The sequence below is a fragment of the Amblyomma americanum genome, chromosome 10 (assembly GCF_052857255.1).
Source record: "Amblyomma americanum isolate KBUSLIRL-KWMA chromosome 10, ASM5285725v1, whole genome shotgun sequence".
NCBI classification, from domain to species: Eukaryota; Metazoa; Arthropoda; class Arachnida; order Ixodida; family Ixodidae; genus Amblyomma; species Amblyomma americanum.
Window position 1 is genome coordinate 108,336,096 of NC_135506.1, and position 144,179 is coordinate 108,480,274.

The 144,179-nt window shown below is 47.0% G+C and overlaps 2 protein-coding genes, 1 long non-coding RNA gene and 1 pseudogene across 3 annotated transcripts; all 4 read left to right on the top strand.

Annotated features, from left to right (window-relative positions):
• Positions 1-5,260: 5,260 nt before the first annotated feature.
• Positions 5,261-34,643, top strand: LOC144108618 (uncharacterized). The gene is made up of 10 exons (XM_077641810.1): positions 5,261-5,401; positions 8,058-8,104; positions 9,455-9,581; positions 11,277-11,338; positions 15,432-15,579; positions 16,596-16,657; positions 17,923-18,070; positions 21,508-21,673; positions 23,931-24,232; positions 34,489-34,643. The coding sequence occupies exons 1-10, from the start codon at positions 5,347-5,349 to the stop codon at positions 34,641-34,643; spliced, it is 1,272 nt and encodes a 423-aa protein (XP_077497936.1). The 5' UTR covers positions 5,261-5,346.
• A 1-nt stretch (position 34,644) lies between these two features.
• Positions 34,645-36,436, top strand: LOC144108619 (uncharacterized; annotated as a pseudogene).
• Positions 36,437-42,860: 6,424 nt separating this feature from the next.
• Positions 42,861-86,864, top strand: LOC144108620 (uncharacterized). The gene is made up of 14 exons (XM_077641811.1): positions 42,861-42,891; positions 51,376-51,425; positions 53,613-53,760; positions 57,545-57,600; positions 65,787-65,949; positions 67,715-67,861; positions 70,525-70,571; positions 71,921-72,047; positions 73,743-73,804; positions 77,901-78,048; positions 79,062-79,123; positions 80,388-80,535; positions 83,971-84,136; positions 86,387-86,864. Exons 1-14 carry the CDS (start codon positions 42,861-42,863, stop codon positions 86,862-86,864), a joined length of 1,833 nt encoding a protein of 610 aa, XP_077497937.1.
• Positions 86,865-120,105: 33,241 nt separating this feature from the next.
• On the top strand, positions 120,106-127,986 carry LOC144107859 (uncharacterized). The gene is made up of 4 exons (XR_013309420.1): positions 120,106-120,245; positions 122,182-122,336; positions 125,601-125,738; positions 127,788-127,986. It is a non-coding gene; the product is annotated as an uncharacterized LOC144107859 (long non-coding RNA).
• Positions 127,987-144,179: the final 16,193 nt, after the last annotated feature.

Here is a 144,179-nt window from a genome sequence, read left to right on the forward strand (position 1 = left end):
TACTATTAGCAAAAGTTCCCAGAGGTATAGCGCGGGAGAGCGAGAAAGCGCTGAGCACAAAGCAACGGAGCTTCCTTGTAGCGTGCAATAAATCTGCCTTGATCTGCCGTGGGAACCGCAATCTTCAAGCATCTCGCGCACTCCATAAGAGATGAACCTATAATTTAGATTGTCGAACTTGCCCTCTACCTGGAGCGAGCGTTTGACAACTCACACTTAAGCGTCTTGCAGAGTCTGAACAAGACCAGATGTGGCCGAAATATATTCGGATACATAAAAGATTTTCTGTCAAACCGCACGACAATCATCAGAATAGGGGAGGAGAAGTCGGACACTGTCGAGCTCGGCGATAGGGGCACCCCTCAGGGATCGGTCTTGTCGCCCCTGCTCTTCAATCTGGCCCTCCTGCCCCTGCACGATCTACTCAAGCAAATCGAAGGCGTGGACCACGCGTTCAACACCAATGATATTACGGTCTGGACGACCCGAGCCGGGGCCGATGCCTGGACGCAGGAAGCCTTGCAGAGGGCGGCAACGACCGTGCACGAGTACGCAAAGTCGTGCGGTCTGAGCGGCGCTCCCCAGAAATCAGAGCTAGTCATGATCCAACCGGGAAAATCCAAGAAGGAGCTGCCGCCGAACGTGATCATCACCATTGACGGAACGGTCATCAAGCCAACAAAGCAGATTAGGGTTCTCGACCTACTACTACAGATCGACAGAAAGGCTCACGCCGCCGTCACAAGGATCAGGACTACAACCGAACGGATACTTAGTATGCTTTGGAGGGTATTACCCAAGTACCTTGACCAGGCGTATCCCGAAAAGGGTCATTGTTTACCCTTGAGAACAGCACCGAGCATTATACAAGTTCTTTACGCCACCAGCGCGCATTGAAAAACGGAACATCCAAAAGCGTTGTAGGTAGTATGTTTGCGATTTCTGGTTTTTTTTGTTCTAGTTTTGATAATTAGGTTGCGCCAGTCACTGCTCTTCGACTCCGCAGGAGGGCTGTTGACCGAAAAATTACTTGAATGAATCTAGGGGCGGGTACACGCTTGTCCTCTCAACTACCTCAGTCTCAGTCCTCACCTGTGATTTGAGAATTCGGTATGCTATACCAACAAGGACAAGCAACAAATTTAAAAGCGCTGAGGTGAGGCCGAGATTCGGTATGCCGAGGATGATGCAGCTGAGACAGCCGCGCTATCTGATGCAGCTGATGCCCTCAGACAGCTGATGTACCCGAGGATGATGCCGATGAGACAGCCGCGCACCGACTTTCTCTGGCAACCGCGGCTCACTGAAATATTCGGCATTTTGCTGAAGTGTGTTTTAGCATCCAGAAACGTAAACATTCGTTAACACTTGCGGGTAGTGCTGCAGAAACAACTCGAGATTAGTTCTCCCAACTCAAGCAACCTTAATGTCATGAAAACTTTTGAGGATGCTGATACTGATAATGATAGTGATTTCCACAGGCTGAATGGCAGAAAACTCTTCGCCGACCGCTATAAAAGGAGCACTTCTTCGTCTTCGGACTGGGTGGCTGACAAAGGAGCGAAATGTGCAGTTGTGACGATTTTCGGGCATTTTTTCGAAAATTCAAAGTACCCGATAATTTTACGTGTAATGTACGGGATGAGGCTAATATAACTGTATATCCCTTTTTCCGTCGAATCATGAAGATTGAATTCCCACAAAGTGTAAAACCTTTTTTTCGTACCGAACACGGACCTTTACGATCAGGTGCGCTTTGTAGCCCTCATGATTGTGATGGACAGGGGCACTTCGGGAGGCATCTTAATTTGGAGTACACTTAAGCTTCACTTTAAGGCTATGACGCGTTAGCGTTATAGGGTCCCTACAGCGGCTTGGGCTCCTCTTTGCATATCACATTGCAGACATGGACAGTTTCGAAGAAATACAAAGCCTCCGTTTAACCAAGTCAAATGAAGGTTCCTCATCGTCTAATTTCTCTCTGCAAAATTGACTGCAAACTTTTTGCTAAAGTTATTTGCAATCTTCTGCATCTAGCAGTCGCTATGACTTAATAGGTATCCATCAGATCTGCTGTATCAGCGGCCGCAGCATTCAAATTCATATTCTTATTGCAGGTCCAGTTTTGAAGACAGTATCAGATGAGACCTGACAAGTAGCTTTATTTATAACCTTGAATTTCTTTGCCTCAGTAATAACTAGAGCCCAACTATCCCTGTTTGCTCCCTAGCGCAATGTTAAATTATTTTATCCTATGCAGACGATGTCGCCTTCATTTGTTCTGACAAAAATAGTGTGCTCAAGCCATTGCATTTGACTGAACAGTTAGTTACTTGAGTTATCAGGTGCGGCTCTTAATTTAGATAAATCCAAGGAGTTTTGGTTCAGTCATTGGGGGTACAACGCCAAGTCATTTTGGTGGCATAAGCTGAGACTGTGGGACCCTTCAGTACCTATGGGTTTCTTTTCACCTAGTATGCAACAGTGGAGACTACTGGAAATAATCTGGATAATCGTGGAGATAGTCTCCATGAGGCGACAAACCCAGGCTTGGATGGGTAGGGACATGACAGTGAGTGCTCGCGCTCAAGTCGGCAGCAATTTTTTTGTTCGCAGAACTTGCCTATGTGCTACAGGTTCTCCACTGTGCTAGGAAGAAAGTGCAGGTGATGCACAGAATAACTGCTACCTTCGTATGCGTTCCCAATGACTACCCATGCATTGCGCTAACATATTTGTTTCTCTAAACCCTGGTGGAATAGTCCTTGTTCACTTATTCCTGCATCAGCTTGTTTCGTGTTTTTTCACTTTTAAATTGACAAACCTGCCGTTTTAGTAGCGGTGCTTATCAGGCGTCTCTATGCTGATTTGCCTTTTCTATTCGCACCGATTGGACAAGCTCGTGAGTGTCCTTTATAAAGATCCCTTAAGGAAGTTTCTGACAACTTCAATTTCCCTACTGTGCGCATTTCTTTAGTATACTTGTATATCCTCTCATGAAGGCAGATTATTCAGGCATTCTGAGAGTATTCCTGTCCTGTACCGTTGTATAGGCAACCTTTTCTGGAGTGCCTTGACACCCGTGTTTTAGAACGTGTTAGGCGAATGTGCATTAATTCTGGTGTAAAAACATTCTTCTTTAAACTGAACACACGCTGCCTGGGAACGCATGGCTTCATGCAAAGGAGATGCTTGCGCCATGGACTGTGAATTGCCGCCTGTGCAATGCACCAGAGGCAATTGACAATTTTTTTTATTCTTGCATTGATGTTATGTTTCTGAGACATATTACAATGTACAATTAAGATGGACATCGACATCACAGCCTGCAGTGTTCGTTTTTGCCTATGCAGAAAAACTGTGTTGTGCCATTTGATCTCATTATTTTGCTTGGACCATTTAGTCTTAGGAAAGCCCGCTTGATGGACCGCCACACCGAATCACCACGGTCCCCGAAAGATTTGTTTCATGAGCAGTGCACTTTGGTACGGGGAGTATTGCTGCCCTGGAAGAGTCACCTAGCTGGCTCCTCTATTTGGATGCATGTATATGCCTCCCAGATTTTTTATGTTTGGGAAGATGGGGTCGTGCATGGGTATTGTGGCCTGGTGTTTTGGGGCGCAAGCATGCTTAGCTTTTCGTTTTCGGATCTATTTCCATGCAATAAAGAAAAAAGAGTGCCTCATTGGCTTAGGGGCAGCATGTCTGATTTGCGAACCAAGGGTCGCAGGTTTGATTACCATATATTTACCCCAATTGTTTTCTTTTTAATTTTGCATTCCTACTCGTCATAAAGACACTTGAGTAACGTTGCGACCTTAAGATCACATTTAAGAAAATTTTTATTTGTCGGACATGTGGAGAAGTGAGAATCTTCCTTTGTTCTCTTCCTTTCTACCTCTTCCTCCGTTCCCCTTCCCACGTGTAGGGTGGCATACCGGGAGCTGTTTGGTTTATCTCCCTGCCTTTTCGTTTGTGTTTCTCTCTTTCTCTTTCTTTATTGGCTTTTAAATCCCTCGGCTCCTTCTCCGCGGCCTTCTCGACTGACCCGGATTTTCTGAACCCGCCACCGCCAACTACAAGGCAGGGTTCTCCGCTAATCGAGCGCCTTAACGCTACAGATTTAAAAGAAGATAGGAGTCGGTCGCAGCGCTCGCATGTTTATTGGAATGTCGAAGCTCGCGGGGCAGCCCAGCGGTTGATAAACATAGCCGCCGTAGCAGCGAGCCCACTGATGTAATGTCAGGTGAAGGCTTCGTATAGAAATGAGGGATTAAACCAATTCCATTGAGAACCACAAAACCGCGTTACGCATTGAACCACCGCTGGGTTGGGGGTTGCGTCCTCCAAGAACTCTCCTCCTCGTCGCACCTAGCAACTCGCTGTCAGAAGCGAATAGGGCGGCAGTCGAAACAATGACCTCTTGGTACTCCATACCGCAGCCCTTGGGTGGTTGCATCGCCTGCGCGTAAGGAGGCCTGCAGCCCATCGTTTCTTAGAAATTTTCCCGCGCGCAACTCGCGTTGTTTTTTATGAGTGCATTTAGTGCTCGTCCGCAGAGTTATTGAGCCGGCTATTGTCAAAGGAGGAAATTTGGTCAACTGGTTATTGAAACATGTAACCGTAGACTCGCTGATTACTTTGCGTTAAAATGCTAGAGGTAATAGCAAAACTCGTGTTTTCAAACTCCATAATTGCTGACTAAGTGTACATAGTAATCTAACACATATTGTTAACGATCATATAGATCATCACCGTCAGCCTAATCATTGTCAGTATCATTACGGAAGGTCACCATAATCTCTCACTGCTCGCCAAAATCACTGGTCCCGCAGCTCGTATCATCCGCCACACGTGCTGCAACGCAGCGCCGCCTTCTCCTATATTCTCCTATCTATCTTCTCCTCTTTTGTACAATTTTTGACCTTCTTTCTCTGTGTTCTACGCGGCGTGATGGTCAGATCAGCATTTAGAGGCATGCATTTTGTACTGATGGGTTGAAAAAACACGATAAAACAGGCTCTCTTGATTGGCTGGCTGCAAAACAAAAATTGTCCATAATATATGACGTGACATCCTTAATTCCAGTTTCCTTCATATAATTGAGCTGATTAATGAGTAGAAGTGCTTGTAACAACAGCGGTCGCGAAATTCCATGCTTTCAGGCAAGGTGGATGTAATACATGACTAACCATATTCTCGGTTATAATGCGCAACAAGGCCTAATATTTATTCATAAACCTACATTTTCCAGCACATCGATTACTAGGAGATGCCAGCAAAGGAAGCATCAAAAGAAAGGCACTCCACATCACCAACGATGCGTATAGTGCACTCTCGCAAGGCATGAAGAATCTGCGGTTGAGCACCGATGAGCATGGTGCCTTATCGGAACACTTGGGTAAGCCTGACCAGGTAGTATTTGTTAGCAGCTATATAGTATTATCGGTAATGGTTACTGAAAGCTCTAGTTGTGTACGTGCAGTTAATTCTTTGGGCGCCTTCACTAGAATTGCTGTGTTTGGAGGCGAAGACTGGGCCTCCGGCACAAGCAGCATTTTGGTAAATCGCATTCCAGCAGCGTACAACCACTCGCACGGAGAAACAAAAGCTGGTAGCCAAGAGTTTACGCCCACTGCTTTTGAAACGCCATGTCATTCATTGCCTCAGTTTTAGAAAAGAATGCCTAGCCACCATTTTTTTCGTGACGGATTGTCTGTGGTTCGTAGCGGCTAGTGGGCTTGTGCAGTAATCAGCCAATCTTCACGCGTACCAGTGCTAAGCCGACGGATCGCAACAGCCTAGAGGTCCCCTTTAGGCACTGCACTTCGCCTCGCGAGATGCCTGTAGCATTTCGCCGGTGGCTAAAAGACGCAGAATCGGGAAAAAAACAGTTATGTGCGGGATACTTGTGTACAAGGAAAAGGATTCTAACCACAGTGCCCCTTTCGCAGCCCTTGGCATTTCTGGGCGAAGAGTTCTCGGCACTTTCCCAATATATAGCTTGGGTTATCAGTTGAGTGAAGTTGCCTTGGTATGAATGGGGGTGAGAGGAAAGGGGGACTTAAAAGCCGGTGGAGCACTATTATTTCCAGTTTATCAGCACAGGGCTCTGTGGCTTGACTGTATTTTGAAAGAGGATGCATGAATGTCAATGTCGGTTGCGGTTGTTGCTCTACTGCGCTTTTCAATGCCGTGTTCTATTCTGCACTGAATGTCAAAAAATAGAGGGTGTGGAATAATTCTCTGTTTTTATTTAATGCTTTTATTACAGTTTACTTCGCACATGCAGTTACTGACATCGATATCGGTGTTTAGCGCGTAGACGCCGCGTTGTTCGTATTTCTTTCCATCGCGATAGTACGCGCACGGGAAAGTTAATGTAGTGCCAGCACGACTGAAAACCTGTGATTGTTCATGCTCCATGATCACAGCCCCGGGCACATGACCTTGTCATTTTGTATGTCACACGAGAGTTGGCCAGGTATGCCTGAAATACCCGTAGTCATGCGCATTTGTTCTCATTATTTACACTATTGTGGTAAACGTTACAGGCACGTTGTCTTGAATGTTCGTCGTAACCTAATTTCAGCACGGCCTAGAGGGTTGATTATTCTCACCTTCGTCGACCTCCGAGCACGCCTGCTTGTTTCCACCGTCAACGAGTTGTATTTACCAGCACGAGTTCGGCCATAAACCGCGTAACAATAGTTAAGAAACGACAGTGTATTGAAGAACAAAAACGTGACGGTTTATTGCGGTTTGTTTTGGTTTTCTCTGAGACGTAGTACCGTGCTGACCTCCGCTGTAAAAATCGGAGCTGGTGCAGACTGCCGGCATGGGCGAAGGGTGTCCTTTGACATACGCGCCCAAAAATTGAATACGCTGCTATTAAACCGAATCGTATCAGATCACATCAGTCTTGAGTTCAACCGAGAAAGGGCCACTTACTCCCGAAGAAAAAGTTCCGAGAATCTTGACTGGCTTAATTCTGGCCCTTTATATGATTTGGAGCTTCATAAAAGAAGGGAACAGCTAAACTGGAAAATGTACAGCGGCGTGCTGTAAGGTTGATAGTAAACAAGTACAAACGAACTGGATCCCCAAATTTATCAATGCAAAAACCCAAAATTAAATCTATTAGCGTTTTCCTTGAAGCAGGCCTCCTATCACCTAATAAATGGCAAAATTCATAGTTCCCCCGTAAGCTTCATTCAGTTTTTATTAACACACTGCGCTTGCAATCAGCTCCACTAAAGCGTAACCTCAAAATTTCCACAATAAAATCATTCGTTTTGCTTTCTTCTATGAACGCTTAGGGAATAGAATATTTTCATTTTAAAAGTTGGGTAATGAAAAGATCATTCAGAGTGTTATCAAGAAAATATTTATATTTTATTTTTTGTTCCTATTTTAACGCCGCCTTCTCCTTTACATTGTGTATGCAGGTCTTTTTACCGTTATTCAAAGGCTTGCGGTGATGGCCGATGTAAACAATTTCTTTCTGTTCTGTACCTTCCCTTCCTGGACGCGGTTAAAATGTCTGCAGCATTATGCAAAAAAAAAATTCACAGCGACCCCTAATCACATAGTGTTGATACTGCGATAGCGTTAGGTGATACCTCTACCAGGAGTGGCGAAATTTCCAGTGTGGTGACGTTACTTCTGTCCAGCCAATGCCAACATCCGGCCCGGTGACACCCTTTCACCTAGCCAGTCAGCGAACATTATGACCGACGACGCATTTTTTTCGATTAGGCTTCTAATGTTATCGTATAAAAGTTGCCCCAGGAAGGCGAGCTTTGGCAGCTAACAAATCATGCCCTAACATCCGCGATATAGGAATGACAGATCAGGCTCCGTAAATTTGCAACGACCTCGACCCAACAACAGATGGTGGTGAGCTTGACGCGTGCATAACAGAAAGGGCCGAATTTTGTCATTAGAATGCACGGGTGTGTTTAGTGCAAACAGCCTCGTGTAAGCATCTCACATTTAGAACTGGCGTCTGCGGTTTTCACTACACCTTATTCATGTCCTCATGCATTTCTTCCAAGGTGTTGCCAGTGAAGAAGATGAACCTATGGTCGTCGAGCCCAATGAGGTGAGCACAACATTCCGTCTTAACACTCTCTTTTACCTTGAAGTGCATTGCATGGTGAACCTGATGGTCTCGACTGGTGTTTAAAGCTTAATGAATTTTCTTTTATATTAGTTTTATGGGGTTTAACGCCTCAAGGAGGCTGAGGAAATGAGGGACGCCGTAATGAAGCGCTCCAGAAATTTGCACTTCTGGGATTCTTTACATGCGCTGACATCGCACAGTACACGGGCGTCTACAATTTCCCCTCCAAATAAATTCCACCTCCGCGGCCGGGATCGAACTCACGTCTTTCGGGTCATCCGCCGATACGCTATATCTAGTGAGCCACCACGGCGCTCGCTTAAAAATTGTGTGGGTCACACCCAATCCATCAGGTCTGAATACGTCGTGTTTTAAATTCCGGGTTTATGTTCAACAATCATGCTTCAATATGTTGCACAAAAATTTCGGCGGATAGGCGTTTTGAGCTTCAACATCTTCTTTAAGGCGGTAAGCTCGCCATGACAGATCCCGGGATCTTTCGTGAGCATTCTGCTGCCGTAACGAAAGCGTCGCAGCGGCATATCCAACGCCAAGTGTTTGCTGCTGCGCCTGCAGATTCTGCGCACGAATATTCAATGTATTTAGCCTCTTTTCGATCGTCAGTGTGACTGGTGAGGCAGCGACCGTCTTTAAATAAACCGGAGTTCCGGCCTGCGTATTTGTGCGACACTTAAACTCGTGCAAGAATTAAATGTGCCGGTCGACATTGCGGACGACACAAGAGACTACGCTCACTACGGGATGTTCACAGGTAACTAAGTGATATAAAAAATGGTTTGGTTAGCTACAGAGGTCGCTTCTGAGCGGTCATGGCAATGATGTTGGCGGTCGGCATGAAACGAGCGTGCTATATTATTAACTGGCGCTATTATAAAAAAATTTCTCCTTATTTGTAAGATTACCCTGTAGTGCTTAACTGTATTTAGCATCGCTTAGTGCGGCCTAGGTGCATCGAATATTTCTCTTCAGTAGAGACTCCGAAAATCCGAAATATTCAGATAGCTGATCGCATTCCCGTGTATTCGAGTCGCTTGGCGAATCAAGTTGTACATCTTCAAAATACGTCTAGACCATTCGACAGCGCTCTTAAGTTTTCATGTAGTTTTGGAACATTTGGCACCAAGTTAGAACAGAGACGCCATAGTTGATGTTTTTCCGAAGGCAGTTTTTTTTTTAATTTATATATACCCAGCAAATCTAGACAAAAGCACATTTGAGCATAAAACCGTTTATGATCGCATTTGTTCTTTCATATAATGTAGGACTTCACCATAACAATCAATATATCCGCATGTCACCTGACCGCAGGAGACTCAGAGCGAACGCCCGCCGGCACCCGAATATATCCTTCTGGAACAATGGGAGGCTTATGGAAGTGGCGGCCCGTATTTGCCCGAAGAGCCGGCCTCATGGGAAGAGCAGCGGGATAAAAAAGGTAAGTTTACGATTCGCAATTGATACAAGACTGCAACACAGGCCTGCATGGATGAGTGCATATACCTATTGATACAGCAGTAATGAAGAGAAAGAATATGCAAAGGTCTCTAAAGCTGAATTCCTCGCTAATATATAATACGTTATAAGGAAGCAGTGCTCGTTCTTTCCGCTCACACTTCAGCTGTGGAAAAGGATGAAGGATGCCGTCTATGACGTAGTCACGTCGGAAGGAATTCCCTCCCGATGTAGCAGCGACTGCGCATCACGTGACCAACGTTCCTAACCGCTTCCCCGATGACACACACTTTAGTAGTGTGGGCGGGGTCGGGATGCCCGCTTCTCTCTGGAAAGCGGCGGAAGGTTTCTTTCAGTATTGAGAACGATTCTCGTGCGTGGTAGAACGTTGTGATATCGGCCGCAGACGTTTACGGGATGCATGTGTTTTAAAAAAAATAATCACTTTTTGTAGAAACAATTGCCACTCATTCCGCTCGTATCAGCGCATGGAGCTTCTACTATCGACCACAAAAGGTCAGGTTACGGGTTGCGGCTATGCGGCAAAAAATTATTTGGATCTAACGACGTACGCTGATCGCGTGAAATGTCAGAAGGTGCCTGGAAACGATCACGCGTCATTAGCTAATTCTGGGAAGCAGCGTCGTGTGGCGGCGCAACAGTAGTTTTGTAGCGAGAGCTACACTACGCTACCCAGTCGAGCATTTCGCCATGATCCGGGAAGGCAACAGTGCGCATGCGTGAAACTGGAGAGGAGCAGGAATGGCGCGGCGCATGACGTCAGAGTCGCCGCCGCCGCTTCGCCAGCAGCCCCGCGCGCCCATCTAGGCCCGCGGGGGCCGCGCGTGAAGTGAATGCGAATGCGCGGCAACCGTAGAAGGGCAGCTGGTGCGAGACGCATGACGTCAGAGCTCTGCCGCCACCACGGCCGCGCGTAGGGTCATGTGGATGCGGCTGTGTGCATAAAAGCTGAGGTGATACGACTCGGTGTGGTGATTTCAATAGGGCACAAGGTCCTCTTAGCCGATATTATAAAGGAAAAGATTAATTTTAATTAAGAAAGCGATCCTCGCATTCTGACTACAAAATGAAGAACTACCGTTGGCCTTGTGTATCTGAGAGAAACCAACCAGTCTAAATACTGTGTAGGCAGCATTGAGACAACTGCGTGTTACTTTACCGACCATAGCCAATGTTTATATCTGTCAAAAGAATGAATAAATAGTGTGTTTAACCGATTACTTCTTTATTCCTTAACATTACAGTCACAACAACAAGCTAGACAACGTGTGTAACAAGGGGGGAACTGCAGCTCTGGCTACGTATATCCTGCCACAGCTGAGATAAGCCACTGCAATTTTTTCTGAGAACATGCTTGCCGAAAGCTCTTGTGGCCGCTTTTCCCAAAACACTCCAGTCATGTCTGTGGGTCAGGCGCCTTAACCAATGTATTATTTTCCTCAGACATGCATTATGTAAATTTTTAATGTATAGTGAATTTCGGAATTTTCAAGCTGCATGTTTATTTAACGCCGCTTCAGTGACGCAATAGTGTGATTTTAACAGCCATTCTTTCGAAAGTTCTGGCCTTTTTATTGCCACGACAAGTCATTTATCAACAAAGCTGCTACCCTTTCCATCTTTAAGCCTCCAAAAATATGCATGAATTTTTTTCCAGCTTACGACGGACGAAAAATTGCTGCGCGTGCTAACGCAGCATTGGACGACGTTATGAGGGAGGTAAGTGAACCATACACGGACATTTACGACCGTTTTCTTGGTGCTTTGACAGGTTCTCTCTATTTCTAAAAGGCGCAATCGCGGCCCAGAACGAACTTACCAGGCAATAGAGCACTGGCACCGCATGGCGGATGACGGAATTGGTTAATTGAAGGTGTATATGCAGCCAAATATCAATGCAATGACATTAGAGTTTAGGTAAGGAGCGGAATCCGCCATAGATCTCATTATATTTGTTGTTTAACCAAGAGTGGTCATGTGACCTTGTGGCATTATCGCAACAGACCCACCACATTTTGAGCACAGCTATCTGCAGCTAGCAGTCCGAATATGGCGGTCGGTGCACCGACATTTTCAAAGAAACTGACGCAAACACGCACAGATGTTGCAGCAGAAAGAGTGTTCATCATCATCATTATCAGCCTTACTACACCCACTGCAGGGCAAAGGCCTCTCCCATGTCTCTCCAATTAACCCTATCCTTTGCCAGCTGCATCCACCGTTTGCCTGCAAACTTCTTAATCTCATCCGCCCACCTAACCTTCTGCCGCCCCCTGCTACGCTTACTTTCTCTTGGAACCCACTCCGTTACCCTTAAGGACCAGCGGTTATCTTGCCTTCGCATTACACGCCCTGCCCAAGCCCATCTCTTTCTCTTGATTTCGACTAGGATGTCATTAACCCGTGTTTGTTCCCTCACCCACTCTGCCCGCTTCTGATCTCTTAACGTTACACCTATCATTTTTCTTTCCATGGCTCGCTGCGTTGTCCTTAACCTAAGCTGAACTCTTTTCGTTAGCCTCCACGTTTCTGCCCCGTAGGTGAGTACCGTTAAGATTATGCTGTTGTACACTTTCCTCTTGAGGGAAATTGGTAAACTGCCACTCATGATCTGCGAGAATTTGCCATATGCGCTCCAGCCCATTCTTATCTTTCTAGTTTTCTCCCTCTTATGATCTGGATCAGCTGTCACTACCTGCCCTAAGTAGACGTATTCCGGCACAATTTCTGGGCTCTCGCTGCCAATTGTGAACTGTTGTTCCCTTGCTAGGCTGTTGAACATTACCTTGGTTTTCTGCATGTTAATTTTTAGACCCATCGATCTGCTCTGCCTGTCTAACTCGTTGATCATGATTTGCAGTTCACCTCCTGAGTGACTCAGCAAGGCAATGTCATCAGCAAATCGCAGATTATTTAGGTATTCTCCATTTATTCTTATTCCCAACTGTTCCCAATTCAGGCTTCCAAATACCTCCTGCAAACATGCGGTGAACAGCATTGGCGAGATCGTGTCTCCTTGCCTGACGCCCTTCCTTATTGGAATTTTATTGCTGACTTTATGGACTATAGTAGCTGTGCAGTTGCTATATATATCTTCCAGTATTTTGACATAAGGCTCTTCTACCCCCTGATTACGCAATGCCTGTATGACTGCTGAGGTTTCCACTGAGTCGAATGCTTTCTCGTAATCAATGAAAGCTATATATAGAGGTTGGTTATATTCTGCGCATTTCTCTATCACCTGATTGATAGTGTGAATATGATCTATTGTGGAATATCCTTTACGAAAGCCTGCCTGATCATTTGGTTGATTAAAGTCTAACGTTGCCCTGACTCTATTAGCGATTACCTTAGTAAATACTTTGTAGGCAACAAATAGTAAGCTGATCGGCCTGTAATTTTTGAAGTCCTTGGCGTCTCCGTTCTTATGAATTAAGATAATGTTTGCATTCTTCCAAGCTTCTGGTACAGTTGAGGTCATAAGGCATTGCATATACAGGGTGGCTAGTTTTTCTAGCACGATGTCCCCTCCATCCTTCAACAGATCTGCTGTTACCTGATCCTCCCCAGCTGCTTTTTCCCTTTTCATTGCTTCTAAGGCTTTCTTTACTTCATCTTTCGTTACTGGCGGGATGAAGCATTGCAGTGCACTGCTGTCTTTTTTCATTAGCGCTCTGATTACATTGGCTACTGTACATGTCTTTGTAGAACTCTGCGGCTACGTTAACTATCTTATCCATATTGCTAATGACATTGCCCTGCTTGTCTCTTAATGCATACATCTGGTTTTTACCTATGCCTAGTTTCCTCTTCACTGTTTTTAGGCTACCTCCGTTCTTTATAGCATGCTGGATTCTCTCCATATTAAACTTCCTTATGTCGGCTACCTTGCGCTTATTTATTAACTTTGATAGCTCCGTTAGTTCTATTCTATCGGTAGTGTTAGATGCCTTCATGATTTGGCGCTTCTTAATCAGATCTTTCGTCACCTGAGATAGCTTCCCGGTATCTTTTCGAACGGTCCTACCGCCTACTTCTACTGCGCACTCCGTAATTATTGATGTCAGGTTATCGTGCATTGAATGAACATCTAGATCATCTTCCTCAGTTAAAGCCGAATATCTGTTTTGCAGCGCTATCCTAAACTCCTGTGCTTTCCCTCTTGCGGCTAACTCGTTAATGGTCTTCTTCTTCGCTAGCTTCTTCCGTTCCCTCTTCAAGTCTAAGCTAATTCTAGACCTTACCATTCTATGGTCGCTGCAACGCACCCTTCCGAGGACGGCCACATCCTGAATGATGCCAGGTTTAGCGCATAGTATGAAGTCGATTTCATTTTTAATCTCACCATTGGGGCTCTTCCAGGTCCACTTCCTGTTTTCTCGTTTGCGGAAGAAGGTATTCATGATCCGTAAATTATTTCTATCCGCGAATTCGACTAATAACTCTCCCCTGCTATTTCTAGAGCCTATTCCATAGTCACCTACCTCGTTGTCGTCAGCCTGCTTCTTGCCCACCTTCGCATTGAAGTCGCCCATCAGTACAGTGTACTGCGATTTTGCTTTATTCATTGCTGATTCTACGTCCTCATAGAAGCTTTCAACGGTCTGGTCATCATGGCTGGATGTGGGTGCGTAGGCCTGCACCACTTTCAGCTTGTACCTCCTATTCAGCCTAATTACTATAGCTGCTACCCTCTCGTTAATGCTGTAGAGCTCCTCTACGTTGCCAGCTATATCCTTATTAATGAGTAAACCCACACCTAGTTCTCGTCTATCCTCTAATCCGTGATAGCACAGTATGTGTCCGTCCTTTAGTACTGTATACGCCTCACCTGTCCTCCTAACTTCGCTAAGCCCTATCACATCCCATTTAATTCCCGCTAGTTCCTCAAACAGCACTGCTAGGCTAGCCTCACTAGCTAAAGTTCTAGCGTTAAACGTTGCCATGATCTTCTATGATCAAACCAATCAACCCTCGGCCCTCAGTCCCCAGCGGCTGCAGAGCAACTGACCACGGCGGCGGTCAGACATGTGACGCAGCGGAGGGTGCTAAGAATCTCTGGCTCCGGACAGGCCGCCATTGGAAGAAAGAGTGTTAAATGTGCAATTTAATCTTATCGCATTCCCATTTCAAGGTGGCTTCAGAGTCCCCATAGTTTCCTTTTTTCCTTTATTCTAACTGGCAAAACTGTCGCGCGCAATTACTGAATCTAGGTCTCCTCGCAGAGTTCGATATTGCTATATTGCGGATTCGTGTCAAGGACAGCGAAATGTTTCCTATCAAAACCTTTATCGCGTTTAGAATCGATAAATGGCTGGAAGATGGCTGAGATCATAAAACAATGAAGAGAGAGGCAGAAATGCATGTGCCTTGTTCCTTCAAGCATTTGCGCTGTGAAATAAAATATGAATTACCCACTAACCTGTTTTATAAATCTTCTCTTTCACCCGTAGAACCTGTGCGTATCACGCTACAAGTACGAAGCGGTTTCTGAAGCAGGTCAAACCATTTATTATCTTGGAACTTCATTCACCTTAAATGCAGAGGCTGAAAATTTAATTGCCAAAATACTGCGCGAAGATGACGGAACGAAAAGAGGAACAAAGACGGACACACCTGTCTCTTCTTGTCCCATCATCTTTGCGCAGTTTTTTTTTGCAATCACTATGAACAGAGCATCCCATCATGATATCTAATAGCAAATTTTAAACTACGCTGCCCCATAAACCTTCCGCTACCAGCGCTAGCCTTCCCTGATCTCTAGGAAGCCAACATTACTTCTTGCAACTCTGTGCATGCGCGGCTAACGCAGGCAATCGAGGCCTTTGGGGAGACTCTCAGAGAAAGCCCGCCTTCAACTTCCCCCGATGCGCTTCCGGACCACTGGGAGGCTCCTGGCAGCGGCGATCCGAATCTGCCCGCAGAGCCATCCTCTCGGGAAGAGCAGCACGACGAAAACCGTGAGTGAGCGATTCGCAGTTGACATATGACTTGAACAGAGACCCTGCATGGAGGAGTGGATATAGTTATTGATACCGCAGTATTTAGAAGCAGGAGTATGCAAAGGCCGCAAGCTGCTTAGTTCGCTTATCTATGATACGTAATGAGGAACCACTACTCGTTTTATTCTCGCACGCCTTTGCTGATGAAGGCGTAAAGGATGTCCTTTGTGACGTACTCACGTCGGAGGGAATTCCTTCCCGATGTAGCGGCGACCGCACATCACGTGACCGACGTTCCTCAACACACATTAATCGTGTGCGCGGGGTCGTTGGCGGATGCTCATTTTTTTCTGCAAAGCGACGGTAGCCATATTTCAGTATGGAGAATGTTTTTAGTACGTGGCTAGAACATTTTGATATCGGCGGCAGACGTTTAAGGGATGCATGCATCTGTTCGAAAAAAAACACTACTTTTTGCGCGGCTTGTAGCTTCTTCGGCTCGTATCAGCGGATGTAGCAAGTACCATTGGCCACAAAAGGTTACACGTTACGGGATGCGGCTATGCGGGAAAATTTATTTGGATCTAGCGACGTACGCTAATCGCGTGAAATGCCTGAAAGTGTTTGGAAACAATCAAGCGTTATTAGTTGATACTGGACGGCTGGGTTGCGAGGTATCACAACAGTAAGATTTTATTTTTCTCGAGAACTCACATGCCTAAAACTCTTGAAGCTGACAGTATTCTTATACTTTTAACCACTATATCTCTCTTGTCTTTGGGGCATGCGCCTTCACCAAAGTATTATTTTCCTCGGACGCGCATCCTGAAATATTTCGCTCTCTGTAGTGAATTTCGGAATTTTCGAGCTGGAAATTTATTTTCCGCCGCTTCAGTAATTCAGTCGCGTGATTTTAACACAATTTTTTAGAGATATCTGGCGTCTTTAGTGCCACGATAAGCCATTCGCCAACACAGCTACTACGCTTGCGGCATTTAACCATCTAAAAATACGCCCCAAATCATGTCTTCCAGCTATCGACGGAAGCGGAACGTTTGCGAGTGTTTACACAGCATTGGACGAAGCGGAGAGGGAGGTAAGTGAAGCATGCACCGATGTTCGCACTACCTTTCTCGGGGCGCTTTAGCAGGTGTTCTCAATATATAAATGGCGCAATCGGGGCCCAGAATGAACTAACCAAGCACTAAAGCACTGGAACCGCATGGAGGATGACGGCCTTAGTTAATTAAAGGAGTATATGCAGCCAAATATCAATGCAATGACATTAGTGTTTAGGTAAGGAGCGGAATCCGCCATAGATGTCATAAAATTCGGTGATTGGCCGAGAGAGGTCCCGTGACCTTGTGACGTCGTCGCGACGTGCCTATCACGTTGTCAGCACAGCTATCTGCACCTAGCAGTCCGAATATGGAGGTTGCTGCACCGAGAATTTCAAAGAAACTGGCGTCACCACGCACCGAAGTTGCAGCAAAAACTATGGCAAATCTGAAATTTAATCCTATCGCTATCAACTTTGAAGGTGGCTTAAGCGTCAAGTTACGTTTCCCCTATTCTCGCAAAATTGCCTTTGCAATTACTCAATATATATCTCCTCCCAGAATTCGATAATGCTATATTGCGGATTCGTCACTGCTATGCCTGACTGCAAGGAATCCACCACTAACAAGCGCAGCGAAATGTTTCCCTTCGGCACCTTTCGCGCGGTGAGAATCGAAAGATGGCTGGGAGATGGCTGACATCGCAAAAGAACGAACAGAGGGGGCAGAAATGCTTGTATCGCAAGCAGCACAGGTCGTCGGCCCAATATTGCAACAGGATGGTCCCATCATGGCCCTTGTAGGGTCGGTCTTTGCCAATACAGCTCCATTGTTGGTCCAATTACTTGTGCTGCTTGGGATCTTGTTCCTTCATGGTTCGGCGCTATAGAACGTCATCTGAATTACCCACCAGCCCGACCCATAGCCCTTCTATGTCACCTGTACAAGCTCTGGGCAACACGCTACATGTACGGAGCGGTTTCTGAAGCAAGGCAAACCATTTCACCTCCCGGAAGTTGATTCACCTTGATGCAGAGCCTGCAACTTTGTTTCCCAAATAAACTGCGCGAAGACGGCGGCAACAAAACAGGCACAAAGGCGGACAAAGGCCTTTCTCTTTGTCCCATTTTCTTCGTGCAGTTTTTTTTTTGCAATAACTATAAACTGACCAGCCCAACATCTTCTAACAGCAACATTTAAACCTCGCTGCCCCGTAAACCTACAGCTACCACCGATCGCCTTCCCTGGTCTTTTGAAAGCAAACATTACTTCTTTCCACTCTCTGCATGCGCGTCTAACGTAGGCAAGCGACGCCTTTGGGGAGACTCACAGAGAAAGCCCACCTTCCACTTCCCCCGAGGCGCTTCCGGACCACTGGGAGGCTCCTAGGAGCGGCGATCAGCATCTGCTCGAAGAGCCATCCTCTCGGGAAGAACAGCACGACAAGAACCGTAAGTGTCCGATTCGCGATTGACATGATACTTGAACAGAGGCCTGCATGGAGGAGGGGATATAGTTATTGATACAGCAGTAATTAGAAGAAGGCATATGCAAAGGCTTCTGGCTGCTTGCTTCGCTCATCTATGATACGTAATGAGGAACCACTATTTGTTATATTCTCGCACGCCTTTGCTGATGAAGGGGTAAAGGATGTTCCTTGTGTCGTACTGAAGTCGGAGGGATTCCTTCCCTATGTAGCGGCGACCGCACATCAAATGACTGACGTACTCAACACACTCTCACCTTCGTGTTGCATGACCTGCCAAAGCCTATTTCTTCCTTTTGATTTCGACTAGGATGTCATTAACACGCGTTTGTTCCCTCACCCACTCTGCCGGCTTCCGGTCTCTCAACGTTACAAGTATCATTTTTCTTTCCTTGGCACGCTGCGTTGTCCTGTACTTAAGCTGAACCTTTTTCGTTAGCTTCCGTGTTTCTGCCTCGTACGTGAGTACCGGTAAGATACAGCTGTTGTACACTTTTCACTTGAGTGATATTGGTAAACTGCCATTCATAATCTGAGAGAACTTGCCATATGCGCTCAACCTCATTTATACTTCTAGTTATTTCCCTCTCATGGTCCGCATGAGCTTCGACTACTTGTTCTAATTGGACGTATACCTTTACCACTTCCAGCACCTCGCTGCCAGTTGTGAACTGCTGTTTTCCTGCTAGGCTGTTTTGCTGCTGGACATTACTTTGGTTTTTGCATGTTAGTTTTTAGACACACCTTTCTGCTCAGCCTGTCACACATATTGATCATAATTTGCAGTTCACCTCTGGAGTGACTCAGCGAGGCAATGTCATCAGCAAATTGCCGATTATTTAAGTATTCTCCATGAACTCTTATCCCCAAATGCTCCCAATTCATGCCTCGAAATACCTCCTGCAAACAAGAGGGCAATATCATTGGCGAGATCATGTCACCTTGCCTGAGGCCCTTCCTTGTTTGTATATTCTTGCTGACTTTATGCAGGACTATAGTAGCTATGGTGTTCCGTGTTCCAATGTGTGTGTCTACTTTGGTGCATTCCAAAATTCACGCTGGCCCAAAGACAGATTCATACCAAGTGTCCCAGAGGAATGCCATTTTGCTGTATATACCTTCCAGTATTTTGATATAAGGCTCTTCTAAACCCTGAGTCTTTAATGCCTGTATGACTGCTGAGATTTACACTGACTCAAACAACTTCTCGTAATAAATAAAGGCTTTATATACGTGCTTGTTGTATTCTGAGCATTTTTATTTCACCTGATTGATAGTTTGAATCTGAAATATTGTGGTGTATCCTTTAGGAAAGCATGCCGGAATGTTTGGTTGGTTGAAGTTTAATGTTTTTCTGACACTATTAGCGATTACCTTAGTAAATATCTTGCAGGCAATGGAGAGTAAGCTGATCAGCCTGTAATTTTTCAAGTTCATGGCCTCTATTTTTTGATGATTTAAGATAAAATTTGCTTCTGGTACGGTCAAGGGTCATAAGACATTGCGTATACAGGGTGGCTAGGTTTTCTGGCACGATCTCTCCTCCGGTCTTCAACAGATCTGCTGTTACCTGATCCTCCCCACCTGCCTTTTCCTTTCCCATTGCTCTTGAAGCTTTCTTTACTTCCTCTCTCGTCACTGGCAGGATGACGCAGTGGTGTGGGACACTCTCTCTCTCATTGATGTTTCGGATTTCATTGGCTACTGTACAGATTTGTATAGAACTGTTTGGCTACTTTAACTATCTTATCCATGTTGCTAATGTTATTGCCCTCCTGTTCTCTTTCATTCTTCATTCATTCTTTATTTTTCTCACTATACAGTGAAAAAGGAGCCAAGGGAAAAGCCGTTCAAGCACGGCTTGAGTTGTCTTTGGCCCCACTTATCAAGCAGGGGCAGCAGCGAGAAAAGGACAAAGAGCAATGTCCTAGGACACAGCTAGTTCAGTCAGCATAAAGCAAAATATAAAGCAATAAAAATGAAACTATAAGTGGTACAAACATTCAACTTGTCAAAATAAACTACATCACACAGCACTAATTGAGCACTTATCACATGCTACACAAAATAATAAAGATTCAGCATATGAACATGGCAATGAGATCAGAAAATTGCAGTTTAGAAATCTTGTTACCTTGATTTATATAGTCAATTAACATACATGGTAACAGATCATGCAGAACTCGTCGACCGTAATTAGACCGGCAGGTATTTTCCAAAATGGGGCAGACGTCGTAGAGTATACTGAATCGGCTAAGCGTTGTCAGGCAATGTCGGTAAGGGTATGGCTTCCACGCTTTTGACTAATCTAATATTCTCATGATAACCTAAGTCTATATAGCTCGCAAACTCTGGTGTATATTGAACTCCTGAAGAGGTGAGAGGTAGATTGCAGGTATGGTACGTTAGCAATTATGCGTTTCCTCTTCACCGCTTTTAGGCTGCCACTGTTCTTTAGAGCATGCGCGATTGTCTCCATATTGAGCTTCGTTATGTCGGTAACCTTGCGCTTGTTTATTAACTTCGCTAGCTCTGCTAGTTCTGTCCTGTCTGTAGGGTTAGTTCCCCTCATAGTTTGACGTTTCTTAATCAGATCTTTTGTCTCCTGAGATAGCTTGCCGGTATCCTGTCGAACTGTCCTACCGCCTGTTTTTGCTGCGCACTGCCTAACGACAGTTGTCAAATTATACCTCATTATATGCAAATTAAGATCGCCTTCCTCAGTTAAACTGAATATTGGTTTGACAGCGATATCCTGAACTACTCTTCCTTCCCTCTAACTGCTAACTCGTTAATGAACTTCTTCACTAGCTTCTTCCTTTCCGTCTTCAAGTCTAAGCTAATTATATTATGCTTGATTATGAACAATTTGAATGTCCGCATAGACGGCAGACCATTCTGTGCAAGGATATCTGGGCAAAACTTGAAGGAAAGGTGACACATTGCCAAATAAGCAGGGAGATTGAACTGTGGATAAAATAGCATGGGTGCTTGTTTTTATGTATATATCTTTAGTGCATGAAAATGACATAAGCATTGTGAGAGAACTCCTCTTCTGGTGTGTGTGTACCGATGCGAAGCTACTCAATAGCGCTTCCAGAAAAGGCACTGTCTTTTTAAATTTAAGGTTTATATTACCTATTCACCGATCTGTGCAGACTAGTACCATTGCACTGCCTTTGTTTCGCGAATGGGCAAAATATTTAACACGACCTGCTAATCTATTACTATATTAAGGAAACTACAATGCACCTAATTGATACAAAGGAACTGATGTGAAAAAGTACTACTTGCGGCCTTTTCCTCTCTGTCACGGTCCACCTTAAGAACACTGAATTATCTGGGCAGTTCTTCACTCCACATGTGCTCATTCGCTACTCCCACTGCTCGGTTCTTTTTCAGAGGACGTCAATAACATTCCTTTGCACAGCCTGTTTCTCGCCTGTGAGAAGTGCGACGACCTCTTCACTAAGCAGTACAACTTAGAAATGCATACCCGGCGGAAACACTGGCATAGCACGGAGGGAATCCACCACTGCACGCACTGCACCTACACGAGCACTCGCAAGTAGGTCTTATAGTGCCGTTCGTTGCTTGACGCCATCGTGACTTTTGAACTGGAGAGATGTCCTTTCTTCTGAAAAAGCATCTTTTGAAGCCGTAAATATTTTTAAAAAGCAGAAATCGTGAAGTCGCCTTAAAAATACGCAATGAATGCTTGAATGACACGATTTAGGAACAGAGCACAACACAGTCATCAGCATTCTAATAGCAGTAGCGTGCTCGAAAGTGTCTCTTCGCGCTTCTTGTTCGCATTTTGTGTTCATTTTCTATCAAGAAACACTGCCCGCTTTTTCCAGCAAGCTTACAATTACAGTGCAAACGAGCCTGACGATCGCACTGATTGCGTTCGTTGTATTCGATGTTCGTTGTATGTGAACTTCTAATATTACACCGAAATTACAAAATCAGAAAAACAATACATATATTTGAGAAAGTGAGTTTGCGAGTTATATGCGTCTGATACTTGAAAGCAAGCCCTATCAAGGTGCCTTCCAAGCGGTCCACGGTGGCCATGTGCTCCCCACTGAGGACCTTGCCGCCAACAAACTGCTTTAGGGACACGACATAACTAATTAAGGTAAGCGTTCAAGGCAGGTGGAAATAGGTACGCCTCCTCGTCGTGGTCTTCATAATGTTCCCAGAAGTCTGGGAGCGCTCGTACTTTGCCTAAAATGCTTCATCAGTTCGTGGCTCAGTGATGTCGGCGTTAACGAAGTCACCCATGCCGGTCATGAGCCCAAGAAGGACACGTTGCCGCAAACACCTCGTGCGTCACAATCGTCTGCCACGCCTGGGTCCATCCGGCCGAGAATCTGGCGCAAGTACGCGCAGAACGTGTCAACTCCACAGCCTGTCTGGGCGTTGTCTACTCACGGTGGCAGCGCAGATTGTGGAGAGAAGATTGGGCTGGTGACCCTGGCCATGTGATCGGCTTGGCAAGCCAGGCATGCTGCGTGACTGCTATTAAAACTTCTCTAATCGCTACCTTTAGTTGATCGCCGACCTTGCGCTAATCTCACTTGCATTTTAGAGGTTTGCCCAGCCGGTGCACCCTTACCCAGTGATCACCGTTGTATTCCTTAACCCGTCGGCGTGCCTCGCCGCCGAGTTTGCGTATTTCTAATGCTGCATTTTGTTACTTTTCTGCGTCGCGATGTTCTCTTCAGAGCAATACAACCGGGGCTGGGTGGCGTTATTCGCCATGTGCGGTCGCGGAAAGTGCGAGTTTTTATATACAGGAGTCGAGTTCACGGCGAATCCATGTTCGACCTAACCGAGTTGCACGGCCTAAGTCATTCGTTATGTCTGAGACACAGTGCCACTCTTCTTACACACATTTTTACGGTAGCACCACCTTATTTCGTAATAAGCGAGTGTTCGTTATAACCGCGGCCGTTGTTTGCTGCCTCCCCAGTGTAGAAATCGGCACTCTGAAGCCGCTGCTGCGGTGTCAGAATTGAGCGAATCTCCCGTGTAGGAAATGGCCCGGCTGGTGATTTTGGTAGCGGCCTCTCTCGAGGACTCGCGCAAGTGGACGAGCCGCCCGCCAATTCTGGTCGACTCGTGGCCAGCCCCTCATAAGCGCATACCTTTATGGACGCTAAAAAATTTTGTGTGACTTTGCGCGTGCGTGTTTCAATGCTTGCAGAGCTTAACTGAGCAGTGGTACCTCAGACACTCCTCAATAAGCCTGATTATCAAGCATTACTGCTGAGTCGCTCACATTGCAACTGAAGTACGGGTCAACCGAGGTTTCCTTAGCGAGGACATAGGAAGTAAACGTCAACAGGAGCGGAAAGAAAGTAAGCGTGAGACGTTCGCTCATGCCGAAGAGATGCGTCAGAAGCAGGCAAAGATGCGCCTAACATCAGCGGCAGAAATATAGATGGAAGGTGCGATCGTCACTAGCGAAATCATAACCATGAAAGAGATGTTCACACATATCTAGACACCTTTAGCCTACCGTGTCCCACGTTTTCGTTACCGAAGTACCGGAAGACAGCCCAACGCCGGTGAGCGCGCGCTGAATGCTCCTGATGCTGCATGCGCACGCGCAGCTGCCGGAAACCTGGTGCCTCCTGGCACCGTCAGGATGATGTGTGAATGTGTACTGGCTTCGCGGGCTCCAGGTACTACAGTACGGTACCGGTAACGGTAACATGGTACATGCTATGCTAAAGGTGTCTACTAAAAGAGACATCCGGAAAAGATTTTCGTAGTCTTGGGGTAATTCTGCTTATCCTTACCCTTCATGTACGCAGGGCTGATATCATCAGGCACGAGCGTACCCACGTTGGCAGGCGAGATTCCGTGTGCCATTTGTGTCAGAAGAGGTTCTCCCGGCCGGACACTCTGAAGGTTCACATGATAATCCACAGTGCTGAGAAGCCCTACGAGTGCAGTCAATGCGGCAAGAAGTTCAGGGAACGCGCCCATGCAAGGAGGCATGAGCAGGTCATACACTCCCGCCGGTACCCGCTGACCTGCCCGCGGTGCGGGGCTGGTGCCGAGGACGTCACGAGGCTCAGGCGCCATACATGCAAGCCGCTGGGCACAACGGAGGGTAACGAAGAATTGAAGCGGGGCCGCGGCCGGCCACGCTTAAGGGCAGACGGAACGGCGCCAAAGGTACGACCGCGTAACACAACAGAGGGTACGCCGCAGCAAGGAGGAGTGAAGCGGGGCCGAGGTCGTACACGTAAAGTAATAGCGCAAGATGCGTCTGCGCCGGCACCGTAGAAGCTTACGGAAGTTGCACTACCGGCGCCAGGAGTGAAACCAGGTCTAGATCGACCACGTAAAGAGGTAGCGCAAGATGCGTCAGCGATTTAGTGAGATGTAGCGACATTCAGCGTTCTGTATTGAATAAATAACTTTTTGTTCCATACACTTTACGTCTCCATTCCTCAAATGAAAAGCAAAAGGAAGTCAAACATTAATGGAAAAGACGAAGCCGTAGAAAACACCCCGGAATGTGATTACACCCGATGACAGCTTGTCTTGACAATGACGGGAAGGTTATATGTGGAGCCTGCCAGGGACTCCGGAACTTATTTTCTATTGGGGGAGGCAAGACTTCGAGCTTATTTTGTTAGATATTTGATGCTCAGTTGCACACATTTGTAAAAATTTTTACTTTCCAATGTTCAAAGGTTGATGCAACCTGTATGTGGTGATGACACTCCAGCAGTCAGAAAGACAAGAAAAGGCTTCGAAAAGAAACTGTTTAAGGATTTGACTCTCGCTCACTATGAACTGAATGACTCGACGTCGGCGGTACGCACAAGCGTGCTCAACGGTCATGGAAATGGATGCTTGCAGTTGTTGGCCGCGATAAAGAACCAAAGCCAACTACAGCAATCCGGAAAGACGTGGAAGCATTCGTACCTAGTCTTGATCAATGTAGATAAGTCTGGTCGCATCTGGCGTCACGAAGCAAACTCATAAAGACGCGTGCCGGTGCTTCTGAGTGCGAACGCACAAACAGTGCAAATATTCACGGCAATATAAAATGATGTAGCATGGGACGTTTTATAGACGGGAAGAAATACGCACGACGAGTGATCAGTTCGGTTAAAATTTTGTGCATAACTCATTTAAATTCTGCTAGATATGATAATGTACACGGTACAGACAGTTGACTTCTGTTGGAACGACTGCTTTGAGTTATTCATATACGAAATGTTCACAACTGGCTACGAAAACAAATAGCTCAGCCCCACTTTGTTTTGCATGAAAAGTCCTAGAACTGAAGTGTTTCAATTGTGCCCCGCCGCGGTGGCTCAGTGGTTAGGGCACTCGACTACTGATCCGGAGTTCCCGGGTTCGAACCCGACCGCGGCGGCTGCGTTTTTATGGAGGAAAAACGCTAAGGCGCCCGTGTGCTGTGCGATGTCAGTGCACGTTAAAGATCCCCAGGTGGCCGAAATTATTCCGGAGCCCTCCACTACGGCACCTCTCTCTTCCTTTCTTCTTTCACTCTCTCCTTTACCCTTGCCTTACGGCGCGGTTCAGGTGTCCAACGATATATGAGACAGATACTGCGCCATTTCCTTTCCCCAAAAAAACCAATTATTATTAGTATTAAGTGTTTCAATAATTGCAGCCAGGGGGCAGGGGTGCACAACCCCTTAGAAAACTGTTGGGGGGGGGGGGGGTGACTGCCCCCCTTGACCCTCCTGTGTCGGGGTTCTGGGTGGCTCCGTAATTTTGTCACGCCATCAAAAATTTCGACCATAGGACGGTGCGCCTGGCCGCCTTACCATTTGTGCTCCTTTATGCTCGATAGCTACAGCCCGTCGATGGGGTAGCTGGCGTCATCTACCGAAACATCTTGACACAAGACCGGCCTAGCGAATTCGTTTTAATAAAAAAAAGTCTTTTCTTGACTACATAAGGTTGGCGTCTGTGTTACAGATATGCCTTCTAGAAAAGACCATATTCCACTGCCTGAGAAGAATGGGCGCCTTTCGACTTCGTAACTTCCGCTCCACTGGCAGAGAAAGCTGAGCGGATTCTAGGGATGCCGCCGCGGACCTAGCCGTGGAGGCAAAACTAGACTCCAAAGCGGCCTACGCTTTCAGAGAATCTGAGCCATGTCCGTTAAATCGAGCCTATACGCCGAAATTAGTGCAGCTGCCAATAGTTGACGTCTTTTCTTGTATTACATCTGCAATTTACCCTCGCCTCACCATAAGCTTCCCGTCCCGGTTAGCTCAGTTGTTAGAGCAACTACTTCGGTGAAGCGGTGGTCCCGGGTTCAAACCCCCGACCGGAACGAACTTAACTGAGTTTTGAGAAAGTTGTACAATAGCCATCCTTTATGTGCACGGTGGTGCACCGCTGGTTGCAAATGAGTAATAACTTCCTTATTACGAATCTAAGATGTGTGGGAGTTTAGATTTTATGCCATACATTACCTTATCGCAATGTAAATAATCAACAAAGGTTTTGCCGTGACAACGTCGTCACGCGCGCTCTACACGGCGATAATGGTGGCTGGTTGGTTAGTGTTCTTTGAACAGGGAATCGTGCTGGACTGTTTTCAATACGATGAACGCATGAATGTACAATTGTTCTCAATTCGTGAGGTCTTCGTTTTAAGCAAGTTTAGACGAATTCCCAGTGCAACGATGTGCATTCTGTCTACGTGACAGTAAACTGTGACACCCGAACGAATTTACTGTGACACCCTAACGAACGAACTGAACGAACTTAACTGAGAAGCTTCTGAAAAAAGTGTACAATAGACTTTTTATAGCCGTATAGTTGCGCTCGGCTGGATGCAAATGAGTAATTACTCTTATTACCAGCGTGAGATGCATGGGAATCTATATTTTATGCCATACATTACCGTATCGCAATGTAAATAATGAAAAAAGGTTTTGCCGTGGCGACGTCGTCACGCGCATTCTACACGGCGGGAATGGTGGCTGATTGTTCTTTGAACAGGGAATCGTGCTGGACTGTCTTCAATACGATGAACACGTGAATGTACAATTATTCCTAATTCGTGTGGTCTTCGTTTCTAGCCAGTTTAGACGAATTCCCAGTACAACGATGTGCATTCTGTCTACATGACAGTAAACTGACACCCGAATAAATGCGGCGCAGTTTTCCATAAAGGCAGTATGTGGTGGTACGCTTTAGAAATTGGCGAGGATGCCACTCGCCTAATTTCAGGCCGAATAGAAGCAGTAAAACTGCTCGTTCCTGCTCCACTCTGGCATAACAGTATAAATCCGAGCTTTTAAAACAATAGGACCCAAAAGAGAGAGCAGAATATATCTATTCATACATAGGCGAAAATAAGCAAGTGAAGACTTCTTTTATTCCAAAGGCCAGAATCTACCAGGTAATCTATTCACATATTGGCAGAAAAGAAAAAAAACAGTGAAGGCTCCTTTTACTCCAATAGACCAGAATCTACAATGCATTATGAGCGCATGAGCATTATCGTCATTACAGCGTGTAGGATATTCGCATTTAAGCCAAGCCAAAGTCTGCATCCGCAACGCCAGTACAGTGATCAAATATTCAAGTTCACTGCACGGCCGACGCAAGCAAATGACTCTCACTTGCGCGTTGTTAAACGATGGATAAATATCAGAAAAGTGAGTGATGCCTTTGTAGATCTGCACCAGGTCAGCCGTAAGCTATGGGAAGAAATTTCGTCGCTGAAGGAAAGACGCATTGAAGTTAGCCTGCAGCTCCCTGCGTGGGCCGAAGCTGCGGCAGATCGAATGTCAAAGCAGTGCAACCAGCTACAGCGTGAAGTATGTTGGACCGAATGTTTGGTGCCGGACACTGAGGACGTGCCGAGCCGTGTCCCCAGAAGTGAATACGCTCAACCTGGGACCGCATCGGTTTTTGTAGATGTAAACGCTAATTGACATCATCAGGACCTTTGCATGTGCTCAGTTTGATAATCATCATCAGTCTGACTAAACCCACTTCAGCGCAAAGGCCTCTCCTATGTCTTTCCCATTAACCCTGACTTTTGCCAGCTGCATTTCCCTTTGCCTGCAAAATTCTTAATCTCATCTGCACACCTAATATTCTGCCGCCCCCTGCTACACGTACTTTTTCTTGGAATCCACTTCGTTACCCGTACGGAACAGCGGTTTTCTTGCCTTCACATTCCCTGTCCTGCCCAATCCCATTTCTTGCTCTTGATTTCATGTAGGATGACCACCCACTCTGCCCGCTTCCGGTCTCTTAAGGTTACATTTATCATTTTGCTTTCCATGGCTCGCTGCGTTGTCCTTAACTTAAGCTTACCCCTTTTCGTGAGCCTCTACGTTCATTACCCGTAGTTTTAGTACTGGTAAGATACAGCTTTTGCACACTTTCCTGATTGAGAAGCCGATCACGAAAGCGATGACGAGGACATAGCATGTTTTCGGCACCAGCTTCAAACGTGGGCAATAGAAAAAGGGTCTTCGGAAGCCGCGGTCACGTCGCTTTTGGAAGTGCTCCGCAGCCACAGGTGTTTTTCTTCCTGGCGTAGGGCCGAGCAGGAGCCTATGCACAACCGAGACCGAATTTGAATTGTTTGGTATGTGGCCCAATATCATGTGCGAATGCAAGCCCAAGTTAGAACCATTCACTTTCAGACCTCTGTCCAATTATCCACTGACATTGCCCCGGTAATCGATGGCAAGCTGTTTTAATGCGGCTTTGTCTTGGATCTCTCTCCTTTTTACTCCTATCAACTTGATAGCTTCGCAGGGAATAGCAACCAGTATTTACACATTCGCGTTCAAAAGCTTGTAGTCTAGGGTCTGACGGAATCCCGTCTGGTCGGGATGGTACATGATACTAGTGACTCGCACCGACTAAAAATTAAGATGTAATGACGTTTCGGCCCCCACACGGGAGTCTTGTTCACAATGAGGCAAAACGTTGCGGTGGTGCCTTTTTTTATGCGGCGTATATGCGATCCCAGGCATCTCGCGTAGATAGGTGGAAAATTCCCTTTATTTCGATTGATAGTATGCGCTGTTGTTTGGATGATCAGCGACTGAAGATAGAGCCGTGATTTCCTGTCTTTTTCTTTGGCGACCACGTGCCTCTGCCCAGTTGATGTTGTGGCTGGCAGATACTGAATGCTCGGCAAGCGCATTTTGTTCTGCGCGCCGGTTCTTCACGTCATTCTTATGTTCACGTAATCTGCGTGCAAAATCTCCTGTTTCGCCTATGTATACTGATGGGCAGTCGGCACATGGAACCTAATAAACACATGGCACATGGAACCTAATAAAAGGTTGCCGTTGGCTCATGGCCTGCTCGATACTGGATCTCAATCAAATCCAGCAAGCCATGAGCCAGCTGGAAGCCACTGGTGGTGGGTGAGCCAACTGCTTGATATTAACCGCGAATCTTCGCCACTTGCTTGAGACCATAGGCGCTGCAAAAAGCAAGAACCACGCAGGGCGAACGTGTGCGTAACCAAAAAAAGTTTTATTGCAAGTGCACATCACTGTTGTGCACGGCTTTTATTCATGCAGGTAATAAATTCATAATGGCAATCATCTTTCACACTATCACTTGGTTTACTCTGTACAACTATCAACTGCGATTTTTCACAGTGCACAAAAAGAATTCGACTACAAGAACAAAGAAAGCCAGACAGAACAACGTGAAGGAGCAGGCATACGCGAACGTGCCAACCTAGTTTATATTTTGTGTGCAGCGGAATAGTGGGAGAAATTATGTTATATATACAGAGGAACCCAGTAAAACAGCAAAAGGCCTCTGCAGAGATGCTCGCACATTGCAAACTGTTATGGCTATGTGGGAATGCTGTTCGGCTAATCGAAAACAGCGGTAAAGCTGACATAAGAGAGCCCACATGTTCAATATCCAACGTTTCTAAAAATTTTCTAGTCAACCGCTGTGTGCAGCTTCTGAATGAAAGCGAAGATGACCATTAATCCGTTTCTTTTGCTGTGTCACTGATCTTTTAAACTAGTTTTACTGCCCGCTCTTTGCGAACTCCTGAGTTGCCAGAGGATGACTAAACAGCACAAATCTCAAATTTTAAAATCCTGTAATGGTGCTGCTTTCCAGGCAGGTTGCGCGAAGGTAACCCTCACTAGTCTACACATTCAATAGCAAGCCCTTGTGAAGCGTAAAATTGTGATCTAACTTCGGCTGCTTATCCCCTTCCTTTTTTCAAAATAGCGAAGTGGCGCCAACGTACGGAATTACTCCTTTGTTTCATTCATTTTTTTTTGCCTTAAGGCCTTACCTATTTGCTTTTCTGAGATTCCCGAGCAACTTTTCCGCTGTGAAGAAGTACCAGTGTGGACATGCGCAGCCTCTGGAGGAATCTGGTCATTGAATCTGGTCGCCTCCTTTGAGTTAAACATAAAAAGTAAGATGAACGGCGTATGAAGTTTAAGGCCCCGAAGCTGCATGAAGGCTTCGTGTCATGGTGCAGCGGAGGGCTTCGGATTTGTTTGGATAAACTGTGGTTCAGCATGACGGCTGTGTGCGATGCAGCTATGGCCGGCTCCAGGTTAGCTTAAACTACCTCTGGTTATTTAACGTGCAAAATGACTTGCACAGTAGACGAGTGCTTATGTATTTCACCGCCAAGAAGTCGCTGAGGCTCTCCTTGTAAAGCGGCCTTGACGGAGACTTTAGATCAAATAGAAGAAGAGAAAGAGGGAGTCAATCTCTTCATAATTTTGAAATCAAAACTGTCATCCCTTTTCTGTTCATGAGGAAGAATTCACCTTTGCTGCGCTTCCACGTGCTTTTCATTTTTATTAACTGGGTTCAGGTGAATAGCCACCCGATCCTTGGCCGATCCCCCAGTGTGAGTATGTGCCATCTTTTGATAGGCTAACAACAACAACACAGGCGCTTCGTTACCCAAGTTTTCATCACAAGCCACGCTGTCAGTTAAGACGCGGGATGTGCTCGTAACATGCGCCTCCATCGAGACGTCATTTCCGGAGGTGGCAGCAGAGGCAACAATAGCGCTAGCACTCGCGCATCCCAAAGTAGGAAGAATTGTCAGTGACTCGCAAAAGGCGTATAACAGCTACAGAAAGGGGTGGGTTTCCATTGCGGCACTAGATATTCTCAAGAGTAAACGCGACGTACCTGAAAGGAAAGTTGAGTTGATATGGACACCGGCTCACTCTGGGCTGGAGGGTAAAGAACTTGCCCACCAGTTCGCCCGAGAAATGGAACACCGGGTAGAGGAAGGTGAGCCACAGTCTATAATTAGCTTCAGGGACATTATAAACCATTACAAGACGGAGAGGTGACGTTACCCCGATTCCCACAAATCGCTCAGCAGAAGCATAAAGCGATCTAGAGGCAGACACAGGCAGGACCCTTACCCCACCAATACCTTCAAAACAAGACGTACCCGGAAAGGTACGAGAATGAATTAATTTCTGCAAGACTCAGAAGGGACGTTCTAACATGTCATTGGAGTATGAGATTTCGTCAAGGCAATCCACCCATCCCTTACCTGCCCCACTACCTCGCCCTGTCCCTCATCCTCCCATACCGAGCGATGGGAGACCTTACTAATCGGCCCCACCCTGGATGACCAGCTCGACGTGATCTCCAGGGGCCAAGCGGCTAGGGAAGCATTGAGGTCCCGTGTAGAGCGAACCACTTCCATCGACGACATCTAAGAAGACGTCGAGCTCGGCTCAATAAAGATGTTTCTCTCTCACTCTACCTTCTATAGCTAGCAGAAAAAATGAAAAGGAAACTGCTGGGGCCTGCCCACTTGCTCAGGGTGAGCCACAACCACCGTTGACCACAACCGCTGCTCAAATATCTTTCGGCTCTTCTACTTTCAGCACGAGGCTTGCTCGTGCGCCGAGACTGGTGCCACTTGAAGTCAATATCTGTGAAGAAATTGTGGACTATCCCTTTGGCACATAGGGTCTGGAACGATGTCAAAGAAACTAGCGCGAAGGTGCGCACAGAGTTGTTAGTCGAGTTGAATTCTGGCTTGTGCTAGGGATTCGTAAAGACGACCCTTGGTCCTCGACACCGTAATGAGGGGCGACCTTTCGAGGGCATGGCGGGCTAACCGGTCGTCGCAGAGGGATGCGAGTGGTACCAAACGAATTGCCGTTTCGTGATGTACAATTTGGTACCCCAATATTCCGATAGCATAGGAGTAAACTTATCTAACGCTCTTTATTTGATTTCGCATTCGCTAATCATTTTAATATATAGCCATATATACCAAGCCGTCGGTTGCGATGTGTACAGGCGGCGCCGGTCCCAGACTGACGATCCCAAAGATATTGCTGGGCATGCAAAGTATATGGAAAAGGATAAGGACCGCCTGACAAAGTAAAACCACAGCCAAACCAAGCTTTCGCTTTGCATCTGTCGCTAGTATAGTGGAGATGAACAACAACCATTTTTGTTTAGTTGTGGCGTTGATCAATGGAGATTATTGGCCAATATTTGTCCGCGGAATGGTACGTACCGATTAAAAAAGGCGAAAAAAACAACCACATGCGATCGGTAGGAACCGAGCCCACGACCTCCGAATTAATACTAAAATATTTAATAATCACCTCAATGGGTCAGCCCCACAAAAATAAAATAAAAATACCCAATGCTTCTTGGTTTTTGTGGATGTTGGTCTGTCTCACATGTTTAACGAGCCCCGCATTTCCCTCTCTCTCTCTCTCTCAATATATATATATATATATATATATATATATACATGCAAAGTCGAAAACGCTTCATTTAACCATAGATTTATTTTAAGTCGACGTTTCGGAAAAAGCCTGTCCTTTCTCAAGACTGCGGTTACAGGGATCTTCTTCCCCTACTTAAGGAGTTGGCACTGGCAGACATGTACTACACATGAACAAAGTAAACAAACGGAGGCAAAGAATACTAGAAAAGAGAGAGAGAGAGAGGGAAAAAAAGGGGAACCAATAAAAAAGAAAAATGTGTTGTCCCCCACCGCCCACCCCGCAGCCGCGGGGAGCCGGCCCGGGACGAAAAAAAGAAAGAAAAACAAGGAGCGGAAGGGGATAATGGCCACCCCTTAAGGCAGCAGAGCGGCGGCGAGTAAGGTGCACAGCAACAGACGGTGGCGGGATCGCCCAACACACAAAAGTTAGAGACGCGTGCACGCACGTGCCCCGGCCATAAAGAGTAAACAAATAAACAGAATAAAATGCAGACAGGGCTAGAGCTTCCGTCATCTGGAACCACTTTGGCAGCCAGAGCTAAGGCCAAGTTAAGCTCACGGTTCCGCTGATTCGGTTCTTTTGGCACGGCTCTCAGCTCCTATGTCGTAGCGTCTTGAATGGCCTCCATGCCCCCCCAGCAACCTTTTAGGTGAGTGTGTGCGAGGGGTTTCAGTGGTTCCCATAGATGCCGCCAGCAAACACGTTGCTTAGCAGTTAAGCGCAGGCTCTGTTAAGGCGTGTTTATACTTCGGCGTAACGCGCAAGCGCTGCACGGCGACGTCAAGTCCGCCAAGGCGAGACCCTCTATACTCCAACTGCGCTTCACCGCAAACGCGTTCGGCGGCTTCGGCGCACACTGACCGCACTGGCGGAGACTTAGAGCAGTCTCTATTTCGCGCTGAGTGCGCCAGCCGCCGCCGGCCCGGCCAGACCGGTTCGCCTCCGCGGCGAGTCGCGCGTTGTGTCGTCAGGTTCCCCTTGGAGCATCGCAACGGCAAAATCGCAAGTTCGCAGCCAGTAAAATTTTCGCTTTAAAATTGCATGCACTTGTGCTCAGCATTTGTGTTAAGATAATGGTTTCTCGCAAAAAGCATGTGGCAGGAAAAAACGTGGTTCATCATCGGGGACAATGAATAGGAACAAATATTACTAGCGTCGTTCCCGGAGCCTGTTTCAGAATGCTGAGGGTGTGCTGCCCGGCTTTCTTGCACCATAGCGAAGTGTTCAGCTTCCCTACATGACTAACACCTTGGCACCCGGCTTCATGACACTGCCGTGTTTGATTTCAGTCGAACACTCAGCCGTCAAACACACGTATGAGATTTATGATCTCAACCCTCAGTGAAAAACCGCCGCGTGACTCAGTGGTTAGTGCGCTCGGCTGCTGAGTTCGAACGCTACCGCGGCGGATGTGTTTTTATGGAGGCAAAACGGTAAGGCGCCCGTGTGCTGTGCGATGTGAGTGCACGTTAAAGATCTTTAGGTGTTTGAAATTCCTCCGGAGCAGACTCACGGGGAGTTGCGTTCGAGCTACGCGGGCGAACGCTGGTCGGCTCCGTCGTTTTTCGGCTGGAGCCACGGCTAAAGCTTCTGCACCCCACAAGACCAATGCCTCTCAACGCAGCAAGCAATCTGGACTACGTGGACCCCAAATTTTGCAAGGTGGGCCCAAGTTTGCTAATTCTACGGCCGATTTACACCCTGGCGACGCAGTTTGGCCTAACGACGTCGGCGTTCCACACCGACGTGCGGCGGCGTGGAACCGGCCTCCCTAGGTAAAATGGCTGACCCTTCATCATTCGCGAGGGGTTACGATCCCGACGGCATGATCTGGACGACAGTTTCTACATCGGAAGGGGACAACTCCGGTTCTGTTCCGAAATTTCGGCACCAATCTTTCAACGAAGCGGTCGCGCGCCGCTCGATCGTTCAAGCCAAGCTAGCGGCGTCCATCGCTGCCCCGGCCTCTGGCACACTCGGCTGGCAAGACGCAGCCTCCTGCCTCGCGCGCTGCAGTAATCAAAGGCAAGGACTGTCCTAACTGGAAGCCTCGCCGACTCCCAAGACCGGGACCAGACGACTTCGTGGTTGTTTTCAAGCCATGCAAACATATCTAGCTGCACCAAGGCTTTTCAGAAAATCGCTACGGCGCCGCTATTACGGCCTATCTTGGGCCCGCAGTGGCAAGGTCTGTTATGGATCTGCCATACCGTGAACAAAACCTCAATGTGATTTACACGCCGAACCCAGCGGCGGCTGATCGGCTCCTCGGGGGCATCTCCATTAACACCGAGCATGAGATTATTCCACTCCACGGATACCTTCGACAAGACGGAGGCGATGTATGCCACGGCGTCATCACCGTCAGCAACTCGGACACTATTGGCTTCGGGAGCAGGTGCAGTGGAGGGCAGGCACCATCGCCGAGGTTAAAAAATTCGGCTCCTGTAACAAAGCTCGCATCACCTTCGTCGGGAGGGAAAAACCGCGTTTTGTGCACTACGAGAACATGCTCATCCCTGTGCAAAACTGCTACCATACGATCCTGGCCTGCGGCCTGTGTGGGGCCGTTGGCCACCGAGTGGATGCTTGTCCCGACACGCAGACGAACACGTGCGGTCTGTGTGGGCAACAGGCCCCGCTTCAGGAGGGGGTGCGGGCCCCTCACGAGTGTGTGCTGCGGTGCTCGGTTTGTGCCGGTGCACACGCCACTAACTCGCGGGAGTGTGCGGCGAAATTCCGCAAGCACACGATGACCACCACAAAGAAAATTGCTGCCAAGGAGAAGAGCCGCCATCTTGGCCGCCCCGGTGAGTTACTAAGCCGGGACAACAACACCAAGAAGCTGGGGACACCCACCGGAGGAGCCGGCAAGCGCCCGTCGACGCAGCCGCCACCACACGGCGATACTGGAAAGCAGTCGACAGCGCCACCACACGACAAGACCGGGGCCTGGGTCAACGCCGTGAAACATGGAACGCAGGTGAGCGGTACGGACAGGGCTGCCTCCTCCTCCCCTCCCTCTTGCCCCTCTGCGGCATGCAGTGCCGAGCAAACCAAAATAGGAGCTCCTGAGGGCAAAATTGAGATGCTGCTAGAGAAAATTGCGCTCCTAGAATCACAATCAAAACAGCCTATCACTCCCCCCTCTCGCTCCGCTACCGAGGCAATGGAGAGTGAGCCCGCGGCACCGAACGCCGCACTGAACGGGGATGCTGCACTTCAGGCCCGTCTAGAGGCCCGCATAGACGCCCGTTTCAGTGCCCTAGAAAGTCAAATTTCCGCGGCAGTCATCTCCGCAATCACCAAAATGACCGAAATTGTACCCACAATAGTCGCGCAGCACATCGCACAATCTTCGCGTGGCGTCCGACGAGTCGGCGGTCTAATCAAAGGCGTGTCTGGCCGCTATCCCAAAATGCGTCGCGCCATGGAAACTAGCAGCAGACGACGACAGCTGCTCGCTCTCGGGAATAGAGGATGGCCCTCTCATCGCGAGTGCTGGCTCCGGAGAAACGTCCTTACAATCGACCTCTCGCCTAACTGACCATGGTGGACAGGCTTCAAATTAGGCGCTCTCCGCATACTAATTCGGCCACCCCCATCTTAATCACCCAGTGGAACTGCCGCGGATTCCGTTCCCGTGCCAAGCGGGCGAACCTCCGGCTTTTCCTGTCAACATTCGATTCACTTCTTGCGGTGGTTACCCTCCAGGAGCCAGGTAGCGGCGCAACCCTTACAAATTAGACAGTTTTAGCTGTGCGTACGCAAAGAGTTAGCGTACACGAGGAGTTTGCGGGGACGGTAGTGCGCATGCGCAGAACGCAAGCGCAAGCCTTCCGTCTTGCGTACGGTAGCCTTGCGTACGCTAGCCAGCGGAGTTTGCGTTGCGGCGCTTGCGTGGCTTGCGTACGCTAACTTTGACAAGATGGCGGCGCCCTGCTCGCCCGCTTCGGAATAAATACATGTCGCCGCTGGATTCTCCGACGCAATAGCTCGCTAAAATGGTAGCGGTTCGCTTTTATTTCGCCTAATCTTGCCCACACGTAGCGGTATAAGCGATAACTAGCCCCTGTTTTTCAGATAATTTGGCGATCTTCAAGCTCCTAGGCCTAACTATATTCAGTGTGTTTTCCTCGTAGCAACGACACCTGGCGAAGCAATTTTCTAACTTTTAGCCAGATCTAGCATTTTCTTCGGTTTGCATAGTTTTTCTTCTTGGAACAAAAAAGGCTCCCAATGCACTCACAGTAGTTATCAGTAATCACGGATGAAATTTTCTTCAACCGAGCGTTGGTGTGGTTTGACTTCTTGTCACTAGATGGCGCCACGTAAGCCTGAGGGACGCTACGGCACGGTCAGCTAAAACTATACTTCGGAGCGGACAGCGTAACGCACGCAGCGCCGTAGCTCTTTGCGTACGCAAGCACTTGCGTACGCACAGCTAAAACTGTCTATTATGTTACGTTCCAGCAGGACTCTCTTCCTGTATCTGCGTGCATAAAAATTATACAGCCAACGTGGTTGATTTGGACCTCAATGCTGCATATTCCTATGTGATGGCCACTCTTCTTCCGTATTAAGAAAGAAAATGCACCCTTAGATATACTTAACATCTATTGTTTTCTAAGATAAAGAATGTAACTTTCGCAGCCCTCTTCAGTCGCGCCCTGAAGGCAGCGGGCAGTGACCCCCTGGTGATTGTGGGCGACTTTAACGCTCAAAGCACATTCTGGGGGTACGTGCGTGGAGAGAAGCGCGACCACAAGCTAGCGGAACTTGCGTCCACGCTGGGCCTGACCCTTCACACCGATCCTGCACATCCAACGCGGGTGGGTAACTCCGTGACTCGGGACACGTGTCCGGACCTTACCTTAACCAAAAACATAAGACACGCAGAATGGGCCAACGCCGAGGAAACCCTCGGCAGTGACCACTGCATACTCAACACCAGCGTCAGAACCAAACCACTGGCAAGATCCCACGCCCAAGCACGCCTACCCGACTGGACAATGTTCCGGCAAACCTACAATAATTCGGCCTCTATTCACGAACAAGGCTACCACGCGTGGTCACAAAAATTGGTTACACACCTTCGTTTGGTAGAAACTCAAGTTCAACTATCGGAGGCCACGGCGGAAGTGGACAACCACCTCCTGCACATCTGGGAGGCGCTGCACAGCCTCGTCCGCAGATGGCGCCGCCAAAAACATAATCGGAAGCTCAAAATTCGCATCGCCGAGCTCACCCAGCGAGTGGCTGATTACGCGGCACAGCTCGCCGACTCGAATTGGGTGGACCGGTGCAACACGGCCGCAAGACATATGTCTATACGGAGCACTTGGCGTCTCTTTCGCGCCTTGATCGATCCGACTAAAACCAGAGCCGAGACACGAAATCTCCTCCAACGGGCTATCCATAGCTTCGACGGAGATACCTCTAAATTAGCATGGAAACTACGCGATTAATACCTCTCCATCCAAAAGGACCCCCGAGTGCCAGCGTACTTGTATGCAAGTTCTGAGAACGCGGAGCTGGATCAACCGTTCCGGCTCCACGACCTGAAGGCGGCCTTGAGTAAAATGAAACAAGGAACGGCACCGGGAAGAGACAAATTAACTGTGAAATTACTTGCAAACCTTCCCGACCGGGCCTACGAGACAATCCTCGCATCTATAAACTCAATCTGGCAAGGTGAGGCACCATTGCCAATCGAATAGAAGACCGCCCTGGTCACCTTCATTCCTAAAGCCGGCAAAACCATAAACACGGACAACCTCCGCCCCATCTCCCTCACATCTTGTGCGGGAAAGCTGATGGAGACTATAGTACGAGACAGGCTGTCCGAGTTTTTGAAAATCCAAAATGTATTCGCAGACACCATGTTCGGGTTCCACCCGGACCGGTCAGCGCAGGATGTCCTGCTTCAACAAGACCGCGAAATTCTGAATCCCGTCGAATACCCCCTTAATGACAAGGTAGTACTCGCAATCGATTTGAAGGAGGCTTTCGACAATGTAACACACGACATACTTCTGACGCACCTCTCCTAAACCAATTGTGGACACAACACGTTTCAGTACATTAGGCAATTTCTCTCCGACTGGCAATCGTATATCCGGATACAAGATGAAGAACACGGCCCCCACCAATTAGGTAGAAGATTTACCCCGCAGGGCGCGGTGCTTTCACCTCTACTATTCAATTTTGCAATGATGAAACTTCCGGCGCAGTTGGAAAGTGTCGAGGGTGTACAGCACGCACTGTATGCCGACGACATCACCATCTGGGCTAAGCACGGATCAGTAGGAGACATTGAAGCCAACCTGCAGCAAACGGCGGAGATTGTTGACGCTTACGCCCGCCGCTGCGGCCTTGAATGCTCCCTGGCAAAATCAGAATTTGTGCACATTCGACCCTCGCCGAAGTGCACTACCAAAATCGAACTGTCCCTAGCGAGCGGACCCATCCCAGAACACGCGGAGATCATAGTACTGGGTCTCTTTATCAATAAACACCGCCGTGTCGACACAACACTGGCCAAATTGCGAAAGGTGGGGGACCAGGTGGGCCGCATGATCCGACGGGTTTCCAATAACCGCGGGGGGTTACGGTGCAAAGATGCCTTGCGGCTGGCGCATGCATTCGTAACCAGTTAAGTCTTGTACTCGACTCGTTACCTCCATCTTCGCAGATGTGACGAGAAAGCCCTTGAGGTGGTTCTCCGTAAGACTTACAAGCGTGCCCTCGACCTCCCGGTCACCACGTCCAACCGGCGCCTCCTGGACCTTGGAATGGTCAACACCTTCATGGAGCTCCGAGAAGCACTCTTGACAAACCACTACACAAGACTCAAAGACGCCGTCGGGTCGCCGCATGCTTGCCCGACTTCACATCCACCATCCAACACTAACTGAAGACCGCGTGCGCATCCCCGAAATCTGGACATACGCCCTGCAGGTACTCCCTCTTCCGGCCAACATGACACGAGACGACCATAGTGGCCAGCACCTCGCGCGGGCGGAAGCCTTGGCACGCTACTAAGGAAACAAACACGGAGTATTTTACGTGGACGACGCCGGCCCACATCATGGGGGTTGGTACACAGCCGCAGTCGTCCACCAAAACACCAAGACATTACTCATGCGGAAGAGGTGGCAATCGCGCTCGCCGCCGCCGATCAGGACTTGCGGGTAATCGTTACCGACTCGCGGGGGGCCTGCAGGAACATCGAAAGGGGCTTTATTTTCTATTTGTCATACCAAATTCTTCAACATAGTAATTATCTCGGGGTTCCCGCGTCCCACCCAATAGTATGGACTCCCGCGCACACGGATCTCGAGAGCAACGAAGCGGCCGACGCCGCTGCCCGCGCGCTCACTCTCCGGGCATCACCCTTGCCTCCCCCGATGCGGACTCCTACCCTAATCCGGCTTTTGCCTTCAAGAAAATCATCCAGTATTACCATTTCAGCCACGCAATATTTCCTAAGCCATGCAAGGGCCTCACGAAAGTGGAGGAACACTTACTCCTTCGCCTTTATACTAAAACACTTCTGTGCCCGGCAGTAATCAAACATTTCGACCCTGCGTGCACAGGAGAGTGCCCGCACTGCAGGGAAATTCTGTCTTCGGACATTTACCACATGGTGTGGGCATGCCAATCAACTGCGCATCTTCCCCCTATCCCCAACCCTGCCCGGGAGGAATGGGAGGCGGCCCTGCTCGGCTGCTATGACCTGGCGAGCCAAAAGGCTTTGGTCGGGCGCGCCCGAGCAGCAGCTACCGCCAATGGGCTGCTGTAATGAGCAGCCCACCAAGCATTTGTAAGGAACGGACCCTTAAGGACCGCTCCACTAGCTTCCTGCATATATTTTGAAAATAAAGTTTTTCAGTCAGTCAGTCAGTCAGCCTCCGGAGCCCTCCACTATAGCACCTCTTTAATCCTTTCTCCTTTCACTCTCTCATTTATTCCTTTCCTTACGGCGCGGTTCTGGTGTCCAATGTTTTATGACACAGATACTGCGTCATTTCCTTCCCCTAAAAAATTATTATTATCACTATTAACCCTGAGCGAAAAATGAAAATTGGTTTTTGCGGAACAGAAATGGCGCAGTATCTGTCTCATATCGGCAGACACCTGAGCCGTGCCGTAAGGAAGGAATAAAGGAGGCAGTGAAAGAAGTAAAAGAGAAAGAGGTGTAGTGGAGGGCTCCGGAATAATTTCGGCCACCTAGGGATGTTTAACGTGAAGTATCGGTGGACACATGAACCGTGCCGTAGGGAAAGAAATAAAGGAGGGAGTGAAAGAAGTGCTATGGTGGAGGGCTGCAGAGTAACTTTGACCACCTGGGGATCTTTAACGCCACTGCAAGTTAAACATTCCCCGGTGGTCGAAATTACTTTGGAGCCCTCCACTACGGCACCTATCTCATTTTCGTCTTTCACTCCCTCCTTTTCTCCTTTCCTTTGCATGGCATGGTTCATGTGTGTGCCGTTATGTGAGACAGATACTGCGCTATTTCCTTTCCGCAAAAACGAATTTTCATTTTTCAATGACGTCATCGCGGTGGCTCACTGGTCAGAGCGTTCGGCTACTGACCGGGTTTGAACCCGACAGCTGCGGCTGCGTCTTTATGGAGGCAAAACTCTAAGGTGTCCGTGTATTGTGCCATGTCAGTGCACGTTAAAAAACCCCAGGTGGTCGAAATTATTCCGGAGCCCTCCACTACGGCGCATCGTTCTTCCTTTCTTCATTCACTCCCTCCTTTATCCCTTCCCATACGGCGCGGTTCAGGTGTCCAACGATACATGAGACAGATACTGTGCCATTTCCTTCCCCAAAACCCATTATTATTATTATTATTTCAGTGAGATTTAATATCCCACAGCGGCTCAGGATATGAGCGACCCCATCGTGAAGAGCTCTGGAAATTTCAACCACCTCGAGTTCTTTAGCATGTACTGACATCGCACAGTACAGTTAAATGATTTTGATTATGCTGCCACTTCGGCTAACGCAACTTTACTGGTTTCACCGTGGAGACAGCGTTGGCAGCCACTCACTCCGATGCCAAGCACATAATTTCTGGTTCTCAACAAGGCTGTCGAAATATATAAGGAGAATGGCGCCGCTTGCCAGAAAAATTTTTGCAAACGCGAAACATGTAGCTCAATGCAGAGAACATGACAATTGATATGGGTGCCCGGACACCAGGGAAGAAGGGAACGAGGCTGCTCACACAGCCGCCCGAGCGTCTCTCCTCGTTAGGACTGATGCTTGGGCGAGTTGGTATGCCATGTTCAAGAAGAACAGCGCGAAAAGACATCCTGTGGTCCTTGTCTTTTCGCGCTGTTCTTCTTGAACGTCTCTCCTCCTTAGTTCCACTAACTTGCCAGACTCTGTCGGGACTCATGTACCGAATACGCTTTCTACATATACCCGCCGCGGTGGCTCAATGGTTAGAGCGCTGGGCTACTGACCTAGAATTCCCGGGTTCGACAGAGGCGGGTGCGTTCTTATGGAGGCTAATCACCTAAGGCGCCCGTGTGCTGTGCGATGTCAGTGCACGCTAAAGACCCGCGGGTGGTCTAAATTATTCCGGAGGCATCGACTATGACAACTCTTTCTTCTTTCACTCCCACCTTTCTCCCTTCCCTTACGGCGCGGTTCAGGTTCAACGATATATGAGACAAACACTGCGCCATTTCCTTTCTGCCAAAAACGAATTATATGCGGACATTACAGCATATCTGCGTCTCAGGAGGCAGACGTTCCCAGAGTCCGCCAAGAGCTTGGATAGAAATGAGGAACGACCTCCTCAGAAGGTTGCCAACTGGGTCATTTCTAAGCTCCGCAATTCTAAAACACATATACCCAAATTTTTCAGGGTACTGTAGATTTCGTGACATGTAGGCCGACGCATATCATTTGCTATGGGCATGCCATAAAAATATGAGAGTAAATTATCCAATGAGAGAGGGCTGGGAGGCGAACATGTCCAGCTTCGTGGACCTGAAGTCCCAGAGTACTCTGGATCAAAGAGCGCTTGCAGCGGCTACCGCTAATGGCGTCCCTGATTGACGACTACTTACTCTCTTCCTGTCACCTCACCTCTTTCATTTCATTTCTCCATTCTGCCTGCTATCCCTTATTTCCGCTGCCCCAGCTCAGGTGCTTCAGTATTGATGGCAGATGCCGGGGCTAGCAAAAATCTTTTCCTTCCTTTTTACTATTATTTTAATAAAAAAAGCGCTACCATCACCACCACTATCGCCCCAAGGGAGTGGTGAATCTATCCACTCCCTCTAAATTCCACCTCAGGGCATCAAATAAAATTTTACCACAACAACCACCACTGCCACCACAAATATGCAGCCGGCTGTGAGCATCCGATGGCGTCCGTGTCTTTTACCGAGGAAAGAACACGTGCATCTTCGCTCTTAACTCTTTGTACTGAGATACAGCTTTCTATAGATATGCAGTGGAAGCTAGGAGCGCGAAACGCCGCCTTCCTCAAGCGCGCTCTTTGCACGCGATCGAGAGCCACAGACGCCGGCCTGTTAACTAGCGGCACGCGTTCCCAACTTCCATCACACAGCCATAGAAAGCTGTCCCCGAGTTTCAGTACCTGTCCCCCCTCCCCTCAGAGAATCGACTTGGTATCGTCCAAGCCTCTCCCGGGCCAATGCCCACGTGTGGACGCGTCCTTTTCAACCGTTTCTCGCGGGCGACGCGTTTCAAATTTAGACGCAGACATCACAGACGCAGAGGTCTGGTACGCAATTGGAAAACTGCGGACAACATCTGCGGCAGGACCAGACAAAGTTACAAATAAGACTCTCAGGAACTTAGACGCAACGTCGATCGCGGCGGTTACAGACCTTATGAACAAATACTGGCATGCAGGCAACATACCACCAGAGTGGAAACACGCGAAAATCACTTTTATTCCTAAAGCGGGTAAGAAACTCAGCACTGAGAATCTACGGCCAATTTCATTAACTTCATGCCTAGGCAAACTCATGGAGCATGTCATCCTCAATAGGCTCCAAAACTATGCGGAGGACATGAACCTCCTACCTGAAACAATGTTAGGATTCAGGGCCCAACTATCTACCCAGGACATTCTCTTGCAGCTTAACAAGGACATAATTGAAGCTGACGAGGGAACAGGAACGAAAGCAATATTGGGTTTAGACCTTGTTAAAGCTTTCGACAACGTCACCCACAAAGCCATCTTGACAAACTTGTCAGAAATCAACCCCGGAGAAAGGACGTACAACTACATCCGATCCTTCCTCACTAACAGAACAGCAGTGATAACGGTCGGAACAATAGAGTCTGCCCCAATCAAACTAGGAAGTAAAGGAACGCCACAGGGCTCCGTCCTGTCCCCTTTCCTTTTTAACCTCTCCCTCATCAAAATTCCCCCCAAACTGGCACAAATACCAGACCTACATCACACGTTCTATGCAGATGACATCACACTTTGGGTAACCAAAGGATGCGAAGGCTACGTAGAAGACACACTCCAAGCAGCAGTGGACATCATCGAGGCATGCGCATGGGATTCTGGCCTCACTTGTTCTGAGCAAAAATCTGAACTCTTCGTGATCCGTCGTAAACAAAGCGGTAGGCGTACCACGACATCCCCCCCGCAAATAAACGTCTATGTTAATGGACGATCTGTCAAAGAGGTACAGACCATGAGAATACTGGGGTTGTATTTACAAACAAATGGAAAAAATACTGACACACTCACTAAGCTAAAACGCACGGTAGAAGCGACGGCGCGATTACTCCGCCGCATAGCTAACCGCAGACAAGGGGTGAGGGAAAGAGATTTATGCCGCCTAGTGCAGGCCTTTGCGCTGAGCAGGATACTCTATGCCACCCCTTATCTGAAATTTTCGAAAGCAGAAAAGGACAAATTGGATAGCATGATACGGCAGGCCTATAAGGCTGCGTTAGGACTCCCACTAAATGCCTCAACCGAAAGGCTTATGAGGTTAGGAATACATAACACCTACAATGAACTGAAAGAAGCCCATTTAATGGCTCAAACAGCGCGATTAGCCAATTCCAGAACTGGCAGGAGTATTCTTACCAGGCTCGGAATTAACTTTCAACCTACGAATAACGATGCTAAAGTAGACTTACCCCGCGCCTATAGGACGGCCCTACTAATCAAACCACTCCCCAAAAACATGCACCCCTTACACCATGAGGGTAGAAGACAAGCACGAGCCAAAGCCTTGTATAAGAAATACAGACAGTGTGCTACAACACTTTATGTAGATGCGGCAGAATACAAAAATACCAATGCCTTTGCAGTTGTGGTTGTGAACGAGAATGGTGACCACATCGTCTCGGCGACAATCAAAACGAAATCCTCTGAAACGGCAGAAGAGGCGGCTATAGCCCTCGCCCTAGCACATACCCAAGGGAGCATCATCCTCAGCGATTCCAAAATGGGTATCAATAATTTCGCTAAAGGGCGAATTACAAACACCTCCCTTAGAATCCTTAACGCAACCAAATTCTCACCAAATTATTCCGAATTGCTATGGGTCCCAGCCCATTCGGGGAATCCGGGGAACGAGGCAGCCCACAATAAAGCCCGAGGTTTCGTCGACCGGGCAGTGGATGAGTCTGGCTCCCTGAATTTCACGAAGGACTCAATGATCACATATCATGATCTCACCAATCATTTTAAACTAGAGAGGAGAATTTTCCCCCCTCCAGACAAAAGCCTTACTAAAGAACAAGAGGTTACGTGGCGTCGTCTACAGACGAGATCGATACGCACCCCATCACTCCTCGCGCACATTTATCCAGATCTTTACAACCCAAACTGCCAACACTGTGGCCAACGTGCTACCTACGATCACATCCTGTGGGACTGCAAAATAGAGCCACCTCCGGGTGATCTAGTTACAGCCCCTTCTCTCGAGCGGTGGGAGACCGTGCTGGCTAGCTCTGACCCCAGAACGCAAGTTTTGGCGGTGGAGTGGGCTGACAAAGTCGTCGAGGGCTATGTACTCTCGACCACTTAACGCGACTTCTTGCCAAGCTCTTCCCGGCGAATAAAATGTTTTACAATCAATTTCGGTGTTGAGCTGTTCATCGAGCGTTCGTGACTTAGTGCATTTCAAGAAGCGCCTCTGGCACCTCGAGCAGCATTGCACTCCAATGGCAACAAATGGTAAGTCTGCACCTGTTCTACTAGTTCTTTCTATGCGCTAGTTCTTCAATAGTACTACTTACGACTACAGGGAGGCATGATTGTATAACTATTTTGCAGAGCGCCATGCATATAATTGTGCTCTGGCTGCACCAGGAACCTCATTTTTTCTAGGAACGTAGGTAAAAGCTCCGCCTGAGTCGCCCTCAAACTAAAAAAAAGCTTATTGCGGGTTGTTGGAGACCAGCCGTACCAAAATGCGTACCTAGACGTTCTGCAGATAGCGAAAACGCGCTTCTGTTAGGCAGACTTTGCAGACTTCCACGCTAGATTGCACGGAGGGAAATTTTTTTCTGTGGTAAATTACGACCAGCGCTCAACCCGGAAGCGAAAAATGTGAGCATTCGCCGTTTATGTAGACTGTTTTTGCCCGTGTTTGAGGAGAGCTGAATAAATTTTATTGCATCATATTTGCGTGACAGAACCTCGGGATATTAACGCACAACCCATCTATGCTTTATGTGTCAAGCGCGAACAGGCCTAAAGAATTTAGCTTCCATAGAAATGCGACATGAAATCGTAGAGGCCCGTAGAGTGTGATTTTAGTCCAAGTTAAGCACATGTGGTCGAAATTTCGGACCCCGTCCCTACGGCGCTCCTCACAGTCTGACTCTCTTCGGGATGTCAAACCCCCGTAAACCAACTTCGAGGTCCTGGCGTCGCCTGTTTCTTATCTGCGCCGAGCTGTTTGCTCGTTTTGAACGCTGTAAGCCAAGAACGGTAAAGGACGTTCAGTCAACGAACCCTCTTTGCCGTCGTAGAGATGCCAACCTACGCGTGTTGCTTATGCGCAGCGTCCCTAGCTGAGGTTCCTGCACGGGTCCGTTGCTTCTTAAGTGCTTTCACCGAGAATGTCCTAGCAAGTCGAGGCATTCTGTCTCGACGCGCGTTAATACTCGCTAACGTCAGTTGCAAGCGTTTGATTCTCCGCTGTTTAAAAAATGAAAATTGGTTTTTGGGGAAAGAAAATGAAGCAGTACCTTTCTCACATGTCTTGGTGGACACCCGAACCGCGCCGTAAGAGAAAGAACAAAGGAGGTAGTGAAAGAAGAACGAAAGAAAGAGGTGCAGTAGTGGAGGGCTCACCTTTGATGTCAGTGCAGGTTAAAGACGTCATGTGGTCAAAATTATTCCGCAGCCCTCCACTACCTGTATCCCTCTGCGCGGAGCGGACAAGTGCAAAAGAAGCGAGCAGGACAGAATGCAAGCACAGGAGAGGAAAAAGATGAGGGAGGGTGAATGGCAGAGAGCAGCTGCTTCCGAACGCGCATGACGCTCGCTTGACCTTACCGAGCATTGACAACAGCGAACGCGTCGGTGATACTGGAAATTTTAACGCGACAGCTTTAAGGAGCTCGTCTCAAAGAAAGCCGGTGTCGTCGGCGTCGCTGTCTTTGGCCGCGAGCGGAAAATGACAAATCTCGGTGGACTTCTGAACCGTGCCGTAAGTAAATGGTATTTTATCGCGACAGCGTTAAGGAATGATTGATGGATTGATTGATGGACCAATTGATTGATTGATAGATCGATTTTTGTTTCCCTTACGCCGGTGTCTACCTAGAAACATGAGTCAGGCGTCATTTCCTTTCCTTAAAAGGAATTGCTCCTTCCCTTACGGCCCAGTTCGAGTTTACGCCGAGATGTGCAAGACAGGCGTATTTTCGTTAAATTGTCCAACGAGCCACGCGTCGCGCCGGATGGCCGGCGGCGTTCCGTTCCGTGTACTACTTCTCGGCTACGCTGCGACACGCTGTCGCGTCTAACTTTTAAAGATGAAGCTTAAGCGTCCTACAATTTTTTGTTGTTTGGTTTGGTGTGGTGTGATCTTGTTTATTAGATTTAATGTCCAAAAGCGACACAAGCTATGAGGGACGCCTAGTGAAGGGCTGCAGAAATTTTGACCATCTGGGCTTCTTTAACGGGCAGTGACCTCGCACAGTACACGGGCCTCTACAATTTTGCCTCCATCGAAACTCTGCTTTAATCCGGAGATTGGGCGCGGAATTATCTCATCCCGTTTCCATGTCCCGGGGCTCTGTCACTATCACTCCACCTAAACTCGCTTGGCCCTTCCTAATTGATTTTCGGAACATTATGGCGTTAACAGTCTGTTTCATTTGTTGGATATATACAGGGCACCACGATAAAACTTTTCAAGCTGTGTGTTGGACAACTTTTCTTTACGGTAAATGTGGTGTGAAATGCTATATATGGCCAGGAAAAACCACGCCGATGCAATAAACACTTGAAAAAAACACTCAGTTATGTTCACGGCGGGTGCAAGTGAACCCAAACAATGATGATTGCCAATATGGTCGAGCAGATGAGTGTTAGCTTGTCTGCATTGCTTTTGAACTTGCTGTATTTCATTTTAATGGTGCTGTCTAACATTATTGGGTGACGGTTGCTTTGTCGAACTGGCGGAGTTATGAGCGCTTTGTAATGTGAAAATGTAGTGGAACGGACTTTAGCATTTTATCGTTCGACTCCTTTACCTCGAGCGCCCTCATCGAGATAGAAACAGACATTAAATAGCTGCATTGAGGCGCTGGTGAGGTGTCCGATTGCGTTGATGGAGCCCACACGCATAAGCATGCATATATGCCATAATTAAGCATGCGGTATAGTGACTGCCCACCGAATAATCCATTGCTGCTCCAGCAGGTTAGTGCCGTACAGCGCAGCTTTCCAATAGCATTTGGTTTCCAATAGCGTTTCCAATAGCGTTCGAACCGCCGCGCGTTTAAAGACCGATCCACAAGGCAGCATTTTTTTTGGGCGTCAGCATTTTGGCTGCTAGCGTCGCCGAAGGCGTAATTCCGTCGCTTAGAGCAAGGCGACGCAGGGAGTCTCAGATATCTGGCTAGGCCAGGTGTCAGTGTCGGCACCTTAAATACCTCGTAGGTGAAGATTGATGAAAACGAATGTATCGCCACGCGTCGGCAGCGACTAGCAGACCAATCCACATAGCTGTTACGGCACCACCGCCCCTGCGATCCCTGCCCTATTGTTCCCCTTGCTTCCGCAGTAGGTTTCCATCGCCGCTTAACCAGATGATAGCTACGGACAGAGGATAATTGAGCGGCCTTATCCATGATCTGCGGACATCTTCCTCTGGAGGCGTCCGAATGACCTCACGTGTTTGGTCGCCCTCTCCAGCGGGCTTCTTGCGACAACGCCGGTAGACGAGACGCTGGCGCGACGCGGAAGAAACGGTGCCTCCTGCGCTCCGTTCTACGTGTCGCGTTCAGACTTCGACGCTTCGCCTCGGCACATTCTTGGCGCCCTCGTAGCGCAACTCATGTGCCACTTCGCTGCTGATGGCTTTATTAATGTGCACGCTTTGTATGGCAAGTTTGTGGTTTTGTGTCACCACGAGCTTGTCGTTACGGTAGCGTGCGAACTAATTGAGCTGTAAGAAAAATAATGGTTGCATTATATAGAGCACCAAGAAATCTCGCAGCGGAAATCATGAGGCGTAATTGAGGTAATATTTTTTTCAGCTGAAAATTTCCACAAAGTGGCCAGGGCCGGGGCAGAAGTGGCACTAAATTTGAAAACACCGGAAGTGGGCGGAGCTAGAGCGTGGTGCCAAATTTAAAAAACTGGAAGTGTGGAGGAAGCAAAGCGTGCCGCCAAATTTGCAAACGAAGCGTGGCGCCAAGTTTGAAAACTAAATATTGGCATTGTTGAAAATTTAGGCAAACAGGGGAAAAGAGGGGCAAAGAGAGGCTAGGAGGCGTCAATGCTTGCGCATTCATCCAAGGCGGGTGCCGCTGTGATATGATAATGTTTATAACGGTGGCAGCTGCTGCTGCCCATGCCGCGGTATGCAGTTGTTTCAGTATGTAATGTTGAAGGGCGTTGCAAGACATTTGACGCCGGCTTGTTGCGACCGCGCGCCCCTCCTGATAACCACTAAGCGGCAGGCATGCGGCTAATGCTGTGAGGACGAGGTTAATCACATGATCAGGGGCGTTTTCGACGCCAAATGATGCAATGTGTTTCCTAATGTTTTCTGCTAAACAGCACCGTGAGTAAATTTAAATTCCATCTGGACAACCTCTGACTGCCATTAATCAGTATATTGAGGGCGGACAATAATATACTGATAATAATACACCACAGCGCCAAGTATAAACACTGTGCAGAGACATCAGACCTGCCACAGCTCTATAGTGCTTTAGTGACGGTTCTCGGCATGCAGCGGAACCTCGCATACATGTACAGATGGCATGATAAGACATTAAACATGCAATTCTTTCATAAATATACATGCCCGCAGTCGCCGAGGTGTGTTCCTGACAAAGCAAGGCGTTATTTTTAGCGTTCGACATAAATGCGGCTCTTTGTGCTAGAGTATTAGAGCGAGTTTTTTGCGTCGCACTCCTGTCGTGTCGCGTATATTTTAGCAGTTCGGCGCTTGGTAGCAATTGGAAAATTGCAGTGGGCCATCAGGGCAGCTAGTGCCAGTAAGTAGATGTGTAAAGAGGTAATTTCTCGCGGCACTACGACGCTTGGATTTTCGGCCGTGCAGACGCATCCAAAGGACGCGGGGCGGCTGCGCCCCCCCCCTCAGTCACTCCTACGAAGCTACTTAGGTCAGAGTGGACGCATGAGATTCCTTTCGCGCTTTCCCTCCGGTTCGAGTGGCGGTATGCGAGGCACTGCTCTGGCAGGGTTGGAGAGAGGTAGACGTGGCTGCGCTCTGCTTACGTGTCCCTTAGATACGTCTGAACACCTGAAATTCTTCGAGCCATTGCACTAAGGGCAGTTTTACAATTCTCCACACCCGATAATTGATATGATACCCTGACGGATCGTTCCTATTCACTAAATGAAAAGTACAGCCTAAGAGTTGATACATAAGAGTTCATTCACATATCTAAGTTTATCAGACTACAAATGAATTATGACGTCCGCCAATTCCGTCGCTGTGATCGTGAATCATTTTAGCTCGAACAGCCTATGAGCACACCGTAATTGCTTCTCATCTCCAGAATTTCAAGCCAGACCCTACTGAGCGCCATACCTTCGGTGTTAGTTAGGCATTTGGAATGCTTTTACTTGATACGTGACAAATATTCAGTGTTTGTCTTCTTTATTTACGCCACCTGTGTTGCCATCAATATCAAGGGGGAAGAGCGCACTTTGTACAACGCTCTGTTCGCATGGCTGGGAATTGCTTGCCTCGTTAACTCTACAAATTCCGCGTTTTAGAAAAAAGTGTCTCTTGCTTTATTAACTGTGCACATTTTGTTTCAGAGCCACTGGTTTCATCTTACTGGGTCATTGAGGAACTCAAGCCCTTTCAGGTACGGACCTTGAATCGGCCACGCGCACTACTATTGCCTTGTGCCTGTCAAGTGCAAAGTTAAACGTCAATGACAATTGTTTGTGCCTAACAACTTTTGCATCCCAAAAGAGCAGTGTGACCTGTCAGATACGTTATAAAGGGGGATGCGTATTTACAGCAGTCGCTGCGGGTAATATTCGAGCACAGATATTTCAAGGTGCTTGCAGTTCCTACATTGCAGGCATTGAAATACGACAGCCATTGACCGGAGCACGACATGATGGCGGGAACTTCTACTCAGTATGTCGGGGCTGCCACGACTGTACCACAATGACATAAGCGGCAGTTTATTTCTTGATTCAAAATACAGTTGATGTCCCCTTTTTAGGGTACTATATAAGGGAGGGGGGCAGTAAGAAAGCAAATATTGGTCACAGCATAATACTGAAAAACGCACAGAAGAACAAACGAGAAAATCAAAACAAAAATATACGCTAATTATTTTATTTATTTTGCGAAAAAAATTTTACAACGCTAGTATTGTTACTACACTATTTAATTATAAGTACAGCTAGATCGCTAAAGCTAAACAAATGCAATGGAACAAAACTAAGTGTGCATGTAGGAAAGAAAGGTTGACACCATTAGGACTGCGGGTTAAGTTACATGTCATTCAAACGACGGATTAGCTCTTGAAATTTAGTTGTGTCCATTTGATATCAAATGGCTTCATTCGATTATAGTGCTTCGAATGAATGACTTAGCGGAAAGGAATTCTTAAAAAATGGGCAGAATCTGAGCGTTTGAAGCTAAAGGCCGGCTTTTTTTGTTATGGTGACTGAGTTATTGCGATGGACAGCGCGTTCCAGGACTAAGCTGTGTGGGCGCCCGAGCTTATATTGGACGCGCAAACTTAGGAGGGACGGGGTGTTCTGGATTCTATACGATCTCTGGCTAGGCGACATGGACATGCGAATGATAGGGCAAGTGCACCACAATCAAGGCGTGGTTGTGACTCATTACTTGTCATCAATGCTCTATTTTTGACCTGGCATCTGTCACTGTGAAGTACTATTTTTTCCTCGATGGACCACACTGTGTTTGCCCTCTGTTCCTAACCCTTTTTTAGTGTGATGGATTGTACACTCTTGCAAATTATGTCTATAAGTGGTAATTTACACGGTTCATGTTCCACACAAAACAAGCGTATTCTTTTAATGGAAACATTAGGAAGAAAGAGTGCCATGACACAAGTTTGTAGCGGCTATATGCTATGCTGCGCTATACATTTTTTGTGGACTGGGAGGAAGAGAAAGCTTCAAAGAATGCACTAAGCGTCGAGTACATGCTGCGCCAGAGTCACCAAGGCCAGTTTGTCCGTCAGCTGGTGAGATGTCAGCTAGGCGCGCTTGAATGGGGGTGTGGAGTGAGGATTAAAGGGGAATAAATTGCTACGCGGTAGAAGTAAAAGATATGATTCAGATTAACGTGTGATAGCGGGGAAGTTGGGACATGCATGATTGCAATGGAAGAATCAGGATGCTCTCTTTAGCCCTGAACGTTATTGATCAGCAATCACTCGGTTTTTAAATTCAATGCCGACCCGAGGTCGCGATTCCCCCAAGACACAAAATAACAATTTTATGGAGAAAGGGCATTTAACTGATTGAAGCGAGAATAATCTAGCCGATGTTTTCCCAGCTTCAGGAACATTGCCGGTGTGTGTGGTATGAAGACAGATGTGCAGAGAGAGCTAGCGGCAATTTTCGTTACTTTCCGTCTTTCTTTACAAATACAATTTACATAGGATGCGTGTGAGCATATTTTAAGCGTGATTGCTGGGAGACAAATGACGAATTCATGCTTTGCACTAAATTCCTAGTGCCACCTAGCTTTATACAGTGGAAACAGCAGGCTTGTTCATTACTTCAAAGCCTCCATTGCAAAGCACACGCATAATTCTTTCTCGCTCCCTGAATTCAAACAACCTAGTGCGACGCCCCACCTCGGGTCTCGTTTGTAGTTAGGGGTATTAACCCGTGTGCTCTGGAAAGCTTGTGAACACGCACGCGGTCAGATAACTTTCTGGAGCTCTGTTTGTGATCTTAAACTCGCTCCTCGTATGGCATCGCACCACCTTCTATGCGACCAGCTTTCAGCTGGGACATTAACTTCCCCCTATTCTATGCACACCTGCGAATTTCAGCTGCCCGGAGCTGTAGCTAGGAATCAGAGCAGCAGAGTGCCTGCCATTCCGTCCTCTGCATCTCCGGTCCCGCATGTGAGGCCTGAGAACGGAAGACCTTATCCTGCAGCGGAGCCAGCTTCGCGAGAACTGTGGCGCGTCGAGGAAGGTGAGTATTTGCATGTTTTTTTTTCCACCGAAAAGCCTCACTGCGCCAGCTTTTCGAGCCGTCTGCTTTGCCGCTAGTTTGGCCTTGAATGTAGTTAGAGGTGGAACCATGAGCATAACTGGTGGTAGTCAGGTTCGACACATGACGTAAGGTAGAGCAGGTGACACTAGTGGCTGTTCCAACATATATCTCGAATTTCATCTTTTGCCTTGACCTTCGGTCAAGCGGAAAAGGAGGAAAGAGTCTGCCTGCATCGCATGCGCAGGTCATGAAAATGGGTTCTGCATAAAACGCTGCTGCACCTTGATGCGTTCAGCAGAACGCTAGGTGCGATCGATGCCACTCCTACCGTAGAGAGCGGCAGATTTGCGCTCCGTCACCGCGTCGCAGAGAGGAGGAAAGGAGGCATCCTAGGCGTGCTGCCTACTCCCTGCGTGAAGTCACACACCTTGACCGAGCGAAGACGGAAAGCGGCCTCTATAATCTCATGGGCATGGCATCAAAGTTTTTTCTGCATAAAACACCGGTGAACTTTTATGCATTTAGCCTAAAGGTATGTGTGTGTGACGCGGTGCCTGCCGTGGAGACAAGTTCCTCGGCCACAAGCGTAACCAGGGAGTTGGAGTTTTTCGCTTCCACCAGGATTAACCATAGCTAGACTATCAGCAATGTTTTTGAACTCGCAGAGATGCGCGCGTTAAGAAATATATACGAGCTGTTAATCAGACGGCAGTCATTGTAAGAAGCAGTGCGTGCAAGGCTGCGTCTGTCCTCTCGAACCTTTCTTTCTATTGTTGTTGGGAAATACTTTCATTCTTTCCGTCAAAGCTGTCGTGAGGAACGCACCCTAAGATAGCCGGGACGCTCTAATTCATCTTCCGGCACACAACATACAGCATCACGAGCGTATACAGCGAGCTGACAGCCCGACCTGAGACAAGTGGTTTGTTGTGCGGATAATCGGTGGAACCAAGCGGCGTCTTTTAAGGTGCACGATCTCCGTAAAGGTTTGCTCTTGTTAAAGATGACCAAAACTGGAATAAGTGGTAACAGTTGTTGGTACCGATACCACGTCCTTCCTATGCACCATTACCTATAGAATGTGACCCATCGCGGTGCGTGCCGTTTTTTCGCGTATATTTCTGTGCTTGCAATACCAGTACGTAGCTTCCACGAACATCACTGGAGGGATGTCAGTGTGTGCGTGTGCGTGGAATTAGGCTGCTTCAAGCGCAGTAATAGCCGCGGTAGGATACTTGCAATGACTTAAACTTCTTTTAACGAAAGTTCCCAGAGGTATAGCGTGAGAGAGCGAAAGCACGCTGAACACAAAGCAACAGAGGCTACGTTTGGCGTGAATTAAACCTGCCAGGTTCGGCTGTGGGAACTGCAACCTTCAACCATATCGCGCACTCCATAACAGGTGAATCCGTATTTTATATTGTCGACAGCTTGACAACTTCGAAACAATGATATCCTCGCTGCGTAACCTTCCGGTTCGCGTTGAGATGAAGATCACCCAAGTACCCGGACGAGGCGTATTCCGCAAAGGCCTCATCGTTTTCCCTTGGGAACAGCTCTGAGAATAATAAAGGTTCCTTAGGCCACCATGCGTGTAGTGAAAAACAGAACATCGAAAAGCGTTGTAGGTTGTATGTCCGCGATGTTACTCTTTTCTTGTTCTGCTTTTGGTGACTAGGTTGCGCAAGTCGATGCTGACTGCAACTCCACAAGCGGGGTGTTGACCGACAAATTACCTTATTGAATCTATGGGCGGGTACAGCTTGTCAAGTTAACTTCCTTAGTCTGTTCTCAGCATGGTTTCGGCATTCGGTATGCTATACCAACCGGGCCAACAAACAAATGAAAAGCGCTGAGGCGAGGCCGAGATACGGTATGTCGAGGACGAGGCAGCTGAGAAAGCCGTGCTGTCTGCTGCAGCTCATGCCGCTGATGCAGCCCAGGATGGTGCTCCTGAGACCCAACCTTGTGGTGTCTCTGGCAGCCGCGGCTCACTGAAGTATTCAGCATTTTGGTTAAGTGTGTTTAGCATCCAAAAAGGTAAAAATGCACTAACACCTACAGGGAGTGCTACATAAACAACCCAAGATTAGTTCCCCCAACTCAAACAGCTTAATATCATGAAAACTTTTTGGGCCGACCACTGCAAAAAAGGAGCACTTCGTCGTCTTCGGACTGGCTGGCTAAGAAGAGAAAGAAATGTGCAGTTGTGACGATATTTACGCATTCATTCGAAAATTTTAAAGCGCGGGATAATGTTACGTGTAATGCTCGGGAGCAGGATGATATAATTGTATCTCCTTCTTTCTATCGCGTCATCAGGGTCGAATGCTCCCAAACGACAATAGCATTTCATGGCCATGAACACGCTCCATTACGGTCAGGTGTCCTTTGTAGCCCTCGTGATTGGGCTGGACGGGGACACTTCAGGAGACACCCTAAATTGAAGGACACTCAATCTCCGTCTTAAGGCTAATGTAAGAGAGAAAAACCTAGGCACGCTCGTTTGTACAATAAGCACACAAATATGCTGATGACTAAGCAGAAACAAGTGTTGTGCTCCCTTTGCCTCCTCTTATTTCGCACCTAGCCCCTGAAAATGCTTGATATCTTGTAAGAGACCGCAATACAAGGAAGGAAACTGGTTCAAACACTTGTCATTATCTCGAGAAGAAGTTTGTGTTATTTCGGCATTGTATTCAATATTTGATAGCCTTGAAACACCGAATGCATGAAACCGGCAAAAAAAGCTGCGCCAAACATAGGAACAAACAGCGTGCATTGATTACATTGCACCCTTTGGGCGAGTCGGGTAGGTTAATTTAAAACGCTGCGTTTTAATTCGGAAAAGCAGACTTACCCAAAAGAGCTGCTTTGAATGAACAAAGTTGCGTTTCGTTTGCACGCGATACTGATGGTACATTTTGAAAAATGTGCACGAAATCGAAGGACTTGAGCTCAAATGGGAGACGCCATGTTTCGCAGTATATTATACATGACGCTCTAGAGTTCCGCACTGATACCTACTTTGAGAACTCGCAACACCTTCTGCACGAGTTTCTTGAGAAGTGCTTCATGCACGTGGAGAATGCCGGAAGACGAGGCTTCTAATCTCCCTTCGCTAGTGTTCGGACGAAAACGTGCATTCTGCCTCGGATGTGGTATACATGTGAAGGCTTTGCCGAAAAGCTGACTGGTCTATGCACGATAAATTACTTCAAACATGCAGTTTTTAACTTTTTCGATATATTTAACGGCAGTGCCACTTAGGTGCCAGGGTCGTGTGGAACCTTTGACAGCAGTTCTTCGAGATTTCGCCGCGAAAAAGGTCTTCTTGTTGCAGCTGAATCTCTGCCTAACATTTGCTAAGCAAAATACGAAAGCTTGTTTGCGGCATCTCTCTTCTTTCCATGGTAGATGTCAACTATTACCCTAATATCGAGAAAATAAGCGCTTGTAGCATTTCTAGCACCTCCCTTCATGCGTGCGAAATAATAGTAGCTTAGAGATCAAAATTCACGTTGATGAAATTGTTTGCTAACCTAAAGGTACCGACAACCGGGATTGACCTTTTTTGTTCTAAAGGCCCTTTTGCCCTTGTAAAAAAATATTAAGTTGGCCGAAGCCGAACGGAGTTGAAGCATGGCACTTCGACCGTGGCTGGCGAAAACTTAGTTGCGCAGGTGGAAACATTGCATATCTTGTTAAGAAAGTCCCCTGTCTGCAACGCTCCGGACTCATCTACGCTGTTGCTTTGTTCCAGGACTCTACGTTACAGGCGAACAACTGCCGCCTGTTGTCGGACCGAAGGCCACGCAGGTCAGTTCCACATTCCACTCTGTTATCGAAATCCATGCACTGTCTTATAAACCTGAAGACCAGAGATTAATAGTTTCTTTTTCTGCAAGAACTGCATAGTCGCCATTTAAGCGCCACAGTGGGTAAACAGTAGCCAATTTTTCTTTCGCGCAGTACGAAAGTTTGAGTATTGGCGAACTTTTCATTTTGCCCTAATTGAAATGCAAACGTGCCTTGTCCAGGGTTCATTAGAGGGAGGGTGGAAGCCGTGCTATTGACCCTCAGTGCACGAAATGTTTGTGATGTCTAAGGATTAGATCCTAGATTCAAGTTCAGACATTTCCTACTGACTGCAGATTGTAGTTCTATTAATCTGGTCGATCGAAATCGGCACGTTATGTGAGGAGCGGGTGCTTCCGGGCCTGTGAGTTCGCTTTTGAATCTACCAAGGCGAGCACCACCCACTTCTTCCAGAAAACGCCCATAACCGGCAAGCAGGGCTACTAAGTCACTACATGCTGGTGTGATGAACCAGTTTCTTAAAATGGCACTGGGTCCACACTGCGCATGAGAAGATTGATGCACAGACTCCAAAATGATTTTGAAGTGATTTAATTAAATCATCTGGCTCGATGCCGCTTACAAGACAGAAGCTGGGCTCGTCGTCGCCGGGGCTGAGTCAGCGTGGTGTGGCACGGGCTCGATGAATGGCTGGTTGTCTGCAGCGGCCGGGCTGGGAGTTCCTCGTGGCTGTGCTGCCCTCGTTCTCGGCTGGTCGTTGGATGAGCTGCCAGGCGTGGAGGCGCGTTGGCGAAGGTCGAACGTTAGCGACGGCTAGACCCCGGGCTCAGGTCAATGCGCAGCCCCAGGCTTCTGCCTCGCTCCGTCTCCGACCCTCACGTCCACTCGCCCCGATCGCTCTCCCCCTTCCTCCCGTCGGCTTCCGCTTTTAAAGCCTTTGCTTCTTTCTTCAGCCGTGGCCGCGCCTTTGTCCACTCTCCCGTGGCTCTCGAGGGGTGCATAATGACGGGGACACTCAAGCGTCGTTCGACAGGGCCGTCGACGGTTACCATATATGGCCATGTTTCTCCGCCACAACCAAATATGGTCATGTCTCTCCGCTGCGACCCGACGCCAGGACAGCGCGGCCAACCGTCTCCAGGAAAAGTCACTGAAGGGCTCGCCGTGGCACCGGTGCATGTGCACGAATCGTCACATCCGCTCCTTCTTAAAAGGAATGTTCATTGAACATTAGGAATTCGTCATACACACACACGCGCACACAAACACGCCGCGCTGTTCGGGCCAGTATCCCGCACAAGTCGCTCCTTTCTTCCCCACGAGCACCGAGCCAGAGCGGAGTTTCAGAACAATTCTACACCGTAGATACCACTCGAGTGCACAATATAAGACCATAATTAACAGTATGTACAACATCTCAAACAAGAGAACGAACAAAAAATGAAACTAAACGAAGCGCACTTGTAATGTACAAAACAAGGAAATGTAGTCTTAGCGAGGTACCTCCCTGTCCACTACTCGGTTACGGAGGTAGTACCTAGCGGCTGAAATACGTCTGCCAGATTGGAATGCCTCCTCCTCGAGAAGTGCGCCTCCGAGCTGCGACTGCATGAAGTGTTCCAGTTCATCACATGGACTGAAATTTTTGTGCCGGCCGCTCTGACCGCTTTTCTGCAATGCAGGGTTATTTGCAATGGCGGGCTCCGTGCGAAGGTTATCCTCCCCCTCCTGTTTCCTTGAGGCAGCCGTTTCAGAAAGAGGCGAGCATGTTGGTGCTTGCTTTAACCGCTTAGCATGGACCACAGCGGTTGAGGCCCCTGCGATCCCCCGAATCCGAAAATTAACCGGCGATAGCTGCTCTACTATGCGGTAAGGTCCTTTCCATTTGGGCGTTAACTTACGAGCAAGCCCTGCCTTGACCTGCACACACTCAAGGTATACGCGGTCTCCCACCCTGAAAGGAACCGCCCTAGCCCTAGTGTCGAACCGACTTTTTCTTTTGTCGGCTGCTTCCCGTAATGCTTCGGCTGTTACGTCATGGGCCACTTGCAATCGAGACGTCAGTTCGGCTCGATAATCATCTAGTGACCGGTATGGCACCCGTCTCTGTCCATCAACCACCGCATTCGGTGTGTCTGGGTCGCGACCGTACAAGAGGTAGAAAGGGGAGTCACCGGAGCTCTCGTGCACCGCCGTGTTGTAAGAAAAAACAGCAAACGGTATCCAGAGGTCCCAATCCTGTTGGTCTCGCGAAACATAATGGAATAACAGTTTGCTTGCTGTTTGATTAAGCCTCTCCACAGCACCGTTACAAGCCGGGTGGTAAGGGGTGGTCTGTCTTTTGTCAATTCCCAGAAGGTTATACACATCTTTCATCAACCTCGACACAAAGTTTGACCCTTGATCCGTTAACAACTGCCGCGGAACGCCGTGCCGCAGAACCACTGTTTCTACAAAGGCACGTGCCACAGTTTCTGCTTTTTGGTCGGGCAGTGCTGTTATCTCAGCATACTTCGTTAGGTGGTCAACGCACACCAGTACATATTTGTTTCCTGTTGTCGTAGTCGGAAGTGGGCCTAGGATATCCATGCCAACCCTCTCAAAAGGCGTCGAGACTTCCTCGAATTCCTGAAGGGGGGCCGGCCTGCGGTTTTTCGGAGTTTTTCTTTCCAGGCAAGAACGGCAGTTAGCGCAGTACTCTTTAACATCTGAACGCATGCCCTGCCAATAGTAGTAGCGCTCCAACCTCCTTTGCGTCTTCATTACTCCAAAATGGCCCGCGTATGGGGCATCGTGAAAAACCCTCAAGACGTGCGGCACCATTGACTTTGGTACCACCACTCTTTCCCACACCTGGCTAGCCTTCCTTCCTGACCGCGTAGGCCGGGTGCGCTTTCGTAGGGTTCCTTCGTTGTCAACAAAGTAACAATTGTCAGGATCCCGGGCGATCCCCCCAGAAATTGCATGAAATGTTTTCTCTAGCCATTTGTCCTTTCGCCGCTCGGTGCGGAGATCGTTTGTATCTATGGCCGGACAAAACTCATTCACGGTGCGTACCAGGTTAGCTCGACTTAATGCGTCCGCGTCAGTGTGCACCTTGCCTGGCTTGTGTTCTATCTCGAAATCGTGTTCCTGAAGTTGCAGATTCCAGCGCGCGAGGCGCGAGCTCGGATCCTTCACGTTTAGAAGCCACTTAAGGGGTTGGCAGTCGGTCACTAGCCTGAATCTGTGGCCATAGAGGTAGCACCGAAAGTGCCGCACGGCCCAAACCACTGCAAGACACTCCCGCTCAGTGGCACTGTACCGCTGCTCGACTGGACTGAATTGCCGGCTCGCGAACGCGATAGGGTGCTCCTTGCCGTCAAAATTCTGACACAGCACTGCACCCGCTGCAAACTTCGAGGCGTCAGTCGCTACAATGAAAGGCTGGCTGAAGTTTGGATATCCTAGCAAGGGAGCGGTTATTAATTTTTCCTTTAGTTCTTCGAACGCCACCTCTGCCTCCTCCGACCATACGAACTCTATGTTTTTTGCTGTTAGTGCAGTCAGTGGCTTTGCGATTCGGGCTAAATCTCGCACATGCCTTCGGTAGTATCCGACTAAGCCAAAAAACTCGCGAACGCCTCGAACTCCAGTTGGTCTAGGGAAGTCGCGGACGCTACCTAACTTTCCCGCTTCAGGTTCTACGCCGTCTGCGGAAACGATATGTCTAAGGTATTTGACCTGCCGCTGTAGATGTTGGCACTTTGAAGGTTTCAATTTTAAGCCTGCAGCTCGCAGTCTGACCAGCACTTCCTCAATGGCCTCCAAGTGTTCGGTAAAGGTGCTGCTGTAAATTAATATATCGTCCATGTAGACGAAGCACATCTTTGCCAGCAAACCGGCCAAGATTCCGTCCGCAGTTCTCTGACAGACTGCCGGGCTGTTAACAAGTCCCATCGGCATGCGTCTCCACTGAAAGTGGCCAGACGGGGTGTTAAATGCGGTTTTGTCGACATCTTTTAGATCCATTTCGATCTGCCAGAACCCCGATGCGAGGTCGACAACTGTAAAATACTTGGCTGACCCAAGCTGCGCGAGGGTTTCCTGCACCTGTGGCAGCGGGTAGGGATCTATCCTTGTAATGTAATTCAATCGCCGGTAGTCTATTACCAGTCGAAATGAACCATCGGGTTTCTCAACTAGAAGTGCCGGTGCCCCCCACGGCGACTTGGAATGCTCAACAATGCCTTTGTCGATTAGCTCATGGACCTGCCTATCCATTTCCTCTCTTTGTGAGCAGGGAATTCTATAGGCCCGTTGGTACACTGGTGGCGAGTCGCCAGTCGTAATGCGGTATTTAATCACTCCACACTTTCCCAGGTCTAGCTTCGATGCAGCGAACACATCCGAGTAGCGCTGTAGGAGACCCTCAACTCTTCCTCGCTCTTTGCAGTCGATGTGAGAGAGGTCGAACTGCAGGTTCCCTTCTTTCCCTTTCCTTTCATTGACGAGGCCCGTAGTGCAAATCGGGGTACCCTGCTCATCTACCTCAGCCGTGGAGAATGTAGCTATGTTTTTGTTTTTCGGCAGGTGAAGCTCTTGTTACGAGTAGTTACATAAGCGGACGGGAACCCTTTTCTTTGAGTCAACCGTGACCAAACAGCCCGCCACACTCAGTCCTATTGCGAGCCCCTCTATAGGTTCAACGACTCCTATGTGTCCCTCATCAATCTGAGCTGACATTGCTCCCACACAGATTATCTCTGACCGAGGCGGCACCACTGTTTCTCTCGTTGTCCTAACACTAACGCCCGCGTGTGTTAGCGAGCCCTGTTTCGCGCTCTGTTCCCCATAGTCCACTCGTGCAACGTACTCGGCCTCTCGATTTGCTAATGGGACCAAAGCCCCGCGACAGGAAAGGCAGTTCTGGCTTCCCACTTCTGACACCATGTGGACACGACGAAGCATGGTGCATGAATGTCGTTTTATTGAAGAAGGCGAGCGGTTATATAGGCAAGCGGTTAGATAACAGAAATGGGGGCTGCTTCTGTCCGGCTAGGCGCGTGTGCATGACTTGCACTACGTCAGAAATATAAGATCGATGCCATGCTGCCGTAACAGGTCCTGACCTACGAGGCCCGATATACCAACCGGCAACGACACAGCATCGGAACAAATGTAGCTGGGATGGTCAAAACTTTCTTTCCCGATTGTGAAGCGCAAAAGGTACAGTCCTCCCGTGCCGAGGTGAGCTCCTGTGATGCCCACGAATCTTACTTCCGGAGATTCTCGGGCCTCATGCACCTGCCTGTCTCCCTTCCTTGTCAGCATATCAAAAAACTTTTGCTTAAGGAGCGTTATCCGGGAGCCAGTGTCAACCAACAGATTGCAAGTGACCCCGTTTACCACGAATTTGGCAATCGGGCAGGATTCTCCAAAAACGCTTACAATAGCACAGCTATTACTGCTCTCCCCCCCAACCGGCTCGGCTGCGGAGGACTCTACATGTTTTTTTGGCACAATATATCTTTGTTCCATCCCCGTGTTGGTCGGCGCGCGCTGCTGCCCATTTGGTGTACCAGATTCGCGGTTTAGCTCGGGACAGTATCTGACAGCGTGTCCGTACCTTCTGCAAGCATAACAGCGAACCTGCCTCCTTTCACGGTTCCGGAAATTGCCCCTGTTATTTAACTGTAGGCCTTCCGCGAGGAGCGCCTCCAGCCGGTCTAGCCTATCGGTCAACTCAGTAACATTCGCGGCGGCGCTTGCACTTTTTGGCTCTGTTACAAGCCGCACCTTCTCCTCACTGGAGACAAGCAACTCATTACGCTCCTCGTCTACAGCTGCCTCTACCGCTCCTTCAAAAGTAGACGGCGCCTTAGACAGAACAAACCTGCGCACCGGATCCCTCAAGCCAGTGATGAACTGGGACGTCATCTGCTCCAGAAGCAGCTCTCTGGCGTGCTTTTGCTTCGAACTATCAGGCCCCGGTTCTCGCGCTAGGGTTTCGTTCCCAAGGAAGCGAAGGCGGGAGGCAAACGCGCGTGCGTATTCCCCCGGCTTCTGCCGAGCGTCGAGGAACCGCCTGAGCTTTACGCTAGAAGGTTCCCTGTAAAAATATTTAAACGCTAGCTTTTTAAATTCAGCCAACGTGCCCGCCTTCCTGACTCCCTCATCTCTCCAGGCAAAACCATGTGCTGCCCCTAGTTCTATTAATCTGGTCGATCGAAATCGGCACGTTATGTGAGGAGCGGGTGCTTCCGGGCCTGTGAGTTCGCTTTTGAATCTACCAAGGCGAGCACTACCCACTTCTTCCAGAAAACGCCCATAACCGACAAGCAGGGCTACTAAGTCACTACATGCTGGTGTGATGAACCAGTTTCTTAAAATGGCCCTGGGTCCACACTGCGCATGAGGAGATTGATGCACAGACTCCAAAATGATTTTGAAGTGATTTAATTAAATCATCTGGCTCGATGCCGCTTACAAGAAAAAAGCTGGGCTCGTCGTCGCCGGGGCTGAGTCAGCGTGGTGTGGCACGGGCTCGATGAATGGCTGGTTGTCTGCAGCGGCCGGGCTGGGAGTTCCTCGTGGCTGTGCTGCCCTCGTTCTCGGCTGGTGGTTGGATGAGCTGCCAGGCGTGGAGGCGCGTTGACGAAGGTCGAACGTTAGCGACGGCTAGACCCCGGGCTCAGGTCAATGCGCAGCCCCAGTCTTCTGCCTCGCTCCGTCTCCGACCCTCACGTCCACTCGCCCCGATCGCTCTCCCCCTTTCTCCCGTCGGCTTCCGCTTTTAAAGCCTTTGCTTCTTTCTTCAGCCGTGGCCGCGCCTTTGTCCACTCTCCCGTGGCTCTCGAGGGGTGCATAATGACGGGGACACTCAAGCGTCGTTCGACAGGGCCGTCGACGGTTACCATATATGGTCATGTTTCTCCGCCACAACCAAATATGGTCATGTCTCTCCGCTGCTACCCGACGCCAGGACGGCGCGGCCAACCGTCTCCAGGAAAAGTCACTGACCGGCTCGCCGTGGCACCGGTGCATGTGCACGAATCGTCACACTGGTGCAGATATTTGGCGCAAAGTGAATCCTAGCCTACAAGTCTACACCGAAGCATTTTAGAACGAAGATTTCTTGAAATCATTCTTGTCATATAGTGCAAGATTTAGCTATTACACTCAATATAGCTGCAGATCTCGCTTTTAACGTTTTTGCTATCGTCCAAAATGTTGCCTATCGGTTTTTATGGCATTCTTAAATGCTGAGATGCGAGCGATGCAGAAACTTTAAAAGAAAGATTTTGCTTCGCTTCCAAAGTATACAACATAACCTGCTATTATTTGCCATGATTTGAATATTTGAAACGTTTATGCAAAAATGCCGCTAATGTAAAGCCTGAGAGTACTTTTTGATCATTGACAAGCGTTGTGCGCCGTTCTCATGCTACCCTCCTTTTTTGGATGGGTTTTCGTGCGCGCCGTCTAAGGTGATTTCGACTCGTTGCGATGCTAATTTCAAGCTAATTGTCCAAAGACCCGCTGTATGCCAGAATAAGAAGTCATCGGGATAGATGTCTTTTATATAAAAACAGCGTTCCTAGTAACGCCTGTGTAACTTCCGATTGACGAGAATAAGGCTTATACCGAATTCGAACGCTACATAGCAAGCGGGACAAGTTATTCCTCTCTAGCCGCCGCGGTGGCTGAGTGATTACGGCGCTCGGCTGCCGGCCCGAAAGACGCGGTTCGATCCCGGCCGCGGCGGTCGAATTTCGGCGGAGGCAAAATTCTAGAGGCCCGTGTACTGTGCGATGTCAGTGCATGTGAAAGAACTCCAGGTGGTCGAAATTTTACTGGGCCCTTCACTACGTCGTCTCTGATAGCCTGAGTCGCTTTGGGACGTTAAACTCCCATAAACCATAAACCAACAAAGTTATTCCGCTCTGCAATTATTTTAAATCTTGGCCATGGGCGCCTGCGAGAAATCGCCTGCTGGATTATTTGAGCAAATACTGGCTTCCACGGAAAACCCCGAGCAACGTTCAGAAAGTACCACCTAGAAAAACAAATATGCAAAACGTCCTTGTTGCTCTGGGCCTGAAATACAATGTATACCACCCTGTGCGCGTTGAGCTTTCAGCAATCCGTATCGATGTACCTTGGAAGAAAACATAATGCAATAATTTTCGGATATTTTTCTGTAGGTGAACTTATTTCAGGCATCGCAAAGCGCCCCGACCACGACCAGTAACGTATCGGGAATTTCCGCTACTGGAGTTTCTACAGTCCAACGTGTGGCTCCCGGTACAGGCAGCACCAATGAGAAACAAGAGGCGCCATGCCCACGCCAATCGCACAAGGAGGAAGGTGAGGGCAGTCACCATAGTGACTTCGGATTGTACGGATAAGCGTGTAGACATTACAATACAGTCTATGAGACGCTCGATAGCTGCGTCAGCAAATGGCCGAGCCATTTGCGACGCAGTTCTTTCGCAAGTCAGTTGCCAAAGATATTCAGTTTTTTCCATCTTCCGCTACTATTGCGTGATCCCATCATTGCGTCTCATCATCATCATCAGCCGGACCAAGAACAATGCAGGGTAGAGGCCTCGGTCACGTCTCTCCAATTAATCCTATCTTGTGCCAGCTGCGACCACAGTATCCCGGCAAACTTCTTACTCAAATCCGCAAACCTCTCTTTCTGTCACCCCCGCTGCACTTGCCTTCTCTTGGAATCCACTCCGTTACCCTTAAGCACCAGCGGCTATCCTGCCTTCGTATCACAAGCCCTGCCTAAGCCCAGTTCTTCCTCTTGATTTCGACTAGGATGTCATTAACCCGCCTTTGTTCCCTCACCCTTTCTGCCCGCTTCCAGCCTCTTACCGTTACACATATAATTTTTTTTTCCATGGCTTGCTGCATTGTCCTTAACTAAAGCTGAACCCTATTTGTTCAGGAAATAATCTCGTGTGCGACATTTATCAATGCTCCACCTTTTCTATTCATTTTGTTAGCAGAAATGGCGAACGAAGAATACTATCGCTTGAAGCCTGCATACCTGCGGGGCAGCCCAGCGGTTGATAAACATAGCCGCCGTAGCAGCGAGCCCACTGATGTAATGTCAGGTGAAGGCTTCGTATAGAAATGAGGGATTAAACCAATGCCATTGAGAACCACAAAACCGCGTTACGCATTGAACCACCGCTGGGTGGGGGGTTGCGTCCTCCAAGAACTCTCCTCCTCGTCGCACCTAGCAACTCGCTGTCAGAAGCGAAAAGGGCGGCTGTCGAAACAATGACCTCTTGGTACTCCATACCGCAGCCCTTGGGTGGTTGCATCGCCTGCGCGTAAGGAGGCCTGCAGCCCATCGTTTCTTAGAAATTTTCCCGCGCGCAACTCGCGTTGTTTTTTATATGTGCATTTAGTGCTCGTCCGCAGAGTTATTGAGCCGGCTATTGTCAAAGGAGGAAATTTGGTCAACTGGTTATTGAAACATGTAACCATAGACTCGCTGATTACTTTGCGTTAAAATGCTAGAGGTAATAGCAAAACTCGTGTTTTCAAACTCCATATTGTTGACTAAGTCTACATAGTAATCTAACACATATTGTTAACGATCGTATAGATCATCACCGTCAGCCTAATCATTGTCAGTATCATTACGGAAGGTCACCATAATCTCTCACTGCTCGCCAAAATCACTGGTCCCGCAGCTCGTATCATCCGCCACACGTGCTGCAACGCAGCGCCGCCTTCTCCTATATTCTCCTATCTATATTCTCCTCTTTTGTACAATTTTTGACCTTCTTTCTCTGTGTTCTACGCGGCGTGATGGTGAGATCAGCATTTAGAGGCACGCATTTTGTATTGATGGGTCGAAAAAGCAAGATAAAACAGGCTCTCTTGATTGGCTGGCTGCAAAACAAAAATTGTCCATAATATATGACGTGACATCCTTAATTCCGGTTTCCTTCATATAATTGAGCTGATTAATGAGTAAAAGTGCTTGTAACAACAGCGGTCACGAAATTCCATGCTTTCAGGCAAGGTGGATGTAATACAGGACTAACCATAATCTCGGTTATAATGCGCAACAAGGCCTAATATTTATTCATAAACCTACATTTTCCAGCACATCGATTACTAGGAGATGCCAGCAAAGGAAGCATCAAAAGAAAGGCACTCCACATCACCAACGATGCGTATAGTGCACTCTCGCAAGGCATGAAGAATCTGCGGTTGAGCACCGATGAGCATGGTGCCTTATCGGAACACTTGGGTAAGCCTGACCATGTAGTAATTGTTAGCAGCTATTTAGTATTATCGGTAATGGTTACTGAAAGCTCGAGTTGTGTACGTGCAGTTAATTCTTTGGGCACCTTCACTAGAATTGCTCTGTTTGGAGGCGAAGACTGGGTCTCCGGCACAAGCAGCATTTTGGTAAATCGCATTCCAGCAGCATATAACCACTCGCACAGAGAAACAAAAGCTGGTAGCCATGAGTTTACGCCCACTGCTTTTGAAACGCAATTCCATTCATTTCCTCAGTACGGCAGTTTTAGAAAAGAATGCCTAGCCACCATTTTTTTCATGACGGATTGTGTGTGGTTCGTAGCGGCTAGTGGGCTTGTGCAGTAATCAGCCAATCTTCACGCGTACCAGTGGTAAGCCGACGGATCGCAACAGCCTAGAGGTCCCCTTTAGGCACTGCACTTCGCCTCGCGAGATGCCTGTAGCATTTCGCGCATGGCTAATTGACTCAGAATCGGCAAATAAACAGTTATGTGCGGGATACGTGTGTACAAGGAAAAGGATTCTAACCACAGTGCCCCTTTCGCAGCCCTTGGCATTTCTGGGCGAAGAGTTCTCGGCACTTTCCCAATATATAGCTTGGGTTATCAGTTGAGTGAAGTTGCCCTGGTATGAATGGGGGTGAGAGAAAAGGGGGACTTAAAAGCCGGTGGAGCACTATTATTTCCAGTTTATCAGCGCAGGGCTCTGTGGCTTGACTGTATTTTGAAAGAGGATGCATGAATGTCAATGTCGGTTGCGGTTGTTGCTCTACTGCGCTTTTCAATGCCGTGTTCTATTCTGCACTGAATGTCAAAAAATAGAGGGTGTGGAATAATTCTCTGTTTTTATTTAATGCTAATATTACAGTTTACTTCGCACGTGCAGTTTCTGACAGCGATATCCGTGTTTAGCGCGTAGACGCCGCGTTGTTCGTATTTCTTTCCATCGCGATAGTACGCGCACGGGAAAGTTAATGTAGTGCCAGCACGACTGAAAACCTGTGATTGTTCATGCTCCATGATCACAGCCCCGGGCACATGACCTTGTCATTTTGTATGTCACACGAGCGTTGGCCAGGTATGCCTGAAATACCCGTAGTCATGCGCATTTGTTCTCATTATTTACAATATTGTGGTAAAAGTTACAGGCACGTTGTCTTGAATGTTCGTCGTAACCTAATTTCAGCACGGCCTAGAGGGTTGATTATTCTCACCTTCGTCGACCTCCGAGCACGCCTGCTTGTTTCCACCGTCAACGAGTTGTATTTACCAGCACGAGTTCGGCCATAAACCGCGTAACAATAGTTAAGAAACGACAGTGTATTGAAGAACAAAGACGTGACGGTTTATTGCGGTTTGTTTTGGTTTTCTCTGAGACGTAGTACCGTGCTGACCTCCGCTGTAAAAATTGGAGCTGGTGCAGACTGCCGGCATGGGCGAAGGATGTCCTTTGACATACGCGCCCAAAAATTGAATACGCTGCTATTAAACCGAATCGTATCAGATCACATCAGTCTTGAGTTCAACCGAGAAAGGGCCACTGACTCCCGAAGAAAAAGTTCCGAGAATCTTGACTGGCTTAATTCTGGCCCTTTATATGATTTGGAGCTTCATAAAAGAAGGGAACAGCTAAACTGGAAAATGTACAGCGGCGTGCTGTAAGGTTGATAAAAAACAAGTACAAACGAACTGGATCCCCAAATTTATCAATGTCAAAAACCCAAAATAAATCTATTAGCGTTTTCCTTGAAGCAGGCCTCCTATCACCTAATAAATGGCAAAATTCATAGTTCCCCCGTAAGCTTCATTCAGTTTTTATTAACGCACTGCGCTTGCCATCAGCTCAACTAAAGCGTAACCTCAAACTTTCCACAATAAAATCATTCGTTTTGCTTTCTTCTATGAACGCTTAGGGAATAGAATATTTTCATTTTAAAAGTTGGGGAATGAAAAGATCATTCAGAGTGTTATCAAGAAAATATTTATATTTTATTTTTTGTTCCTATTTTAACGCCGCCTTCTCCTTTACATTGTGTGTGCAGGTCTTTTTACCGTTATTCAAAGGCTTGCGGTGATGGCCGATGTAAACAATTTCTTTCTGTTCTGTACCTTCCCTTCCTGGGCGCGGTTAAAATGTCTGCAGCATTATGCAAAAAAAAATTCACAGCGACCCCTAATCACATAGTGTTGATACTGCGATAGCGTTAGGTGATACCTCTACCAGGAGTGGCGAAATTTCCAGTGTGGTGACGTTACTTCTGTCCAGCCAATGCCAACATCCGGCCCGGTGACACCCTTCCACCTAGCCAGTCAGCGAACATTATGACCGACGACGCATTTTTTTCGATCAGGCTTCTAATGTTATCGTATAAAAGTTGCCCCAGGAAGGCGAGCTTTGGCAGCTAACAAATCATGCCCTAACATCCGCGATATAGGAATGACAGATCAGGCTCCGTAAACTTGCAACGACCTCGACCCAACAACAGATGGTGGTGAGCTTGACGCGTGCATAACAGAAAGGGCCGAATTTTGTCATTAGAATGCACGGGTGTGTTTAGTGCAAACAGCCTCGTGTAAGCATCTCACATTTAGAACTGGCGTCTGCGGTTTTCACTACACCTTTTTCATGTCCTCATGCATTTCTTCCAAGGTGTTGCCAGTGAAGAAGATGAACCTATGGTCGTCGAGCCCAATGAGGTGAGCACAACATTCCGTCTTAACACTCTCTTTTACCTTGAAGTGCATTGCATGGTGAACCTGATGGTCTCGACTGGTGTTTAAAGCTTAATGAATTTTCTTTTATATTAGTTTTATGGGGTTTAACGCCTCAAGGAGGCTGAGGAAATGAGGGACGCCGTAATGAAGCGCTCCAGAAATTTGCACTTCTGGGATTCTTTACATGCGCTGACATCGCACAGTACACAGGCGTCTACAATTTCCCCTCCAAATAAATTCCACCTCCGCGGCCGGGATCGAACTCACGTCTTTCGGGTCATCCGCCGATACGCTATATCTAGTGAGCCACCACGGCGCTCGCTTAAAAATTGTGTGGGTCACACCCAATCCATCAGGTCTGAATACGTCGTGTTTTAAATTCCGGGTTTATGTTCAACAATCATGCTTCAATATGTTGCACAAAAATTTCGGCGGATAGGCGTTTTGAGCTTCAACATCTTCTTTAAGGCGGTAAGCTCGCCATGACAGATCCCGGGATCTTTCGTGAGCATTCTGCTGCCGTAACGAAAGCGTCGCAGCGGCATATCCAACGCCAAGTGTTTGCTGCTGCGCCTGCAGATTTTGCGCACGAATATTCAATGTATTTAGCCTCTTTTCGATCGTCAGTGTGACTGGTGAGGCAGCGACCGTCTTTAAATAAACCGGAGTTCCGGCCTGCGTATTTGTGCGAAACATAAACTCGTGCAAGAATTAAATGTGCCGGTCGACATTGCGGACGACACAAGAGACTACGCTCACTACCGGATGTTCACAGGTAACTAAGTGATATAAAAAATGGTTTGGTTAGCTACAGAGGTCGCTTCTGAGCGGTCATGGCAATGATGTTGGCGGTCGGCATGAAACGAGCGTGCTATATTATTGACTGGCGCTATTATAAAAAACTTCCTCCTTATTTGTAAGATTACCCTGTAGTGCTTAACTGTATTTAGCATCGCTTAGTGCGGCCTAGGTGCATCGAATATTTCTCTTCAGTAGAGACTCCGAATATCCGAAATATTCAGATAGCTGATCGCATTCCCGTGTATTCGAGTCGCTTTGCGAATCAAGTTGTACATCTTCAAAATACGTTTAGACCATTCGACAGCGCTCTTAATTTTTCATGTATTTTGGAACATTTGGCACCAAGTTAGAACAGAGACGCCATAGTTGATGTTTCTCCGAAGGCAGTTTTTTTTTAAATTTATATATACCCAGCTAATCTAGACAAAAGCACATTTGAGCATAAAACCGTTTATGATCGCATTTGTTCTTTCATATAATGTAGGACTTCACCATAACAATCAGTATATCCGCATGTCACCTGACCGCAGGAGACTCAGACCGAACGCCCGCCGGCACCCGAATATATCCTTCTGGAACAATGGGAGGCTTATGGAAGTGGCGGCCCGTATTTGCCCGAAGAGCCGGCCTCATGGGAAGAGCAGCGGGATAAAAAAGGTAAGTTTACGATTCGCAATTGATACAAGACTGCAACACAGGCCTGCATGAATGAGTGCATATACCTTTTGATACAGCAGTAATGAAGAGAAAGAATATGCAAAGGTCTCTAAAGCTGAATTCATCGCTAATATATAATACGTTAAAAGGAAGCAGTGCTCGTTCTTTCCGCTCACACTTCAGCTGTGGAAAAGGATGAAGGATGCCGTCTATGACGTAGTCACGTCGGGAGGAATTCCCTCCCGATGTAGCAGCGACTGCGCATCACGTGACCAACGTTCCTAACCGCTTCCCCGATGACACACACTTTAGTAGTGTGGGCGGGGTCGGGATGCCCGCTTCTCTCTGGAAAGCGGCGGAAGGTTTCTTTCAGTATTGAGAACGATTCTCGTGCGTGGTAGAACGTTGTGATATCGGCCGCAGACGTTTACGGGATGCATGTGTTTTAAAAAAAATAATCACTTTTTGTAGCAACAATTGCCACTCATTCCGCTCGTATCAGCGCATGGAGCTTCTACTATCGACCACAAAAGGTCAGGTTACGGGTTGCGGCTATGCGGCAAAAAATTATTTGGATCTAACGACGTACGCTGATCGCGTGAAATGTCTGAAGGTGCCTGGACACGATCACGCGTCATTAGCTAATTCTGGGAAGCAGCGTCGTGTGGCGGCGCAACAGTAGTTTTGTAGCGAGAGCTACACTACGCTACCCAGTCGAGCATTTCGCCATGATCCGGGGAAGGCAACAGTGCGCATGCGTGAAACTGGAGAGGAGCAGAAATGGCGTGGCGCATGACGTCAGAGTCGCCGCCGCCGCTTCGCCAGCAGCCCCGCGCGCCCATCTAGGCCCGCGGGGGCCGCGCGTGAAGTGAATGCGAATGCGCGGCAACCGTAGAAGGGCAGCTGGTGCGAGACGCATGATGTCAGAGCTCTGCCGCCACCACGGCCGCGCGTATGGTCATGTGGAGGCGGCTGTGTGCATAAAAGCTGAGGTGATACGACTCGGTGTGGTGATTTCAATAGGGCACAAGGTCCTCTTAGCCGATATTATAAAGGAAAAGATTGATTTTATTAAGAAAGCGATCCTCGCATTCTGACTACAAAATGAAGAACTACCGTTGGCCTTGTGTATCTGAGAGAAACCAACCAGTCTAAATACTGTGTAGGCAGCATTGAGACAACTGCGTGTTACTTTACCGACCATAGCCAATGTTTATATCTGTCAAAAGAATGAATAAATAGTGTGTTTAACCGATTACTTCTTTATTCCTTAACATTACAGTCACAACAACAAGCTAGGCAACGTGTGTAACAAGGGGGGAACTGCAGCTCTGGCTACGTATATCCTGCCACAGCTGAGATAAGCCACTGCAATTTTTTCTGAGAACATGCTTGCCGAAAGCTCTTGTGGCCGCTTTTCCCAAAACACTCCAGTCATGTCTGTGTGTCAGGCGCCTTAACAATGTATTATTTTCCTCAGACATGCATTATGTAAATTTTTAATGTATAGTGAATTTCGGAATTTTCAAGCTGCATGTTTATTTAACGCCGCTTCAGTGATGCAATAGTGTGATTTTAACAGCCATTCTTTCGAAAGTTCTGGCCTTTTTATTGCCACGACAAGTCATTTATCAACAAAGCTGCTACCCTTTCCATCTTTGCGCCTCCAAAAATATGCATGAATTTTTTTTCCAGCTTACGACGGACGAGAAATTGTTGCGCGTGCTAACGCAGCATTGGACGACGTAATGAGGGAGGTAAGTGAACCATACACGGACATTTACGACCGTTTTCTTGGTGCTTTGACAGGTTCTCTCTATTTCTAAAAGGCGCAATCGCGGCCCAGAACGAACTTACCAGGAAATAGAGCACTGGCACCGCATGGCGGATGACGGAATTGGTTATTTGAAGGTGTATATGCAGCCAAATATCAATGCAATTACATTAGAGTTTAGGTAAGGAGCGGAATCCGCCATAGATGTCATTATATTTGTTGTTTAACCAAGAGTGGTCATGTGACCTTGTGGCATTATCGCAACAGACCCACCACATTTTGAGCACAGCTATCTGCAGCTAGCAGTCCGAATATGGCGGTCGGTGCACCGACATTTTCAAAGAAACTGACGCAAACACGCACAGATGTTGCAGCAGAAAGAGTGTTCATCATCATCATCATCAGCCTTACTACACCCACTGCAGGGCAAAGGCCTCTCCCATGTCTCTCCAATTAACCCTATCCTTTGCCAGCTGCATCCACCGTTTGCCTGCAAACTTCTTAGTCTCATCCGCCCACCTAACCTTCTGCCGCCCCCTGCTACGCTTACTTTCTCTTGGAACCCACTCCGTTACCCTTAAGGACCAGCGGTTATCTTGCCTTCGCATTACATGCCCTGCCCAAGCCCATTTCTTTCTCTTGATTTCGACTAGGATGTCATTAACCCGTATTTGTTCCCTCACCCACTCTGCCCGCTTCCGATCTCTTAACGTTACACCTATCATTTTTCTTTCCATGGCTCGCTGCGTTGTCCTTAACCTAAGCTGAACTCTTTTCGTTAGCCTCCACGTTTCTGCCCCGTAGGTGAGTACCGTTAAGATTATGCTGTTGTACACTTTCCTCTTGAGGGAAATTGGTAAACTGCCACTCATGATCTGCGAGAATTTGCCATATGCGCTCCAGCCCATTCTTATTATTCTAGTTAGCTCCCTCTTATGATCTGGATCAGCTGTCACTACCTGCCCTAAGTAGACGTATTCCGGCACAATTTCTAGGCTCTCGCTGCCAATTGTGAACTGTTGTTACCTTGCTAGGCTGTTGAACATTACCTTGGTTTTCTGCATGTTAATTTTTAGACCCATCGATCTGCTCTGCCTGTCTAACTCGTTGATCATGATTTGCAGTTCACCTCCTGAGTGACTCAGCAAGGGAATGTCATCAGCAAATCGCAGATTATTTAGGTATTCTCCATTTATTCTTATTCCCAACTGTTCCCAATTCAGGCTTCCAAATACCTCCTGCAAACATGCGGTGAACAGCATTGGCGAGATCGTGTCTCCTTGCCTGACGCCCTTCCTTATTGGAATTTTATTGCTGACTTTATGGAGGACTATAGTAGCTGTGCAGTTGCTATATATATCTTCCAGTATTTTGACATAAGGCTCTTCTACCCCCTGATTACGCAATGCCTGTATGACTGCTGAGGTTTCCACTGAGTCGAATGCTTTCTTGTAATCAATGAAAGCTATATATAGAGGTTGGTTATATTCTGCGCATTTCTCTATCACCTGATTGATAGTGTGAATATGATCTATTGTGGAATATCCTTTACGAAAGCCTGCCTGATCATTTGGTTGATTAAAGTCTAACGTTGCCCTGACGATATTAGCGATTACCTTAGTAAATACTTTGTAGGCAACAAATAGTAAGCTGATCGGCCTGTAATTTTTGAAGTCCTTGGCGTCTCCCTTCTTATGATTTAAGATAATGTTTGCATTCTTCCAAGCTTCTGGTACAGTTGAGGTCATAAGGCATTGCGTATAGAGGGTGGCTAGTTTTTCTAGCACGATGTCCCCTCCATCCTTGAACAGATCTGCTGTTACCTGATCCTCCCCAGCTGTTTTTTCCCTTTTCATTGCTTCTAAGGCTTTCTTTACTTCATCTTTCGTTACTGGCGGGATGAAGCATTGCTGTGCACTGCTGTCTTTTCTCATTAGCGCTCTGATTACATTGGCTACTGTACAGGTCTTTGTAGAACTCTTCGGCTACGTTAACTATCTTATCCATATTGCTAATGACATTGTCCTGCTTGTCTCTTAATGCATACATCTGGTTTTTACCTATGCCTAGTTTCCTCTTCACTGTTTTTAGGCTACCTCCGTTCTTTATAGCATGCTGGATTCTCTCCATATTAAACTTCCTTATGTCGGCTACCTTGCGCTTATTTATTAACTTTGATAGCTCCGTTAGTTCTATTCTATCGGTAGTGTTAGATGCCTTCATGTTTTGGCGCTTCTTAATCAGATCTTTCGTCACCTGAGATAGCTTCCCGGTATCTTTTCGAACTGTCCTACCGCCTACTTCTACTGCGCACTCCGTAATTATTGATGTCAGGTTATCGTGCATTGAATGAACATCTAGATCATCTTCCTCAGTTAAAGCCGAATATCTGTTTTGCAGCGCTATCCTAAACTCCTGTGCTTTCCCTCTTACGGCTAACTCGTTAATGGTCTTCTTCTTCGCTAGCTTCTTCCGTTCCCTCTTCAAGTCTAAGCTAATTCTAGACCTTACCATTCTATGGTCGCTGCAACGCACCCTTCCGAGGACGGCCACATCCTGAATGATGCCAGGTTTAGCGCATAGTATGAAGTCGATTTCATTTTTATTCTCACCATTGGGGCACTTCCAGGTCCACTTCCTGTTTTCTCGTTTGCGGAAGAAGGTATTCATGATCCGTAAATTATTTCTATCCGCGAATTCGACTAATAACTCTCCCCTGCTATTTTTAGAGCCTATTCCATAGTCACCTACCTCGTTGTCGTCAGCCTGCTTCTTGCCCACCTTCGCATTGAAGTCGCCCATCAGTACAGTGTACTGCGATTTTGCTTTATTCATTGCTGATTCTACGTCCTCATAGAAGCTTTCAACGGTCTGGTCATCATGGCTGGATGTGGGTGCGTAGGCCTGCACCACTTTCAGCTTGTACCTCCTATTCAGCCTAATTACTATAGCTGCTACCCTCTCGTTAATGCTGTAGAGCTCCTCTACGTTGCCAGCTATATCTTTATTAATGAGTAAACCCACACCTAGTTCTCGTCTATCCTCTAATCCGTGATAGCACAGTATGTGTCCGTCCTTTAGTACTGTATACGCCTCACCTGTCCTCCTAACTTCGCTAAGCCCTATCACATCCCATTTAATTCCCGCTAGTTCCTCAAACAGCACTGCTAGGCTAGCCTCACTAGCTAAAGTTCTAGCGTTAAACGTTGCCATGATCTTCTATGATCAAACCAATTAACCCTCGGCCCTCAGTCCCCAGCGGCTGCAGAGCAACTGACCACGGCGGCGGTCAGACATGTGACGCAGCGGAGGGTGCTAAGAATCTCTGGCTCCGGACAGGCCGCCATTGGAAGAAAGAGTGTTAAATGTGCACTTTAATCTTATCGCATTCCTATTTCAAGGTGGCTTCAGAGTCCCTATAGTTTCCTTTTTTTCCTTTATTCTAACTGGCAAAACTGTCGCGCGCAATTACTGAATCTAGGTCTCCTCGCAGAGTTCGATATTGCTATATTGCGGATTCGTGTCAAGGACAGCGAAATGTTTCCTGTCAAAACCTTTATCGCGTTTAGAATCGATAAATGGCTGGAAGATGGCTGACATCACAAAACAATGAAGAGAGAGGCAGAAATGCATGTGCCTTGTTCCTTCAAGCATTTGCGCTGTGAAATAAAATATGAATTACCCACTAACCTGTTTTATAAATCTTCTCTGTCACCCGTAGAACCTGTGCGTATCACGCTACAAGTACGAAGCGGTTTCTGAAGCAGGTCAAACCATTTATTATCTTGGAACTTCATTCACCTTAAATGCAGAGGCTGAAAATTTAATTGCCAAAATACTGCGCGAAGATGACAGAACGAAAAGAGGAACAAAGACGGACACACCTCTCTCTTCTTGTCCCATCATCTTTGCGCAGTTTTTTTTGCAATCACTATGAACAGAGCATCCCATCATGATATCTAATAGCAAACTTTAAACTACGCTGCCCCATAATCCTTCCGCTACCAGCGATAGCCTTCCCTGATCTCTAGGAAGCCAACATTACTTCTTGCCTCTCTGTGCATGCGCGGCTAACGCAGGCAATCGAGGCCTATGGGGAGACTCTCAGAGAAAGCCCGCCTTCAACTTCCCCCGATGCGCTTCCGGACCACTGGGAGGCTCCTGGCAGCGGCGATCCGAATCTTCCCGAAGAGCCATCCTCTCGGGAAGAGCAGCACGACGAGAACCGTGAGTGAGCGATTCGCAGTTGACATATGACTTGAACAGAGACCCTGCATGGAGGAGTGGATATAGTTATTGATACCGCAGTATTTAGAAGCAGGAGTCTGCAAAGGCCGCAAGCTGCTTAGTTCGCTTATCTATGATACGTAATGAGGAACCACTACTCGTTTTATTCTCGCACGCCTTTGCTGATGAAGGCGTAAAGGATGCGCTTTGTGACGTACTCACGTCGGAGGGAATTCCTTCCCGATGTAGCGGCGACCGCACATCACGAGACCGACGTTCCTCAACAAACATTAATCGTGTGCGCGGGGTCGTTGGCGGATGCTTATTTTTTTCTGCAAAGCGACGGTAGCCATATTTCAGTATAGAGAATGTTTTTAGTACGTGGCTAGAACATTTTGATATCGGCGGCAGACGTTTAAGGGATGCATGCATCTGTTCGAAAAAAACACTACTTTTTCCGTGGCTTGTAGCTTCTTCGGCTCGTATCAGCGGATGTAGCAAGTACCATTGGCCACAAAAGGTTACACGTTACGGGATGCGGCTATGCGGGAAAATTTATTTGGATCTAGCGACGTACGCTAATCGCGTGAAATGCCTGAAAGTGTTTGGAAACAATCAAGCGTTATTAGTTGATACTGGACGGCTGGGTTACGAGGTATCACAACAGTAAGATTTTATTTTTCTCGAGAACTCACATGCCGAAAACTCTTGAAGCTGACAGTATTCTTATACTTTTAACCACTATATCTCTCTTGTCTTTGGGGCACGCGCCTTCACCAAAGTATTATTTTCCTCGGACACGCATCCTGAAATATTTCGCTGTCTGTAGTGAATTTTAGAATTTTCGAGCTGGAAATTTATTTTCCGCCGCTTCAGTAATTCAGTCGCGTGATTTTAACACAATTTTTTAGATATCTGGCGTCTTTAGTGCCACGATAAGCCATTCGCCAACACAGCTACTACGCTTGCGGCATTTAACCATCTAAAAATACGCCCCAAATCATGTCTTCCAGCTATCGACGGAAGCGGAACGTTTGCGAGTGTTTACACAGCATTGGACGAAGCGGAGAGGGAGGTAAGTGAAGCATGCACCGATGTTCGCACTACCTTTCTCGGGGCGCTTTAGCAGGTGTTCTCAATATATAAAAGGCGCAATCGGGGCCCAGAATGAACTAACCAAGCACTAAAGCACTGGAACCGCATGGCGGATGACGGCCTTAGTTAATAAAAGGAGTATATGCAGCCAAATATCAATGCAATGACATTAGTGTTTAGGTAAGGAGCGGAATCCGCCATAGATGTCATAAAATTCGGTGATTGGCCGAGAGAGGTCCCGTGACCTTGTGACGTCGTCGCGACGTGCCTATCACGTTGTCAGCACAGCTATCTGCACCTAGCAGTCCGAATATGGAGGTTGCTGCACCGAGAATTTCAAAGAAACTGGCGTCACCACGCACCGAAGTTGCAGCAAAAACTATGGCAAATCTGAAATTTAATCCTATCGCTATCAACTTTGAAGGTGGCTTAAGCGTCGAGTTACGTTTCCCCTATTCTCGCAAAATTGCCTTTGCAATTACTCAATATATATCTCCTCCCAGAATTCGATAATGCTATATTGCGGATTCGTCACTGCTATGCCTGACTGCAAGGAATCCACCACTAACAAGCGCAGCGAAATGTTTCCCTTCGGCACCTTTCGCGCGGTGAGAATCGAAAGATGGCTGGGAGATGGCTGACATCGCAAAAGAACGAAAAGAGGGGGCAGAAATGCTTGTATCGCAAGCAGCACAGGTCGTCGGCCCAATATTGCAATAGGATGGTCCCATCATGGCCCTTGTAGGGTCGGTCTTTGCCAATACAGCTCCATTGTTGGTCCAATTACTTGTGCTGCTTGGGATCTTGTTCCTTCATGGTTCGGCGCTATAGAACGTCATCTGAATTACCCACCAGCCCGACCCATAGCCCTTCTATGTCACCTGTACAAGCTCTGGGCAACACGCTACATGTACGGTGCGGTTTCTGAAGCAAGGCAAACCATTTCACCTCCCGGAAGTTGATTCACCTTGATGCAGAGCCTGCAACTTTGTTTCCCAAATAAACTGCGCGAAGACGGCGGCAACAAAACAGGCACAAAGGCGGACAAAGGCCTTTCTCTTTGTCCCATTTTCTTCGTGCAGTTTTTTTTTGCAATAACTATAAACTGACCAGCCCATCATCTTCTAACAGCAACATTTAAACATCGCTGCCCCGTAAACCTACAGCTACCACCGATCGCCTTCCCTGGTCTTTTGAAAGCAAACATTACTTCTTTCCACTCTCTGCATGCGCGTCTAACGTAGGCAAGCGACGCCTTTGGGGAGACTCACAGAGAAAGCCCACCTTCGACTTCCCCCGAGGCGCTTCCGGACCACTGGGAGGTACCTGGGAGCGGCGATCAGCATCTGCTCGAAGAGCCATCCTCTCGGGAAGAACAGCACGACAAGAACCGTAAGTGTGCGATTCGCGATTGACATGAGACTTGAACAGAGGCCTGCATGGAGGAGGGGATATAGTTATTGATACAGCAGTAATTAGAAGAAGGCATATGCAAAGGCCACTGGCTGCTTGCTTCGCTCATCTATGATACGTAATGAGGAACCACTAATTGTTATATTCTCGCACGCCTTTGCTGATGAAGGGGTAAAGGATGTTCCTTGTGTCGTACTGAAGTCGGAGGGATTCCTTCCCTATGTAGCGGCGACCGCACATCAAATGACTGATGTACTCAACACACTCTCACCTTCGCGTTGCATGACCTGCCAAAGCCTATTTCTTCCTTTTGATTTCGACTAGGATGTCATTAACACGCGTTTGTTCCCTCACCCACTCTGCCGGCTTCCGGTCTCTCAACGTTACAAGTATCATTTTTCTTTCCTTGGCACGCTGGGTTGTGCTGTACTTAAGCTGAACCTTTTTCGTTAGCTTCCGTGTTTCTGCCTCGTAGGTGATTACCAGTAAGATACAGCTGTTGTACACTTTTCACTTGAGTGATATTGGTAAACTGCCATTCATAATCTGAGAGAACTTGCCATATGCACTCAACCTCATTTATACTTCTAGTTATTTCCCTCTCATGGTCCGCATCAGCTTTGACTACTTGTTCTAATTGGACGTATACCTTTACCACTTCCAGCACCTCGCTGCCAGTTGTGAACTGCTGTTTTCCTGCTAGGCTGTTATGCTGCTGGACATTACTTTGGTTTTTGCATGTTAGTTTTTAGACACACCTTTCTGCTCAGCCTGTCACACATATTGATCATAATTTGCAGTTCACCTCTGGAGTGACTCAGTGAGGCAATGTCATCAGCAAATTGCAGATTATTTAAGTATTCTCCATGAACTCTTATCCCCAAATGCTCCCAATTCATGCCTCGAAATACCTCCTGCAAACAAGAGGGCAATATCATTGGCGAGATCATGTCACCTTGCCTGAGGCCCTTCCTTGTTTGTATATTCTTGCTGACTTTATGCAGGACTATAGTAGCTATGGTGTTCCGTGTTCCAATGTGTGTGTCTACATTGGTGCATTCCAAAATTCACGCTGGCCCAAAGACAGATTCATACCAAGTGTCCCAGAGGAATGCCATTTTGCTGTATATACCTTCCAGTATTTTGATATAAGGCTCTTCTAAACCCTGAGTCTGTAATGCCTGTATAACTGCTGAGATTTACACTGACTCAAACAACTTCTCGTAATAAATAAAGGCTTTATATACGTGCTTGTTGTATTCTGAGCATTTTTATTTCACCTGATTGATAGTTTGAATCTGAAATATTGTGATGTATTCTTTAGGAAAGCATGCCGGAATGTTTGGTTGGTTGAAGTTTAATGTTTTTCTGACTCTATTAGCGATTACCTTAGTAAATATCGTGCAGGCAATGGAGAGTAAGCTGATCAGCCTGTAACTTTTCAAGTTCATGGCCTCTATTTTTTGATGATTTAAGATAAAATTTGCTTCTGGTACGGTCAAGGGTCATAAGACATTGCGTAAACAGGGTGGCTAGTTTTTCTGGCACGATCTCCCCTCCGGTCTTCAACAGATCTGCTGTTACCTGATCCTCCCCACCTGCCTTTTCCTTTCCCATTGCTCTTGAGGCTTTCTTTACTTCCTCTCTCGTCACTGGCAGGATGACGCAGTGGTGTGGGACACTCTCTCTCATTGATGTTTCCGATTTCATTGGCTACTGTACAGATTTGTATAGAACTGTTTGGCTACTTTAACTATCTTATCCATGTTGCTAATGTTATTGCCCTCCTGTTCTCTTTCATTCTTCATTCATTCTTTATTTTTCTCACTATACAGTGAAAAAGGAGCCAAGGGAAAAGCCGTTCAAGCTCGGCTTGAGTTGTCTTTGGCCCCACTTATCAAGCAGGGGCAGCAGCGAGAAAAGCACAAAGAGCAATGTCCTAGGACACAGCTAGTTCAGTCAGCATAAAGCAAAATATAAAGCAATAAAAATGAAACTATAATTGGTACAAACATTCAACTTGTCAAAATAAACTACATCACACAGCACTAATTGAGCACTTATCACATGCTACACAAAATAATAAAGATTCAGCATATGAACATGGCAATGAGATCAGAAAATTGCAGTTTAGAAATCTTGTTACCTTGATTTATATAGTCAATTAACTTACATGGTAACAGATCATGCAGAACTCGTCGACCGTAATTAGACCGGCAGGTATTTTCCAAAATGGGGCAGACGTCGTAGAGTATACTGAATCGGCTAAGCGTTGTCAGGCAATGTCGGTAAGCGTATGGCTTCCACGCTTTGGACTAATCTAATATTCTCATGATAACCTAAGTCTATATAGCTCGCAAACTCTGGTGTATATTGAACTCCTGAAGAGGTGAGAGGTAGATTGCAGGTATGGTACGTTAGCAATTATGCGTTTCCTCTTCACCGCTTTTAGGCTGGCACTGTTCTTTAGAGCATGCGCGATTGTCTCCATATTGAGCTTCGTTATGTCGGTAACCTTGCGCTTGTTTATTACCTTGGCTAGCTCTGCTAGTTCTGTCCTGTCTGTAGGGTTAGTTCCCCTCATAGTTTGACGTTTCTTAATCAGATCTTTTGTCTCCTGAGATAGCTTGCCGGTATCCTGTCGAACTGTCCTACCGCCTGTTTTTGCTGCGCACTGCCTAACGACAGTTGTCAAATTATACCTCATTGTATGCAAATTAAGATCGCCTTCCTCAGTTAAACTGAATATTGGTTTGACAGCGATATCCTGAACTACTCTTCCTTCCCTCTAACTGCTAACTCGTTAATGAACTTCTTCACTAGCTTCTTCCTTTCCGTCTTCAAGTCTAAGCTAATTATATTATGCTTGATTATGAACAATTTGAATGTCCGCATAGACGGCAGACCATTCTGTGCAAGGATATCTGGGCAAAACTTGAAGGAAAGGTGACACATTGCCAAATAAGCAGGGAGATTGAACTGTGGATAAAATAGCATGGGTGCTTGTTTTTATGTATATATCTTTAGTGCATGAAAATGACATAAGCATTGTGAGAGAACTCCTCTTCTGGTGTGTGTGTACCGATGCGAAGCTACTCAATAGCGCTTCCAGAAAAGGCACTGTCTTTTTAAATTTAAGGTTTATATTACCTATTCACCGATCTGTGCAGATTAGTACCATTGCACTGCCTTTGTTTCGCGAATGGGCAAAATATTTAACACGACCTGCTAATCTATTACTATATTAAGGAAACTACAATGCACCTAATTGATACAAAGGAACTGATGTGAAAAAGTACTACTTGCGGCCTTTTCCTCTCTGTCACGGTCCACCTTAAGAACACTGAATTATCTGGGCAGTTCTTCACTCCACATGTGCTCATTCGCTACTCCCACTGCTCGGTTCTTTTTCAGAGGACGTCAATAACATTCCTTTGCACAGCCTGTTTCTCGCCTGTGAGAAGTGCGACGACCTCTTCACTAAGCAGTACAACTTAGAAATGCATACCCGGCGGAAACACTGGCATAGCACGGAGGGAATCCACCACTGCACGCACTGCACCTACACGAGCACTCGCAAGTAGGTCTTATAGTGCCGTTCGTTGCTTGACGCCATCGTGACTTTTGAACTGGAGAGATGTCCTTTCTTCTGAAAAGGCATCTTTTGAAGCCGTAAATATTTTTAAACAGCAGAAATCGTGAAGTCGCCTTAAAAATACCCAATGAATGCTTGAATGACACGATTTAGGAACAGAGCACAACACAGTCATCAGCATTCTAATAGCAGTAGCGTGCTCGAAAGTGTCTCTTCGCGCTTCTTGTTCGCATTTTGTGTTCATTTTCTATCAAGAAACACTGCCCGCTTTTTCCAGCAAGCTTACAATTACAGTGCAAACGAGCCTGACGATCGCACTGATCGCGTTCGTTGTATTCGATGTTCGTTGTATGTGAACTTCTAATATTACACCGAAATTACAAAATCAGAAAAACAATACATATATTTGAGAAAGTGAGTTTCCGAGTTATATGCGTCTGATACTTGAAAGCAAGCCCTATCAAGGTGCCTTCCAAGCGGTCCACGGTGGCCATGTGCTCCCCACTGAGGACCTTGCCGCCAACAAACTGCTTTAGGGACACGACATAACTAATTAAGGTAAGCGTTCAAGGCAGGTGGAAATAGGTACGCCTCCTCGTCGTGGTCTTCATAATGTTCCCAGAAGTCTGGGAGCGCTCGTACTTTGCCTAAAATGCTTCATCAGTTCGTGGCTCGGTGATGTCGGCGTTAACGAAGTCACCCATGCCGGTCATGAGCCCAAGAAGGACACGTTGCCGCAAACACCTCGTGCGTCACAATCGTCTGCCACGCCTGGGTCCATCCGGCCGAGAATCTGGCGCAAGTACGCGCAGAACGTGTCAACTCCACAGCCTGTCTGGGCGTTGTCTACTCACGGTGGCAGCGCAGATTGTGGAGAGAAGATTGGGCTGGTGACCCTGGCCATGTGATCGGCTTGGCAAGCCAGGCATGCTGCGTGACTGCTATTAAAACTTCTCTAATCGCTACCTTTAGTTGATCGCCGACCTTGCGCTAATCTCACTTGCATTTTAGAGGTTTGCCCAGCCGGTGCACCCTTACCCAGTGATCACCGTTGTATTCCTTAACCCGTCGGCGTGCCTCGCCGCCGAGTTTGCGTATTTCTAATGCTGCATTTTGTTACTTTTCTGCGTCGCGATGTTCTCTTCAGAGCAATGCAACCGGGGCTGGGTGGCGTTATTCGCCATGTGCGGTCGCGGAAAGTGCGAGTTTTTATATACAGGAGTCGAGTTCATGGCGAAACCATGTTCGACCTAACCGAGTTGCACGGCTTAAGTCATTCGTTATATCTGAGACACAGTGCCACTCTTCTTACACACATTTTTACGGTAGCACCACCTTATTTCGTAATAAGCGAGTGTTCGTTATAACCGCGGCCGTTGTTTGCTGCCTCCCCAGTGTAGAAATCGGCACTCTGAAGCCGCTGCTGCGGTGTCAGAATTGAGCGAATCTCCCGTGTAGGAAATGGCCCGGCTGGTGCTTTTGGTAGCGGCCTCGACTCGGGCAAGTGGACGAGCTGCCCGCCAATTCTGGTCGACTCGTGGCCAGCCCCTCATAAGCGCATACCTTTATGGACGCTAAAGAATTTTGTGTGACTTTGCGCGTGCGAGTTTCAATGCTTGCAGAGCTGAACTGAGCAGTGGTACCTCAGACACTCCTCAATAAGCCTGATTATCAAGCATTACTGCTGAGTCGCTCACATTACAACTGAACTACGGGTGAACCGAGGTTTTCTTAGTGAGGACAGAGGAAGGAAATGTCAGCAGGAGCGGAAAGAAAGTAAGCGTGAGACGTTCGCTCACGCGGAAGAGATGCGTCAGAAGCAGGCGAAGATGCGCCTAACATCAGCGGCAGAAATATAGATGGAAGGTGCGATCGTCACTGGCGAAATCATAACCTTGAAAGAGATGTTCACACATATCTAGACACCCTTAGCCTACCGTGTCCCACGTTTTCGTTACCGAAGTACCGGAAGACAGCCCACCGCCGGTGAGCGCGCGCTGATTGCTCCTGATGCTGCATGCGCACGCGCAGCTGCCGGGAACCTGGTGCCTCCTGGCACCGTCAGGATGATGTGTGAATGTGTACTGGCTTCGCGGGCTACAGGTACTACAGTACGGTACCAGTAACGGTAACATGGTACATGCTATGCTAAAGGTGTCGACTAAAGGAGGCATCCGGAGAAGATATTCATAGTTGTGCGGTAATTCTGCTTATCCTTACCCTTCATGTATGCAGGGCTGATATCATCAGGCACGAGCGTACCCACGTTGGCAGGCGAGATTCCGTGTGCCATTTGTGTCAGAAGAGGTTCTCCCGGCCGGACATTCTGAAGGTTCACATGATAATCCACAGTGGTGAGAAGCCCTACGAGTGCAGCCAGTGCGGCAAGAAGTTCAGGGAACGCGCTCATGCAAGGAGGCACGAGCAGGTCATACACTCCCGCCGGTACCCGCTGACCTGCCCGCGGTGCGGGGCTGGTTCCGAGGACGTCACGAGGCTCAGGCGCCATACATGCAAGCCGCTGGGCACAACGGAGGGTAACGAAGAATTGAAGCGGGGCCGAGGCCGGCCACACTTAAGGGCAGACGGAACGGCGCCAAAGGTACGACCGCGTAACACAACAGAGGGTACGCCGCAGCAAGGAGGAGTGAAGCAGGGCCGAGGTCGTACACGTAAAGTAATAGCGCAAGATGCGTCTGCGCCGGCACCGTAGAAGCTTACGGGAGTTGCACTACCACCGCCAGGAGTGAAACCAGGTCAAGGTCGACCACGTAAAGAGGTAGCGCAAGATGCGTCAGCGATGTAGTGAGATGTTGCGACATTCAGCGTTCTGTACTGAATAAATAACTTTTTGTCCCATACACTTTACGTCTCCATTCCTCAAATGAAAAGCAAAAGGAAGTCAAACATTAATGGAAAAGACGAAGCCGTAGAAAACACCCCGGAATGTGATTACACCCGATGACAGCTTGTCTTGACAATGACGGGAAGGTTATATGTGGAGCCTTCCGGGGACTCCGGAACTTATTTTTTATTGGGGGAGACAAGACTTCGAGCTTATTTTGTTAGATATTTGATGCTCAGTTGCACACATTTGTAATAATTTTTACTTTCCAATGTTCAAAGGTTGATGCAAACTGTATGTGGTGATGACACTCCAGCAGTCAGAAAGACAAGAAAAGGCTTCGAAAAGAAACTGTTTAAGGATTTGACTCTAGCTCACTATGAACTGAATGACTGGACGTCGGCGGTAGGCACAAGCGTGCTCAACGGTCATGGAAATGAATGCTTGCAGTTGTTGGCCGCGATAAAGAACCAAAGCCAACTACAACAATCCGGAAAGACGTGGAAGCATTCGTACCTAGCCTTGATCAATGTAGATAAGTCTGGTCGCATCTGGCGTCACGAAGCAAACTCATAAAGCCGCGTGCCGGTGCTTCTGAGTGCGAACGCACAAACAGTGCAAATATTCACGGCAATATAAAATGATGTAGCATGGGACGTTTTATAGACGGGAAGAAATACGCATGACGAGTGATCAGTTCGGTTAAAATTTTGTGCATAACTCATTTAAATTCTGCTAAATATGATAATGTACACGGTACAGACAGTTGACTTCTGTTGGAACGACTGCTTTGAGTTATTCATATACGAAATGTTCACAACTGGCTACGAAAACAAATAGCTCAGCCCCACTTTGTTTTGCACGAAAGGAGTCCTAGAACTGAAGTGCTTCAATTGTGCCCCGCCGCGGTGGCTTATTGGTTAGGGCACTCGACTACTGATCCGGAGTTCCCGCGTTCGAACCCGACCGCGGCGGCTCCGTTTTTATGGAGGAAAAACACTAAGGCGCCCATGTACTGTGCGATGTCAGTGCACGTTAAAGATCCCCAGGTGGTCGAAATTATTCCGGAGCCCTCCACTACGGCACTTCTCTCTTTCTTTCTTCTTTCACTCCCTCCTTTGCCCTTGCCTTACGGCGCGGTTCAGGTGTCCAACGATATCAGACAGATACTGCGCCATTTCCTTTCCCCCCAAAACCAATTATTATTATTATTAAGTGTTTCAATTGTCAGAAATCTGATCCAAGCGCAAGAAATTGGAGCCAGGGGGCAGGGGTGCACAACCCCCATAAAAAACTGTTGGGGGGGGGGGGGTGGCTGCCCCCCTTGACCCTCCTGTGTCGGGGTTCTGGGTGGCTCCGTAATTCTGTCACGCCATCAAAAATTTCGGCCATAGGACGGTGCGCCTGGCCGCCTTACCATTTGTGCTCTTTTATGCTCTATAGCTACAGCCCGTCGATGGGGTAGCTGGCGTCATCTACCGAAACATCTTGACACAAGACCGGCCTAGCGAATTAGTTTTAATAAAAAAGTCTTTTCTTGACTACATAAGGTTGGCGTGTGTGTTACAGATATGCCTTCTAGAAAAGACTATATTCCATTGCGTGAGAAGAATGGGCGCGTTTCGACTTCGTAACTTCCGCTCCACTGGCAGAGAAAGCTGAACGGATTCTATTGATGCCGCCGCGGACCTAGCCGTGGAGGCAAAACTAGACTCCAAAGCGGCCTACGCTTTCAGAGAATCTGAGCCATGTCCGTTAAATCAAGCCTATACGCCGAAATTAGTGCAGCTGCCAATAGTTGACGTCTTTTCTTGTCTTACATCTGCAATTCACACTCGCCTCATCATATGCTTCCCGTCCCGGTTAGCTCAGTTGTTAGAGCAACTGCTTCGGTGAAGCGGTGGTCCCGGGTTCAAACCCCCGACCGGAACGAACTTAACTGAGTTTTGAGAAAGTTGTACAATAGCCCTCCTTTATGTGCACGGTGGTGCACAGCTGGTTGCAAATGAGTAATAACTTCCTTATTACGAATCTAAGATGTGTGGGAGTTTAGATTTTATGCCATACCTTACCTTATCGCAATGTAAATAATCAACAAAGGTTTTGCCGTGGCGACGTCGTCACGCGCACTCTACACGGCGATAATGGTGGCTGGTTGGTTAGTGTTCTTTGAACAGAGAATCGTGCTGGACTGTTTTCAATACGATGAACGCATGAATGTACAATTATTCTCAATTCGTGAGGTCTCCGTTTTAAGCAAGTTTAGACGAATTCCCAGTACAACGATGTGCATTCTGTCTACGTGACAGTAAACTGTGACACCCGAACGAACGAACTGAACGAACATAACTGAGAAGCTTCTGAAAAAAGTGTACAATAGACTTTTTTATAGCCGTATTGTAGCGCTCGGCTGGATGCAAATGAGTAATTACTCTTATTACCACCGTGAGATGCATGGGAATCTATATTTTATGCTATACATTACCACATCGCAATGTAAATAATGAAAAAAGGTTTTGCCGTGGCGACGTCGTCACGCGCATTCTACACGGCGGGACTGGTGGCTGATTGTTCTTTGAACAGGGAATCGTGCTGGACTGTCTTCAATACGATGAACACGTGAATTTACAATTATTCCTAATTCGTGAGGTCTTTGTTTTTAGCCAGTTTAGAGGAATTCCCAGTACATGTGCATTCTGTCTACATGACAGTAAACTGACACCCGAATGAATGCGGCGCAGTTTTCCATAAAGGCAGTATGTGGTGGTACGCTTTAGAAATTGGCGAGGATGCCACTCGCCTAATTTGAGGCCGAAAAGAAGCAGTAAAACTGCTCGTTCCTGCTCCACTCAGGCATAACAGTATAAATCCGAGCTTTTAAAACAATAGGACGCAAAAGAGAGAGCAGAATATATCTATTCACGCATATGCGAAAATAAAAAGCAAGTGAAGACTTCTTTTAATCCAAAGGCCAGAATCTACCAGGTAATCTATTCACATATTGGCAGAAAAGAAAAAAAAAACAGTGAAGGCTCCTTTTACTCCAATAGACCAGAATCTACAATGCATTATGAGCGCTTGAGCATTATCGTCATTACAGCGTGTAGGATATTCGCATTTAAGCCAAGCCAAAGTCTGCATCCGCAACGCCAGTACAGTGGTCGAATATTCAAGTTCACTGCACGGCCAACGCAAGCAAGCGACTCTCACTTGCGCGTTGTGGAACGATGAATAATTATCAAAAAAGTGAGTGATGCCTTTGTAGATTTGCAAAAGGTCAGCCGAAAGTCATTCGCAGAAATTTCGCTGCAGAAGGAAAAGATGCGTTAACGTTAGCCTGCAGCTCCCTGCGTGGGCCCAAGCCGGTGCAGATTGAATGTCAAATCAGTGCAACCAGCTACAGCGTGATGTATGTTGGACCGAATGTTTGGTGCCGGACAGTGAGGGCGTGCCGAGCCGTGTTCCCAGAAGTGAAGGTGCTTAACCTGGGACCGCATCGGTTTTTGTAGATTTAAACGCTTATTGACATCATCAGGACCTTTGCAAGTGCTCAGGTTGATAATCATCATCATCATCGTCATCATCAGTCTGACTAAACCCACATCAGAGCAAAGGCCTCTCCAATGTCTTTCCTATTAACCCTGTCTTTTGCCTGCTGCATTTCCCTTTGCCTGAAAAATTCTTAATTTCAACCGCACACCTAACATTCTGCCGCCCCCTGCTACACGTACTTTTTCTTGGAATCCACTCTGTTCCCCGTAAGGAACAGCGGTTTTCTTGCCTTCACATTCCATATCCTGCCCAAGACCATTTCTTGCTCTTGATTTCATCTAGGATGTTCACCCACTATGCCCGCCTCCGGTCTCTTAAGGTTACACTTATCATTTTTCTTTCCATGGCTCGCAGCGTTGTCCTTAACTTAAGCTTACCCGTTTTCGTGAGCCTCTACGTTTATGCCCCGTTGTTTAGTACTGGTAAGGTACAGCTTTTGCACACCTTCCTGATTGAGAAGCCGATCACGAAAGCGATGACGAGGACATAGCATCTTTTCGGCTCCAGCTTCAAACGTGGGCAATAGAGAAAGGGTCTTCGGATGCCGCGGTCACGTCGCTTTTGGAAGTGCTCCGAAGCCACAGGTGTTTTTATTCCTGGCGAAGGGCCGAGCAGGAGCCTATGCACAACCGAGATCTAATTTGAATTGTTTGGTATGTGGCCCAATATCATGTGCGAATGCAAGCCCAAGTTAGAACCATTCACTTTCAGACCTGTGTCCAATTATCCACTGACATTGCCTCGGTAATCGACGGCAAGCTGTTTTGTTGCGGCTTTGTCTTATATCCCTCACCTTTTTACTCCTATAAACTTGAGAGCTTTGCATGGAATAGCAACCAGTATTTACACACTCGCGTTCAAAAGCTTGCCGTTGGCTCATGGCCTGCTCGATACTGAATCTCAATCAAATCCAGCAAGCCATGAGCCAGCTGGAAACCACTGGTGGTGGGCGAGGCAGCTGCTTAATATTAACCGCGAGTCTTCGCCACTTTCTCTGGTGCATATGCTCCGCAGAAACCAAGAAACACGCAGGGCGAACGTGTGCGTAACCAAAAAAGTTTTATTGCAAGTACACATCCCTGTTGTGCACGGCTTTTATTCATGTAGGTAATGAATTCATAATGGCAATCATCTTTCACACTATCACTTGGTTTACTCTGTACAACTTTCAACTGCGATTTTTCACACTGCACAAAACAATTCGACTACAAGAACATAGAAAGGCAGACAGAACAACGTGAAGGAGCAGGCACACGCGAACCTGGCAACCAAGTTTTTATCTTGTGTGCAGCGGAATAGTGCGAGAAATGATGTTATATATACACAGGAACCCAGTAAAAGAGCAAAAGGCCTCTGCAGAGATGCTCGCAATTGCAACCTGTTATAGCAATGTGGGAATGCTGTTCCGACAATCGAAAACAGCGGTAAAGCTGACATAGGAGAGCCCGCATGTTTAATATCCAACGTTTCTAATAAATTTCGAGTCAACCGATGTGTGCAGCTTCTGAATGAAAGCCAAGATGACCATTAATCCTTTTCTTTTGCTATGTAACTGATCTTCTAACTAGTTTTACTGCCCGCTCTTTGCGAACTCCTCAGTTGCCAGAGGATAACTAAACAGCACAAATCTCAAATTTTAAAATCCTGTAATGGTGCTGCTTTCGAGAGAAATTGCGCGAAGGTAACCCTCACTAGTCTGCACATTCAGTAGCAAGCCCCTGTGGAGCGTAAAATTGTGATCTAACTACGGCTCCTTATCCCCTTCCTTTTTCAAAATAGCGAAGTGGCGCCAACGTACGGAATTACTCGTTTGTTTCATTCATCTTTTTTGTGCTTTAAGGCCTTACCTATTTGCTTTCCTGAGAATCCCGAGCAACTTTTCCGCTGTGAAAAAGTACCAGTGTGGACATGCGCAGCCTCTGGAGGAATCTGGTCGCCTCTTTTGAGTTAAACATAAAAAGTAAGATGAACGGCGTATGAAGTTTAATGCCCTGAAGCTGCATGAGGGCTTCGTGTCATGGTGCAGCGGAGGGCTTCGGATTTGTTTGGATAGATTGTGGTTCAGCATGACGGCTGTGTTCGATGCAGCTGTGGCTGGCTCCAGGTTAGCTTAAAATATCTCTGGTTATTTAACGGGCAAAATGACTTGCACAGTACATGAGTGCTAATGTATTTCACCGCCAAGAAGGCGCTGAGGCTCTCCTCGTATAGCGGCCTTGACGGAGACTTTAGATCAAATAGAAGGAGAGGAAGAGGGAGTCACTCTCTATAATTTTGAAATCAAAACTCTCATCCGTTTTCTGTTCATGAGGAAGAATTCACCGGTGTTGCGCTCCCACGTGCTTTTCCTTTTTATCAACTAGGTTCTGGTGAACAGCCACCCGATTCTTGGCCGATCCCTCAGTGTGGGTATGTGCCATCTTTTGACAGGCTAACAACAACAACACAGGTGCTTCGTTACCCATGTTTTCATCGAAAGCCACGCTGTCAGTTAAGACGCGGGATGTGCTCGTAACTTGCGCCTCCATCGAGTCGTCATTTCCGGAGGTGGCAGAAGAGGCAACAATAGCGCTAGCACTCGCGCAGACCAAAGTAGGAAGAATTGTCAGTGACTCGCAAAGGGCGTATAACAGCTACAGAAAGGGGTGGGTTTCTATTGCGGCACTAGATATTCTCAAGAGTAAACGCGACGTACCTGAAAGGAAAGTTGAGTTGATATGGACACCGGCTCACTCTGGGCTGGAGGGTAAAGAGCTTGCCCACCAGTTCGCCCGAGAAATGGAACACCGGGTAGAGGAAGGTGAGCCACAGTCTATAATTAGCTTTAGGGACATTATGAACCATTACAAGACGGAGAGGCGACGTTACCCCGATTCTCACGAATCGCTTCGCAGAAGCAGAAAGCGATCTGTAGGCAGACACAGGCAGGATCCTTACCCCACCCATACCTTCAAAACAAGACGCACCTGGAAAGGTACGAGAATGAATTAATTTCAGCAAGACTCAGTTAGAAGGCACGTCCTAACACGTCATTGGAGTATGCGATTTCGTCAAGGCAATCCACGCATCTCTAATCTGCCCCACTACCCCGCCCCGTCCCTTATCCTCCCTTATCGAGCGATGGGAGATCATGCTTATTTAAATTCATTTCATTTATTAAGTCCTCAAAGGCCCCATTTAAGGGGTATTACATGAGGGGTGGGCGGGGAGTACGGCAGTTATGACAAAAGAAAAATGATTTTCGATGGCAGTCTTGAATTGTTGAAGATCTTCAAGGGAAGCGATATGGCCGGGAAGGTCGTTCCAGTCCAGGGCAGTACGGAGGAAAAATGATTTTTGGAACGTTGTGGTATGGGCGCGCTGGGGGTAGACTGCTTTGAAATGGCTGTGACGGGATAAACGATGGGCTGGGCGGATGAGTGCGTTGTTCGGTGGCAAGCTGTGAAAAAATGTATGATAAAGAGAAAGGCGAGCTAGTTGACGACGGGATGCTAGGGTACGAAGTTCAAGTCGAGATTTTAGTCCAGTTACACCAGCGCGATATGAGTACTCTGAAAGAATAAATCGCGAAGCGCGATTTTGAATAGATTCCAGTAAATTCGACAGGTTGGTTTGGTGAGGATCGAATATAGAACTGGCGTACTCTAGTTTAGGTCGGACAAGTGATATATAGGCAATTAGTTTGACGGAAGGGGGTGCTAAGGAAAAGTTACGCCGTAAGTAGCCAAGGACGCGATTGGCTGAGTTAGCTATATTAGTAACATGACTGTGCCAGGATAGGTCACTGGAGATATGGACACCTAGGTACTTAATATTGTCGGTTTGAGTTATGGGACAACCGTAAAGGAGGTAGTTGGCCCCGCTCTGGAAGACCAGCTCGTCGTGATCTTCAGGGGCCAAACGGCTAGGGAAGAATATAGGTCCTGTGAAGAGCGAACCACTTCCATCGACGACATCTAAGAAGACGTCGAGCTCGGCTCAATAAAGATGTTTCTCTCGTACTCAATCTGCTATTGGTGGCAGAAAAAATGAAAAGGAAACTGCTGGGGCCTGCCCACTTGCTCAGGTGAACCACAACCATCGTTGACCACAACCGCTGCACTCTTATCTTTTGGCTCTCCTAATTTCAGCATGAGGCTGGCGTTTCGCTATTATGTACCGTATGAATACGAGCGTGTGCCGAGACTGGTTCCACATGAAGTCACCATTTGTGATGAAATTGTGGGCTATCAGTTTGGCACAGAGCGTCTGGAACGATGTCAAAGAAACTAGCGCAAAACTGCGCACAGAGTTGTTAGTCGAGTTGAATTATGGCTTGTGCGAGGGATTCGTAAAGACGACCCTTGGTCCTTGAAACCGTAATGAGGGGCGACCTTTCGAGGGCCGTGGCGGGCTAAACGGTCGTCGCAGAGGGATACGGGTGGTACCAAACGAATTGCCGTTTCGTGATGTACAAGTTTGTATTCGAATATGCCGATAGCATAGGAGTAAACTTATCTTACGCTCTTTATTTGATTTCGCATTCTCTAATCATTTTAATATATAGCCATATATACCAAGCCGTCGGTTGCGACTGTGTACCGGCGGCGCCGGTCCGAGTATGACGATCCCAAAGATATTGCTGGGCATGCAAAGTATATGGAAAAGGATAGGGACCGCCTGACAAAGTAAAACCACAGCCAATCCAAGCTTTCGCTTTGCAGCTGTCGCTAGTAAAGTGGAAATGAACAACCAATTTTGGTTAGTTGTGGCGTTGATCAATGGAGATTATTGGCCAATATTTGTTCGCGGAAACATACGTACTGATTAAAAAAGCAGAAAAAAACAACCTCATGCGGCCGGTAGGAACCGAGCCCACGACCTCCGAATTAATAAAATATTTAACAATTACCTCCACGGGTCAGCCGCACAAAAATAAAATAAAATATATCCTATGCTCCTTGGTTTCTGTGGCTGTTGGTCTGTCTCACATGTTTACCGAGCCCTGCATTTTCATATATATATATATATATATATATATATATATATATATATATATATATATATATATATATATATATATATATATATATATATATATGTATATATATATATATGCAAAGTCGAAAACGCTTCACTTAACCATATATTGATTTTAAGTCGACGTTTCGGACAGAGCCTGTCCTTTCTCAAGACTGCGGTTACAGGGATCTTCTTCCCCTTCTTAAGGAGTTGGCACTGGCAGACATGTACTACACATGAACAAAGTAAACAAACGGAGGCAAAGAATACTAGAAAAGAGAGAGAGAGGGAAAAAAGGGGGAACCAATAAAAAGAAAAACGCGCTGACCCCCGCCGCCCACCCGCAGCCGCGGGGAGCCGACCCGGGACGAGAAAAAAAAAGAAAAACAAGGAGCGTGAAAGGATAATGGCCACCCCTCAAGGCAGCAGAGCGGCGGCGAGTAAGGTGCACAGCAACAGACGGTGGCGGGATCGCCTAACACACAAAAGTTAGAGACGCGTGCACGCACGTGCCCCGGCCATAAAGAGTAAACAAATAAACAGAATAAAATGCAGACAGGGCCGGAGGTACCGTCATCTGGAACCACTTCGGCAGCCAGAGCCAAGGCCAAGTTAAGCTCACGTGCCACTGATTCGGTTCTTTTGGCACGGCTCTCAGCTCCTATGTCGTTGCGTCTCGAATGGCCTCCATTTTTCCCACCCAGCAACCTTTTAGGTGAGTTTGTGCGGAGGTTTCAGTGGTTCCCATAGATGCCGCCAGCCAATACGTTGCTTAGCAGTTAAGCGCAGGCTCTGTTAAGGCGTGTTTATACTCCGGCGTAAAGCGCGAGCGCTGCACGGCGACGTCACGTCCGCCAAGGCGAGACCCTCTGAACTCCAACTGAGCCTGACCACCGACGCAACTGGCGGCTTCGGCGCACACTGAACGCACTGGCGGAGACTTAGAGCAGTCTCTATTTCGCGCTGAGCGCGCCAGCCGCCGCCGGCCCGGTTAGACCGGTGCGCCTCCGCAGCGAGGCGCGCGTTGTGACGTCAGGTTCCCCTCAGAGCATAGAACCCAACAGAAGGCCACAAATGCAAGACCAAATGCCAACTATGCGCAAAGGAACACCCACTAGGAGACCGAAGATGCAAGGAAATATACAGAACACCGTACGAGATCAAGAAGAAGATCTGGGAAAAAAGGCAGGAAGAAGAGACCCGCAGGAAGGACCAGAAGCCTACAGGAAGAACGGATCGCCGAGACGACAGCTTCCCCAGATTGGGGGAAGGCGAGGCAAAGAACCAGACGCCCCCAGGAAAACCGGGAGCCCCCAAAGGACAGGGAGGACTCGGGGAACAAAGAAGCGCGAGATCCAGATCACGGTCCAGGGACCCGGAGAGATCGAGGCCCAGGGACCCAAAGGACCCCTGGGGAAAAGGACGCAGCGACCGGAGCAGAGAGCCGAGCAAGGAGCCGAAAACAGTAAGCTTTGCAGGAGGGGCCTCCCAGGCTAAAGATGATAACGACAGGGAGATAGAAAACCTTAACAGAGGGGCCTCCCAGGCTAAAGATGATAAAGACAGAGAGATAGAAAAACTTAAAAAACAGGTAGAGGAGCTACAGAGACTCCTGAAAAAGCACATAGAGGGGAGCGCAAAAGCAGCTCCACTAGAGATGATACAAGCAGAACAGCCCAAAACAGGTACAAAGCAGACCGGACCTCTTACGCAGAAACCCCAGGCGACAGGGCAGGTAACGGAGGAGGCGGAAAAAGCAAGGAGACCCCCACTCAAACGCAAAGGGGACGAGGAGGTAGATATATGGGAAACGCTCAGGAAAGAGAGCGAAGCGAATAGGCTAGCAATCTCCACCCTACAAGCCGAGATAAGGGAATTCATGATGCAGATAACGCAGGCAATAGGACAGCTGCAGTCTGAAGTCCAGGCTCAGAGAACAGAATTACAAAGCCAGAGAGCGGAGCTGATAGCCCACGCGGAGCAACATAAACGAACGGAGGAAGCAATAGCACGAATCCAACATGGATAGAAAGGCCAAAAACAAGACCCTCATTTGGCAGTGGAACTGCCGAGGCTTCCGAAGCAAGCGAGCGGTATTGCAACAATACATCGATACATTAGAGGAAAAGCCCCTGGCCATAGCCCTGCAAGAAACTGGTAAGCGGCTAAATCTACCAGGGTATCAAGCATTCCACAGTGATAGAGGGGAGAAATCTCACGTCACCACATACGTTAAAAGGAACATAGCAACAATTGAGCATGAGCTAAACACGGCAGAGGCAGAAGTCGTCCTAGTAGAGATGATAACGGGCAAAAAGAATGAACCAAGCCTGTTCCTACTAAACGTGTACTCGAGACCGAAGCAGCAAAAAGTCAGGTTCAGGGCAATATTTCGGAAAGCAATGAAAGTGGCAAACATTAGCCCACTGATCATAGTAGGGGACTTCAACGCCCATCACGAGGAGTGGGGATACAGTACGAGGGACACGAAGGGACGACACCTATGGGAGGACATACAGGAGTTAGGCCTAACCCTGCAAACAGATCCGGGGTGCCCAACTAGGAGAGGGAATAGCGTCATGGCGGACACCACACCTGACCTCACGCTAACCAAAAACGTTAGGGCAGCTACTTGGATGAACACAGGAACGGACCTAGGAAGTGACCACCTCATTATCGCCACGACGGTACGCACGGGCATCAAAGATAAAGCGGGTAGACTGTCCAAAATCACGGAATGGGACAAATTCAGGGCCCAAAGGGACCAGCAAAATTGGGGAACCATCCAAAACATAGAGGAATGGACAGATACCCTTAAGAAGCACGTGTCGGAAGCGACCGTAACTTTGAAGGGGCAATATGTTCTAGAACTAGCAGACAACAAACTGCTGCACATGTGGGAGGCCAAAAATGGACTCGAACGCAGATGGAAGAAGCAGAGATGGAATAGGAACCTCAGGAGAAGAATAACAAGACTAAATCGGGACATAGAAAAATATGCACGACAGTTGTGTGAGCAAAACTGGTGCAGCAGGTGCGACGAGATGGAAAGGGGTATGAGCTTAACAAAGACCTGGAACCTATTAAGGCACCTACTCGACCCTACCAACTCTAAAACGCAGGCGAGCATTTGTCTAGCCAAGACAAAGCACATCTATGAGGGGACGGACGAGGAGTTCGTTAAAGAAATTATACAAACATATATAGGGGACACGAAGAGGGTAGAACTCCCAGAGTACCAGGGTCCCCCGATGGAGCTTTTAGACGGCCCAATAACAGAAGCGGAGGTAAGGGCGGAAATAATTAGGCTAAAGTCAAAATCGGCCCCGGGCCCAGACGGCATCACCAACAAAACCCTGAGGAACCTAGATGATGGCTCGATAACAGCAATCACTGCATATATGCAGAAGGTGTGGGAAACCGGAAAACTTCCCGCGCAATGGAAAGAGGCGAACATCATACTCATTCCAAAGCCGGGAAAAGCGCCGAAGCTCGGAAACTTAAGACCCATATCCCTCACATCTTGCGCAGGGAAGCTAATGGAACACGTAATTCAGACAAGGCTAACCAGATACATGGAAGACAACGAGCTCTGGTCAAGCGAGATGATTGGCTTCCGCCCGGGGCTGAGTACGCAAGACGTGATGCTGAGGCTGCAGCACGACATAATCGAATCGCAATCCAAAGATGCAAAAGTAATCCTAGGTCTCGACCTCAAAAAGGCGTTCGATAACGTCAAACACGAGGCTATACTAGAGGAACTACATAGTCTAGAGGTAGGTCCGAGAACATATAACTATGTCAAGGACTTCCTAACTGGGAGAACAGCGAGGATCAAATATCAGGACATAAAATCAGGGAACATAGAACTGGGCAGCAGGGGCACCCCCCAAGGGTCGGTACTATCCCCACTCCTCTTCAACTTAGCAATGAGAGGGTTACCTAAATTACTTCAAGGAATAGAGGGTCTAAAGTTCAGTATGTATGCAGACGACATCAATGTCTGGATAAACAAAGGAGACGACGGGCAAATAGAAAGGAAACTCCAGAAGGCAGCAGACACTGTGGTAGAGTTTGCAGCACAAAGAGGACTGGCATGTTCACCAGAGAAATCTGAGCTTCTGGTATACAACCCAAAAAGAAACAGGCTCAAGCAGGGTGAGGACTTTAAAATCACTGTGGAAAGAAAACTGGTGCCTAAGGTAGATATGATCAAAATTCTGGGCCTATTCATACAAAGTAACGGCTACAATGATGAAACCCTAAAAAGAATAGACAAGTTTGCGACGCAAGTCACGGGAATTTTCAGAAGGATATCGCTTAGAGGTAGAGGCCTCAAAGAGAAGAGCCTAATGAAACTAGTACAGGCATATATACTAAGTAGGATCAGCTACGCGACCCCCTTCCTCAAGATAGGGGCAACAGAAAAAAGGCAGCTTGATGCCATAATCAAGAAAAGCTATAAGAAGGCGCTCAAACGAAAGGCTACTAAATATGGGGCTTCACAACAACTGGAGTGAGATAGCTGAAGCGGTAAGATCAGCGCAGCTAGATAGGCTAAGCAGGACGAGCACCGGCAGAGCTATACTAGAAGCGGTCGACAGGCAAACCGACAGGGGGATGCAAAAGAAACAAGACATTCCAAAATGTGCTTGGGAAAAGATCAGAGTAGACCCATTGCCCAAAAATATGCACCCAGAATTCAACAAGGAAAGAAGGGAAAAGAGGGCAGAAGCCATGGCCAGAGGACTGGACAGTCTAGATAAGAAAGCAGTGGCATACACAGATGCAGCAAGTGGGAAGCTAGGAGCAGCCGTGGCCTCAGTGGTCAACGGAAAGGGGGAACCTGAGATAGCAGCATCCATTCGAAGCCGCAACCCGGAAACGGCGGAAGAAGTCGCAATAGCGCTCGCATGCGTAGGAACGCAGGCCAAAATTATAGCTAGTGACAGCAAAACTGCAGTCTACAATTATGGCAGAGGAAGGATTGCCTTAGAAGCAGTACCTTGAACCACTTGGCAGCTATGACGTCACTACCCGCCGCCGCCGAAACCAAGCGCTCGTTGTTTCTATAGGCCGTCGGCGTTCATTGTGTTCGTGGGCGTCGGCAACGTTCTAGACTCCTATCGTTTTGAGGAAAGAAAGGGCGTGTATCTTGCCCACTTGGTTCCGTGGACACCTCAAACGCGTCTTGATGTACCTGGCGGTTGTGAGATGTAGGCTACATGCATTAGCGCTTATAACGTTGTAGCACACAGGCGACACTGCGCGAATAGGCCGCAGCGTTCATTGGGTGACGAAGCTCTCGCGGTCAACCATTAATTTAACTGCCACCTACCAGTGTGGCAGGGTGAACACGCTGCCTATCCAGTGTGCGGAGCGCACTCAAGGTAATAGACGCCAAGCCGCGTCTACTTGACAGATACACTACAGATTTCGCTCTCTAACCAGGTTCAGCAGTAAAGTCACAGCTAAAATTCTTCTTCCGCTCCCCCCTCCCTTTTTTTGTTGACAGCTCAGTTGAGGTGTCTACCAAGAAGAAAACCAGCTACTGCTCCATATGCTCTTCAAAATTCGCAAAATGTCTCTTATTTCCCTCTGTATTTTTCTCTCCCACTTTCCGCCCTTCCCTCACGGCGCGGATGACGTGTCCACTGGGAAGTAAGACATTTACTGCGTCTTCCATTTTCTCAAAACCAATAATCAGGTTCGAAGCCGACCACGGCGGCCGGGTTTCGATGGAAGCGAAACTGTGCGCTGTCCATTGTCAGTGCACGTTAAAGATCCCCAGGCAGTCGAAATTATACCGAAACCCTCCACAACGGCACCGATTTCTTCCTTCTCCTTGTCCCGACCTGCCACGGTGGCTCAATGGTTAGGGCGCTTGGCTACTGATCCGGAGTTCCCAGGTTCCAACCCGACCACGGTGGCTGCGTTTTTATGGAGGAAAAACGTAAAGGCGCCTATGTGCTGTGCGATGTCAGTGCACGTTAAAGATCCCCAGGTGGTCGAAATTATTCCGGAGCCCTCCACTTCGGCACCTCTTTCTTCCTTTCTTCTTTCACTCCCTCCTTTATCCCTTCCCTTACTGCGCGGTTCAGATGTCCAACGATTTATGAGACAGATACAGCGTCATTTTTTTTCCCCAAAAACCAATTTTCAATTTTATTTGCTGAAATGTTTAGCTCGAACTGTCGGTTCTACGGCGAAAAAGCCAGTGGACCACATAATTCGGGACTGTAGAGCGCATCCTCCACAGCACATCTTCCACCCCACGGTCTCATGACTGCTCCCTTATTTGACGCATAGCTTTCAGCAAAGGTCAGCGATGCCCGAGATACTCAAATCAAGGCCGTCGAATGGGTCTATACCGCCCGAGACCCCTAACCAACGCTCTACTATTTCGACCAATGAAGCTTTTACTCACTCACTCGTGGTTTGGAACATGCCTGTGTGTAATGATTTGGGGTGCGCACAGAACTGACGTATACTTTTCGCCTCGTGGGACACTGCGATGGGTGAACTGATGTGCCTAGTTGGGATTCAAGAAGGTGGATGGTTGAAGCTGTGGGCAGGCGGTAGCGCCTGCTTTAAATAGGGAATTCTTTTCAGTTTTGCAGCTTGCTAAAGAGCGTTAGCATGCTCAGTTGCTCCTTGTTTTAGCTCTTCGACAGTCTTCCGGACGATGTTTACACTGCATTCCTTTACTGCATCAGTAGGCTTCATCGGAGCGAAGCACTTTTTACAGAGAAGTTTTTTATTGGTTTTGTGCAGCGATATAGCCCTGCATTTTATCTTGAACCTGCAGCGCCAGCCATATGGTCACAACTACTTGGTGAACAGGTCAGCCCAATCATGGGATTATATATTTTATTTAAAATTTATTGCCATCTGCGAACCGTGGCAAGTGGCAAAGAGAAGGTCATGGTCCTCTCCACGATTATGAGAGGGAGGATAGGGAGGAGAGAGAGGGTGACATGCGGCGAGCGGAGGAATGCGAAACCAGAAGGTGTCCACCACGCCAGAATGCAGCGCTATATATGGCTAAACCAAAGCAAAAACTGCCTTCGCTCATTGGCGTGCTTATTGGAGCTTAGCTCTGTCTTAATTGCACGCTGGAAAGATACATGGGCAGCGCAAATTCCGGCGTGGTCATTGCGGCGTGTCTCCTCGCTGCAGGCTGCGTGTTTCCTCGGCGTCGAGAACCGACCTGTCCAGAGCATCAAAGGCGAAACTATACGGCGTCCGGCCGTAGCGTGAAAGCAGGTGCCACCGTTCCATCGAAAGTGGCGGCCATCACCCTTGACCCGGTAAGTTCGATTGTGCTGTTATGTGAGATAATTGAAAGCTTTGTAAAGCCATGAGAGGCTTTCTGCAGAGCACAGAATGAACGGCCTCTAGCATGGATCCACTGTTGAGTTTGCAGCCCGGTTGCAAAACCTAGTCGAGCTATGCTAGACGCAGTTATTGTAGTGGACTACTGTCTGCAAAATGTACAGTGTAGTAAGACTCAAACTTTGAGGGCTCATCCAGGGGACCCGGACTCAGTCTCCGGGCGCTCTCTGGAGCGGAATCATAGAGCCGAACAGCTTTCGGGGAGGTGAAACGCAAAAGCGCGTCAGTGTGCTGTGCAATGTCAGCACGCGTTAAAGATCCCCAGATAGTGGAAGTTATTCCGGAGCCCTACGCGGCACTACTTTCTACCCTTCTTCTTTCACTCCATCATTTATTCCTTGGCTTACAGCGCTGTTCAGTTGTCCACCAAGTCGTGAGAGATACTGCGTCATTTCCTTTAATCATATGCCGAATTTAATTATTGCAAATTTTTATCTTCATTCTGTTGGTGCCTTCTTGACGAGAAAATCAATGCGTCATCTGGCGCGAGGTTGCCCGTTTCCTGTTTAAATACTCTTTGAAGAGAAATTAGTCATCTCGAGGCTTGTTCTTTTAGTACGCCGGCGCACTTTGCATTGCGAGAGTAGACTTTACTGATGTGAGCAACCCCCTCCTGTTATCAGAAACTTGTGGCCGAAACGCGACACGCAGATAACATCGTCACCACTCCTGCTGCCACGTAGACCCGGCGCCCTCGCCACCACGTAGCTTAGAGCGCTAATGAGGTGTCCACTCTCCCACTAATGAGGTGTCCACCCACCCTGGTAGCCAGTTGGGTGTCTTTCCTTTCCTCAAAATAAATAGTCTGGGGCAATTAAGTTGATTTCGAGAAAAGGAAAGGTTCATAACTTCCTCAATTTGTAGACGCACGCGACCGCGAACTCACGGCGCGACTGAGGTGTCAATTGATCCTGGGAGCGAGTTACACTTGTTCCCGCATTTACATGTAAGAAATGCGTAGGTGTCCCCATGAAAATGAAAATTGTTTTTTGGGGAAAAGAATTGCCGCAGTGTCTGTCTCACATATCGGCGGACACCTGAACCGCGCCGTAAGGTCAGGAATAAAGGAGGGACTAGAGAGGAAAGGAAGAGGTGCCGTAGTGGAGGGCTCCGAAATAAGTTCGACCACCTGGGGATCTTTAATGTGCACTGACATTGAGCAGCGCATAGGAGCCTTTGCGTTTCGCCTCCATCCAAACGCGGCCGCTGTGGTCGGGTTCGAACCTGGGTACACCGTGTCAGTACCGAGCGCCGTAAACACTGATCCACCTCGGCGGGTCCTGAGTACTACGCGTCGCGGGCTTTGAGGCGTGCCGGCCGTCCATATTAAGGGTGCGCACGTAGTGCCGCAGAGCGTTTCGCATTGCTCGGTCGCGTCTAAACGTTTCCATCCAAGAAATTGTGCCGCGTGGCCTGCGGAAAAGCCTGCAGCCAAGAGGGGCGAGACGCGCCATGCGCATTGGCCGTGTGAGAGGACTCGCTGTTGCATCAAGACGCTGACCACTCTAAGTTGAGGACATCAGTTCACCAGCATTGTTACATCGCGCACCTCGCAGTACAGTAACAATTCTTCTGGGTAGGCAGCTTCAGCGTCACTAAAAATACCACGTTTCTCGGCTAATAAATGAGAGCGGAGGAGCGGTGAGTTCGAGCCATAAGTAACAGGATCTGTGGTGTGCCGCATCTGCTTATTCAGTACTGGTCTGCCTGTTGTGTGGACACATGGGACAGGTTCTCTGCTGCTTGTTAGCCCTTGAATATGATGATGAGTTGATTTTCGTTCTGCCCATCCACTCGTTTATCTATTTTAAGAAGCACGTTTATCGCCTTAAGACTGTCCCCGCAGAGCAATTATTTTTAGGGTATTGTAGCGGGTCTGGTACCACAAGATCTCCATGCAATATCAGTAAACTCTTTAAAAGCCGCGTGCTGTGTCGTAGATCATAATTTCTCTCTTCTCTTCAGGAAAGCAAAGCCGCAGTAACAGTGCGACTTCTCAGTACACACTTCATCGAGGGAGAAAGGATGTTGGCAGTGAAAAAGAGATGCGACTTGGGCGGCGTAATGAAATGTTTCGGATTAATTTCCCCCCCCCCGCCCACTGTGGCTCGGTGATTAGTGCGCTCAGCTAAGCGCCGTTGTGAAACGTTTGCGATTAATGGTTAGCGTTGCGATTAATGGTTCTGGTTAATGAATGGTGCTTCTACCACCCTTCGAACTTAGGCCCTGCATGCAAAGTGCCCAGGACATGTTTGACCATGCGCTGCGCCGTACTTGAGAGCATGTTGCAAGGAATCCGTGATGGAAAGTTCCCTGTCGATCACAGCACCACAACACACACGCTCATGAGTGGAGGAAGGAGCTTATAATACTAGCTTTGAGCTTGCGTGTACCGTGCTTCTGCGCGAGTTCACTGTCGGGAGCACCAAAATAACGCGAATAATCAGCCTCGCGTTTTTGTAGAACGTGGTCGCAGTTTGGTCGCCTTTGTGCCAATAGACCCCTAAATAATCTGAAGTGGCGTTCGGCAGCAGGTTTTTTTGGTACCGCCGTGCAAAAATCATAGCGCCAATTGGACACAACAGGTCCCAAGGTGATCTCCGCCGCGTCTTCGTTTTCAGGTCCATCTTTATTGGAACCGTTGCCCCCCAGGCGGCACCAATTCGCCAAGCCGTAGCATGGAAGCCGGTCCCACTGCAGAATCGCGGAGGGTTGCCCTGTCTCCAAGCTGTGACGTGAAAGCAGATGGGATCAGCCGCAGGCGCACACCTCCTAGGCCGGAAGAAGCAGGCATGGCCCCTTCAACAGGTAAATTGAATTGGGCGACTTGGGTGAGATAAGGTGCATGTTTAAGGGAACTTGTGGAAAAACCTCCCTGGCTAGATGCAGCAAGGATTGTCAAGTAACCGACAGACCTCTGTGCGCTCCTTTCGTTATTGTTGAAGCATGCGTTATCCTCACAGCACAGCTAAGGTTACGTAGTCCGCAGCAGAACCTGACTGTAGGATGGCTGCACAGGATATAGGCAAGCTCGCTCAGGAAAGGAAAGATCTAATTAAGGATAATCTACCACATGAACGCTATTAGATGGTGTTGCGCAGCTACCGCGCACCATTACGGAAATGTTACAAAAGTGGTAGGAACTATGGCAATGCTCCGTGTAGACTAGTCTGTGAACATCGAAGTGGATGCTGATCGTTATTCGAACAGAGTTGGTCTTGTGTGACGCGGCGCCGCGGAAGCAGACTCAATGGTCCCTTCCTACAGCTGAAAACAAAAACGGCAAATGCTCCTCAATGGAGGCCCTCCAGCCGACAGCATCGACCACCTGTCATGTCGTGGTTTTAATCTCTTGCTCCTGCAAGCGTGACATCTCAAGGCGGCTGGCAGGTGCAAGTAGATTAAGCAATGATTAACCGCATTAACCACGACATCAATAAAGCGGGCTTAGAGGGTCTCCTTTCATGGAGATATGTCGCGTCGTTCTTGAGTTGCGAGCTACTATGTCGCTGCTCAGGCTTGCTCGACCAACCCCTTCAGTCTTTCTGTGCACTCTCATTTCTGCCTTTTACAAAATGCTTCCACGCTGCAACCTAGCCGAGCAGCGTTGTATATGCTGACACGGACCCTTTTAAACCATGTCTCGGTGCCAAGCTGCACTGTTTCCCAGTCGACTTGCGACTGCCAACTGGAGTTTTTAGCCAGCGGTTACTGTTTTAGAGCGCTTAAGACCAAAATTTGTGGTTATAAGTCTTTTAGGTACCGTTAAGGATTCGGTGCTAGTTAAAATTATTCCGGGGACCACCACTACGGTGTCCTTGATAGGCCATGTGTACCTAAAGAGGCATCGTAGCGGAGAGCTCCAGATATATCTTGAAATACGACATAGAACCACCTGGAGCTCTAATTTGCACCGACACCGCACAGCACACGGGCGTCTTCTTATTTTAAAGGGAAAGGTTCACTGGCCGCGAACTTGCGATTTTGACGTGGCCGTGCTCCGACGAGGCGCATGAAGTCACAACGCGCGCATCACCGCGGATATTTCTCTCTCTCCCGCTCCCTAGTCAATATTGCGCATGTGCCACTAATAGCACCGAGCCACAGGTGTTGCGCCGCGGCGCAGCGCCGTGTCTTTTCCCAAAATTCAGCTTTCAATTTTCATTTTTGTCTTTCTCCTTACACTCCCTCCTTTATCCCTTCCTGTACGGCGCGGTTCAAGTGTCCACCGAAATATATGAGACGTTTACTGTGCTTCGCGCGCTCCACCACGCCATCTAGCATGACGGCACACCGCACTGCTCGCCGCCGCCGCCGCCGACGTCACACCGCGTTCGGCCATATTCTCACAGCCGGCCTCCTCTACGGCGCAGCGGCGATCGACGGAGCCGAAAACCGCGGCAGCAATGAAGCGGCGCGGTGTTCTAATCTTAGCAAAAGTTCTCAGGAAACAACACCAACTGAATCATGAAGGTGGATACTCTCCTGCCATATGCCGCTATTCTTATAGGGTGTTGACAACACAATTTATATCAGCAACATTTCACTCTCTGTATTTCAACAGCAGCACTTCTTCCATCGAAACAAAAAAAAATAGAGCACCACTCCACGAACACTTTCATACGGCCTTACCTCTTTATAAGAAAGTGGTGAACTGGCACGTGATATAGCATTGCATTTCAGCTAGATCTTGCATGTTCTGGGCAATTTTGTCTCCGACAGAACATACAGGACCACTGCTGCCAGAGTTGCATGGGTGGAGCATAAAACTCATTGATGGCCAGACTCTCCACCACACCATAAGCCAATGCCAGCTGGGTCCCTCACGTACTGACATTTTAGCCATGAATCAGGCATCATTAGCTGCTGACAACTTAAACCATTCTCCTATTCAATGTGAACTAGAACATAACCATTCTTTGAATTAGTTTCATTGAGTCAATAAAGATGGTCCACACTTCCAACACTGTTGGCATCACATAAAAACTATAAAGGGACTAGAAACCCAAATATTAAGTCATCATATATTATTAGTAGGTCAATTTTCCAAAAAATGTCACATTCAAATTTCACCAGCACAGAGATTTTTGTTTTTAATGAAAGAAATAGTAGAAACAGCATACACTTATTTTGCTACTTGTGACGATGATGATAACATTGCAATGAACAAACCACTGGCTGAGCTTTTTAGATTGAAAAAAAACAAGTACAGAATGACAAAACCAGTATTTCTTGACCCAGGTTTGCATATTGCGACGTAAAGCGTAAAAGGCATAACAAACAAAGAACAAGACTCCTCCAGTGTAGTCACAAGGGTTGTAGACTTGGGCCTTATCCCTGCATGGCTAGAGAACGATTCCAATAGTTACATGTTTCTTTCCAGTACAGCTATTATAGAACAAGTGTAGAGGTGTGCGAATACCGAATAGTACCTCTCGAATCGAATATCGTATAGTAACAAATTAATTCAAACATGTGCTGAAGTGCTTGTAATTTATAAGTTTTCATGCAAAAAAGCAGCTGCTGCACATGATCCGGCAACAACTTTTCTAGCCTGGACGTGGCAATGTAGCCAGCTGTAGAAAACAGTTTTTCACTTGGAACTTGCGTTGCTGGTATAGCCAGGTATTTCATGGCCATTCTGTATAGACTAGAAAAGTTATGGTTGCCAGTTTTCCTCGATTACGCAAAAGGGTCTTCATCCCTGCTGCAAACTGGCTCTCGAAGGTGCCGCTGAAGTTCATCGATGTTGCCTGGTTCACGGTTGTCTCTCTTCCCAGATGGCATTGCAAGTTTGTCAATACTGTCCTATATGCTGGCACTGCACTGCTCTTGTGCTGTAGATGCTGAGGGCTCAGCACAGACAGTGGGTGGTCGGATTGGCAAGCCTTGCAGCTCAGTCCTTAATGTTCCAGAAGCCTTGTTTCTTGTAAAGCTTCCGTAAAGAAGATGTTTTTGAATCATGGGTCACATGCCGTTGCCATGACGTACTCTTTCTGCTCACTGTGGTTAGGAGGTCTTGCCTTCCCACTTTTTATGTATTTTTTTGCGAACAGTGACGTATCATCATCCGCTGCAGTACAGTCCGTCAGCACCATGTGCGTTCCGTATTTCTGCTCACTCAGGGCTTTTGTTGCTGATGCAAATGGCTCAAGGACCTTGACCAGTCTGGCCACCGTTTTCCATCCCTGTGGGATCAGGTTGGATACCACTGTCTCCGACGTAGCAAGTTCAAGGCAAACTGCTTCTTTAAGCTGAAGGAGACGGGACAGCATGTCATGCTCGCTATTCCACCTGGTGTCTACATTATGGACGAGCTCCGGGAGGCGTAGATCCATCCGCTGCTGGCAGTCGTTCAGTCTTGCTGCAGCTTGGGCACTGTGCTTGTAATGGCCTACTATTGCACGGCATTTCTTAAAAATGGCGGGCACTCCTGCAGTTTCTTCCTTGGCCTCCTTGATGGCCAACTGCAATGTATGGCCCAAACACTGCACTGAAAGTCCCGGAGAACTGCGCGGAAATTTCGAGCATTGTCAGTCACAACAAAAATAGGTACCTCATGCAGTGGCAGATCCTATTCACTCGTCGTTGCTTCCAGGTGAGCTAAGATGTTGCATTGAGTGTGACTGTCAATCACGTGCGCGTTTCCCAACGTGAACGCCCGGATTTAAAAGTTCGAGGTCAAGTAATGGCACGTGAGACTAATGTAGCTTTGGTTTGAACTCGACGTTCACATGTCACTGGTGAACGACAAAGATTGTACGCCTTCATGCAGGTCGGCGTGAATTCGGCGCTTGACAGCTATTCCAGTGACCCTGTTCAGACCGGGGATGATTGTTCTTGAAAAAGTTGTCCGAGAGGGAACCTTGTACAGTGACTCCACGTCATAACCCTCGCCTTTCACCAAAATCGTAGGGCTGCAGGTCGTGTGCCAGCATCCGAGCAATCTGCGTCGTGATTTCTTGCCTTCGACGCTGCGACCACTCCATGGCCGTCTCAAACTTACATTTGATAGAAGGCTGCGATGCGCTACCGAAACTTGTTCGCTTTCCGCTTTCTGCCAAAAACGTGCTGTGAAAAGCGTAATGTTTGTTCCTCAGGTGGTTCCCCAGCGGTGGCCGAAGTTTGGTGTTGCATGCCCTTGGCGTTCCATGTGGGAAGAAGTGCTCTTGGCATTTCGAACCTGGTGCTAGTAAGCAAATAGTAATTTCACTGATCGTTCCACTGTTAGTTGCATAACTTCCTGAGTGTCTATAAAGCCAAGTAACACTACAATTTCGACCATCATGTGGCTTCTGTTAACAGATTACAAAAACAAAGCATATAAACGTAGAGTCATGCACACTTACAACAATGTGACCGTCATGTATCGTTCATTCATTATACACTCCAGCCCGCTTATAACGAACATCAGCGTCTCGCAGCGTCCGTTCGTTATATTCCGAAGTTCGTACCACAGCTTTAATGACAGTTGCTTGTCAAAACGCTAAATTTTAGAGGGTCGAGCGCAAACTCTGCTGCATCTGGCATGGAATGACCCAAATGCTGGTGAAGTAGCATACAGACCTGACACTGAGACTTTTGCTCACTTGTCAGCTCTGCTAGGATGCTTTGAACTAGTCAGACAGGTTCTATGCAAAACGCGGAATGCACACAACCATTGGCCATTTGCGTGTGGTTGTGCTGTTTTTGGTCTTTTTTTTTCTTAACCTTGGAATCTGCTCCCATATATTTTGATGAAAAAATGCAGCCATTGGTTGAACTTTATTTTATGAGATGAAAGGCAAATAATTGGCTCTCCTTTCTTAGTTTGAAGGCAGTTTTTCTGTACAGGTTTATGCACCCATTCTTATGATTTACAGGGATCATCCTGGCACCTATGCGTGTCACAAGTGTGGTGAGGTATTAAATGAAACCCATGGAATGTCCTGAAAGACTTCTGTAGTATATTTTTAATTAATGTGGGTGCTTACTAGTATGCATTCTCTCATGTGTTGTATGAAATGTGCTTCATGTTGTCCGAGCAGTTTGGCCACAAGGCTTCTGCTACTGGAGCCACAGCACTTGATGCTGGTGGCCCTTGTTCCCCTGGTGCCCTGGGAGCAGACGGGGGCCCAAGCCTGTTGAGCAGCATCTGCAACTTGGCCGGTCATCGTCTCTACAAGATTGTTAGATGGTGCAAGAGCCTGCCTCTTTTCAGGGATATCCAGGTGGGGGTCTTCATTGTTTCTAGATCACAGCTGCCATAGAAGTTTTCAATGTTGAAGCTTCCATGCAGCCACCATGATTTTCGCATTTGGATAGAATCGCATGCGCACATTATTTTTGAAATTTCATAAATTTCCTGAGAAGCCAGCGATGGCGTAGAGGTAGAGCAGCCGCCTCGCGTGCAAGAGGACCGGGGCTCTAATCCTGGTGCCGCACAATTCTCCACCGGGTTTAAAAAAGACGCGTGTCGATGGAATTGCATAACGAGACCTGGTGTGCGGCCTGATCTCGGTGACCAGAACCAATAACGCACACCCTCGCCAGTAGAGGACTTGGCCACCGTAGTGTCGTACTTGGCCACAACCTTCTATGAACAAACCAATTAACCCTCGGTCCTCAGTCCCCAGCGGCTGCGGAGCAACTGACCACGGCGGCGGTCAGACGTGTGACGCAGCGGAGGGTGCTAAGAATTTCTGGCTCCGGACAGGCCGCTATTGGAATCTGAACCTGGCATAGTTTAACACTAGAACTTTATCTAGTGAGGCTAGCCTAGCAGTGCTGTTCGAGGAGCTAACGGGAATTAAATGGGATGTGATAGGGCTTAGCGAAGTTAGGAGGACAGGTAAGGCGTATATAGGACTAAAGGACGGCCACATTCTGTGCTACCGTGGGTTAGAGGATAGACGAGAACTAGGTGTTGAATTTCTCATTAATCAAGATATAGCTGGCAGCGCAGAGGAGCTCTGTAGTATTAACGAAGGGTATAGCAGCTATTGTAATTATGCTGAATAAGACGTATAAGCTGAAAGTGGTGCAGGCCTACGCGCCTACATCCAGCCATGATTGACCAGACCGTTGAAAGTTTCTATGAGGACGTAGAATCGGCAATAAATAAAGTAAAATCTCAGTACACTGTACTGATAGGCGACTTCAATGCGAAGTTGGGCAAGAAGCAGGCTGACGACCACGCTGTAGGTGACTGTGGGATAGGTTAGGAAATAGCAGGGGAGAGTTTAGTCGAATTCGCAGATAGAAATAACTCGCGGATCATGAATACCTTCTTCCCCAAACGAAAAAACAGGAAGTGGACCTGGAAGAGCGCCAATGGTGAGACTAAAAATGAAATCAACTTCATACTATGCGCTATACCTGCCATCGTTCAGGATGTGGCCGACCTCGGAAAGATGCGCTGTAGCGACCACACAATGGTAAGGTCTCGAATTAGCTTAGACTTGAAGAGGGAACGGAAGAAGCTTGTGATGAAAAAGTTCATTAACAAGTTAGCTGTAAGAGGGAAAGTACAGGAACTTAGGAAAGCGCTGCAAAACAGATATTCGGCTTTAACTGAGGAAGGCGGTCGTGATGTTCATAAAATTAACGATAATCTAACAGCCATCATTACGGAGTGCGCAGTAGAATTAGGCGGTAGGACACAATGGGATACCGAAAAGCTATCTCAGGTGACGAAAGATCTGATTAAGAAACGCCAAAGCGTGAGAGTAACCCTACCGGCCGAATAGAACTGACAAAGCTATCGAAGGTAATAAAAAAGCGCAAGGTAGCTGACATAAGGAAGTTTAATATGGAGAGAATCGAGCACGCTCTAACGAACGGAGGTAGCCTAAAAGCGGTGAAGAGGAAACTAGGCATAGGTAAAAACCAGATGTATGCGTTAAGAGACAAGCAGAGCAATGTCATTAGCAATATGGATAAGATAATTAACGTAGCCGAAGAGTTCTACACAAACCTTTACAGTAGCCAATGTAATCAGTTTTAATGAGAAAGACAGTAGTGCACAGCAATGCGTCATCCCGCCAGTAACAAAAGATGAAGAAAGCCTTCGGAGCAATGGAAAGGGAAAAGCAGCTGGGGAGGATAAGGTAACAGCAGTTCTCTTGAGCGGAGAGGAGATCGTGCCTGAAAAACTAGCCACCCTGTATACGCAATGCCTTATGACCTCGACTATACCAGAAGCTTGGAAGAACGCAAACATTATCTTAATTCATAAGAAAGGGGACGTTAACTACTCTAAAAATTACAGACCGATCAGCTTACTATCCGTGGCCTACAAGGTATTTACTAAGGTAATCGCTAATACAGTCAGGGCAACGTTATAATTTAATCAACCAAATGATCAGGCAGGTTTTCGTAAAGAATATTTCACAATAGATCATATTCACACTATCAATCAGGTGATAGAGAAATGTGCAGAATATAAACAACCTCTATATATAGCCTTCATTGATTATGAGAAAGCATTCGACTCAGTGGAAACATCAGCAGTCACACAGGCATTGGTTAATCAGGGGTAGAAGAGCCGTATGTCAAAATAAAGTCTATAAAATCAGCAAAAAAATTTAAATAAGGAAGGGCGTCAGTCAAGGATACACGATCTCGTCAATGCTATTCACCGCCTATTTACAGGAGGTATTCTGAGGCATGAATTGCGAACAGTCGGGAATAAGAGTAAATGGAGAATACCTAAATAATCTGTGATTCGCTGATGACATTGCCTTGCTGAGTCAATCAGGAGGTGAACTGCAAATCATGATCAATGAGTAAGACAGGCAGAGCAAAACGCTGGGTCTAAAAATTAACATGCAGAAAACCAAGGTAATGTTCAACAATCTAACAAGGGAACAGCAGTTCACAATTGACAGCGAGAGCCTGGAAGTTGTGAAGGAATACGTCTACTCAGGGCAGGTAATGACAGCTGATCCGGATCATGAGAGGGAAATAACTAGAAGGATAAGAATGGGGTGGAGCGCATATGGCAGGTTCTCTCAGATCATGAATGGCAGTTCACCAATTTCCCTCAAGAGAAGAGTGTACAACAGCTGTATCCTACCGGTACTCACCTACGGGTCAGAAACGTAGAGGCTAACGAAGTGAATTCAGCTTAAGTTGAGGACAACGAAGCGAGCCATGGAAAGAAAATTGATAGGTGTAAGTAACGTTACGAGACCGGAAGCGAGCAGAGCGGATGAGGAAGAAACGCGGATTAATGACATCCTAGTCGAAATCAAGAAGATATGGGCTTGGGCAGGGCATGTAATGCGAAGGCAAGATAACCGCTGGTCCTTGTGGGTGATGGAGTGGATTCCAAGAGAAAGTAAGTGTAGCAGGGGTGGCGCAGAAGGTTAGGTGGGCAGATAGGATTAAGAAGTTTGCAGGCAAAGGATGGATGCAGTTGGCAAAGGAAAGGGTTAATTGGAAAGACATGAGAGAGACCTTTGCCCTGCAGTGGGAAGTTATAAATTCCAGAGTGACAATCACGCGCACACAAGTAACGCACAAGTACTTGCTTTTGGGAGGTAAGACGCCGAAATGCGAAGAATGATTCATATCAGTTTACACTACCCATTTCTTAAAGCGAATCTTCATACTTCATTTATCCAAATTTTACAAATAAGGCCTTCGGAGGGCTGGTCGAGACTGTTTCTTCGTGCCACCATCGAAGAGTATTACAACGCTCTCCACCTCGACCGTAAACTCTACCCGACCCTCACACTACTCTTTACTCTTTTTGAGCGCGAGGCTCACGTCCTTCGACAGATACAGCTCAACACACTTGTCACGCCTGCACGACTTTACCTGTACAAATTCCGTCACGATGTTTTATCTCCCAACTTCCCTGCCCCTTATGCCAACCTCTCCTACTGTTTATTCTCCTGCCCGGTTTCTCTGCGATAGGATTTCTTTCGCACCCCCTCCCGTGCACTATCGGGACCTGGCTGGACTAGCTTGAAGCTGTAGATGATCACGAACACCGCCTTCTCGTGCAGTAGGCCATCGACGCCTTAGGCCCGTTTAAGATGCTGCGAATTTCACCGCCCGACATTTCGAATTCATTCCATCTGCAGCGGCTGGAGAGGGCCGCCGCTCTTGCCGCAGATGGCCTGCGAACGATTTCCGTCCGGTTGGAATTCATTTGCAGCGTCGGTGTGTTTGCTCTGCGACTGACCAATAGGGAGCATCCACTGCTTCGCTAACCGTCAGGCTTGGCTTTTGCCAGCTTTGGCTAGGCTTGGCTTTGCCCGTCATGTACTTCTCGAATAATTCAGAACTGTTTACTTTGATAAAAATATACGAAATATTACCTTGTATCTAAAAGTACGCATGACTGCAACAACATAAACACATTCCGTGTAGCATTACTGTGACGTTAATTCACAGGTTGGGCAAGCAGACATTAGCAACTCGGTTGTCACAACCGAATGAAGTCGCAGGTTCTGCGTTGCATGTGAAATGACTCAGCAGAAATCGCATTGCGGCGTCAGTGGCGGCACCGAATTCGCCGCGTCGCTTCGACAAATTTGGCAGTATACATATGAAACGGGCCTTAGGCGTCCAAGGGTTGTACCTCAATAGAGTCTCACATTACTACTACTACTATAGTATACTACTTCGTCCTCCTTTATGGGTGATGTCCCTATGACTTACCACTGGACCACGTTTATGGTTACTCAGATGGCAGTGACATCTTAAAGATCATTCAAATGCTCTTTTTCCTTTGTCAGGGTGGATTCGGGCAGGGACATGTCTGGAAAACTCGGCTTATGAGCACCAAGGAGGCACTTAGTCAGATAAGCCTGGTTTTCCTCTTAGCCTAGTTTTCCTCTTAGTCCAACGTGCTGTTGTCCACAGATATTTTCGGGACACCAAAATAAAGAAAAACGATAATTTTTCTAGCTGCCTAGAAACGGGGCCACGCATTGAGGGATGCAATGTGCAGTTGACGGCGGAGGCAGTGTAGGCCACCCCCTTCGGTTTTTGGCTGCATGTTTAGGCTGCAAAGAAATTAATTGCTTTTCCGACGCTTTTTGTCCTACACGTGTCTGATTCCACAACGGTGTCGGCTGAGGGTGAATCCGACTGACACGTGCTGGTTGTCCCCTATTTGTGCTGGAGGCTGTGAGGCGGTTATGGCTGCTGTTTCGTGTCCAGCACCTACGTCGATAGTCGGGGTTTCCCGCGGAGCCTGTCCTCCTGTAGGGGGTTGCGAATCCCTAGGAGGACTGTCAGAGCATTCTCCGCGGCCATGTGAGCGGGCTGCTGCCCACGATGCCCGTTGTCAGGGTATGGTGACAGGTGTGGAGGGGTGTCAGGATGGGTACTTGCTGATGCTGCGTCAAAAGGCGACCAAACGCACGCGGAGCGTATTCGGACAAAGCTGACCATTATATTTAAAAAGCTTGTTGCTAATGACGATGTTGCTCAACGCATGTCGTTTCGAGACAGGGCAGGGGAACACTGCCCTTGCCAAGCCTGATCGAGGTAGGGCTTCCGAACTTCTGTGCATCTGAACTAAACGGAGATCGTCCCATACATGGTAACGTCTTTGTAAGCGGCCCTCTTGAGAGGATTGCGGATGTCTCCGCTACGGCGCCCACGCTTAGCGCTGTGCATGTTCCGCCGAAAGGCGCTATTTTTTTCATGACATCATGGCACCATTTTTCTTCGTGGCTTCATGCCTGGGCAGGAAGCTCCTAATTTCTGGCCAAACCAAGGCTTCTATGCCAGCGGCCAGGCAGCCGTAACTACGGCATTTAGAAATAATATTGGCTGTGTTTTATTTGGCTCTAAAATGGTAGAGTTGTCCATGTTATAATCGGCTGTAATATGAATGTTTTCATTGCAGGAGCCGTCGAAAAGAAATTTGCGTTTCCTCTGTGGCTATGCACAGCGAGCCAACAGCCGGACATTCGTTCAAGCCGCAGCGTGAATGCAGGTGGGGCCGACGAGCAGCTTGTCGCCTCAACAAGAACCACCCGGCTGCAAATGGGAAGCAGGTGCCGGCCGCTCCTGAGAACGTCCGAGCAGGCCTCTAGGTAAATTGAGCGACGGGTTGTACGCACGACCTCTTCTAAGCTTGGGTGCATGGAAGAGACCCGGCAGGTCTCAGTGTTCTGTCACGGGATGGCACATTCTCCGACTGCAGGATTGGTTTTGTCTGTATCCCCTGTTTTTGAGCTGTTCATAATTGAAAATCTAAGCTAAAGTTTTAGCTTACACTTCGAATGGTCGACATTCTAGTATGCTTCTAAAGAAAAAACATACAGAAAGGTTACCGCTACGTAACGCGAGATTCAGCGGCAGCCTGATACTCAACTACTAAACTACTACTACTATACGCTGCTAAGCCGAATGAACGGACCTTTAATAGCGATCACTGTAAAACCCCATTTCCAGTCTGATGTCTTGGGTTCGATCTCGTTGCTGAACGCAGCTCTTACGAGCAAATGTGTTTCTATGTATAAATGCAATTCTTGGAATGTGCAGCCCGTGAGAACCGAAGAAACTTATAACCCTGTGTTTGGCGCATGAGAGCGGCGCTCAAGGTGGACTCACACTGTGGACCATTGGCAGACTGGAAGAGAGGCATTACCTTACGCCTGGAACACAGTCCAATAGTGCGTAGTGTGAACGCACATTTATGGGCAATAAAACAGAAGAACACCGCACATATATGCATGCCTCATAAACTTCCTACACACACTGTAGAAAACCACCTGGTTTAAACTTAATCCTACCACTTCCGCTACATCGTGTATGATACGGCAATAGTAGATTCGATTAGTCAAAATTCATTGTGTAAGGAATGCTAAAGAATTCACTGCATAAAGGGGTCGCTATGTCTGACCCTGCCTCCGGCTGCTTGGTACATGAAGACAGTGCATACATCAATCGCGCCTAAAACGGCTGATGATGGCGTTAAAATGCAGCCTGGAGCCTTAAACTACGGTGTGCAAGTATTCCGGGGAATGGGTTATACCCTTTAAAGCTTTCCCGTGCTTGGCCAGGCGTCGCACCTTTGCTGCGAGGACAGGACTTTGGCAATAGCTATGTTATGTAGCGGCATCAAGGTCACTCTTAATGTACAGGTTGTCGCTTGTCCACATATAAATACGAACGCGAGTTATCGGCGATTTATTTTCTTGCGAACGACTTGATCTCCACTCAGAGGTGACGCTGTAAAAACGGTTGGTAGCTATACCCGGATGCAACTCAAGAATGAAGCGGCCAATGCCCTTCAAAGGAGCTCCTCCAGCCAATGGCGTCGACCAATCCTCACCCTTTAATGATTCTCCACCTCTCCCTCTTGACATGTGCCCTTGGACCCGTCAACGTGAAATCCCATAGGGTGGCAGAAGAATGGCGGATAATTGCAGCTTATTCGGATTAACCGCGGCTTTGTGAAAATTGGCCGACGCCGTTCTCTGGACGGTCTCTCTTTAGGGGTATCTGCCTTTCCGATCTCAAGTCTTACACCACTACAGCAATAAAAGCATTACAGGATACCCCCCCCATACCCTTGCTTTCTCCTTATGTCCAACTTCAACACAACCGCAATCATTATGGCTGCCCAATCATGCCGCTTAAAAAATTCTTCCAGAGCAGAAATTCGCAACGCATGTGTTCAGTGCTTACTTTCGGCGAGATACATTTATGTTTTTGCTATGCGGGTCGTAGGCGCCTTTGTAGCTGGTAGCTGTCACTTGTCCTTGTTCTTTCACGCATGGAAGGCGGTTGCGGCCGGCGGCAGCAGTCGGTGCGCGGACCACCCTTCCCAGCATCCTTGGAGTCATCGCCGGCTCCTGTCTGGTAAGCCTGTGTGTGCCTTTCTAGGCTAAACAAAGCGAAGGTTTGGGGTAGTTCGTACATCATTAATCTGCCTCCTGTCGCGTGAGACGAAACCATAAGAACGAACTGGTGGCGCTTCAATGCAGTCTTGCTCGTTTACGGGCAGACATTTCTGCAACATAGCATGTTAAAGAGTTTCTACTCGTCCTGTAATCTCCGTGCAACGCACTGAGGACGCTTCATATGCTCCCTGGCTTGACCGAGCTCGTGAGTCGCGACGGATCGCCACTTTTCTATTCAGATGCGAGGAACAAGAAAAGGATGGTGAGAGTCGGCCTTGTTCGTCTATACTTCATCTCATAAGCAGTTTACAGCACTGTTGATAATGCGGCAATGCCTGAGCCAATAGGGATGGTGCGCGCTCCATATGTTCATCCGCGCCTGAATTCTCTGGATAGTGGCTCCATCTCTGGGAGGGAATGAGTAAACTAGTCAGCTGCTCTGTCTTCGCAGTAAGTGGCACCTGTTTGCTTTTAAGTCTCCTTTATTCAGCGAAATCCTCACTACGCAAGGTAAAGCCGAATTCGACGTGTGCTGCTCCGCCCGTCACCTGCTTTATGACCGGTTAAAACCAAGCACCGGCTGTAATGACTCGCCAGCTATACTGAAATCCAACTGATTCGTTCACGTGATCCTGACGGGTTTCTCTCGCCATGGTACGTAATATCCATGGCACAGGGACACGTTATATCCATCTGAAGTAAAAAAACAAGAATACAGGGCGACTTACAGCTTGCTCCGAACCCGTATTATCTCTTTGTCTATAGGCAGGGGCTCATATGACTTCCCCGACGCGGCGGTAAAGTCAACTTTTATGAGCGATACGTACGTGAGCACCGTCGGTGGCCCTGGCAGTCAACGTTATTGCTAGTTCTCCAACGACAAAACCAGAAACCAACTCTGATGAGCCCTGTTGTAGATCTGCACATGCGAAGATTGCCCCCAACCATGGCAATGCCTTTAAAAGCGACGCTCTCGTTGAGAGTTGCGGTAGGTGTGTCCCCCTGCGGGCACTTTCGTTTAGTGTTGACCTTTTTCCGCCTCGTGACGACATTTTGTTTCACGAGGACATCGTAAGCGTACAGTGTGGACTGGAAGCTTCTATAATTCGGCCAAAAACAAAGCTTCTATGCCAATCCAGAAAACCGAAACTGCAGCATTTAGAAGTAACATCGGCGGCGTTTCATTTGGGTCTGTCTGAAAATGGTACAGTTGTTAATGCCATAATCGGCTAAGCAGATCATCGAGGCGTAATCAACGAATCTTAAATTGTCCAAGGTCTCATATGAACGTTTTCATTGCAGATGTCATTGAGAAGAAAGTTGCGCTTCCGGTGTGGCCATGCACAGCACGGGAATGGCCGGAGATTCATTGAAGCCGCAGCGTGAAAGCAGGTGCAGCCGACTAGCAGGCTTCGCTGCGTGAGCAGGGACCCGCAGGCTGCAACTGGTAAGCAGGTTTCGCTCCTGACGACGTTCGATTAGGCCTCTAGGTAATTTGAGCAACGGGATTTACGTATGGCCTCTTCTATGATAGTGTGCACCGAGGAGACCCGGTAGGTCTGATTGTTCTGTGACGGCGATGGCAAATTCGTCGACCTTTGACGTGGTAATATTTCAGGCGAAGCTTTGATGAATACCGCGATGCCTGCGGCCAGTATTCAAGTGTCGTGCGCCCGCCAATCCCTTGTTTTGCGTCGTGCAAAGCAGTGAGAATTTTAGTCACAGCGGCCATGAGGTATCAAGGCCCGTAAGTCGAGAAGAAAGCGCGCCATCTATGTTGATGTGAAGGAAGTGGGTCGGTAGACAGCAGCTCATAGTGGGGAACACAGAAGTAAGATACACAGGAGCAGCGGCCCTTACGCACCCCTATACAATCTGCAGGTGCAAATTTGCTACACAAACGGCCAGGTGGCGTCGGTCCATTCGGGCACTAAGCTTTGTGTCGTACTGCCTCCCACCGCTGCTCCTCATTCGCCACTTCGTCTTTGTGCACACTGCACACTTTCCCCCTCTCGCTGTCCTCCTTGCAGACATCGACACGCCACACCTCGCCATTGCAGCGAAACGAAATGCTAGGGGCTGCGGTCCTGGCAGACTCCTTAAGCACTTAGCAATGGCTTGCGGTGGGAACTAAAATTCTGGCGGCGCCAGACCAAGTCTTCGAGATCTGGGGCACAGAGGGCTGCTGGATCCACGAATTTAGTAAAGAAACTTTTTTGTATAAGAAACGTCGAAATGAATCAGGTGCAGGCGATTACGGTCACGCCTTTGTAAACTTTATAGCATGCGAAACTTCCAAGCGCGATCAGTACGAAGTACTGGCTCTGTGTTGACGCTGCGGGTCAAACCACAGAAAGCGTTGCGCCCGTTAGGATTCAGCAGCCATGAGTCTAGCGCCATCACTACGCCATCCCTGCGAAGCCACGTTACACCACCATGAGCATATTGCCAGTACTAATCCCAAATCCTAGCGCCACATATCACGGGCTCGGCCAAGCTTTCTCCGCTGCAGAAAAATTCATCCCCTTTGCAGTGTCTCTGGAGGGCTCTTCTGCTGCGCATATGAGTTGACCATATGAGTTGACGTGCTATCGTACGCCTCTTGGTGCATCATCTGATGCTTATGCGACTCTTTAGGTTTTTCACTTTCAATTATAGAATAGCTCAGTTACACGCTCTCACTTTTCTTAATTGTCATCATCAAGCATTGGCGTTTCATTCTGAGCATTTTTACACTTTTGCACCCTCTTTTTACACTTTTTTTTCCTTTCTTCATTTCCCTAATTCATTAAAAGGATTTCATTAACTCGTCATTGCAATCAATCGAACAACAAATTATCATGACACGAGTTTTTACACAGTCCCCGATTATTTTTGACACGGACCGCGTCTCGGCAAACCCATGCTACTTGGCAAAGAAAAAATTAAACTTTTTTCAAAGGGCGCGGAATTGAACCCAGAAATTTAAGGTTCCGAAGAGGGAACGCCACCAATAGCAAAAAAATTCTCATTGCTAATTGGCGAACGAAGATTAATCTAGTATATGTGTTACCTTACGAGTGTTTTGCTAATGAGTAGGTGTGTCATTAGAAAGAAGGAAAATATTTTGTAAAAAGAGAAATAAAGTTAACAACGAATGTTTCGCTTTCAACAACGTAAATGGTCTGATGTGCTCTCCGTAATTTCTATCTTGGCCTGTGCCTCTTGAGGCAACACCGCCTTGCGCACAACGTGACTCTGAGATGAGCGCCTCTTGCCGAGAAAGCAATCTCAGGGGACATATTTCGGTCTGTGCGCGCTCCTGACTAGCGAACTTGACATTTCGCAGCATCATTCGTCTATCTGTTATATGAGACTTCCATTCATTCCAGCATGGTTCGCAGTCTGCAAGGACATCTGGCGTCTCCAGTACCTTACGCCTGAAGAACACGCAGAGGCTGGAAGAGGCTGAAACCTCCAGCGACCACAGCGAGAAAGCAGGTGGCGCTTTGGACGACGCCACACATCTTCCAGGCGGCCGCTGCATCGGGTATTACTGGTAGGCATGGCTTCAACGACCTGCACGTGGCCCTGCGTAACCTCTCTATCCCACTAAAACAGAGCCGCTAGCACTAGGGTGCAATCCCGTTAATTCGATTAATCCGAGTTCCAGTTGATTCAAGCTGCAGGTTTGGTTTTGTCAGTATTCCCTATTTTGGAGCTCTTCGTTATTCCAAGTCCTTTACCTTAGACTTCGAATGATGTATATTTTAGTATGCTCCGAAAGATAAAAAATACAGAAACGTTACCACTATGTAACGTGAGATTCAGCCACAGTCTGCTTACGCGACTACTACAACTGTACGCCGATATGTCAAGTGAACGGGCCTTTAATAGCGATCGCTGTAACACAGCATTTCCAATCTGATATCATTGGTTCGATCCCGTTGTTGCACGCAGCTGTTATGAGCAAATGCAATTCTTTGCATAACCACGGCATGTGAGTGTAGCGAAAAACGGGACGAGGGACAAAGAAACACACACACAACACAGGCGATAACTTCCCACTAACAGAAACATAGGCGCCTCCTTGCGCCACCATAGCCTGCTTACCATAGTCGAAGATTACATCCATCATTTGGGCACTGTTTCATTTCAGAATGAATCAATTTTGTACGTCGGAAGTTGTTTTATAATTGTTAAACTTTTATCTCCGCTCTACTTTCATAATCTGGAAAAGCGCTGCACACATTCAAAAACAAGGAATATGCATTTGGTCTTGTCTGGCCCCTGTACTTAGTGAGCTGTTTCTGACACATCTTGACAGGAGCCTCCACGAGAGACTTGCCAGCCCACATGTCGTCAGGATCTTTCGTTCCGTTGATGATTTCCTTTTTTGGATTGCGTGTACGCCATCGCGCTTAGAGCAGGTTGCATCCGGTATTTTAGCTAATGAGGTTACTTACGTAACCGCTGCTATTGACTAAATAAATACCAACTGACTGCGAGATCCGCTTCCTTGATATCCGGTTTAAATTCCTGGACAAGCACGTGTGTTGGAGCTATTCAACTCGCGCTAGCAAACCTCTAGTCCCCGACACATTCCAATTCTAAACTCGCAAAAAGAAGCATAATTGACTTGTGCTTGAAGAATGCTCTGGAAAAGTCATGCCCCCACCTCATCAGGCAGAGCATTCACGAACAACTCGCAAGGTTGCACGAAGCAGGCTACCCATCTGATATTTGTGTTTCTGTCGCTGAAGGCATACTGAAGAAGAAGCGCCAGGAAGACCAACTACCGTCCGTGCCTTCAGAAAGAAAGAACGGCGAAATTGCCGTCATTCCCTACATTAAATGCCTCTGCCACAATATCAACAAAATTGGAACAAATGCTAATGTTCGCGTGGATTTTTTTCAGCTCCCAGAAAACCAAATGCGCGGCCCAAAAAAACCCCTTCCGCTGATAAACAACCTCTTAAGCTGCAGTGCACCATTAATCACAGAAAAAATTCGTTTAAATCTACTGAATGCATTGTCTGACATCCCACTCTCTCGTGGTAAGCGGTATGTTGGTCAGTCTGGTGTATGCTTGAATGAGAGACTTCGTGAACAAAAAACTAATTGAGAACTTTTACTGGCAGTAATCTGGTTTTGCTCTATAAGGAGCATGTTTGTGTGCCATTTTCGGATAAGTGCTCGATCGTTGCCAGACACCGGGATCATTTAACTCGTGAGATTATTCAAGCAGCTCGTATCGCTGCCTTGGAAGATACATGTGTAAGCAAGCCGTCTATCTCCCTGTCCAAAAAAGAGCTGACCTTCTTAAAGAATCACTGCTTCGTGCATGTCCGTAGTTCCTAGTTCACTTGATTTTCATTATTGTTCCCAGGCGCGTCAGCGCACGGATCACGTTCGTCTTACCTAGGTTTCTCTCAGTCGGAAGTTATGGACTGTGTTGTGTTTGTTTTTCTTCGTCCCTTGTCCCGATTTGCGCTACACTCACATACCGTTGATCGCCGTTACCTACTCGCCCCAGCTTCTACTCTTGGCAGGAATATGTGAAGGAAGATGTAGTTCTTCCAAAAACGAAGCCCATGAGGAACGAAGAAAATTCTAACCCTCTCTTTGGCGCATGCAGCGCCGCTTAAGTTAGATTCACAAGGTGGACCATTAGCAGAGGAGAAATTGGACATTACGTCACACCTGGACCATAGTCTCATAGTGCGTAGTGTAAATGCACATTTATGTGAAATAGAACAACGCATCACATATATACCCGCCTCTTAAACTTGATGCACAAATTGTATAAAACTGCCTCGTTTAAACTTAATCCTACCACTCTGCTACATCATGTAAGGTACGACAGTAGACTCGATGAGTCAGAACTTATTGTGTAAGGAATGCTAAAAAATTCACTGCCTAAAAAACGGGTCGCTATGTCAGACTCAGCCTCCGGCTGCTTGGTGCATGAGGACAGTGTACACATCAACGCCGTCTAAAACATTTGACGATGGCGTTAAAATGCCGCCTGGTGCCTGAAACTACGGTGCGCAAGTATTCCGGAGAATGTGTTTCCCGTGCTTGGCAAGGCGACGCACCATTGGTGCGAGGACAGGACTTCGGAAAAAGCTATGTTATGTAGCGGCATCAAAGTCACTTGTAAAAAAATGCAGGACGCTTAAGCTTCTCCTTTATGAGTGGAACGCGACAGCCTGTTGCAGCACTGCCAGAGTCTACAGAACACAATCACCTGTTCGGCGCGGCGTCTTGACCGTTAGAAAAATCGCTCTGCTACGTACGGTGAAACGGACGCGCGGAGCGGCAAACCGCGTAGAAGCGCTGCCAGGCGCCTTGCCGAAACGCGCGGGACTCAAGTTGCAGTCGTAGTTCGTCGGCACATCGTTCTCGACAAACCCGATGCCACGAACGCCAGCACAGCTTCCGCGCCGAACGAACGGGCAGCAAGCCACACGCTTAGTGTCAATGCCTTTAAAAGCGACGCTCTAGTCAGAGTTGCGGCAGGTGTGTCCCCGTGCGGGCGCTTCCGTTTAGGGTTGTCTTTTTTCCGCCTGGAGACGGCATTTCGTTTCATGAAGACATCGTAGGCTTCCGGTCAGAGCATGAAGCTTCTAAGTTTCGGCCGAAAACAAAGCTTCTATGCCAGGCCATAAAACCGGAACTGCGGCATTTATAGGCGGCGTTTTATTTAGGCCTCTCTGAAAATGATACAGTTGTCAACGCCATAATCGCCTAAGCACATCATCGAGGCATAAGAAACGAATCTTAAAATGCCTCGAAACTCATATGACTGTTTTCATTGCAGATTTCATCGATAAGAAACTTGCGTTTCCGCTGTGGCCCGGACAGCATGGGAACGAACCCGTTCAACCCGCAGCGTGAAAGCAGGTGGAGCTGCCCTGTGGGCTTCGCTGCCTGAGCAGGAGCCCGCAGGCTGCAACTGGTAAGCAGGTCTCGCTCCTAACGACATTCGATTAGGCCTCTAGGTAATTTGAGCAACGGGCTTTACGCACGATTTTTTCTAAGAAGTGTGCTCCGAGGAGACCCGGTAGGTCTGATTGTTCTGTGACGGCGATGGCAAATTCTGCGACCTTTGACGTGGTAATATTTCAGGCGAAGCTTTGATGAATACCGCGATGCGTGCGGCCAGTATTCATGTGTCGTGCGCCCGCCAATCCCTTGTTTTGCGTCGCGTAAGCCAGTGAGAATTTTAGTCACGGCTGCCATGACCTATGAGGGCCCGCAAGTAGAGAATAAAGCGCACCATCTATGTTGATGTGAAGGAAGTGGGTCGGTAGACAGCGGCTCATAGTGGGGAACACAGAAGTAAGATACACAGGATCACCGGCCCTTACGCAGCCCTATGTAATCTACAGGTGCGAATTTGCCACACAAACGCCCAGCGCGCGTCGGTCCGTCCTGCACTAAGCGTTGCGCCGTACTGCCTCCCACCGCTGCTCCTCCCTCGCCAATGCGGCTTTGAAATGCTACGGAACGCGGTCCTGGAAGACTCCTTAAGTACTTAGCGGAGGGTTGCGGTGCGTATTAAAATTCAGGCGGTGGCAAAGCAAGTGTTCAAGATGTTCGCTGGGTCCGCGTAGTTTATGAAAAAAAATTATTTGTGCGAAAGAAAAGTCCAAGTGTATTTTGTGCAGGCGATTACGGTCACACCTATGTAAACTTTGTGGCATGCGAAAGTCGCAAGTGGGGTCACTCAGACATACTGGGTCTGTATTGAGGCTCCGAATCACATCACAGAGAGTACTGCACCCGTTAGGATTCAGCACCCACAAGTCTTGCGCCATGACTGCGGGAAAAGCGAATTGGCATAGCAGCAGGGTTTTATCATCATGCGCAGCTTTCGCTGCGGCGGCAGGGTGGTTGCCTCCGAGCTCAAGTTGCACCAGTGCCAGCATTTTTCCAGCGCCAATGCCAAATCCGAGCGCCATCTACCACGTCCTCGGCCAGGCTTTCTTTGATGCAGAAAAATTCATCCCCTTCACAGTGTAAGAAAAAGCGGCGGAGGACTCCTGTTTTACGAATTGGAAAAACAGCGCAATCAAAGACGAGACACAAGAGAAGCAAAAAACACAGCGCTGGTGTTTTGTGCTTCTCTTGTGTCTCGTCTTTGATTGCACTGTTTTTTCCAATTCGTAAAACATGTACCAACCAGCCCGTATTTGCCCTCTTCAGGACTCCTATGCTGCGCTTATGAGTTGAGTGGATAGATGACGCGGTTTCCTGCGTCATCTCTTGCTTATGCAACGCTTCAGCCTTTTTAAGTTGTTTCAATTAATCAGTTGATCAATTACACACTCTCAATTTTCGTAAGTAGCATAATCAAGCATTGGCTTTTTATTTCTAAGCATCTTCACACTTTTGAACCCCATTTTTCTAGATCTTTTCCTTTCTTCATTTCGTTAATTACAAACATTTTATTAACTCATCATTGCATTTCGCACACCAATCAATCGTCAATCACTAGAACAACAAATTATAAATATACGATTTTTTCACACATGACAGCACCGCTTAAGGTAGATTTACACGACGGACCATTGCCAGAGGATAAATGGGACATCACGTGACAACTGGTCTCATAGTGCGTAGCGTGAATGCACATTTATGAGAAATAAAACGAAACAACGCAGCGCATACATGCCCGCCTCTTAAACTTGATGCGCCAATTGTATACAACCGTCTCGTTAACGCTTAAGCATACCACTCCGCCACATCATGTATGATACGCCAGTAGTAGATTTATTGAGTCAGAATTCTTTGATTACGGAATGATAAAAAATTCACTGTATAAAGGGGTCGCTATCTCCGACTGCTTGGTACATGAGGAAAGTGTATACAACAATCCTGCGTGGGATTCGTGATAGTTGCAAGCTGAGTATAAGGATTTGCCAAACTCTTGTGTCCCCTCCTTTTCTCTTTGCGCGGCGAAAGATCATTCCACTTGTAGGATGTTCATTTCGTCGTCTCGCAGGTGAGCGGCGCTGGTAGAGTCCGGCCCAACCTCTTCAACGACGTGAAGCAACTCAGCGCATCCGAGACGGAGGAGCTCCTCGTTATAAGGGAAAGCTGCTCCAGGGTAACTCAGCCCGGTCTGTTCGAGACTTCGGGCTTTCGCGCTGGACGACCAGCGATGTCCACTAGACTCGTTCACTAGACTCGCACGCTACGAACAGCCAAGGCAACCGACAAAGAAAGGTACTCAGGTACGTCAGCTAGTGGCCGTCACACAAGTGCCGCCAGACGGTATAATTAGCCCTCGCATGGGTGTCCACCGATATATGCGAGAGAGTTACGACGCCATTCCCTTTTTTCAAATCTGGTTCTGGTGTCCACCTATATATGTGAGACAGTTACTGCGCCATTTCCTTTTTCAGTTTTGTTGGGGAAGTGGCGTGCATTGTGAGGAGGAGGGAGTTTTTATTAATTTATTTAGGAATACTGTCAACCCTCAGTTGAGGGTCATTACAGGGAGGGATGTTACACATAACACGTTCATACAAAAATAACCAGCCAGATAGAAAAATAAATATGTACATACAATACAGTGGCCTACGGATACAACACGATCACTGCATCCGAAAACCACGATACGACCTGCAAAACGAGCAGAAGCTTTTCAGCCATGCTGTCCTTCAGGCGCGTGCCGTGCCCTCTGAGGCCGTGGGAGTCGAGGTGTGGGTGTTCCGCACACGGGGAGGAAGGGGATTTATCGCTCACGGCCGACGCCGATGACCCCGGCTTTTCTGCGACATAAGCTCCTTAACCTTGTCGCGTTAAAACTTAGTGCGTCGCTTGTTCACATATATATAAGAAGGCGAGTCATCAGAGTCTTATTTTCTTGCGAACGTCTTGATCTCCGCGCAGATCTGACGCTATAAAAACGGTTGGTAGCTATACCCGGATGCAACTCAAGAATGAAGCGGCCAATGCCCCTCAAAGGAGGCCCTCTAGCCAATGACGTCGGTTGATCCTCCCCTTGAATGATTCTCTACCTCTTCCTCTTGACATGTGCCCTTGAATCCGTTAGCGGGGAATCCCAGGGGGCGGCAGATGAATGGCGGATAATTACGGCTTAATCGGATTAACCGCGACTTCATGAAAATTAGCCGACACCATTGGCTGGGGGGCCATATTTGAAAGGCATCTGCCCCTTCGATCTCGCATTACCAGAATGTTCGCCCCCCCCCCTCCCGCCTCGCCCCGCTTTCTGCTTCAGGCGCAAAATCCTCAACGCAAGTGTTTACTGCTCGCTCCCGGCGAGGGACATATATGTTTTTGTTATGCCCTATCATTATCGTAGATATTTTCTTTGGCAATTGCCTGCTTAAAGATCCTGTATTTTCCAAGTGCCAATTTCGTCAGCGTCCCTGTTTTCCACAGAGCTCTTTCTGTTTCCTTAACCTTTTTCTTAACCGATAATTGCTGGTCTGACCCCCCTACTGTCGTCCAAATATTCGCTTGTGAATTTTCTAGTTCGCTTTTTTCATTCCGTGTCAACATTCCTTATGTACAGGTATCCGAAAACTTTCCTAGGCCACTGCTTTTCCCTCAATTTTCTCAATCACTCCTCAAATTCTATCTTACTGCTAGCTTCTCTGCCCTCGAACGACGCCAATTTCATATCATTTGTACCCCCTGATTTGATGTATTGCCATGTGCTCCCAAAGCTAGCCTCCCTACGCCGCATTGTTTGATTTGTAGCCTTGCTTGAACATCTGGTCTCATGCACAGGACACCATTAACCAAAGTCAGGATGGGAACCGTCACCCCCTTCAAGATCCCTTTTACAACTTCATACCTATTGTAATTCCACAGTGCCCTATTTTTGATGACAGCTGCATTCTTACTAGCTTTATTCATTACATATTTTTCATGCTCCGTCACATACTCAGCACCGTTATTAATTCACACCCAAAGATACTTGTACTCAACCAATACTTCTAGCTTGAACCCCTGTATTCTATGCTCATGACCCTCATCATTAAATATCATGACTGGAGATTTTTCTTTACAAAACTTGAAACCTATTCTATCTCCCTCTACATGATATATGTCTATCAACTTCTGCAAATCTTCCTTGTTGTCAGCGATTAGCAATATTTCATCCGCGTATATTATTGCCCGCAATGACTGTATGCCTGGAAGATAGCGCCGCCGCTAGAGACAGCATGACTTCAGGGGGCTTTGGTTTGGTTTGAACACCCGCATAAAACTTTTGCGACGTCAGTCAGTTTTCAAAGAGCCCAACTTCTATGCATGCCTATTTTTTTATTTAAACATCTACTTCTGAGCAGGTAGAAGCTTACATACCGCTTACTGTCCAAATAACTTCAAATACCTCGCCCAATCGAAGCGGCACCACAGGCGCATTTTTCTTCAGAGCGAAAGAGGATTGGCCCGATGGCTCGGTGTTTTTTGGTGAACAGTGCTTTTGATGTGCACTTAGTAACTATGAGGTAACAAATGTTTTGGCGTGGAACACAGTGGAAGAAAAAGAGGTCCTTGTACGCGGCCGTGCAGTAGCTAGTGGCAGTAGCGGCTAAGCGTCCCTCAAGGAGCTCGCATATTGCTCTTCTGCCTTCCCGAAGACGGACCTCACCTGGAAATATAGCTAAAGGTCATTCCACATAGTGACCATGTTCACGTGTCTACAGACTACTTGTACAAGAGGCATTTTGACATTGATATTGCATTCAGCGGAATCCATTTTCCGAAAACGTGCTGCAAATCCTAATGCATACAACCTGATCACCATCACCGAAACGCTTGATAAGCATCGCATAGTGTTTCCTTGAGATCAGAACAAAGTTGATATAAAGGAACATCTAAATTACTGTGTTGGTCTAAGATGAAATAATTCCGGAAACAAAAGGTCTGCATGCAGCCAGTGAGCAGCTTGAAGCTCGCGATCACAACTGTTCTCGCAGCAGAAGCGTCAAATGTCAGACGATCTCGGCTCAAAGAGCCGACTGTCGAAAGTTCGAGTGAACATCCACCTCCCGCTTAATCTGTGAGGCTTTTAATGTCCAGTAGCGCATGGAAACGCGAAGCCGAAGGGCCGCCGAGCAGGTTTGGTAGAACCGACGGCTTGTGCTAGCGCTGATAGCTGATACAGATCAAGCTAGTCACACAGAATACATGCGTTGGCCAAAAAAACAGAGGTTCTCCTTGTGTTTCGCTTCTAGCTGTTCTTAAACAATACCAGCCACCTGCTTCTTATGTTTCCCAGTCAAAAATTAACAGTTGAAGTGATCGAGTTTCCAACAGGTTCAAATTGGAAATGTGTTCCAAATGACTAGTCAAAATGGGCTCCTAATGAGAACTGGTGAGCCCAGTTTGTCTCAGCAATCGCATCTTATTGTTCTGTTCAAATCCGCCCAATGTATCCATGTGAAAATTTTCATATCTTTCAAAGAAGGCATAATTAATATATTATTCTTATCATAAGAGCTATCAGCACATTAACCTACTAAATTGTACTCCTCATCTGCACTTTCACTGCGCACAAACTGAAATGAAAAAACTGCGCTTAATAGGCAAGTGCCACTGGTCCAAGCATGTGAGTTCCTTCAATACCGATCTTACCTTGCCATGTTACCTTCAGTACCGTCTTACTTTCAATACAAATCTCAATGCGTTGTAATAACTGGACACTCTTCTACCGTCAAACCGATTAAACTAGCTGATCCGCAAGGGAGCATCCAAGGTCCTTTTCTCTTTTTTTTATATAAAAACGACATAGTTAAAATTGACCCAGTGCCAAGTACATAATTTACGTTGATGATACAAGCTTATTCTTTCCAGATAGTTCTGGTCCGGATTTGTCTTGTCATGCTAATTGAACACAACCTGGTTAGCACCTGGGCACCAAGAAATGAATTAAAATTAAATGTTGCAAAAACTAAGCTTGTTATGTTCTATCCAAGGAATAAAATTTATTTATTACAGCCAGTTGTAATCGACAGCATAGAAGTAGAGGTTGTTCAGTGTCTAAAGAAATGGCAAATGGTCATTAATTTCTCTGAAACAGTTTTCATATCATTTTATGTACGCCGATTTCCTTCACTTTCACGTACAATTTTCATGGCCAGGATTTACAAGGAATAACAACATTTAAATAAACTACTCTTCATTTTCTTAAGACATGTCATTGTCGAAACATAATGATATCATATGTAACACAGCTTTTAAACCTCTCGGGTGTCTCCATCGTACATTGCGCAAGGCACCAAAGGATACCAAACTGCTGCCATGTAAAACACTTATCCGTCCCATTCTTCATTACGGATGTATGATATGGAATCCTCATAAGAAATACGATATTCAAAAATTAGAATCAATTCAAAAGAAATTGGAGCGCTTCATCTTTCACAATTATGGCAGAGATTTTCCGTGTTCTCCCCATTATGCAGTCTCAGGTCTCAAAGCACTATCATCTGACTGCCAAAGTTTTTACGCACACTGGTTCATTCGCAGCGCCTTCCCTGACTAAACATCTCTTTAGCAAACCTCTTTTTACTAGAAGCTTACATAGCCTGAACCGTACCCCTTTTTTTATTGCCGCACTGAAGCGTTCAAACAGCGTCTTTCCCTTGGCCATTTAACTCTGGAGTTCGCTGCCGGGAAACATCCGCTCGGTACCCATTGACGAGCTTTTGGTGGCCATCACTTGTTAGGGACATTTTTTTATGTTTTATTTATTTTACGCATTTTTATTTCTCGCCATGACTTATTTTTCTCTCCCTGTTCACTCCTGTCATAGCCTTATTAAAGCTGCAGTAGGCATAATTAAATAAACAAGTTATATTGTTCAATCACAACTATAAACTTTCTTAATTAGCATCGGCAGTCATTCGCTTTTCATTCTGAGCATTTTGGCACCTTTGAACCCGTTTTTTTTCAATTTTTTTTTCATTTCTTTAGTTCATCCATTACAATGATTTCATTAACTCCTCATCGCCTGTCTCACACTAATCAATCAACAGTCAATATATTTATTTATTTATTTATTTCATAATACTGCAGGCCACTGCTTGGCCCAAGCAGGAGTGAACATATAATGATACATAACCCAAAAGAATAAAGTTATTCAATATTAGCAGCACACGGAGACCAAAAGAATAAAACCAAAAGAATAAATTTATACAATGTTAGCAGCGCACGGATACCAAAAGAATAAACCAGACAATAAACTTATACAATATCAGCAGCACACGTATACAAAACATACATATAATCAATATTAGCAGGTAAATAGACGATTTAACGCATCAGAAAAATTTTGCGAGGAAAAAACAGATTCCGGTAGCGAATTCCAATCTTGCACTGTTCTAGGGAAAAAACTGTATTTAAAACTGTTAGTTTTGGCGAAAAGGGGAGTAAGTGAATGTTCAAGAACGTTCCGAGTCCTTCTCACTAGAGGACGCTTAATGCACTCCGGTAGCTTCAATTTATTTTTACCTGTTAAACTATTAAACAAGAATACCAATCTATTAATCTTTCGGCGGACTTCTAGCGTAGGAATTTTATTTGACATCATTAACTGTGATGGAGAGTCTTCCCTTTTGTATTTTCCGTATATAAACCTAACCGCTTTCCTATTTACTTTTTCAAGGACCATTATGTCCTTTTTCGTGTACGGGTCCCAAATGACTGAGGCATATTCGAGTAAAGACCGCACACAAGTTTCGTAAGCCGATTTTTTCATGTGTGCTGGGGCAGTTTTTAGCTTTCTACTTAAAACCCATAGCTTTCTCAATGCGGCTGTAGAAATATTAGTAATGTATGACGACCATTTTAACTTACTGTCAAGTGTTATACCTAAATATTTATATTGCTCAACTTCCAAAATCCTATTACCGCGAATAAGGTAGGGCAGCAAACTTGGAGACTTTTTTCTAGCTATACGTAAGACGAAAGTTTTTTCAATATTAAGTTCCATATCCCATTTAAGACACCATTTTTCAATGGCAAAAACTGCTTCTTGTACAGAGCTGTGGTCATATTCGGACGAAATTTGTTTAAACACACCACAGTCGTCTGCGAATAACTTAACAGAAACATCTTCAGGTACGACCGCAACTAAATCATTAACATATATTAAAAACAACAATGGCCCATGCACACTTCCTTGGGGGACTCCTGATAGAACATTAACAACACTTGAAACGGTCTTATTAATTTCTACATATTGCCGTCTGTCTGTAAGGTATGCTTGAACCCACCGAATGATAAAAAAAGGCACACCCATACATTCCATCTTATAGAGAAGTTTACCATGTGGCACCTTATCAAAGGCCTTGCTAAAATCAAAGAAAACCATGTCCGTTTGCCCGGACATATCAAGCACCCGCGCAAAGTCGTGCACAGCCAGAACAGTCTGAGTAACTGTAGATAAACCCTGCCTAAACCCGTGTTGACAATCAGACAGAAGATTATGATCACTCAGGAACTTTCGCAGGTAGCCGGCTACAATGTGCTCCAACATCTTACAGCAACTGCATGTTATGGAAACAGGCCGATAATTTGAAACTGACAGTCAATCACCTTTTTTATACACAGGAACCACACGTGCTATTTTCCAATCTGAAGGAAGTTTTCCGCATGCTAATGATAGTTTAAAAATGTCTGCTAGGCAACCTGATATTTGTTCTCCGTATCGCCTCAAAAATGCATTGGGAAGACCATCGGGTCCAGCGGATTTTTTAGTGTCCAGTTCCAAGAGCATCGCCAGGACACCCTCACGAGTCACTTCAATGCCCTCCTCTGGTGCAGCCGCTGCTTTCCCCAAAATACGATTATACGATTTCTTTGCGTAGCCTCTAATTATTGTTTACCGGTTCGAATCTCCGCTGTGCTAGGCTGTAACTTAACTAGTAAGTTTATGCTGCAGAAAACGCTCGCATGACATCATCCAGAACATTCTGCAGTAAGCGGCTAGCATGATGCGATTTTATTTTACGCAGCCCACGATTATTTCTCACATGCGGTGCCGACTACGCCGACGGCTTTTCGACCGAACGAGCTTTATATGCTACCGTGTAAAAGATGGTTGCAAGCAGCAAACGCTGCCACCTATGTTAAGCACCTAATCAGAGTCTAGAGGAAGTAAGAGACAGGGGAGACGACAGGGAAGCGAAATACAGATCAGTTTAGAATTTAATTTCGGACCCGTATTGCATTCACTGCTGTGGGAAACATTTACAGGCTTCTTTGCCTTGTGCACAACATAGGAAGATGGCATTAATAACTACTGTAACAGTAAGCGTCTAAAAATTAAAAATTATTTGAATATTTTTGTGCTCAGTTAGGTAAAACATACAGGAAACTTGCGCATAATTATTACGCTTCGATGCGGGCTGCTTTTCAACTAAATGGAAATATTTCCATGTTGACACGTAAAAGATTTGTTTTTACAATCCTTTTTCACTGCTTTGTCATCAACAGCAAGCGTAAAATGGCGGCCACCATGTGAAATATTTATTTCGCCAAAACCAAGCTGGAAGATGCTTACCACAGTGGGATGATACTGTTTTTGTGAGGAAATATGAGATAGTCGAGCTCAAAATCTTTCTGCTATATTCATGAACTGAAAGACGAAGCTGTCACTATGTACGGTGTAACATGCAGGGTGGTTCACCGAAGAGTTTGCACAATTCTTAAAAGCAGGCTATTTGATTTAGAAGAGTGCTTTTTTCGCCACAACATTGTCAGTGGTGTAGTATAGCAGAATACAGCTAAGACATGCTAATTAGCAGGCTCCTAGCTAATATGAAATAGTTAGGTTTTTAACTGTTACCGTTAGGTTCATTAATTATTGAGATGTGTGTAGCCCACCGGCAGTAATGCTCATACAACTTTTCAGAACATTGTAATCGTGGCTGCCCTCGGCGCTGTGGCCCGGCAAATTTCAGCTTTATTTACGAGTTATGTGCGCTGGAGAGATTGCTTTGCCTGCAAGGTCCTTGAAAGTGCATGTATATTGAGGCGATGTAGGCAAAAATGTTTTTTGACCAAAGCGCCGATGGTAATCGCGTTTTAGAAATTCTAAAAACTGATATGGATACTACTTACATAACGCTACATGTCTCTGAATAATTCAAACGCCTAGCAGTGAACGTTAACAAGTTAGGTATTGAATATTAGGTAAGTAGCCTGCTAGTTAGCACGTCCTAGATGTATTCTGATGTACTACATCATTGACTACGCTATATTGAAAGTAGCTCTATTTTTGCTGCAAAAGCATATTTTGTAAAAATATGTGTAAAGTATGGTTAAACACCCTGTTTAGTAGCGTCTTTGATGGATACTCACACTGCAAAGCCTAGGCATTGAGTGCTACTGCGAATGAATGTGTTGTAGCCACTGCAGAGGCCAAGCTGTCGATAATAGACAAATGTCAAATATTTGTCCAAAAGTGGTGTAGAGAACAACCTGCATTTTACCGTAACAGTTCCAGGAATGGAGAAAGTAAATTGTATGCCAAAATTGCTTTTCCTAATAGCCTGGGCTACAATTTTTTGTTCACATCTTTTTCGTTTACCCTTTATAGTACGCCCACCTGAAAGGCACCTCTGATCACATATAAAGAGCAATCAAATAGCGAAACTAAAATACTTACTCCGACTGCACCGCCGAAATTTTTTCCAACACTCTTGCGATTGGTGAGGAAGCTTCTTCTTCTATGATCGCCATTTCCTCATGGTATGGCTTAACCTGCTCGTAGAGTTCTTCTAGTGCAGCCGAAAATGAAAACTGGGACCTGCATTTCAAAACCAAGTGCAATTAAACAAATGCACATGCTACATAACAGAAAATCTACGATTGCTAGTCTCTCATAAACTACTACTACTTAGGGTTAGCTGTGTTAATAGTGGAAGCCAGGGAAGATTTATAGAAAACTCTTAGAGGGGGCAGTCCCATTTGCATCCCACATTCGTTTAACGTTATGGCGTGTTTTGTGGCACGTAAACAAGTTACTAAAAACAAAGGAGATTTCGACAAATGCATTATCTCCTACGAGCAAGCTGGATTGGAAAGGAATCTATTTCTTGTACATCTGCGAAAATTTTTTTTTTATTTTCTTGAGTTTTGTACACTGAAGTGAGATGCATTTTATTGTGAGCTCATCTCCACAAGCTTCAGTTATTGGTTTAATTGTTTAATGAGAATGCATTTCTCTGATTCTTATGTCCGATGCAAAGGTGACACAAAGTCACTTCAATGCGGCGTACTTGTCTACACGGCTTCCATTCTGCTACGATTGGCTTAAGCAGGTGGTGATTGTTGCTTGTTTGGTTGTCTCATGAAGCCTTGCATAATTCTCTCAATTTATATTATACAAAATACACAAAATATTTAGGAGGCATGTTTATTTGTTTTATTTTGTCATTACAGGCTTGTGTGGCTCGTGCATCAGCTCTCTCCTTCCGGCCGAGCTATCAGTACATGGTTTATTGTCCCTATGAAGAGTTGAACGCCATTTCTGGAGTGTACTGTTGTACCCATATAATGTTTACAATGTTGTTCTTCTGTATTGTTTTCTGCAGCCACAGCAATAGCGTGACACTGCATTGAGAACTGACGCCCACGGAGGCAGCTATACTATTATTTGCCATTTTCTTTGTGTTACTGCACTCCTAATGGAGACTGCTATTTTACAACCACCTTTGCGAGACCTTCTGTAATTCTCATTCTTCATTCAGTACGAGAAACTCTTGCAGGATATATTTTCCTGAGGTGTGCTTTTTGTGAATGTGTGTTAGCGTCAAGTCGTGTACTGTACGAAAGTGTACTAAGGTGGCAGTGGGCGATCTCTTCCGGCTATATTCGACCATCCGTTCATAACAGCTACTTCGTGGCATTTTTCTTCAGAGCGAAAGAGAATTGATCCGATGGCTCAGTGCTTGTTGGTGAGCAGTGCTTTTGATGTGCACTTATTAACGATGAGGTAACAGATGTTTTGGCGTGGAACACGCTGGAAGAAAGAGAGGTCGTGGTATGCGGCCGCGATGTGGTGAGAGAGTGGCCATTTTGGATGGAATCCATCACCTTGGAATGGGATGATATGAGATATGAGAGTGAGATAGATATGAGTTATGAGAAAAAGATGAGAGAGGTGAAGTGAGGTGATGAGAGGCGAGGCCAGGCGGGATGTACGGACGGAGGGACGGATGCATGGATAGATGAATGGATGGATGAATGGAGTGTGTGTGTGTGTGTGTGTGTGTGTGTGTGTGTGTGTGTGTGTGTGTGTGTGTGTGTGTGTGTGTGTGTGTGTGTGTGTGTGTGTGTGTGTGTGTGTGTGTGTGTGTGTGTGTGTGTGTACGTACGTACGTACGGATTGATGGACAGATGGATGGATCGATGGGTGGATGAGGGTGAAACCTTTAAATCGGGCGGTGGCTCAAGCCACCTAGCCATTACTTATGAAATTTTACTCTTCTGTTGATTTTAGCCACCAACCAGATAACCTTCGCTTGGTTACTTCTACCCGCTTAAAATCTACTTTTCCTTCACGGTCCTTAAGCACCAATTCCTTGTATAAATCAGCCCCGCTGCTTTCCACTGTAGGGGAAGCCCTTTACAGAAAAGTATCAAATGTTCAGTCATTTCCTCCACTCCGCACGCAGTGCACAACCTGTCTATCTCGTGGTACTAGACTCTGTATGTCTTAGTTCGCAAAACTCCCGTCCTGGCCTCAAACAACAATGAGCGTCCCCTATAATTATCGTAGATATTTTCTTTGGCAATTGCCTGCTTAAAGATCCTGTATTTTCCCAGTGCCGATTTTGTCAGCGTCTCTGTTTTCCACAGAGCTCTCTCTGTTTCCTTAACCTTTTTCTTAACAGATAATTGCTGATTTGACCCCCCTACTGCTGTCCAAATATTTGCTTGTGAATGTTTTAGTTCCCTTTTTTCATTGCGTGTCAGCATTCCTTATGTAAAGGTATCCGAAAACTTTCCTAGGCCACTGCTTTTTTCACAATTTTCTCAATCGCTCCTCAAATTATATCTTACTGCTAGCTTCTCTGCTCTCGAACGACGCCAATTTCATACCACTCTGTACCCCCTGATTTGATGTATTGCCATGTGCTCCCAAAGCTAGCCTCCCTACGCCGCATTGTTTGATTTGTAGCCTTGCTTGAACATCTGGTCTCATGCACAGGACACCATTAACCAAATTCAGGAAGGGAACCGTCACCCACTTCAAGATCCCTCTTACCACTTCATACCTATTGTAATTCCACAGTGCCCTGTTTTTGATGACAGCTGCATTCCTACTAGCTTTATTCATTACATATTTTTCATGCTCCGTCACATACTCAGCACCGTTATTAATCCACACTCAAAGATACTTGTACTCAACCAATACTTCTAGCATGAACCCCCGTATTCTATGCTCATGACCCTCATCATTTAAATATCATGACTGCAGATTTTTCTTTACAAAACTTGAAAGCTATTCTATCTCCCTCTGTACCATATATGTCTATCAACTTCTGCAAACCTTCCTTGTTGTCAGCGATTAGCACTATTTCATCCGCGTATATTAGTCCTGGTAATGACTGTGTGCATGGAAGATAACGCCGCCGATAGAGACAGCACGACTGAATTCAGGGGGCTTTGGTTTGGTTTGAACACCCGCATAAAACTTTTGCGACGTCAGTCAGTTTTCAAAGAGCCCAACCTCTATGCATGCCTATTTTTTAAAATTTAAACATCTACTTATGAGCAGGTAGAAGCTTACATACCGCTTTCTGTCCAAATAACTTCAAATACCACGCCCAAAAGAATTGGCACCACAGGTGCATTTTTCTTCAGAACGAAAGAGGATTGGCCCGATGGCTCGGTGTTTGTTGGTGAACAGTGCTTTTGATGTGCACTTATTAACTATGAGGTAACAGATCTTTTGGCGTGGAACACGGTGGAAGAAAAAGCTTTCCTTGTACGTGGCCGCGCAGTAGCTAGCAGCAGTAGCGGCTAGGCGTCCCTCAAGGAACTCGCATACCGCTTTTCAGCCTTCCTGAAGACGGACCTCACCTGTAAATATAGCTAAAGGTCATTCCACGTAGTGATCAAGTTCACGAGTCTACTGACTACTTGTGCAGGAGGCATTTTGACATTGATATTGCATTCAGCGGAAGCCGTTTTCCGAAAACATGCTGCAAAGCCTAGTGCATACAACCTGATCACCATCGCCGAAACGCTTGATAAGCATCGCATAGCGTTTCCTTCCGCTCAGAACAAAGTTGATATAAAGGAATATCTAAATTACTGTGTTGGTCTAAGATGAAATAATTCCGGAGACAAAAGAAGATGTGCATGTAGCCAGTGAGCAGCTTGAAGCTTGCGATCACAATTGTTCTCGCAGCAGAAGCGTCAAATGTCAGACGATCTCGGCTCAAAGAGCCGACTGTCGAAAGTTCAAGCGAACATCCACTTCCCACTTAATCTGCGAGGCTTATAATGTCCAGTGGCACATAGGAACGCGAAGCTGAAGGGCCGCGGAGCAGGTTTGGTAGAACTGACAGCTTGTGCTAGCGCTGATAGCTGATACGGATCAAGATAGTCATACGGAATACATGCGTTGGCCAAAAAAACAGGTTCTCCTTGTGTTTCGCTTCTAGCTGTTCTTAAACAATACCAGCCACCTGCTTCTTATGTTTCCCAGTCAAAAATTAACAGTTGAAGTGATTGAGTTTCCAACTGGTTCAAATTGGAAATGTGTTCCAAATGACTAGTCAAAATGGGCTCCTAATTAGAACTGGTGAGCCCAGTTGGTCTCAGCAATCGCTTCTAATTGTTCTGTTCAAACCCGCCCAAAGTATCCATGTGAAAATTTTCATATCTTTCAAAGAAGGCATAATTAATATGGTTCTTATCATAAGAGCTATCAGCACCTTAACCTACGAAATTGTATTCATCATCTGCATTCTCACTGCGCACAAACTGAAATGAAATAACCGCGCTTAATAGGCAAGTGCCACTGGTCCAAGCATGTGAGTTCCTTCAATACCGATCTTACCTTGCCATGTTACCTTCAGTACCGTCTTACTTTCAATACAAATCTCAATGCGTTGTAATAACTGGACACTCTTCTACCGTCAAACCGATTAAACTAGCTGATCTGCAAGAGAGCATCCTAGGTCCTTTTCTCTCTTGTTTTATATACAAACGACATAGTTAAAATTGACCCATTGCCAAGTACATAATTTACGTTGATGATACAAGCTTATTCTTTCAAGATAGTTCTGGTCCGGATTTGTCTTGTCATGCTAATTGAACACAACCTGGTTAGCACCTGGGCATTAAGAAATGAATTAAAATAAATATTGCAAAAACTAAGACTGTTATGTTCTATCCAAGGAATAAAATTTATTTATTACCACCAATTGTAATTGACAGTACAGAGGTGCAGGTTGTTCAGTGTCTAAAGAAATGGCAAATGGTCATTAATTTCTCTGAAACAGTTTTCATATCATTTTATATACGCCGATTTCCTTCACTTTCACGTACAATTTTCACGGCCAGGATTTACAAAGAATAACGACATTTAAATAAACTACTCTTCATTATCTTTAGACATGTCATGGTCGAAACCTAATGTTATCATATGTAACACAGCTTTTAAACCTCTCAGGTATCTCGATCTTGCATTGCGCAAGGTGCCAAAGGATACCAAACCGCTGCCATATAAAACACTTATCCGTCCCATTCTTCATTACGGATGTCTTATATGGAATCCTCATAAAAATACGATATTCAAAAATTAGAATCAATTCAAAAGAAATCGGAGCGCTTCATCTTTCACAATTTGGCAGAGATTTTTCGTGTTCTTCCCATTATGCAGTCTCAGGTCTCAAAGCACTATCATCTCACCACCAGTTTTTACGCACACTGGTTCATTCGCAGTGCCTTCCCTCACTAAACATCTCTTTAGCAAACCTCTTTTTCTAGAAGCTTACATAGCCTGGACCGTACCCCTTTTTTTTCTTGCCGCACTGAAACGTTCAAACAGCGTCTTTCCCTTGGCCATTTAACTCTGGAGTTCGCCGCCTGGAAACATCCGCTCGGTACCCATTGACGAGCTTCTGGTGGCCATCACTTGTTAGGGACATTTTGTTAATGTTTTATTTATTTTTACGCAATTTTATTTCTCTCCATGACTTTTTTTTCTCTCCCTGCTCACTCCTGTCATAGCCTTATTAAAGCTGTAGTAGGCATAATTATATTGTTCAATGACAAATATAAACTTTTTTAATTAGCATCGTCAAGCATTCGCTTTTCATTCTGAGCATTTTGGCACCTTTGAACCTCTCTTTATCAATTTTTTTAATTTCATTAGTTCTTCTATTACAATGATTTCATTCCCTCCTCATCGCCTGTCTCACACTAATCAATCAACAGTCACTATATCCCCAAAATACGTTAATACGATTTCTTTGCATAGCCTCTAAATATAGGTTGCCGGTTCAAATCTCCGCTTTGCTAGGCTGTATCTTAACTAGTAAATTTATCTTGCAGGAAACGCTCGCATGACATCATCCAGAACATTCCGCGATAAGCGGTTAGCATGATGCGATTTTTTTTACGCAGCCCCCGATTATTTCCAACATGCGGTGCCGACTACGCCGACGGCTTTTTGACCGAACGAGCTTTATATGCAACCGTGTAAAAGATGGTTGCGAGCAGCGAACGCTGCCACCTATGTTAAGCACCTAATCAGAGTCTAGAGGAAGTAAGAGACAGGGGAGACGACAGGGAAGCGAAATACAGATTAGTTTAGAATTTCATTTCGGGCCCGTATTGCATTCACTGCTGTGGGAAACATTTACAGGCTTCATTGCCTTGTGCACAACATAGGAAGGTGGCAGTAATAACTACTGTAACAGTAAGCGTCTAAAAATTGAAATATTATTTGAATACTTTTGTGCTCACTTAGGCAAAACACAAGAAATTTGCACAATTATTACGCTTCGATGAGGGCTGCTTTTCAACTAAATGGAAATATTTCCATGTTGATACGTAAAAGATTTCTTTTTACAATCCTTTTTCACTGCTTTGTCATCAACAGCAAGCGTAAAATGGCGGCCACCATGTGAAATACTTATTTCGCCAAAACCAAGCTGGTAGATGCTTATCACAGTGGGATGATACTGTTTTTGTGAGGAAATATGAGATAGTCGAGCTCAAAATCTTTCTGCTATATTCATGAACTGAAAGACGAAGCTGTCACTATGTACGGTGTAACATGCAGGGTGGTTCACCGAAGAGTTTGCACAATTTTTAAAAACAGGCTATTTGATTTAGAAGAGTGCTTTTTTCGCCACAACATTGTCAGTGGTGTAGTATAGCAGAATACAGCTAAGACATGCTAATTTGCAGGCTCCTAGCTAATATGAAATAGTTAGGTTTTTAACTGTTACCGTTAGGTTCATTAATTATTGAGATGTGTGTAGCCCACCGGCAGTAATGCTCATACAACTTTTCAGAACATTGTAATCGTGGCTGCCCTCGGCGCTGTGGCCCGGCAAATTTCAGCTTTATTTACGAGTTATGTGCGCTGGAGAGATTGCTTTGCCTGCAAGCTCCTTGAAAGTGCATGTATATTGAGGCGATGTAGGCAAAAATTTTTTTTGACCAAAGCACCGATGGTAATCTCGTTTTTGAAATTCTGAAAACTGATATGGATATTACTTAAATAACGCTACACTTCTCTGAATAATTCAAACGCCTAGCAGTGAAAGTTAACAAGTTAGGTATTGAATATTAGGTAAGTAGCCTGCTAGTTAGCACGCCCTAGATGTATTCTGATGTACTACATCACTGACTATGCTATATTGAAAGTAGCTCTGTTTTCGCTGCAAAAGCCTATTTTGTAAAAATATGTGTAAAGTATTGTTAAACACCCTGTTTAATAGTATCTTTGATTGATATTCACACTGCAAAGCCTAGGCATTGAGTGCTACTGCGAAGGAATGTGTTGTAGCCACTGCAGAGGCCAAGCTGTCGATAATGGACAAATGCCAAATATTTGTCCAAAAGTGGTGTAGAGAACAACCTGCATTTTACCGTAACAGTTCCAGGAATGGAGAAAGTAAATTGTATGCCAAAATTGCTTTTCCTAATAGCCTGGGCTACCATTTTTTGTTCACATCTTTTTCGTTTACCCTTTATAGTACGCCCACCTGAAAGGCACCTCTGATCACATATAAAGAGCAATCAAATAGCGAAATTAAAATACTTACTCCGACTGCACCGCCGAAATTTTTTCCAACACTCTTGCGATAGGTAGGGATGCTTCTTCTTCTATGATCGCCTCATGGTATGGCTTAACCTGCTCGTAGAGTTCTTCTAGTGC

Excerpts from the sequence above, each read along its gene's own strand:
- LOC144108618 (XM_077641810.1), top strand. The coding sequence starts at position 5,347 with ATGAAGAATCTGCGGTTGAGCACCGATGAGCATGGTGCCTTATCGGAA. Across the intron at positions 9,582-11,276 it reads AGAGCAGCGGGATAAAAAAG|CTTACGACGGACGAAAAATT; the intron begins GTAAGTTTACGA and ends ATTTTTTTCCAG. Across the intron at positions 11,339-15,431 it reads TGGACGACGTTATGAGGGAG|GCAATCGAGGCCTTTGGGGA; the intron begins GTAAGTGAACCA and ends CGGCTAACGCAG.
- LOC144108620 (XM_077641811.1), top strand. The coding sequence starts at position 42,861 with ATGTCCAGCTTCGTGGACCTGAAGTCCCAGA. Across the intron at positions 57,601-65,786 it reads TCGGACCGAAGGCCACGCAG|GTGAACTTATTTCAGGCATC; the intron begins GTCAGTTCCACA and ends ATTTTTCTGTAG. Across the intron at positions 78,049-79,061 it reads AGAGCAGCACGACGAGAACC|CTATCGACGGAAGCGGAACG; the intron begins GTGAGTGAGCGA and ends CATGTCTTCCAG.